A 110,348-nucleotide genomic window follows, 5' to 3' on the forward strand; every position below is an offset into this window, starting at 1 on the left:
CGCCCGAGGCCGCCATCTTTACTAAGGCCAGCAGTTGCTCTCTTCCGGTCCCGCCCTGCAGGGTAACATAGTAACGAAGGGCAAGGGGTAACTTTTTGAGTGCAGTTATTCCTTTTTTTTCTTTTCTTTTTTTTGCTTTTTGGGTCACGCCCGGCGATGCACAGGGGTTACTCCTGGCTCTGCTCTCGGGAATTACCCCTGGCGGTGCGCAGGGGACCATATGGGATGCTGGGAATCGAACCCAGGTCGGTCGTGTGCAAGGCAAACTCCCTACCTGCTATTGCGCCAGCCCCAGGTGCAGTTATTCTTGGCCTCATTGTTTTCCCTCCAAGCAGGGAAGCAGGGCTCTTGGAATCAGTGTCAGCTCAGGGATTTCAGAAAGCTATAGAAAATCCAAGCACCAAAATTTGTAAGTCTACAACTGTACTTCATGGTGTTCCACTAATGAAAATAAAAAAAAAAAAAAGAAAGAAAAAGAAAGCTTTAGAAAATGATTATTTGGGGAACCCGGAATGAAAGCACAGTTTGCCTTCTTGCGGCCGACCTGGGTTCCATTCCCTGCATCCCATATGGTCCCCACCAAGCACCGCCAGAAGTAGTCCCTGAGCATCACCAGGTGTGACCCCCCCCAAAAGGTTAAAAAAGTGATTATTTTCAGCTGTAAGTATATGCCTTTCAGCTGCAAATACACCTAACTAATGCTTTATATCGTTGACGTTCTCCTAGGCTTTCATTTTGTACACAATTTATTGTATGTCAAGTTTGTATCAAACACTTTATCAGGAATCGGAAAAATAAATAGATGATATCTGCTTTGTTATAAATGGAGGAGACAGTACCGAGAAATAAAAATAAATAGAAAAGTGATTATTATTCCACTTAACATATCATCATTTAGCATTGTTATCCCTTCTTTTATGGGGGGCAGGCGTTGGGCGTTGGAAGCTCAGGGCTTCCTTCTGGCAGGTTCAGGGGAGTCCATATGGAATTTGAGTGATCAAACATTCTATCACTGTATTATCCCCCCAGCCTCATCACTATTGTCTTTTTTTTTTTTGTTTTTGCTTTTTTGGGTCACACCCGGCAATGCACGGGGGTTACTCCTGGTTCTGCACTCAGGAGTTACTCCTAGCAGTGCTCAGGGGACCCTATGGGATGCCGGGAATGGAACCCTGGTCGGCCACGTGGCAAGGCAAACGCCCTACCCGCTGTGCTATCTCTCCAGCCCACTATTGTCTTTTATGCTTTCTTTTCACCCAGGCCCACACTGATAAATATTTTTTACATTAACAGCCTAATACCAGTTTTTGATTTTAAAAAATGTTTTTAATTCCTCCCACCCTTTTCCTTCTTTGTTGATGTTGCGATGACAGGGTCTCTTTCTCTCATCCCCACTGCCCTGCGTCACCCCCACCCTCCGTCCCCCATCCAGAAACATAGCCAACTGTGGGGCTGGCACATGATGTGGCCTGGAGGTCATTTGTCAGGTTGCAATGCTTGCAACTCAACCACAGTGCTCACCAAGGGTTGTACTCCTTTAGCGATGGGGCTTGCCTATGCTTCCATTTCCTGAAGGCTGTGGCACTCACATTGCTAGACTGGTTGCTGTGCTGATCGAGGGTCCCACACCTTTGTGTTTATACACACCTGGCTGAGGTGTGGTCAAAATCACCTGCCGTGGCAGCCAGCACACAAATCATAAAACAGCAAAACTGCCAGGATCACATTTGATGGCGCCAGGGATTGAACTCTGAAGTTTGCAAGGCAGTTACCCTATGCCACTGAGTTATTTCTCCAGATCCCTGCATTCTGAACTGTTCTGTTTCATCCACCCATATTCCTTTCACCACTGTGTTGGCAGTCTATATCTCATTGCATATATCACTCGATAAGTAATTTGGGAGGAAAATGACTAAAGCATACAAGAGGCAGTGTGACTTAATGAAAAGGCCAGAGTTACTCAGATTTAAGAAAGTTTAAGGGATAAGGAGACAGTTCAAAGGGATAGAGCATGTGCTTTACGTGCAAGAGATCTAGCTCTGATTCCTGGCATTACATGTTCCTTGAATACTATCAGGACTGACACCCTCCCCCTCCAAGCATCACACACACAAGGTACTCCCTGAGCATCACCAGGTATACACTCTGCCCACAGAAAAAAAGGAAAAGAAAATTTGACTTCATTCTTTATTGAAACAAAAACTAGTAGAGCACTTTTTGTGTACTATGTACACCACTGAACCAGTTGTATTATTACTTTTTCTTTAACTATGAAAATTGTTTTTGTGGATGCCAGAGAGATAATACAGCAGGTAAGGTGTTTGTCTTGCATGCGGCCAACCCAGGTTTGATCCCCTCATCCCATATGGTCCTCTGAACACTGCCAGGAGTAATTCCTGAGCATCGACTGGTGTGACAGCCCCCAAAAAATTGTTTTTGCTCAGGTAATACAACCAGTTCATTGCTGGGAGGCTGCTCTTGGAGATATTTGAGGGCAGAATTATGTGATACCAGGTATCAAACTCTGAGGCTCCCACATACATACGTGAGTATCCACTCATATTCATTGAGCCATCTCTGGGGCCCAATGCATTATTAACCCTTCTGTAATTCACTTCTTCCAGCTATTAAATAAATCATGGTACCAGCCCAATCTCATTGGTCTACTCCTGCATCAAACAAGAGAGTAAATGGAACACTATCAAAATTTATACTTATTAAACTGTAAAAAGGATTGCTGTAAATATTAATCAGAAGGTTAAAGAAAATATTAACTGTACACATATCATCCCATCTAATCCTCCAACAATTCATACAGATCAGAAACAGTCTTATATTTCTTTATTTTTGGGTAGGTGACCAGGTCTGTCAGGTCTGTCACCCACCCTGAGCTCAGGGCTCAGTGTGCAAGGTCGCCCCCATGCTGTGTCAAAAGCCCTCATTCACTGACTGCAGCAGACAGTGCCTCCCTAAATTTCCATGATTCTTTTTTTTTTTTTAATTAAGATTCGGTGGTTTACAGTACTATTAATAATGGTTTCTCATGTGTATCTTCCAATACCACACCCTTCACCTGGGTACAGCCTCCCTCTCCCAAGAACCCCAAGACTTCCCCCCAAGCCCTCCTCCCAACTCAAGTGAGTGGATCACTTCTCCCTATTGTTGGCTTTGGACCTTTGTTGCTACCTTGCTGTGATACCTATAATTCTTAACATAATCTTTTTCTTTCTTTTGCTTTTTGGGTCACACCCGGCGATGCACAGGGGTTACTCCTGGCTCTGCATTCAGGAGTTACTCCTGGCGGTGCCCAGGGGACCATATGGGATGCTGGGAATCAAACCCGGGTCGGCCGCATGCAAGGCAAACGCCCTACCGGCTGTGCTATCACTCCAGCCCCTCTTAACATAATCTTAATATTAAAGTCAATATTAAAGCAGAATATTGCTTCTGTAAAGTGCTTTAGAAGCACAGAGGAGGAAGCAATTAATCCTATCTGGGGAGTGGGACTGTCAGAAAAACCGACAGAGATCTGGTATCTGAGCTGACTAAGAATTTACCAGATGGGGGGAGGGGGGCAATTCCTAGCAAAGGGAGGATCGTATGACCTTTCAGGAATGAGTCACATGTATTTTTAATAAATACACCAGCAAACATTTCTGACAGTTTAGAACTATGAAGGGAAGCTTTATGTCAACAAATAGGTAATGTTGGCAGTTTATGAGTATGATGTTTCTTGGGCAGTTTCGACCAGAGGAGGGGACAAGAAAGTAGCAAAGCCTCTTTATGCAGTGTATTAAGGGTCTGGAAAAACATCTCAAGGGGCAGGGCTTGATCTCCATTTGATCACTGTTGCTGCCTGGCACCCCAAGGTGGCCCTGTGCACTCCTGAACCAGGACAATACTACATCACCAAGCCCAAGCATTGAACTGTCCAGTATGGTCAGCCGACTATCATCAGGCGTGGCTCCCAGACCCTAACTAAGCACTGTTTGGAAAACCTCCCTTCCCTACCCCAAATCAAAGTACACTAGGGACTGAGCTCATTTCTGTTACAGACACAATGACAAGATAATGGCTTTTGGACTGACTTTTTCTAGGTTTGCTTTGTACATAGATCATATGTTCAAGTGACATGGAGGATGGTCTGGAGAGAGAAAATCTGATGATAGAAAAACTTGTTCTATTGTTAGGGAGACCAAATTGAATTGGGTCAATCGGATTGGGGATGGAAAAAAATGGGACAGGTGGGAAAGATATTCGTGCAATCAATGAATGAAGCGAACCTTATTAAATGATTAGAACTATAAAGTTCTAATCATTTGATAATGGGAAATGAGGAGTGAGGACAAGAAGGGAGATTTAAAAAAAAATGACTCAGCTTTTCCCTCTCCCTTTCATGATTTAAAAGTTTCTCTTGTGTGTGTCCACTTCTCTCCTTCCCACAACCCCCATTCCCATCCAATTTAACCACCAGTAAAATCAGGCCCTCACCACTTGATTCTTTTCACCTCGAGTGATCTTTTACTTATTCTTTTGAAGAGGGGCTGGAGCACACCTAGTGGTGCTCAGGGATTATTCCTGGCTCGGTGTTCAGGGGTCACTCCTGGCAGTGCCGTCATATGCCGTCTCATACGCAGTCCCAGCATCAAACCAGGATGGACCACATTCCTGTACTATCTCTCTGACCCCTGATCTTTTGTTTTGTTTTGTGGGGTTTTTTTGGGGGGGAGGGGGCATCACACCCAACTGGCTCTGCGCTCAGGAATTCCTCCTGGTGATGCTCCTGGGAATCGAACTCCAGTGGCCATATGCAAGACAAGTGCCCTACCTGCTGTACTATCTTTAAAAAACACAGTTATTATCATACCTCGGTGAAGACAAAAATTTCTTCACCAGGTTTTCGTCACGTAACTCTGGCTTACTGTATGACGGTGCTCCCACACCCTCTCTCTGGTATTGCATTTCTCTTCCCCTGCCATGTCCGCTGGCGACCTGGTCACATTTTCACTGACACTCCTAGACAGCTAAAACATTTTCAACCTGACTCAAGTAGGTCTCCAGGGCCCGGAGTCATGCCTTTGTCATGAACTCCTCTGAAAACCTTCTTCCCACTTTACACACATCTTATCTCTTTTCTTTTTCATCCTGGTGCTTCCTGACCTCAGTCATAAAGCCCTTCCCAAATCACCTGTGCTTTGGCTCACACCTCCATGAATGAAGGTAATGGCTACTTCCTAGAATTGTTGGGAGAGATAAATGAGACCTGTATTAAAGTATGGTGCAGGGCACATGGTAAGTGCTCAGTAACTATTCCAGATGTTCACTACTAGACTAGAAACTCACCGGAAGCAAAGGCACTCCTCTAGGGGCTGGAGCCATAGTACGGAGTCCATTTCCCTTACACATTGACCATGGTTTGATCCCTGGCATCCCTGATGGTCCACTGAGCACCTCCAGGAGCAATTCCTGAGTGCACAGCCAGTCATAGCCCCAGAGAATCTTCAGGTGTGACCCAAAAAGCTAAAAAAGAAAAAAGGAAGGAAGGAAGGAAGGAAGGAAGGAAGGAAGGAAGGAAGGAAGAGAAAGGAAGAAAGGAAAGAAAAGCACTCCTCTCTACCGTCACACGCCCTCGCCCTTTAGCTCCAATAAGTAGCTGTCTTAGTGGGCGAAGGGGAGTTAATGTGATAAACGTCATTCCACCACACCCTCCCCATTTGTATGACACAAGTGCTCACACACACCACACCCATTTGTGTCACACAAATGGTGGGGTTGTACGCACTGTCCCCCTACACTCCTGCACCTCCCTCCATCCAGCCCAAGGGCACCAGCAGAAGGGTCTGGAGAGAAAGTACAGCGGGACTGGGCTTGCCTTGCACGAGGCTGACCGGGTTCCATACCGTTACCACACACGACCCTCAGGGACCTGCCTGAGGGCAGCCAGGTGTCGCCTCCCCTCCAATGTATAAAGAAAATTAAAAGGAGGGCGGGGGTCACCATCACAGCCCTCCCAGTCTACCCAATCCATGAAATTGTGTGTGTGTTGTGTGTGTGCGTGTGTGCACGTATGTGTGTGTGCGTGTATGTGTGTATGTGCGTGTATGTGTGTTGTGTGTGCGTGTGTGTGTTGTGTGTGCGTGCGTGTGTTTGTGTGTGTGTGCGCGTGTTGTGCGTGCGTGTATGTCTGTATGTGTGTTGTGTGTGCGTGTGTGTTGTGTGTGCATGCGTGCGTTTGTGCATGTGTGCGTATGTGTGTGTTGTATGTGCGTGCATGTGTGTGTTGTGTGTGCGTGCGTGTGTGTGCATGTGTGTATGTGTGTATGTGTGTTGTGTGTGCATGCGTGCATTTGTGCGTGTGTGTGTTGTGTGCGTGTATGTATGTGCGTGTTGTGTGTGCGTGTGTGTATGCGTGTGTTGTATTTGTAAGTGTATGTGTGTGTTGTGTGTGCGTGTGCGTGTGTGCGTGCGTGCGTGTGTTGTGCGTGCGTGTATGTGTGTGTGTTGTGTGTGCGTGTTTGTGTGTGTACGTGTGTGTTGTGTTTGTGCGTGTATGTGTGTGTATGTGTGTTGTGTGTGCGTGTGTATGTATGTGTGTGTTGTGCGTGTGCGTGCGTGTGTTGTGTGTGCGTGTGTGTATGTGTGTGTTGTGCGTGTGCGTGCGTGTGTTGTGTGTGCGTGTATGTGTGTACGTGTGTGTGCTGTGTTTGGGCGTGTATGTGTGTGTATGTGTGTGTTGTGTGTGTGCGTGTGTGTTGTGTGTGCGTGTATGTGTGTGTGCTGTTTGTGCGTGTATGTGTGTGCTGTGTTTGTGCGTGTATGTATGTGTGTGTGTTGTGTGTGCGTGTGTGTGTATATGTGTGTTGTGCGTGTGCGTGTGTGTGTGCGTGCGTGTGTTGTGCGTGCGTGCATGCGTGTATGTGTGTTGTGTGTGCGTGCGTGTGTTTGGGCGTGTGTGCGTGTGTGTTGTGTGTGCGTGTATGTGTGTATACGTGTGTGTTGTGTTTGTGCGTGTATGTGTGTACGTGTGTGTGCTGTGTTTGTGCGTGTATGTGTGTGTATGTGTGTGTTGTGTGTGCGTGCGTGTGTGTTGTGTGTGCGTGTATGTGTGTGTGCTGTTTGTGCGTGTGTGTGTGCTGTGTTTGTGCGTGTATGTGTGTATGTGTGCTGTGTGTGCGTGCATGCGTGCGTGTGTGTTGTTGTGTGTGTTGTGCGTGTGCGTGCGTGTGTTGTGTGTGCGTGTATGTGTGTGTGCTGTTTGTGCGTGTATGTGTGTGCTGTGTTTGTGCGTGTATGTATGTGTGTGTGTTGTGTGTGCGTGTGTGTATATGTGTGTTGTGCGTGTGTGTGTTGTGTGTGCGTGTATGTGTGTGTATGTGTGCGTGCGTGTGTGTGTGTGTGTGTGTGTGTGTGTGTGCACCCCCTTTCTTCCGAACCGGTAGAAAAGGCGGTGTGCTGGCCCCGCCACCAACTGGCTGCGTTGGGTCCGGGGAGCCCCGCCCGACGGGGCGAGTGCCGGCTGCGGGGCCGGCGCGCCCCCACTCCCGCCCCCGGCGCCCCGACCGCCCGGAGCCGCTAATGGGATTTATGCTAATGGGCGGACGCGGGTGACCGGCCGAGCGCCGCCGCCCCCGGGCCCCACGCGGACGGGGGGACGCGCCGGCAGCCAGCCCGGGAGTCTCAAGCCGGCAACCGTCAGCTCCGCTGGGCCCGAGCACGGGGGACGCCTGGCGGTGCGGGTGTGGCGGCGCCGCTGGGTCCCTGGGCACCGGGGGACGCCGGGCGGGATGGGGGCGGCGGGGAGGGGGCACTGGATCGCCGGCGGTTGGGGCTCGGGTCCTCCCTCAGCGTTTGTCTCCTCCTTCTGCCTCCAGGTCTTTGCCTCCAGCTCCTTCTTTGTTCTCAGCTCTGGAGGTTTGTTCACTCCCTTCAAGCCAGGATTATTGTTCCCTCTGCCAATTAAAGCACCACGCTGCGAGCACTTCTGCACCCCAGGCAGTGCGCATCCTTAAGCACCCTAAACCCCGGGGGCAGGGGATGGGGAGTAGAGTCAGCACCTTGTGTGGAAATGGGAATTGATCTGGGGATTCTGGGAGTCCCAGAAGATGCATCTGAGTGGGACTTTGAAGGCTGGTAAGAGCCAGCTGGGAAGCCCGTGGGAAGAGGAAAATGGAGAAGTGAATTTTCGTGTCAAAAAAGTACAAGGGAAAAAATAGTGGTACAAGGATCTGGAGCCAGAGTGATACCACAACAGGCAGGACACTTGGCCTACACTGGTTTCATCCCCAGCACTCCATATGGCTCCCTGAGCCCCATCAGGGGTGATTCCTGAGTACAGAGTCAGGAGTAAGCCCTGAGCACTGCACGATGTGCCTCTCACCCCCACTCCCCCCAAAATGGGGATGGATCTTAGGAATTTTTTGTTTGTTTCTGCTGATGTTTTGTTTGGTCCACACCCAGTTGCTCAGGGAAACATAATCAGTGCCAGGGACTGAACCAGAGTGCAGGGCAAGCTCTTCACTTCCTGTGCCATCTCTCAAGCTCAAGATCTTTGATGGTGTGGGAGGGTTTGAGACAGGAAAGGTAAAGGTAAAGGTAAAGGCCCTCCCGTTGATCGTCGATTTGCTCGAGCGGGCCCAGTAACGTCTCCATTGGAGACTTTGTTGTTACTGTGTCTGGCATATCGAATACTCTCGGTAGCTTGCCGGGCTCTCCGAGAGGGGCGGAGGAATCGAACTCGGGTCGGCCATGTTGGCCGCATGTAAGGCGAACGCCCTACCCACTGTGCTATCGCTCCAGCCCAAGGAAAGAATTTTGAAATCAGTATGAGAGACCTTGACTATCAGGGCAAATATTGTCAGTGAAATTCTCGTTACTGATGAGCCATAAAAGGTTTCTGAGTGAAGGACTGGTCTTTATTTATTTATTTATTTTTGCTTTTTGGGTCACACCCGGCGATGCACAGGGGTTACTCCTGGCTCATTCACCCAGGAATTACTCCTGGCAGTGCTCAAGGGACCATATGGGATGCTGGGAATCGAACCCGGGTTGGCCACGTGCAAGGCAAACGCCCTACCTGCTGTGCTATCTTTCCAGCCCCAAGGACTGGTCTTTAATTCTTCCTATTTCTCTTGGTAAAGTGGCACAGAGAAGTACAAAACACATGGACTCTGGAGTCTGGTACTGAGTCCCCATTTTATTTTCACCACTTCTTAGCTAAAGCACTGTAGCACTGTCCTCCCGTTGTTCATCGATTTGCTCGAGCAGGCCCAGTAATGTCTCCATTTTGAGACTTGTTGTTACTGTGTTTGGCATATTGAATACGTCAGAGGTAGCTTGCCAGGCTTTGCTGTGCGGGCGAGATACTCTCGGTAGCTTGCCGGGCTCTCCGAAAGGGGCGAGGAATCAAACCTGGCTTGGCCAGACTGGCTGCGCGCAAGGCAAACGCCCTACCACTGTGCTATCGCTCCAGCCCTTCTTCTTAGCTATATTATGGGCAATTTGACTTCTCCGTGCCTCAGTTTCTCTCCATCAGCTAGGGGTGATAATTATAATGTAAAGGACAACGTCTAGGAGAATTAAATGAGAATGTTTACAAAACTCTTAGTACAGAACCTGCCACATACTAAGTGCACCTTAATTATTACTCATGTCCTTCTTCTGATGACCCTGTCTCATCAAAAGACAAAATCAAAAGATCTTCCCAAATCTGTGAATTCCCTTCCCCAAGTCTAGGAATCACCCTCTCATTATGAATAATGTGGCTGAGCTGAGGCAAACTCTAGTAGAATCAAATTCCCTCAGAAATATTCTTGTGCATGACTTAAAGGTCTGCAGCACATGCTTTGCATGTTGGAGTTCTGGTTTGACCCCTGGCACTGCATGATTCCCTGACCACCTCTGGGAGTAGCTCGCAAACCCCTCCAGGTGTAATCCCCCCGAAAACTACACTTCTAGGTGGACTCCCTTCAAAAAACTCCAACTATCAGGCCAAGAGAGAGAGTATAGCAGGTAAGGTGCTTACTTTGTACACAACTGATCTGGACTCAATCCCCGACACTATTACGGCCCTCTGAGCCCCTCCAGGAGTGATTCTTGAGTCAAGAGTCAGTGAAAGACCTGAGCACAGTCAGTTGTGCTCCTTCTCCCCACCTCCTCCCCCCCAAAAAACTCACCTGTGCCTCTCATTCATACCCAGGCTTGGTATGGGGGTGACAACTTGATGGGGGTGTCTTATTTTGGGAAAAGGTTACAATACTAGTTACCAGATTCTAACATCTCCCCCCCACCTCCCCAGTTCATTGCCGGTTACCAGTTTAGGGAGCCAATTTCAGGGGCTCATACACAAAAGGAATGTCCTTACCACTGGGCAACATCCCCAGTCCTCCAACCACTAAAACAAACTCCACCTGTACCCTGGCTAACTACACACCCAGGCTCCAGTCGGTCTCTGCTCTCCATCAGTGCTTCCCAGACATGACTGTATAGAAGAATCCTCTCTGGAGTCCTAAACAGCCCACCAACCCCCATCTATAGTTCAGTAGGCCTTTGGGAAGGCCTGAGAATTTCATTTCTGCCACATTTCCTGGTGATGCTGATACCATTGATGTAGACACCACACTTTGAGAACCACTGCTCTAGAGAAATTGACCGAGAAGATGCAGTCGTACAACCATCCCCTTCTTCAGTCCCACTGATCAACAGCATCCACAACAAGGATCCAAGGCTAGAGTCATGAAGACTAAGACCCAGGGGAGTCTTCTACTTCCCCTCAATCCCTCATACTCACATACATGCCTGTATCTCCATCTCATTCTTCCATCTTTGCCAACTCAGTGCCAAGCAGGGGCCACTGCCGATGTGCAACTTTCTCTGAAGCCACTTCCTAACTCCTCTGATACTCTCTTCAAAGTGGCTTGCATCTGTAGAGATGGGCAGGAAGGAGGGAACAGTAACTTCTGAGAGAGACCACAAATTTATGTAGATTGTAACAAGCGCCACTAACAGCCCTGAAAATCAAGCCACAGTTGGTTATCTGGAGTCAGACCTGGGCCTTTTCCCCCTATTCAACCTCTCTAAACTTCTGTTACTTCCAGAGTTACATGAGAATAATGTAACCAATTTCACAGGGTTGATTTGAGAATTTAAAAGAGAATATGGATGCAAAATTGACTTTCCCAATCCCTTTCCTATGGGTTTTGAGGGGAGAGGTGGGGTCAAGGAAAGCAGATCTCCCAAGAAATGTTCGGGGGGGCACTCCCAGAGATATTCGGCCAAGCCTGGTTGGACACAGAGATGCTGTTCTGGGAAGTATGTGGTACCTGGGATCAAATATTTGCAAGACACATGCCCGAGCCCTTTGAGCTATCTCCCCGATCCTCATTTTGCTGTTTACCCAGAAATTCCACAAGTATTTCATGAGATTCTCTCCACAATTCTGGGGATAAGAAGGGCTTTATTCCCAGAGGTAGGGGAATTGATTGCTGGCTTCCCTTCATTTTCAGCGGAGTCTCTGAGAAGACTTGTCTACATCCTGGTCAGTCTGGACTCGTAGGGAAAGGGCTCAGAGCAGAGCTGAGTTGGCTGTTTCTTTTCAAGCGATCCCTCTGTTTCTTGCCACCTCCTTTCCTTTCAGAATTAAGAAGGTTGGAAACTGAATCTAAATATCCACAAACTGAGACCTTTGTTCCAGCTGCAATCCGACACAGCTACACGGGAGAAGGGGTTGTAGGCCACCAGGGGGCGCTTCAGGCCCGTGTGATGTGGGAACTGAGGGCCCCACCTCACTCCCCACCCCCCACCCTGGGCTGGAAGGTTGTTCAAGCCGGAGGGCGGAGGGCCAGGGTTGCTCTCCTGGGCCTGTGGACCACAGAGGCCTTTTACCCATTGAGTCTGAGGGAGACAGAGCTGTAGAACGGAAGAGGGTGAGGGATCCGGTCACTCAGCACTATGCACACACCTGTGGTCCTGCGGTTCACCATCCAGTGAACTCTGAGCTCCAGTTCCTGGCCTGAAACATAGAAGTTTGTCACATTTGTTGCAGTTGTTGTTGTTGTTTGTTTTGTTTTGGGGCCATACTCGACTGTGCTCAGGGCTCACTCCTGGCTCTGTGCTCAAGGATCACTCTGGCAGATCATATGGGGACCAAAGATCTAAACCAGGTCGGCCGCACCAAGAGCAAAGCAAGCATCCTACCTGCTGCAGTGCTGCACTGACCCCTGAAAGTATCATATTCCCCCTCAGCTAGCCTCGGGCCACAAGAAGGGACGACAGAAGACACCAAGCTGACCGTCCCAACTGAAGGGTCCACATATGAACCTAGAACCCAGGGAGATCTACAGTGTAGGAAGCCTTTCCGCAGGTCGAGTTGGTGGTGATGAGAAAGGAACAGGAAGATTCTGAGAAGCAAATAGCTGAGAGCTCTGCTGAGATGTTGCTCTAATAGGAGGCAGGAGCTCCCAACCAAAGGCAGGACAGAAGAGGCAAGCGCTCCCCCAAGCCTCCCAGTTTCTCTCCACCCCACCCTGACTCTGCTGAACCCGGGGAGAGCCTAACCCAGCTTAGCCTCTGCATTCTGACAGAGAGCAGAGGACTTGGAGGAGACAAGCGGGCTCCCACACTTGAACCCCGGAGGCTGAGGAGTGCTTCAGGCTTATAAATTGTCAGAATACAGAGAACTTGGGGCTGGAGTGATAGCACAGTGGGTAGGGGATTTGCCTTGTACATGACCTACCCGGGTTCGATTCCCAGCATCCCATAGGGTCCCCTGAGCACCGCCAGGAGTAATTCCCGAGTGCAGAGCCAGGAGTAACCCCTGTGCATCGCCGGGTATGATCCAAAAAACAAAAAACAAAACAAAACAAAAGAATACCAAGAACTTTGCAGCCCCACCTACAAGGTCACCCAGACAGGCAGGGGCTCACCATGATGGATACAGGAAGTCTACTCGAAACAGATAGATAGACAGACAGACAGACAGACACACACACACACACACACACACACACACACACACACACGCACACCTTGGGTTGATTTTAGCAGGGCAGATAAACTTGGGGCCTCCAGTTCTCTTCAGGCCAAAGTCCAGACCCAGCCGGCTCTGAGCAGTCAGTGCCCGGACACTCCCCCTTTGCCTGGACTTGGGGTATCAGCCTTGACAACCCACTCCCCTCCCCTCCGTCCCCTCTCCTCAGTGCCTTCCAATCCCTGATCCTTCAGCCTTCCCACACCCCTGACCCTTCCACATGCCCTTCTGAGTTGGGCTAAGCCTGAGTGCTCCGCTAGGCAGGGAAACTGGAGTGGGGGCCGGCATTTGCGTGGGTGATGCTTCTCTGTAGCAGAGTGGGCCCCAGCACTGCGCACACCTGCCTCGCTGCTGTCTGCAGGCCCAGCTCCTAAACTTAGAATTTTGACTTTAAAACGTCTAGGTGCACATATGCACCCCCCTCCACCACCACCGCTGCCCCCCGCCCTCCCCCGACAGCAGGCCTGCCTGCTCTTCCTGGGTCCAAAGCCCACACGCCTTCCCAATCTGCTTTCTCATGACTGACCCGTCAGTCATGGATTCCCCCTAAAGCTCTGGGCATTTACCAGGCTCGTAGGCTCTCGCCACCATCCGGACACAAGGCCATATCAAATGTGGGGTCCCTGCAGTCACCCCATTTACACAGTCCAACCCCTGCACGTCCTCCCAGCCCAGTGTCTCCTTCCTCCTCTGTGAAGCCTTTCCAGCTGGGAGGGAGGTCAGAATAGAGACCATCCTGGCAAAATGAGAACAGATTAGAGCAATACATTTGCTGTCAATGGCAATAAGGCTGCCTGAGCAGGGGAGGAGGAATATTTGATTTGGGGCTCTCTGGGGGTCTTGATGGAGGATCACTGGCAGTCAGCAGCCCCAGGCTTGATGGAGAGGGGAGGGCTGGTCCCAGGCCCAGCCAACTGGGGACCCTGGAGTCCCCACCCTCCCATCTCCTTATCGACCCTCCCTGGGCTGCAGTCTCCCGCCCGCAGGGTTCCCGCTCCTGCTCCCTCCCCTCCCATCATTTCTCCTTTCTGCGCCAAACTTGCTCCTGACCACAGCCTTGCCCTTGCAGGGTGATGGAGCAGAAGGAGAGTGCTCCAGGGGCTGCCAGGGAGGCCTGGGTGTTCACCCCACTACCAGCCAGGCTCAATGCAAGTGCAAGTCACAGAGCCTGGCTGAGCCTCAGGACAGAGGGAAGTGGGGGCACCTGGCACCCGGTCAGCTCACTGCTCTCTGCTTCAGTGGTCTTAGGGAATGTCACTGAACCTCTCTGAGCCCCCACATAACCACATAAAATTGAGGGCGAAGCAAATATTGTCAGGAGGCCTGAGTATCAACAAGGCTGCAGATCTGAACGATATGAAAGCTCTAAACCATGGAGGAGAGGCCACCAGGCCCTCTGGTCATCTCTGCATGTCCCTGATTGCAGGCTGGGCCTGTGCTTCCATCTGCCAGGAGCGATTCCTGAGCACAGAGACAGGAGGAAGCTCTAAGCACAGCCTGGTATACCCCTCCTCAACACCCCCCCCCCCAAAAAAAAAAAACAAAACCAACCCAGAGGAGTCCTTCCAGCCCTAGGATCCTGGCCCCAGGCCTGCCCAGACTCTCTCTGGGTAAGCTGTGGCATCTTCCAGGAACAGCACTGCAGCCTCTCGAGGGGAGCTGGAGAGGAGCACAGAAGTGTCCCCTCCCTACTCTTCTCCTGGTGTCCTGAGAGTGATGCCTTGAGGGGGACTTCAGTGGGAAAATTTCTGTCTGGCCCCCAGGTGAATGGTACAGGGGACAAGCAGAAGGGATTCCCGGAGATTATGGGTGGCCCTACCACGAGTTCCAGGGCTTCATGTCCAGCTGGCAGGGTTTCAGGCCTCTCTGCACACAGACTGTGAGGCAGGTGGAGTTGCCCTGAGGTGGAATGGCCCATTGTTGGCTGCAGGGAGGCGGAGGGTCTCAGGCCCGAGGGTGGCTCCATGCTGCAGCCTCATTCCTTGACTGGGCTCCTCAGGGCTGAGTTGGGGTGTTGGGAAGATCTTTAAACTCTCTAAACCAAAGTTTCCTTATCTAGTTGGGCTATAGAGATAGTACAGCAGGTGAGACACATACCTTGCATGTGCCTGCCCTGGGTTCAATCCCCCGGCACTCCATATGGTTCCTCGGAGCCTACTGGGAGTGATGCCTGAGCACAGAGACAGGAGTAAGCCCTGAGCACTGTGGGTATGGCCTAGAGTTTCCTCGTCATTTTGTTTTTTAGGTTTCTTTTTTATTTTCCTCTTCTTAGCATTGAGAAGACTGGTTCTGGAGGTCTTTGGCTGCAGGAACTCTGCTCTGGGTGGGGAGGGAAACTGAACCCTCCTCCCTCGAAGGGGCCCCAGGGAGGACAGCCAGGTGCGGGGGCAGGGGACTCTGCACTCTTCTGGGGAACATAAAGTAACAAAATAAGGTACCAGCAGAGAAACAAAGGCATGCGGGTCCCGGGGCTGAGATCTCCAAGCCTGCTCAGATTGGGGCTGAGCATCCTCCACCCAGATCCTCCATCTTCCAGTAGGCAGGGGTCACACCCACCAACTGACCCCCCGGTGCCGTGTAATCCCATCAACGGCCAAAAACCAGAGACTATAAAACCCAGCTCCCGGAAGCTCGCGGCCGCATTTGTGGCCACGCGACATCTTATTATCTCATTCTTACTTGGGCAACCTGGCAGGCTACCGAATGTAACCTACCCACATGGCAGAGTCTGGCAAACTCCCTGTGGCGTACCCAATATATCAAATACCAGTAACAATGATGGGTCTCATTCTCCTAACCCTGAAAGAGCCTTGAATATGGCACTTTTAAAAATCTCAGGGCTAGGACGAAGGAGACATTACTGGTGCCTGCTCGAGGCAATCGACAAACAACAGCATTGAGAAGCTCTGTAAAGTGTGGAGTCCCACACTGTCCTATGGGGGCCCCCTTATTTCCCTCGTGTCCCACTGCTGCCCAACAGGCTCCCTTCCTTCCGGAAACCTTCACCTGTTCCCACCAGGTGCTTTAAGCTGATCCCTCCTTCTCTGTCTACCCAATCCCTCAGGGTCTAGATTAAGAGATCTCCTTCACAAAGCCGTCCCTGTCACCCAAAGTGGAAGGACACACACATTTCCTTGACTTTCTCTTCACATTTATGAACGCATTCAGAGTCCCCCAGCAGGTGCTCTGAGGGTGCAGACTCTGATTCCTACCTCTTGGGTAGTGGCGGGTCTTGTTAGATTCTCCTACTTGTTGGGTGTTGAGATGACTTATAGAGATCTGAGGATAACTCAGCATGTGCCTTGTAAATAAGAGACTGCAAGTTCAATCCCTACTGCAATGAGGTATGCAATCTCATGAGAAAGAAAGAAAGAAAGAAAGAAAGAAAGAAAGAAAGAGTAGAGTGTGAGCACCACAGCTCCAGAGAGCGCTACAACAGAGTGTGTGATCCCTGCCATCACAATAACAACCACCACTACAAAAGGACTTGCAGCTTGAGGCAGTGGTTTTGGTAATGGAGCTCATGACAGAATCCATATTTGAGCTTAGGATGGAGGTGGGGATGGTGGATCAGTAGTGATAACTGCAGTGACAGATATGCTGGTGAGTCTGAGAGTGTGGTAATGCTTGGTGTGATGCTGGTGATACTGAGGATGTGAGTTTGGATACGGCAGTAGTGATGGTGGCAGTGATAGTGAAGGTGATGATGGTCACTATATTATCTACTACCGTTGAACAATAAGTTACCAAAAAAGGTCCTAGTGGCTCAAAACAGGACGGGAGAGATAGCTCAAAAATCTGGATTTCATGGATAGTTTCATAGTTTGTTTCTTTTAGGGGATGATTTGGGCCATGTCCATTGTTGCTAAAGGATTACTTCTGGTTGTGCTCAGAGAGCTCTCCTGGAGAGACTTGGTGACCAAATGCCATGCCAAGACTGACCTTTTGCACTTGGTTAACACTTCTCAAGACATGTACCTTACCTGTCTTTCTGGCACCATTTTTCACTTTTGATAAGTACCACTATAGTTGTTGCATTAACTGTTTTTTTAGAAAGGATAGCTAGATCTATTTTATTTTTTAAGTCTGAAAATAAAGTAAAAAAAATTTTTAAAAATTTAAAAAATCTGGATTTCATGCTTTGCATGTAGAAGACCCCGCTTAAATCCTTGGCACTGCATGATCCCCTAAGCACCACCAGGAGCAATCCTTTTTTTTTTTTTAATTTTCTTTATTATTATTTTTGGGTCACACCCGGCAATGCTCAGGGGTTACTCCTGGCTCTGCACTCAGGAATTACCTCTGGTGGTGCTCAGGGGACCATATAGGATGCAGAGAATCAATCCCGAGTTGGCCACGTGCAAGGCAAAAGCCCTACCCACTGTGCTATCGCTCCAGCCCCAATCCTTGAGCAATACACTGTTAGTAGCCCCTGAGCAATGCCTGGTGTAGCCTAAAATAAAAAATGAAAACAGGGGCTGGAGGGGAAAAGGTCTTGCATGTGGTAAAGTGGTTAAAACCTTGCACGTGGGGCTGGAGAGATAGCACAGCGGGTAGGGCGTTTGCCTTGCACGCGGCCAACCCGGGTTCGATTCCCAGCATCCCATATGGTCCCCTGAGCACTGCCAGGAGTAACTCCTGAGTGCAGAACCAGGAGTAACCCCTGTGTATAGCCAGGTGTGACCCAAAAATAGCAAAAAAAAAAACAAAAACAAAACAAAAAAACAAAACCTTGCACGTGGTTCTCTTCTAACACCACAAATGGTCCTGCAAGCATGGCCAGGAGTGACCCCTCAGCACAGTTGGTTATGTTCCCACCAAAACTAACTAAAAAAAAATAAATAAAAGAGCACACATTCATTATTTATAGTTTCTGCAGGTCCTGATCACAGCTTAGCTGGGTGCTTCTGCTTAAAATTTCTACACAACACTACAAGCAAGGTGCCAATGGAGCTGCAGTCTTCCCAGCAATCTCTACTGAAGAAGGATCTGCTTCCACTCACCCACCCACAACTGTTGGCAGGACTAGACTCTTGCTAGGAGTTGACCTGAGACCTCCCTCAGTTCCTTGCCACATAGGCACGTTGGAACCACAGTATTTCTGCAGTATTTGTGCAGCCCAATTTTGAAGTAACATCCCATCACTCTCCTGAATCTGAAGTAAGTCCCTGGAAGTGAGCCTAGAAGTGGGCTAGAGTGGGATGGAGAAGGAACCACTAAGTTAGTGATGGTTTCGGTGATGGCTCGGGATGGGAGATATGTGTGAAAAGTAGACTAAGGACCAAACATAATGGCCTCTCAATATCTGTATCGCAAACCATGACGTTCAAAAGTAGGGCGAGAACAAGAAGGAAGGTGCCTGCCACAGAGGCAGGGGGTGGGAAGGGGTCGGGGTGGCGGGAGGGATACTGGGGACATTGATGGTGGGAAATACGCACTGGTGGAGGGATGGGTGTTAGATCATTGTATGAGTGAAAAACTCAATCATGAAAGCTTTGTAACTGTATCTCATGGTGAGACAAAATAAATAAATAAATGAATAAATAAAAAGAAGTGAGTCATTAACTACAGCCACACTTGAAGGGACAGGATTGTAGAAGGCCATGACTAGCAGGAGGCTAGAGCCCCTGAGACCATGCCTTAGAGGCTACTGTCACAGTCGAAGGGAAGGCCCGTGGGGGAGAATGTCAGTGAATGCAAATGAATCAGGGATGGTAGAATGCCTGAGCATGGAAGAATTGATGTCCATATTAGGTAGAAAAGTGGTTCCTGGGCCAGAGAGATAGCACAGGGGTAAAGTGCTTTCTTTGCATGTGGCCAACCCCAGTTTGATCCTCGGTACCATTATGGTTTCCTAAGTACCACCAGGAGTGATCCCGAACACAGAGTGTAAGCCCTAAGAATAGCTGGGCATGGGGGCTGGAGCAATAGCACAGCAGGTAGGGCGTTTGCCTTGCAAGCGGCCAACCCGGGTTCTATTCCCAGCATCCCATATGGTTCCCCAAGCATCGCCAGGAGTAATTCCTGAGCGCAGAGCCAGGAGTAGCATCTGAGCATTGCCAGGTGTGACGCAAAAAGAAAAAAAAATAGCTGAGTGTAACCCCAAGACCAAAATAAAATAAAGTAGTTCCTCCAACATATATCTGAGCCGAGGAATCCCACTGACTAGAGCTAGATAAACACAATTCACTATCACTCACCCACTCCGGGTCTCAGTCTCTATCCAATCCTCTAGAATCCTCCCTCCCCATTCCTTTCTTTGCTGGATGCCCCTCCCAACGCTAACCCGCTCTCCTTTAGGCAAATAATGAACTGAGCAGGGGCCAAATGAAGAGCAATTAACATGACCACTGAGAAGCAGAGGCAAAAGAAAGTGATCATTTAGGGGTTGGGCTGTGATTCTTTCTGGAAAACGTGCCCCTCCCTAGTGGACATTAGTGAAGGCATTTGTGTTGGAATGTTGTATGCCTGAAACTCAATTCTAAATATCTTTATAACTTTCTAATTCATAGTGATTTGATTAAAAAAAATCTTTTTTAAATTTGGGAATGATCATGCTGGACAAGAACCGCATGTTAAAAGTAGGTAAAGGGGGGCCTGGAGCAATAGCACAGCAGGTAGGGCGTTTGCCTTGCACGCGGCCGACCCAGGTTCGATTCCCAACCTCCCATAGGGTCCCCCGAGCACCACCAGGAGTGATTCCTGAGTGCATGAGCCAGGAGTAACCCCTGAGCAACACCGGGTGTGACCCAAAGAGAAATAAATAAATAAATAAATAAATAAATAAATAAAAGTAGGTAAAGGAATATTCTTGATAACCTTTCAGTATCAATATCACAAACTGCAATGCCCAAAAGGAGAGAGGGCAAGAGAGAGGGGGAGAGAGAGGAGAGAGAGAGAGAGAGAGAGAGAGAGAGGAAGAAAAGTGCCTGCCACAGAGGCGGTATCGGGGGTGGGGGGTGGAGGTGATGGGAGGAAACTGGGGACACTGGTACTGGGAATTGTACATTTGTGGAGGAATGGGTATAGGAATACTGTATAACTGAGATCCAATCATGAACAGAATTTTGGGGGTCTATCACACAGTGATTCAATTTAAAAAATAAAATTTATATAAATTAGAACAAAAAATTTTTAAGCTGCCTATCCCATCCTATTCCCAGTCCTCATGTCTTTGCACTTCAGCCTTTATATCCCCATAAGTCATGACCCACTACTACCATCTTCCCTCACTCCATTTTTTTTGGGGGGTCGAGCCTCCCAAGCAGTGCTCAAGAGTCCTGGCAATTCTCAGTCAACTTGGCTGAGAGTTCAATGTGGGATGCTATACCAGTTATACCTATCAGTACTGGGGGTGGAGGGTGGACTATGTGGTCCCGGGGGGTCAAACCAGGGTGGACCTTGTGCAAGACAAGTGTCTTAGCCCCTGTACTATCTCCCAACTCCCCTTCATATAGTGTTTAGGTCAGAATTTTTCTTTTTTTCTGGTGGGGGATAGGGGGTTTTGGCTACACCTAGCAGAACTCAGGGATTACTCCTGGCTCTGTGCTCAGGGATTATTTCTGGCAGTCTTGGGGGACCATATGGAGTGTCAGGGATCAAACCAGAGTCATCCACCTGCAAGGCAAACATCCTATCCTCTGCACTATCACTCTAGTCCCAGAATTTTTCCGAGCCCAAGATAGACAATCCTCTCAATATCTTGTCTCCATTTTTTTTTTTTTTTTTTTTTGCTTTTTGAGTGAGTCACACCTGCTGATGCACAGGGGTTACTCCTGGCTCTGCATTCAGGAATTACTCCTGGCGGTGCTGAGAGACCATATGGGATGCTGGGAATCGAATCTGGGTTGGCCACGTGCAAGGCAAAAGCCCTACCCCTTGTGCTATTACTCCAGCTCCTCCCAATTCTGTCTACCTTTTATTTCTTAAACACTTCCCCAACATTACTTTATATTTTATTTGTTTGTTTTTGCATGCAGGAGGTCACGGTCATGGTCATGGTCCTCCCGTTGTTCATCGATTTGCTCGAGTGGGCCCAGTGACGTCTCCATCGTGAGACTTGTTGTTACTGTGTTTGGCATATCAAATACATCACGGGTAGCTTGCCAGGCTCTGCCGTGCGGGCGAGATACTCTGGGTAGCTTGCCAGGCTCTCTTAGAGGGGCAAAGGAATCGAACTCGGGTCGACCCTGTTGGCTGCGTGCAAGGCAAACGCTCTACCTGCTGTGCTATCATTCCAGCAGGAGATAGAACTCAATACCTTGTACGTGCAAGGCTCTGCATCCCACCATCCCACCTATCCCATTATTTTGTAGGAACAGAATAGGCTCATCTTTCCTGAAGTCCCTTTTGAAAATTTCTACCATCAAGCCCTCTAATTTAGTCTATGTCAAAATGCAAGTCTTTTCACCTGATAAAGTGTTTTTTTTGGCAGTCAGGTGATATTGGGTGTCCTGAGGCCAAGACCCCTCACAGTAGGATAACCAGGTTGAGTGATAAGGGTCAAAAAAAAGTTTGACGGGGGGGGGGGTCAAAGACCAGTATTCAAATCTCAGTTTCATCAGTCACCAATTGTGCCATTTCTGCTCTCTGGCATTCCGGTCTTCATCTGCTAAACGAAAGCATTGAAGGTGAAGGGTGAATTAGGCAATCTCTAAAGACCCTGCCAATTCTAAACTTTTATGATTCAGATTCTCAGAAAAAAAGGGCAAAGATTGAGTTGAGGGTGGTATTGTGCTAGAAAGCTGAGGGTCATGTGACTGAGAAAACAGCTTGTTTGCAAAAACAGTCCAAACTATGGGAGTCTTTGTGTGGCAGGAACCCAGAACCACCCAAACTCAGTCCCTGCTTAAGGTGCAGACATCAAGAATAGTTTTCCCGGGGCTGGAGCAATAGCACAGCGGGTAGGGCATTTGCCTTGCATGCGGCCTATCTGGGTTCGATTCCCAGCATCCCATATGGTCCTCTGAGCACCGCCAGGGGTAATTTAATTCCTGAGCAATTACTCAGGTAATTCCTGAGTGCAGAGCCAGGAGTAACCCCTGCGTATCGCCGGGTGTGACCCAAAAAGCAAAAAAATAAAATGAAATAAAATAAAAAAAAGAATAGTTTTCCCTCTGCCTCCCCCATAAGCCTATCTGGTCAGGCATCATTTGCCAATCTGTCTCTAAGATGGCTGGCCTCTGTGATGCCCTTTCTCCTGACACACGTTCCTTTTTTCTTTTTTCTTTTTGCTTTTTTTGGGTCACACCTGGCAATGAACAGGGGTTACTCCTGGCTCTGCACTCAGGAATCACCCCTGACGGTGCTCAAGGAACCATATGGGATGCTGGGAATCGAACCTGGGTTGCCCACACGCAAGGCAAACGCCCTACCCACTATGCTATCGCTCCAGCCCCCTGTCACACATTCTTGTCTGGCCCTAGACTCATAAAACACACCCACCTGTCCTCTTGCCTGCCACCCCCTTTGTCTGCATCACATCTCTCACTAACCAATCCCCCTTTCCTTTGTCTTTCAAAGGCCTGCTGTCTGGCCTCCCTTCCTTCCATTCACCCCTGACTTGCAGTAAACTCCCCAAGACTTTTTGCCACTGGTAACATAATAACAAACAACAAGGATTTAATGGGGTGCTTTTAAGGTACAAAGGGCTTTCCCTTGTATTTTCATTTGATTGTATGAGCTAAACTATTCTCTCTCATTTAATAGAAGTCAATTTTGCCTCCATGGAATCTCTGAAGACTGTATTTTCCCTTTCATTTCCATTGCCACTGCCCTAATCCAAGCCCTTAATACCTCGTCTCAGAGCCTTGCTTCAGCACCCGAGCTGACAATAGTGTATGTCTTAGCAGCCGATGAGAAGGAAAGGATGCAGTTCCAGTTAACCAATTGACCAAGGGCTTTAGACTTAACTGAACCAGACCAGGCCGCACTCAGAACACAGTGGGCTGGACTGTAAAGATAAGGTACTCAAAACCAGAATCGTTTGGGGGAAAAGATTAGGGTCATACACAAAAATTCAGAATCTATGATTGGCCCAAGCGTAAAGAGAAGAGGTTCTGATGAAATAGGTGAAGGACTGCATAATGAAACCCAGAGACTCTTTCTGGAAGCCCCACCCCACCAGGATTTGTGTGCTTGGGCCCAAATAATCACCAGCCAGCCAGCTAGCTCCTCCAGCCTCCTGCAGTTGTTTTCCAGTTAAGTCAGGAAAGCCCTCCTCCAGGAAGAAGAAGATGAGAATAACGAACATCCTTTTAGAAATTCTAAAAAGAAATTTAAGCTCATGGTATTGTTTTTGTGATAAGCATTTTAGGGTAACCATTGTAATTTTGTTTGTTTTGTCTGCTCTCAAAGATGTTTAAAGCTTTATTTCTTATTGTGTGTCATTTTCTTTGTATTTCTCCCTTCCCTTTGTTGTTATGGTTGAGATGGTCTCACACACACAGTCTGGCACATTTTAGTTGAACTCACCGGGGGTCACACTCTCTAGTTTTGGTACTACACACAGCTGGTCGTGGTGCAGCTGGAAATAGCTTGTGGCACCAGGAGTTCTAGACAGCGTAGCTGCCAGGCTCAAACACTTGGCACATGTGGCGGTACTGGGAATTGAACTCACAGTCTTTTACTTACAACAGGTCTTCTCATCGACTAGCTTTGTGCTCAGCCCGTAGGTGTTCAGGGGACCATAATAAGGAAGAAAACCCAGGCTAACTGTATGCAAGGCCTCACCCCTGTACTCTCTCTCTGAATCCTTTAAAGCTTTTGTTTTTGATTGTTGGGTCAGACCCTGTAGTGCTCAGGGCTTACTTTATGGCTCTGTGTTCAGGGATCGCTCTTCATGGTGCTCGGGGTACCCTTTACAGTGCCAGAAAATGAACCCGAGTCAGCCATGTGTAAGATAAGTGCCTTACCCACGATCCTATTTCCCCAGCCCCTTTAGAGCTTTACAGTAGGTAAGGTGCTTGCCTTGTGTGTGGTCAACCCAGATTCAATCCCCAGCACCCCATACAGTCCCCTGAGCCCTGCCAGGAGTGAACCCTGAGTACAGAACCAAGAGTAAGCCCTGAGCACCTCTAGGTGTGGCCCAAACACCAAAATGCAAAGGGAAAAAAAAAAAAAGCTTTTTTTATTTTTAAAAAAATTGACTTCCAGGGGGCTGGAGAGATAGCACAGCGGGTAGGGTGTTTGCCTTGCACGCGGCCGACCCGGGTTCGATTCCCAGCATCCCATATGGTCCCCTGAGCACTGCCAGGAGTAACTCCTGAGTGCAGAACCAGGAGTAACCCCTGTGCATCGCCAGGTGTGACCCAAAAAAGCAAAAAAAAATAAAAAAATAAATAAATAATAAAAAAATTAAAAATTGACTTCCAGGGGTCCAGGATATGAATCAGTGGTCAAGCATAAGCCTTCCCTACATAAATAATTTCTGGGTTCAGTCTTGACACTGCACGTTCCCCCAGGCACGGCTAGGAATGACCCTTAGAAGCTTCCAGAGGCTAGTGCCTGGGTGTGACCTCTACAACTAGCCAAAAGCAGACCCAGGGGTAGCTCAGCTGGCAGAGTCCCTGCCTTGCGGGTGGAGTCACAAGAGGGTCATTATCACAGAGTGTACAATCTCCCATATACCACAACCAAGGTTGTGAACACCGCAACCAAATGATCACAGTCATTACTATCAGACCAACCAAGTGAAGGAGAAAATACAAACTGAAATCAGGACTAATATTTTTTTTTAAAAAAGTAAAACTGATTTATGCAGGCAGGAGATACTTCCTCGCTTGCTGCAGACCCTGCTTCAAGTCCTGGCATCATATGATCTCTAAAGTGCAGGAGCAGCTCCTGGGCACCAGCAGGTGTGACCCAAAACAACTTCCCCTCCCCAAAGAAAAACCTGACTTACAGCCAGGAATGTAACTTCATGACAGAGCACATGCTTTGCAAATATGGGGCCCTGAATTCAATTCCTGGCACTAAGACTCCACAAAACTGATGCATGGCATGAATTCATTTCATTTGCAATCTGTGTTGAAACCTAGGGAAAGATCGTTTGCTAACTTCATAGGTTTTTGATCTATTGGTTATATAAGTAGCATGAGATATGTAGGTGAATGTTAACAATTGAATAAAGATGAATAAATTGAACATCAAAGTATAAAAAATAATGAGTATCCCTCTCCATTCCCTAAAGCAGTATTTCTCAACCTTTTTCTGACCATGTCCCCCTTCTTGCTTTGTTTCCTTCCTTGAGTCCCTGGTCCTACTCATTGGCCCCCAGGCTTGGAGCGTGGTTCCTTATTTATTTATTTATTTATTGCTTTTTGGATCACACCCAGAGATGCGCAGGGGTTACTTCTGGCTCATGCACTCAGGAATCACTCCTGGCAGTGCTTGGGGGACCATATGGGATGCTGGGAATCGAACCCGGGTTGAGCCGCATGTAAGGCAAACGCCCTACCCGCTGTGCTATCACTCCAGCCCCCAGTGTGGTTCCTTATTTATGCAATTTTTCCCTTGCAACCTTGGGTTCCCACAGGGAACAATATGGTTTCTGGTTGAGAAATGCTACCCTAAAGTGACTGAGACATTCTAAAATCTATCACCCTATAGTACAGTGGGTAAGGTGCTTGTCTTGCACTTGACTGACCTGGGTTTGACCCTTGGCACCCCATAGGTGATCACTCTTGATCACCCTGACAAGAGTGATGCCTGAATGCAGAGCCAGGAGAAAGCCCTGAGCACTGTCAGGTGTGCCCCCACCAAAAACAAACAAAAAGAATCTTTCACCCTAAACTTCCCTTTTGATTTCTGCTGTCTTCGATTAACTCAAGTTTTCTGTTAACATCTTTGTGACTCTTCCCTCATCTATAAAGCGGGATATTGCTACCTTGGGAAGTGGTTTTGAGGATTGACAGAGCTAGTTTCCTCCAGTACTTAGACCCATACCCAGCACACAGATGCTCTACGATGCTGGATTGTCGTTCAAGATCTTCCTTTGCTCCCCAAGGACCAGCCAAATGCAATGTCTGGAACCTTCCTGTCCTGATTCCTCCCTTCTTCCCAGACTAGTTCTCAATCAGCACTTCTTCCATACTATTTTTTAAAAAAATATCTCATCTGGCATTATGGCCTGTTCAAATTCCCACCTAGCTTCAGACATCTGAGCCTATTTAAAGGGAATTCAGGGGCTGGAGCGATAGCACAGCGGGTAGGACGTTTGCCTTGCACGCAGCTGACCCGGGTTTGATTCCCAGCGTCCCATATGATCCCCCGAGCACCGCCAGGAGTGGTTCCTGAGTGCATGAACCAGGAGTGACCCCTGTGCATCGCCGGGTGTGACCCAAAAAGAAAAATAAATAAATAAATAAATAAATAAAGGGAATTCAGAGCCCGTCTTCCACATGCCATCCTCCAGATGCCCTCTCGGTTGTCACCAAGTCTCTCCCTGCTGAGAACTTCATCAGGAGCTCTTTCCTGATATTTCTTCTCATTCTGAAAGCCTGCAGAACGATGTGTCTGGTCGTTCCGCTTGGGGCAAACTCCTTCGTCAAGAGTTATTTCTTTTTATGGGGGCATGGGGGAATGTTGGCACAGGGCACACCTGCTCAGGGCTTACTCCTGGCTCTGTGCTCAGGAGGAATGCCTGACAGTATTCAGGGGACCCTAAGTACTATGGTGCCAGGAATCAAACTTAGGTCTTCTGCATGCAAGGCAAGCATCCTAACCGCTGTACTACCTCTCCAGCCCCGAGACTCACTCCTGATTCACCTGGGGGAACACAGTGCAGCTTTGTCCCTGCCAAGGTGAGGGGTGGGTTGGGAGCAATCAGTGCTCAGTTAACAGCCGGTCCTTCCCCCCCCCACCCCCACTCTGGGGAGCCTGAGTAGAAGCAGCATCAAGGACCTGCCGGATGGATCCCCGGGGCCTAGGCAGACCTGGGGGGCTCAGGAAGAGAGCCACAGCCTGCCTTTGCCAGGGACCCGTGGGGCAGATGGGAAGACGGCAGAGCAGATTCCGGGAGCATGTGGAGCTGTGTCTGCTCAGCGCCTCGCCTTCTCCCAGACAGGCAGCCCCCCAGTCAGTCAACATTTCTGCAGACACTTCTGTGCCAGGCCCCGAGCGGGTCGTGGCAGGCGACGGGGAGGAGGCAGGCCAGGCGCTGGGGCCCGGTGGGTCCCCCGGCCCACGCGCGCACCCCGCAGGCCCCCGCGCAGGCCAGGCCGGCCGGGCTCCAAACCCCCCCCTGGGCGCCAGCCGCGCCCCCTCCCGTCTGCTCGCCCCTCGCCGCCTCCCTGTGTTGGGGCTGCCGCCGCCGGTGCTGGAACTGGGCCGGCAGAACCTCCTTCCTCCCCTTGCTTCGGGCCCGGCGAGGATTAAGCCGCTGGAGTCTGAAATGGGAAAGATCCCAGCTGCCGCTCCCCAGCGCCTCCCCTCGCCCACCCCCCGCCCACGCCAGACCAGAAAATTAATCTCCCCTTCTGCCCGTGATACGGCGGGCTGCATTACAAGCTGGGCGTCGAGATAAAGTGGGGAGCCGCGGGACAGCGGCCCAGCGCCGGGCGGGGAGATAAGGGCCTCCCGGCCCATGAATTATTCACCCGCGCGCCACGGGCTGCGATCCGCCTTCCAGAGGGCCGGTGAAGGGCCCGGCCGCCGGCGGGGGCCCGGGGAGGCCGCTGCGGGAGAGGGGTCGGGAGGAGAGGACGGTGCTGAGCTGGGGGACAGCTCAGGGACAGGGCGGGGGCTCCCTGGGCAGGAGGACGCCCCAGGCCGGAGGTCTCGGGGCCGCTGGCCGGACACTCATGAGTGGCCACCCTGGAAGCGCCTGCCAAGAGCCTGCCCGAAAGGTGCCCAGCCCCCAAGGCTCATGCCGAGTCTGCCTGGCCACAGCCCGCTCTCCCGGCCAGACCCTCCCAGGTCCTGCCCTCACCCCACCCCACCCCCAAGGCCTTGACGGGGAGGAAAACAGGACAGTCCCCTGCTCAGGACGGCCAGAGCTTCGCCAGAGAGAGCTGGGCAGTGGGCGCTGGAGGAAAGGGAGGGAAGGACGCGGCACAGGGAAGAAAGGGCTTTGGGTCTCTCCTTTGTTCACTCTTCACCTCAAAGACTCTGGATTGATTTTTTTCTTCCTTTTTGGGTCACACCTGGGGATGCACAGGCGTTACCCCTGGCTCTGCACTCAGGAATCACTCCTGGCGGTGCTCAGGGGACCGTATGGGATGCTGGGAATCGAACCCCGGTCAGCCGCGTGCAAGGCAAACGCCCTACCCGCTGTGCATCACTCCAGCCCCAAGACTCTGGGTTGATTGATTTATTCCACAAGGCTATGGATGGATCCAGGGCCTCCCAAGTCCAGACCTCCCTGACCCCCCACCAGCCCTTCTGTGGGGTGGGGTAGCACACTTGGCATTGCTCAGAAGCTGCTTTTCGTTCTGTACCCGGGAATTGCTCCTAACAATGTGGAGGGACCCCGTGTACAAGGAATTCAGGCCTTCTTTTCTTTTTCCTTCTACATGTTTTCTTTCTTGCATGATTGCTTTCTTTTTTGTTGGGGGGACACACCCACTGATGCTCAGGGGTCAAACTGACTCTGTACTTAGGAATTACTCTTGGCGGTACTTGGGGGACCATCCAAGGCTCTGGGAATGAACACAGATAGGCGTGTGCGAGGAAACACCCTTCCCATCGTATCTTTCTTTCTTTTTTTGGTTTTTGGGCCATACTGGCTGTGCTCAGGGCTTACTCCTGGCTCTGTGCTCAGGAATCATCCTACACTCCTGGCGGAGCCCAGGGAGACCATATGTGGTGCTGGGAATCAAACCAGGTTGGCCCCATGCAAGGCAAGCACCCGACCTGCTGTACTATCTCTGTAGGCCCCTATTGTGTCTTTAATTATACCCCCTTCTGAGGTGTGATCCCCCAAAATGGCACATAAATTGGAAGGAAAAAGAAGTGGCCTCGTGCCAGTCCACTGCTGGGCAGAAAGTGAGGAAGGGGTTTGAACATGGTCCTGGTCATGCAGGCAGATGACAGATCCGCCAGGAGAGGCCTTAGAAGTGACAGGATGAGACAGTCCCCAAAAAGAGCAGCTCAGAAAAGAAACATCCAGACTCCCAGAGACCCAGAAGGGAGAGGGGCTTGGAAAAGTAAAGACTCAGGACAGCAGAGTTGGGAACCCAGCACGGCAAGTAACCCTGAGCCCCGCAGAACCGCACTGTCGTGAACCAGGGATCAGGCACATTTTTTTTCCTTCTTTTTTTTTTTTTTTGTTTTCCTTTTTGGGTCACACCCGGCGATGCACAGGGGTTCCTCCTGGCTCTGCACTCAGGATTTACTCCTGGCGGTGCTCAGGGGACCTATGGGATGCTGGGAATCGAACCCGGGTCAGCCGCATTTGAGCAACCGCCCTCCCCGCTGTACTATCTCTCCAACCCCCTCAGGCACATTTTCTGAGGGAAGGAAAGGGGACCTGAACTGAGTGGAATGCCAGAGGGTGAGTTCACTCAAAGGAAGTGAAGGCAGTGAGGAAAGGTTAAGTGGAGAGAGATTAGAGAGGGGTGTGGGGAAGAGAGCAGGAAAGCACTTGGGGATGGGCGATAAGGACTATTTGAACCAGGAAAGAGAAAGCAGGAAAAGATGGGGCCTATGTGGAGCCCCACGGGGGTGGGTAAGAAAATGTGCCCTGGCAGCCTCAGGGCCGGAGCCCCTTACCACCCGCCTGCTAATTAACTCCTTAATTGTCTCTGCTTTTGCTGAGCTGGCAGATGAAGTTGAGGCAGACAGATTGGGGTGCCTGTGATTTCACGCACAGGGGAGCGGAGAAGAGCTGCCTCTGAGTCTCAGGGGGCCTTGCCCCCCTCTGCCTACCCCTCCCTCCCTTGTCTCTGAGTGGCTGGAGGGTGCTCAGCACCTAGAGCAGATGGGGCCATTTGCGGGGACCGTCTGGGGAATTTATACTCCCCAGACTCTCGGGGAGGAGAACACTTCGATTTGGAGCAGATCCCTATTGTTTACAGCCTGGAATGTTTCCTCACCAAGGACACTTGGAAATTTGTAGATTTGTAGGGAGAGCAGTTCAGGCAAGGAAAGTAGAAGGTCCCAATTGGGGGCTGGAGCGATAGCACAGTAGGTAGGGCATTTGCCTTGCATGCAGCCCACCCGGGTTCGATTCCCAGCATCCCATATGGTCCCCTGAGCGCTGCCAGGAGTGGTTCCTGGGTGCAGAGCCAGGAGTAACCCCCATGCATTGCAGGGTATGACCCCCCCAAAAACAAAACAAAACAAAACAAACAAAAAAGAAGGTCCCAATTCTACCAGCTCCCCCAACCCCTGCACAGACGTGGAATTTAAATCTGGGTCAACGCAGTATCATAGTCTTTGGCCGGTCCTAGTCACAGATGTCCCTGCCTGTACGGGAGGAATATCTGTGGGTTCGTTTTCACTCCACCCCCAGGAAGAAGGGCAGAATGAGGACCGGGGAATGCGGGCTGGAAAGTGGGCAAAGATGGAGAAAGGAAAGAAGCATGGAGGAATCCAAGGGAGCTTGAATCCCTCAGGGCCTGAAGAGAAGCAGAAAAAAGCAGTGGGACACTAATCACAGCCCTTATCTCCCTCAAGTGTCACTGCAGGAGGTCCTCGCTGCACCCACTTCCCCTTTTCTGGTTCCTGCACCACAGACTCATCAGAAGGAGGTGCCCCTGCCACTCTAGACTGGCAGCACCCACCCATTCGTGGCCTTTGCCCGACAATCAGTTGTCAACATGTTCGTCTCTCTTTGGCACCCAGCGATTTCAAGGGCAGGAGCTGTGCCACGTCTACCGTGTCCACAGGGCCTGACCTGGCACTTGACATAGGAAACGCTTTAATGGGGGTTGGGACATGTATGTACAAGAATAGGGACGTGTGTACCAGGGTTCATCTCACCTCTAATCTAGAGGACACAACAATATGAACAATTGATTCAGAGTGTGAGTAAGAAAAAAGTGTCTGAATATTATTAATGAGTTGGCTCAATAGGCTGAGCTCAGACTTTGCACACAGAAAGTCTGGGTTCAATCCCTGCACTGCATGATCCTCTGAGTACTGCCAGGAAGGACCCCTAAGCACCACTAGGCATGGCCAAAATCCCTCCCACAAAAGAAAAGGAAACAGAAAAGAAAAGAAAAGAAAACAAAACAAAGATTGTCTCCCACTGGGTCTTGTCATCCTATGAAGCTTTGACTCAGGCTCACAGATTCCAAACAATCAAGTTTCTCAAGACTGGCAACTGCAGGTCTAGAGAGATAGTATAGCAGGTGAGGCGCTTGCCTTACATATGACTGACCTAAGTTCAATTCCTAGAACCCCATAGAGTCCCCCGAGCTCTGTCAGAGTGATCCCTGAGTGCAGAGCCAGGAGGAACCCCCGAGCATTGCCGGGTGAGACCCAAAAAGGAAAAAAAAAAAGATGGAGCCTTAGATCAACATTAGTATTTTACTTTATTTTTTTGCTTTTTGGGTCATATTCGACAATGCTCAGGAGTTCCTCCTGGCTCTGCACTCAGGAATTACTCCTGGCAGTGCTCGGGAGACCATATGGGATGCTGGGAATCGAACCCGGTTCAGCCGCGGGCAAGGCAAATGCCCTACCCACTGTATCCACTGTACTGTAGCTCCAGCCCCAGTACTTTATTTTTAAAGTTTTTTTTTTCTTTTTGGGTCATACCCTATGATGCTCAGGGGTTCCTCCTGGCTCTGCACTCAGGAATTATTCCTGGCGGTGCTCAGGGGACCCTATGAGATGCTTGGAATCGAACCTGGGTTCGTTGCATGCAAGGCAAACACCTTACCCGCTGTGCAATCGCTCCAGGCCCTAAAGTTGTTTATTTTGGTTTTGGGGTCATACCCAGTGGTGCTCAGGGCTTACTCCTGACTCTGTGATCAGAGATCGCTCCTGGCAGTACTCAGAAGACTGGCCATATGTGGTGCTGGGGATCAAACCACGGTCTGATGGACGGAAGGCAGGAGCATAATCCATTGTACTAGCTCTCTAGTACCAACATCAGCATTTTAAACAGCTCCTCAGAGAAGCCAGGGGAAAGACTCCAAAAGAATGCATCAATTGCATGTATGAGGCCCTGGGTTCTGTGCTTGCACCATCAAATAACATAGACGCTTCTTAGACGCTTCAGCTGTGCAGCCCAGGTTAAGAACTATCATCAGATTCTGCCTGATTTGGCTGTGCTGATATTTTTACTAGTGGATCCAAATGCTAATGCTAATTATAGTGACTTTAGTTATTGGGGATTTACTAAATACAAGCTAATGTTTTGAGCGCTTTCCATGTATGAGCTCACATAATCCTCAGATGCCTATGAAGTTAGACGCTGTCCCCAACTTGTAGATGAGGAGAATGAGCTCAGAGAGGTCGACGTGTGCTGCCGTTTGGAATGAACTGGGTAGAAGTGGACGTGGCCCGACTCACTTCCGTCTTGTCGCAGAGTCCTCCTTCGCCTCCTCCTTCCGCCTCATCTATCCTGCTCTGCCCCCACCTCACCTCATCACCTTCCTTCCACCCCCGCTGCTCCCTCAGCAACAGCCCAGGTGATGGGAGCAATTTGCAACCGTTTGAAGAATCTCCATGTGTCACTCAGCCTGCGAGGGTGGGGAGTTGGGGAATTATAAATGCTCCAAGATGCTCCTTCCTCCCCCAGAGGAAACTTGGAATTGAGGAACCAGACTCTGCCCAACGCTTACTTGGGTGCTTCTTTGGGGCCCTCCCAAGAAAAATCCCCACTCCCAAATACCCCCTTGGGTTTAGCCTAAGTAGCTGGGAGAGTGCTGCCACCCAGTGGCTGCCCAGGGACATGCGCGTCCTCCCGCCTCTCCTGGTTACCAGTGGACAGCTCCCCAGTCCTCTTCCTTCTGGCAGCACCTACCCTGACCCCACTCTCATTCCTCCAGTGTTCAAGCCACTTTCGCTAGGCCTCTCCAGCTCCTGTCCCTGGCTTTCTGCGTGCTCCTGCCCCTCGCCGGGACAACTTCTCATCCAACTTCTTTTCTGTGTGCTCTGCAAGCCTTCTCATTACAGATTCCTTCCTCTAACTGAAAGCCTAGCACGTCCTGGGAACATGCCTCTCACCTTCCCTTGCTGAGAGCTGTGCTAGTCTACAAGGGGGAAGGAAGGAGTTGCTGGAGGATTATGGTCCCCCACACCCCCTCCCCGTCATATGACACCATCAGACCTCAACAACCTCCATGCTAAGAGCCCCTAATGAGCATCAGCAAATTAACAATTTCCCTTTGATTGCTCCTTCTCTGTTAATTGGATACGGAGGCTTTTCCCCTCACCCCTCTCTCAGAGAGGTGGGAGGAAGAAAAGGAGCAAGGCCTGCCGGAGCAGCCCCCAGACCTGGGCTGTGTGTTCCAGCCATTCTGCTCCCTCCCTAGGACTGGTCCCCTGGTCCCCTTCCCATCCTTCCTGACTTTGTAGCCTCTCCAATCACCGGCTCCCTTCACTGCCCCTGTTTCTCGACCTCTGTCTGTTTGTCCTTCCTTCCCTGCTCTGGGTTTGGCAGTGCAAGGCTGCCCCCCCCCCCCAAATAACCCGCCCCAAGGCCAGGGCTATAGGATGAGGTTGGGGAGCTGAGGCTGCAACATCTGAGTGTCCTGCCTCTGAGTGTGCGCTGACATATATGTGCGTGCGTGCATGTACCGTTGCACATGTCGGGGGCAGCAGGGAAAAGAATAGGCGAGCCCAAGGCCAGGATGCCCGGCCCTGAGGGCCAGGCTGTGTGTGTGTGGGTGACACCGTCGTGATGTGCCTCGGGTCCGCGTGCGTGTCTGTGTCTCCGCGGGCCAGCCAAGTGTGACCGGGAGCCGGTGTGTGCCTGGGCGTGTGCACGCGCGCGTGTCACCACCGGAGGAAGCCGCGGCGAGAGGCAGTGGCATCGATCCGGAGGAGACGGCGCGGGGAGGGGACGCGGGGCGGGGGCGGGCGGGCGGGTGGGTGGGTGGGCAGCACCCCCCTCCCGCGCGCGCGCGCACACATCCATCCACAGCACAGCCAGACACGCGCACACACGCACACGCACACACGACCCAGCGGCCTCGCCGGGCGGGCGGCTGCGCCTCCGACACCAGCGGCGGGCGCGGCGGCGGCGGCGGCGGCGGCGGGGGGAGCCCGGGCCCGCGCCTGGGCCGGCCCCCCGCGCGCACCCCGCTCGCAGACACCCTCGCAGACACTCGTAGGCGCGCACGCGCACCCTGCCCCTCCCCCGCCGCCTCCCGGCCGGACGATGGATCCCTGCAGATCCCGGGGCTGAGCGCCGCGCAGCGCGCCGAGCCGGCCGGACCGAGCCCAGGCCAGCGGGCCAGCGAGCGCGCGGGCGCCGGGGGACCGAGCCGAGCGGGCCGGGCCGGGCCGGGCCGGGCCGGGCCGGCCGGGCCGTTCTCCGCAGGGCTGTGCGCGGCGTGCCGCGATGCGCCCCTCCGCCGCGCGCCTCTGAGCCCGCGTCCACCCCGCGCCCAGGACCCGCCGCCGGCTGCCGGGGTCCCCGGGCCCCCTCAGGTGGGTCTGCGATCCCCCCGCCCCCACGCCCTGGGCTGCGGGACTCCCCGGCGCCCCCGAAGCCGGGACTTTTTCGCTCCCTCTCCCTTTCCCCAGCTGCTGGGGTGGCTCCCGGGCTGCGGGGGGTGGGGGCCCGGCGGGGCATCTGGCTGCGTCGCCCAGCTGGACTGGGCGGAGGGGGGGCGTGCGTGTGGGGCGGGGACAGCCCGCGGTCCTAGGGAGCCGCGCCCCCCACCCCGTGCATCCACCTCGGGCTGCCCTCCACCCCCGCCCCCCCCAACACACACACAGACACAATCCAGCCTGCGGCTCTGAGCTCTGGAGCCGTGGCAGGTGAGGGACTCAGGCTGGACCCCTGCCCACATGTCCCCACCTCCCTGGGGAGTCATCCTGGGTTTAGCTCCGAGAGGCACATGCCCAGACAGAGGGACCCCTTTGTGCTGTGACCCGGCTCGCGACCCGGCTTCAGTCATCGGGGGAGTTTTCTTCTCCAGGCTGGGGTGGCTTTCCTGTCCCAGAGTGACCCCGCATCTGGAGGGAATCCTGTGCCTGCCCGTGGGAAGCCGGGGACTTCCCTCTTGCCCTCAGCTGGCTGTATCTGGGGGTCTCCTGGCCTGGGGAGCGTCCCTGGGACAGCACTCCCCCGCCCGGACCCCTTGCATTTGGGGGAACCCTGTGCTGGGTGCAGGGGCCCTCCACAGCCCCTTCTGAGCTCACATCCCAGGGCTTCCCTGCCTTGCAGGGTGACCTCTGGAGCTGGGGATTCCCTGCTGGGGAAATCTGGAGGGATCCCATGTGCACGCATCCCAGGAGAGTGACAGAATTCTCCTCCCGTGCCAGGACCCCCTTGGCCAGGATGGAACTGAAGGCCGAGGAGGAGGAGGTGGGCGGCGTCCAGCCGGTGAGCATCCAGGCCTTCGCGAGCAGCTCCACCCTGCACGGCCTGGCCCACATCTTCTCCTACGAGCGGCTGTCTCTGAAGCGGGCGCTCTGGGCCCTGTGCTTCCTGGGCTCCCTGGCTGTGCTGCTGTGCGTGTGCACCGAGCGCGTGCAGTACTACTTCCACTACCACCACGTCACCAAGCTCGACGAGGTGGCCGCCTCCCAGCTCACCTTCCCGGCCGTCACGCTGTGCAACCTCAACGAGTTCCGCTTCAGCCAAGTCTCCAAGAACGACCTGTACCACGCAGGGGAGCTGCTGGCCCTGCTGAACAACAGGTGGGCAGCTCCCACCCGGCCCCGCCCCGCTCCTGCAGTTGCATGCACCCCAGCTTTCGGACACCCCGCTAGAGAGCCACCCGAAAGCCCAGCCAGCCCCTCAGCCTCCACCCCCACAACCCTGCTGGCAGTCGAGGAACTGGGGCTCTGGGCTCTCGACTGAGGCCACCCTATCTCTGGTCCCAGAATAGTCCAGAACAGCTCTGCCCGACCCTTTGTCACCTAAACTCAGACAGTCCCCCTCTCCGAAGTGACTTTTTCCCACGCTCCTACCACTGCATGTTGACCTAGATGGAGCAGGGGCCATCTGTAAAGCCTTAAGAGGGGGTCGGAGCAATAGGACAGAAGGTAGGGCATTTACCTTGCACACAGCCAGCCTGGGTTCCATCCCCAGCACCCCATGAGGACCCTCAAGCCTCACCAGGAATGATCCCTGAGCTCAGAGTGTGTGGCCCAACATTTAAATAAATAAACTAAAGAGTAAAGAGACTACGAGAGAAAAGCCATGATTTTTGCGGTATCTCTCAGTATTCCCCGTCCCTCCAACCACCACAGGCCCTGACCCTGCGGGGCCTCTGAATTTGCCCAGTTCTGCTTCCTTACCTATGTCCAGGCCTATTTAGGGGCAGATACTGTGTTTCCCGCTTTCTGCTCCTGAGGGTGGGTATGGGAGATTGGAGCCAAGAGGAGGCAGGTATAGAAGGACACGCTCACCTGGGGCCGTAGGTACGAGATACCGGACACACAGATGGCTGACGAAAAGCAGCTGGAGATACTGCAGGACAAGGCCAACTTCCGCAGCTTCAAGCCCAAGCCCTTTAACATGCGGGAGTTCTATGACCGCGCAGGACACGACATTAGAGACATGCTGCTCTCCTGCCACTTCCGCGGGGAGATCTGCAGCGCTGAAGACTTCAAGGTGGTGAGTGACCCCCGCCTTGAAGGGACACACGTCAGAAGGCCCCCCAGAGGAGGAGGCTTGGGTGCGGGGGGCCTGTCCTTGTGATTGCTACTGGAAAGGAAGCTGGGGGGTGCGGGGACTCACTTATGGCAGGAGAGAACTTTGTTGAACAGGGGTGCATTTGCTCCGTGCGTGCATGCAAGCCTTGTGTCTGTAAAGACAGGAAGTACTCACAGCATATGTAGAAGGTGCTCGTACACATGGACACACGCGCAAAGCCTGGCAGGGGGCCCCTGGTTCCCTCAAGTGTACCTTGTGGACCACAGGTGTCCAAGCAAGGCATGGGGGAGGGGGTAAACCGCCTTTTTGCTGGGGTTGAGGTCCAAGAACCAACCCCCAGAAGTGGCAGAAAGGAAAGCAGGACTTGTCACGCCGGTGAATCTGAATCTGCATTTTTAACGAGATCCCCTGTGACTTGAGTTCATGTTGGAAATGTGCCGTGAAGCCCGGGAATTCGAGAGCTTTCCTTTCAATCATGGGATGGGCACGGCTCTCCAGCACTCCACACATGCCCACGCATGCATGCTGTCTGGTTAGGTCCCCCTCTGCCAGCGAGAGCCACACAACCAGGGTCTGAATAAAGAGAGATGATTTGGGGCACACAGTTGTGGCTGAAGATGTTCTTTTGCTTCTTTGAATGAAGATATCCCCACAGATAGTCACAATCCCCCCCCCCCCACATGCACACACAGGGCTGCCTTAAAGTCAGCATTTTGGGGAGAGTTGGGCAAACTGGCATCTTTTGTGCCAGGAGATCCTAGACAAGTCCTGAGGAGTTGGAGTCAGACAGAGGCCAGAAAGGAACCAAAGACCTGCAAGGAGCTTGTATGAATAACACTGGTGAGAAGACCAGGCTGGAACCCCTCAGAGTGCTTCCCAGACTCCCCCGCAGGCCCTTGGGTCACTAACCGCCTTATTTCTCTTTTACAAATGTAAGAAAGGAAAATCAGAGATAGAATGAATGGACCCAGCTCCTGGAGTTGGTTAATGACAGATTCAGAGTCGGACTCTTGTCTCACAAAGCTCCAACGCACTGTCCTCTTTCCCCTTGTGCTCCTGACCCAGGTCATGGTGCTCACTTTTCATTCCGGCCATTGTGCTTTGAAAACCCACCCTCAGGGCCAGAGGGACAATACAGTGGCTAAGGATTTGCTTTGTACTCTGCAACCTGTGTTTCATTCCGGCATCCCATAAGAAAGAAAGAAGGAAAGAAAGAATGAATGAATGAAAGGAGGGAGGGACGGAGGGACCAAGGGAGGGAGGGGAAAGGGAGGGGGAGAAAGAAAATCCACCTCTCCCCAGAATCACTTTGCTCCCCAAGTCTGCCCCTGATTCCCTACTCAGTGCCTCTCCTTCCTGCCTGCCCTTTCCCCCCTCGACTCGCAGGCTTGTCTGAGCACCGTGGGAACCATGAACTGTATTTGTTGGTTAGAAAGTTTAGAGCTGTGGTGACGCTTGTTTTTTCCCTGCCCCGGTTCCACCAGACTTCCTTATCTCTGCTAGCTCTGCTCTGCAGACAAGCTGGACACAGGTTGCCTGATGACACTCTTTGCTGATCCGAACTGAGGGGAGCTTAGCATGATGCAAAAATCACTTGCTTCTGGGGCTGGTGAGATAGCTCAACTGGCTGAGCACATGCTTTGCACATGGGAGGTTCTGATTGGAGCTGGGCGACCGCAGAGCTGGGAGTAGAGAGCCCTGCCGGATGTAGCCCCAACACCAAGAAGATTTGCTTTTGCTTCTCTTTTTTTCCTTCCTCAAAACAGAAGACTAAGGGTCCTCAGGCTTGCCAAGAGTTGTAGAACTGTCGGTGAAAGCACAGGAGAAAGCGGGAGCCTGGTGACCCTGTGCTACACACATGCAGAGAGAGAGAGGAAACTCACTAGTTTGAATGGTTTGTCATGTTGGAGGAGGGACATAATCCCATAGAAAGTGAGAGAGGAAATCCCATAGAAAGTGAGAGAGGAAACTCACTATAATGGTTTGTCATGTTGGAGGAGGGGCGTAATCCCATAGAAAGTGGGTTAGGATTAGGCCATGGAAAGCGGGATTCCATCTGTCCTTCGTGTCCAGGAAGATAATAAGTGAAGAGGCTAAGACATGTTTTGTTCATAGACATGGAAACACGGAGATGTGCTTGGTCCCTGGTATCTGAGGGATGGATCTGGCAGTCAGGCAGAGATATGCCACTTCACAAAGTTCTGTAGCAATCCAGAGTCTTCATCTTGCTTCAGGGAGATATGCAAGCCAGCTGCCTGCAGGCCTGCGCGGCTCTTATTGGTAAGGGCCATCAGGAAAGTTCTGACGGTGTCCCTGTCCAAGGCCCAACCCTCACTGACCTGCCTGCTCCGTTCCTCCTTCTACCAGAACAGGGACTGTCTTTTGCCCCTAGAGGTCACCCACAAAGGTGAGGAGTCAGTCGCCTCAGTTTCGTGAGGGGAGTCTGTCTCTGGCCTCGCTCTCAGGGAGACAATGTGGGCTCTTGCACTCAGCCGCCTTCAGCTTCCTTATGGTAAGGGCAAGTCTGAAGACTTGCTGGGGCTAAGCCCTCTGCTTCTCTCCTACTCTCTCTGCCTCTCTTCTTTGCCATTCCCTGCTAGGCCTGGAGGCCTGTATCTAGCTGCCCGGAAACATCTGTCCGTAGGGTCAGAGCTTAGGGAGACCATGTTAGAATCTTCTGCTGTCTCGGGGACAGAGTGTTCTTAGCTGGGGTTCCATCGCTTGCTCAGAGTTCTTGCAAAATGAGTGTGGGGGCACCTGGGAACACTGGTACAAGCTTCCCAGGGCAACTCTCACCTGACAGTGACTGTGGCTGGAGGACACTTTGGGTCCCACCCAAATCCCAGCTTCCCTGAAGGAATATCAGTGCGAATCCCCTGGGCTTCTGACTCAACTCAGCTCAGAGGATGTCTTAGTATTTGACACGTCCCTCCCGGAGCTGGGGCTGAGTCCACTCAGGAGCTCAACGCGGGGCACTTGGGCCAAATCTGGGAGAAAACTGTCTTGGCAGTCTTTGTGACCGAAGAGGCAGAGCACAATGGGGAACGTGTCCCCTCCGCAGTCTGGCTGGCTGGGCCTCCGCCCCTCTCTCTGGGGCTCCGAGAGAGCCCCCAGACCCACCCAGCAGGACCCTTTTCTGGCTGCTGCCTTTGCTTCCCAGTGGGGGTGCTGCTGCCCCCCAGCTAGGACACTGAAGCTTGAAGCTAGCCTGGCCAAGCCGTGAGGGGGGCTGGAGCGCAGCTGAATGCGGTGTCAGGGCGGGGGACCGGGAGGGAGCCAGGCCCAGCTGGTGCCAGCCTCCAGCTGTGCCTTATCTGTCCCTGGCAGTGGGAGCGCCGGTGTGGCTGGAATGCAGAGCAGGCAAGAGGAGGGGGCTGCAGATGGCTGCCCGGGCTGCCCTGTGCCACCGCATCCTCCAGCTGAGACCCACAGCCCAGAGCACAGGGGAGAAGCAGGAATTTGTTTCTGAACCCTCAACGAGCAGAAAGGGGGTGCAGACAAAAGAAATGCTGGGAATAAACTGGAGGAATATTACCTTTCCAAGAGGGGTAGAATTGCAGGGTAGAGGACTAGGGATTTGGAATCCCTGAGGGGCCCACAAGGGCTTTCTAGGATCTTGAAGGGGCAGGGTTCAGACACTCCTGAGGGTCTTGAGGGAGACTAGAACTTTCTGGAGCACCTAGGAGGTGAGGCGTCAGAGGGGGGCATTGGTGGGTGATGCTAGAGCCGCAGAGTTGGGGGAAGAGACCAGCAGAGCCAGGACTAGCAGAGGGCTCTGGTCCCCAACTCAGCTCTGCGCCCTGCTAATACCCCCCGCCCCCAAGGCCCCACTGGAAAGCTCAGTGGTGGTGGAAAATGGGCACCGGTGGAGGGATGGGTGCTCGATCATTGTATAACTGAAACCCAAGCACAAAAATGTGTAAGTCTACAACTGTACCTCATGGTGTTTCACTAATAAAAATATAGAAAGAAAGCTCAGACAGGAGCACCCCAGGGCTATGGGGCTTAGTCCTTCCAGCTCACAGACTGGGGGGCTGCTGGTGGAGAGGTCCCCCACTCTCGGCTGCGCAGAGCTAAGAAGGACACCAGGCCGTGGGGAGTCTCAGGAGTTTGTATGGGCTGCGGGTCATGGAAGGGGTGGAGTGAGTGGAGAAGTCAAGAGTGGAGGAGGGTGCTGGAGCCATCCGACAGCAGGGAGGGCGTCTGCCTTGCATGCAGCCGAACCAGGTTCAATCCCCGACATCCTATATGGTCCCCCGAGCACCACCAGGAGTAATTCCTGAGTGCAGAGCCTAATCCCTGAGCTTCGCTGGGTTTGACCCAAACCCCTCCAAAAAAAGAAAAGTGAAGGAGGGATACTCCCTCCGAGAGCCCTTGGGTGCCCCTCTGCCCACCCCCCCCCCACCTCCAGGAGCCTGCCACGGACAGAATTCAGAGTGAGTTCCCACCCCCGCTCCCTACTGCACCCCTCTTCCAGACTGCCTTCAGCGAAGAGGCAACTCCAAGTCAATTGATCTCCTGGCTGTTGCCTAAAGTAATAGAGAATTGACGTGAGTAACTAAGTGCCTCTGGGGGCAGAAGCAGAGCAGACAGATGGGCACAAGGTGCCCCAGGCCTGCGTCTGCCTCCCCCTGCCCTTGCCCTGAGCCTGCCCAGCCCCTGCCCCAGGCCCAGCCCCCTCCTGCTGCAAGCCCCTGCAGTGGCACCCAGGGTAGGCCGGCAGGGTCTGTGGCTTTTAGGAGCCCGTCTCAGCTTGGTGGAAAGCGAGTTCAGTCCTGGGGCAGCGAGAGGGTGAGGCTTTCGACCCAAGAAGCTGGGCTTAGCATTTTGTTCCTCCTCCTTTGTTCCTAGGCAGGCTTCAGTGCAGAGTGACGTAGGGGGCGCCCTGGGCCTCTGAAGAGCCCTCGGCTCCCCAGTCCAGCTCAGCTCCTCAGAAGCTTGGCTCTTGGAGTCTTGCCCTGAGGAGGTATCGCATCCTCTCGCGAGTGGAGGCTGGCTGGGGATGTTGCTTTGCAGCTGCTCCTTGCATTAACGACCCTTCCTTTTGTTCTTTGGGGAAGGTGAGAGGGAAAGGATGCAATCAGAGTGGTTTCTGTAAAGTTAAAAAGAAAAAGGGCACTTCTGCTTTTTCTGAGGCCATATTTCTATGTTCAGGGCTTACTCCTGGCTCTGTGCTCAGGGATCAATTGTGAGAGTACTCAAGAGACCATATAGGATGCCAGGGGTTGAACCGGAGTGTCAGCTACATGCCTTCTGCTACCTTACCTGCTGTGCTCTCTCTGTCTTTCTCTGTCTCTATCTGTCTCTGTCTGTCTCTGTCTCTGTCTCTGTCTCTCTTTCTCTCTCTCTCCTGCAGGCTTCTGGCTATGTAGAAAGTGTGTTTTCTTTTCTCTCTCTCTCTCTCTGTTTTTGTTTTGTTTTTCCATTTTTCAGGCTACACTCAGTGGTGATCAGGGCTTATTCCTGACTCTGAGCTCAGGGGTGACTCCTGGTGGGCTCAGAGGACCATATGGGGTGCTACGGATCAAACTCTAACCTGTTCAAGGCCAACCCCTGCCCGGGGTGTAGTATCTCTCTGGCCCGAATAAGGAATAAGTGTACTTTCTATTCCGCTGAGCTGCTAGGGAGTGTGCCTGCCTTCAGGCAGTCCCCTGGGCCCCTGCTCTCTTTCAAATCCGCCTGGCTGCTGCCTCCAGCCTTTAGCCTCCGTTTGTTTGTTAGCGTGTTTCTTTGTTTGTTTTGGAGTCACACCCAGAGAGTTTACTCCTGGCTCTGTGTTCCAGGAACATTCCTGGCGGTGCTGGGGACCCCTAGGCAGTTCAGGGGATTAAACCCAGGCAGGCATGGTAGAGGCAAGCTCCTTACACTCCCTACTATCTCTTCAGCCCCAGAAGACTTGATCCTCTGACTAGAACCTTCTAGCCAGGACTGTTACGTGTGGATTATGAGTGGCAAACCTGGAGAGAAGATAAGAATAAAAAAGCGCTGGAGGCTGGAATATGGCTCGAAGGGGTGGAGCACAAGCCTGGCATGTGAGAGGTCCTGAGTTCAATCCTCAACACAGCATGAACCCCAGAACCGCCAGCTGGAGGCCCCCGGGCCCCAGCCAGAGCAGCCCTGCAGGGGGTTTGAGTACAAACCAAACCAGAGTGAAGAAGCACCAGACTGGCGCCAAGGGCACTGCTATTGGGAGTGGCCCCGATATGAATAAAACGGGTGCTCTGATGGTGAGAGATAGGTCTGGATTCTGCAGGGGGCTTAGTTCCTTTTGGCTCTACCTCCAGCTTCTAGGCTCATTTTCTGAAAAGGGGTCTCTAAACGGATCAAGGTATTTCTGTGAGAACTCCTTCCGATTTGCTTCTGGGACACACTGACCCCCAGTCCGCCTTGGCAGATGGCTGGACAGACCTGGCATTCCTGGACACTTGGATCAGTCAGGCAGCTTTCTTGTGGGGAAAAATGTTTTTCAATTTGCTAGTTTGTTTTTTGGGTCACACTCGGTGGTGCTCAGGGGCTAGTCCTAGCTCAATGCTTCAGGGTCACCCCAATAGTGCATGGGAGACCACAGAGTTCTGGGAATTGAATCCAGGCCTCCTACTTGCAAAGCAAAGCAGGCGCTGAGCTCTTTGATCCAATCCAATGCTGTGGTGAACAGCTGTGTTCATTCCTCTTGTGGGAAGGGGCCACTCCAGAGGCCTCCAAAAGCTCCTGAGAGAAAGCTTAGAGAAAGCTCCCAGGAGCGCTTGGGAAGAAGGCCCACATCCACCTCTACTTGTAGACCATCCTGAGAGCTGTGTGCCTCGTGTGGTGTGTCGCAGCCTCGTGCCAGGCTAAGACCATCCCTAGGGGAGAGACTGCTGCAGTGGCCTTGACCGTGGAAGGCAGCCAGTTCAGCCAGCCTCACACCCCTCCCTGAATACAGGCCCCAAGAGTGCAAGCACACAGGGGTACCTCAGTGAGCACATCCGGGGACAAGCAGACACGAACTCAGGTGTGAGGTGGCTGTGTTCTGGCTGACTGAGGGCACAGGTGGCATACTCTCTGAGGCCGTCGAGAGGATATGTACCGCTGGTCGCATGCAGAGCACATCCCTGCAAAATCCATCATTTCCTTCCAGGGTGTTTGGCAATGTGCAAATTCCCTTTCCTCTGACTCATGAGAGCCATAGAACTTGGGGAGACAGTCGCATCTTCATTTGAAAGATGGAGCAGCTAAGGTTGGAGGCAGTCACCCCGTTGATGTGGGACCTGGACATCACAGTTTCTGAGTCTAAGTTCTTTGTGTCTTTGTAAGTGATTGCAGGCGGGGAAACTGATGGGTCAGGGGCCCAGGGGGCTCCCCAGATTCCCAAGTTGCCCAGGTCCTGGAGGGAAGCAGTGTGCTGAGACAGGAAGGCAAAGACATAGTGCAAAGGGCTGGAGAGAGTACAGCATGTAGGGTACTTGCCTTGTACGTGGCAGACCTGGGTTTATTTAATTCCTGGGACCGCACATGGTCCCCTGAGCTCCACCTGGAGTGATATTTGGGCACAGAGCCAGTAGAAATCCTTGAACACTGCCTGGTATCGCCCAAAAACAAAAAGAAAGGGAAAAATATTAAGTGTAAAGAAGGAACCCCTCCCCTCGGCCATAAGTCTTTTGATCCCTCTACCTTTTCATTGCATCACTGAGTCAGTGGTGCCACCTACTTGAGCCCACCTCTGCTTTTCCTGGGGTCCCCGTGGCTATCCTTCATGACCACCACCCTCACCCCGCTGCCAGGACCTGCAGCGTCACACCCCAGCTCCCAGAGGGGAACCCACTATATCATCAGTCTCAGCCTCAGTTTCCCATCTGATCCCCTTCTGTGCAGAGAGGAATCGTACCCTCTCGCTGCGGCCTCTTCCTGCTTGGTACTTATTCCCTTCCTCTCCAGGGGAACTTTCTGTTGAAATGGACACATGCTCCAGGATCTCTCTTTTATTTTATTTTATTTATTTATTTATTGCTTTTTGGGTCACACCCAGCGATGCACAGGGGTGACTCCTGGCTCTGCACTCAGGAGTGACTCCTGGCGGTGCTCAGGGGACCATATGGGATGCTGGGAATCGAACCCGGGTTGGCCGTGTGCCAGGCAAACGCCCTACCTGCTATGCTATCTCTCCAGCACCAGGATCTCTCTTTTTAAGACAGCTCAAAGGGCTAGAGCCATGCCTGACATCCAGCTTCAGTCCTAACACCCCAGGATTCCCCAGGCACCAACCAGAATTACCCCAAGCTAATGCTCCTGAGCACTGCTGGGTGTGGCTCCAAAACAAACCAACCGAACTAAAAAGTTTCTCCCATCTGAAGATAAATATATAGGTAGCTAACGTTAATTGAGCACTTAGCAAGTATCAGGTTTTAGGCTATGGCAAAAAGTAAAGTCCCTAGTGCCTTCTAGCTCTCAAATAATCTCTCTTCTCCTTCCATGTACCAGAGGCTTAAAAGGGGATGTGTATGTCTCACTGTCTCCATTTTCCCAGCTCCAACTCACTCTCTAACCTCACCCAGGATGCTTCTTGCCCACTATTCCAACAGAATGGTTCCAGCAAAAGCCACTAGTGACCTCCACATTGCTAAATCCAACCAACTCTTTTTTTTTGGAGTTCTCCTGGGAAGTTCTTGAGGTGCAGGGCCATTCCTGGGGACACTTGGCCTGCTGTGGTGGCCGGGCAGCTCAGTGCTAAGCCTGCTGTGGTGGTGTCGCTCCAGGTTCCGCAGACCTGGTATCACCAGGGCTACCCCCTGGTACGAACATGGGGCCTCCACCTGCAAAACCTGTGCTCTGGCTCTTCGAACTATCTCCTTTACCCCAGCAAATCCAATTTTTATCACAATCTTTCAGAGATATTTATTTATTTATTTATTGGCTTTTTGGTTCACACCTGGTGATGCACAGGGGTTACTCCTGGCTCTGCACTCAGGAATTATCTCTGGCAGTGCTCAGGGGACCATATGGGATGCTGGGAATCGAACCTGGGTCAGCCGCATGCAAGGCAAATGCCCTACGCGCTGTGCTATTGCTCCAGCCCCTCAGAGATATTTTAAATAAACGGGCACGGAGTACAGCAGGTAAGTTGCCTATCTGGCACACGACTAACCCAGATTTGATCCCTGGCACCACAAATGATCCCCTCAGCCCACCAGGAGTGGTCCTGAGCAGAGAGCCAGGAATAAATCCTGAACAGTCAGGCGTGGCCAAAATATTAAACCCAAACCATAAAACATTGAAAGAGTTGACCGACAGCTCTCTCTCCTAGCAACCTGAGTCTCTTGATTTTCCCCCTTTGTCTAGCAATTACTTCTCGGTCTCTTTGCCAGTTCATGATCTTCTGCTTGGCCATTAAGTGCTGGCATTACACAACTCTTAATCCCAACATTTCCTTGTTTTATTTTGCTGTAGCAGCTGCACCCAACAGTGTACTGGCTGCTGTGTGGTGCTGGGGTTACTCCTGGCTTTGTACTCAGGAATTACTCCTGGCAATGCACAGGAGACCATATGCCATATGGGATGCCAGGGATTGAATCTGGGCCGGCTGTGTGCAAGGTAAATGCCCTGCCCACTGTACTTTGGCTCCAAGCCCTTGTTTTTATTTTTGAGGGCCACACCTGGTGGTGCTCAAGGCTAACTCCTGGTTTATGCTTAGGGATCACTCCTGGCAGGCTCAGGGGACCATATGGGATGCCGGAGATTGAACCTGGGTCAGTCGCATGCAAGGCAAACACCCTATCCTCTATACTATCACTCTGACCCTCTCAAAATTAACTTAATAAATTTCTGTATTTGTGTATCTTATAAGGTAATGTTTTACATATTACAATAATATGATTTTACAATGGTGTCAAAGCAAAAGCCAATTTTTTGGGGGGGTATTCAGGGGCTATTCCTGGCTCTGTGCTCAGGAGTGACCCGTAGCTGTGCTCAGAGGACCATATACCGGACAGAGGATCAAATCAGGTGTCCACATGCAAGGCAAGCACCTTATCTCTTGTACTCTCTTTGACTGCAGAGGCAAAAAACACTTCCAACACCTAGAAAGTCCCTTTAAGCCTTTTCTTAGTCAATGCTACCAAACCATTACTCTGATTCCTGCCAGTACAAATATATTTCCCTGTTGAACTTGAAAAGGTAAGTATCCTCCGCACTTTGTATATGCTTTAAGTCTGTCTTCTTTTGCTGATAATTATGGGTGTGAAATTCATTCTCATTGTGGTGTAGCAGTAATTCATTGTTCTTCAGTGCTGTGTAATATCTCATTATGTAGCTAGACTACAATTTATTTATCTGCCCTACTCTTACTAGACATTTGAGTTGTTTCTAGCTTGAGGCAATTATAAATACACATTTATAATTCCTGTCTTTTCTCTTTAAATTCAATTTAATTTAGTTTTAATTTTTCTCTTTTAATTTTCTTTATAACATTTTTAAAGATTTTTATTATTATTAATTTTTCGCTTTTGGGTCACACTCAGAGACGCTCAGGGGTTACTTCTGGTTCTGCGTTCAGGAATTATTCCTGGCGGTGCTTGGGGGACCATATGGGATGCCGGGGATTGAACCCAGGATGGCCGCATGCAAGGCAAACAGCCTACCCGCTGTACTGTCGCTCCAGTCCCTCTTTTAATTCTCTTATAATTTCTGTCTTTTCACCTTGAATAACTTGGAGTTAAGTCATAGACCAAGATTCTGTTAAGGTGTAGAGGATATTGCTGAATCAAACCCTTTTTTCCTTCTTCCATCTTTTTTAAGCTTCATATTCTATCTTGGGCAGTCTCATCTCTGTGCATTCCATGCATGACTTCAGTTACCATCTTCAGATACATTTGCAGGGCAAGTGCCATATTTATGTCTCAGTCTAGCTCTTTCCTTTGAGCACCAGCTCCAGAGGACAATTTCCTACTCAGCATCGCCACTTGGATGTCCCCAAGAGTCTCAAAACCAGCCTGTGCACAGCCAAATTCAGCCTTTGCCTTCCGTTAAACTCTTCCTTAACTTCTGCTCCCGATGGTGGTGCACTTGCACCACCCACCATTCACCCAATTATGCAAACTAGAAATCATCCCCGACACTTCATCTCCCTTAATAGGCTCTGCCAAATTTACCTCCTGAGTGTCTTCACTCTGTCACCCTGCTCCAAGCCCCTCACTGCCTCACAGTTCTCTGCCCTGGACCACTGTCATTCCCCAGTGCGTCTCCCAGCAGCAATGCCTCGGGCTCTTCCCGGTGTCTCCACGATGCTGCTCTGACTGCCTTGAAGCCTTCTTGGACCAGAATCCTCAGGCCCTGAGTGTATGATGTCCCTGGCTGTGCTTACCCCACTCTCTGACACATCTGCCCTTTCTCCCCTTGTCCTCTGAATACCACCCACGCAACCCACACACATGCAAACCTTTATCTCACTCCTCTTCCTTCCTGAGAGCATAATTCAGACACCATTTTCTCAGAGAAATGTACTTTGATTCCCGTTCTGGGTTGGAGTCCCTGTCACTCACCCCCACAGAGCCACGTTTTTGCTCAGAGCACTTACCATAGTTTATCATTAAATTAAATATTGAATATCTTTTAGTTAAAAAAAATTGTTCTTTCGCTGGAGCAATTAGGGCGGTTGCCTTGTATGCGGCTCACATGGCTTAATCCCCAGCATTCCATGTGGTTCCCGGAGCACTACCAGGAGCGATCCATGAGCTCTGAGCCAGGAGTAAGCCCTGAGCACTGCCAGGGATGGCCCCAAAACAAAACAAAACAAAATTGTTCTCTTTCTCCCACCCTAGGTGGTAAGCTGTATGAGGGCAGGGCCATGGTTCATTATCTGATCTCCATGCATCCTCAGCACAGAGACACGAAGGACATGGTTGATGAGTTATTTGAATAAGAATAGAAAGACATCAAACAGTCCACAGACATGAAGCGTGGCTGGCTGGCTGGCGTTTGGGCAAGGATGGGAGACTACCCACCCATCAAGTTGGCACACAGGACTGAGCCAAAGTGGTCAGGAGAAGCACAGGGCGTGCTTGCACAGGGACTCAGACGAGCACAGTGCAGTGCTCAGTGCCCAAACTGTTCAGCCCCCAGCCCCCGCCAGCTGCTCAGTAGCAAGTCCACTTCCCTCTTCACTACTGGGAAAAACAGGGTTTGTCTGCTGGAGATGAGGCAGGAGAATGTCGCCTGAAGGAGAAAGAGCGTTTTAGGTGTGTGTGTGTGTGTGTGTGTGTGTGTGTGTGTGTGGTGTGTAGCTGTGCAGCATGGGTATTGATGCAGGAGAACAAGTGTCCAGCCATACCACATTTGCTGTCCTTTCAGGCTCTCTCTGCATCTGCCCTTCTTTCTAGAAAGGAGCCACAACTGGGAATCCCACCCCCAGATCCTTCCCACTCCAGGAAATCTCAGTGGGGGACAGTGACCCCTAGCGGTCATGGGATGCCAGGCTGCTGCAACTCGCTCCCCCCCCCCCCCCCCCCCTTCAAGGCTGAGCCCAGGCCTCCTGGGTTCAATCCAAGACACCTCTGCAGCACAATCCCAGGAGTGCCCTGCTGGGTCTGGAAGTCAGGAAGGAAATGCATGTGGGTCATGCGGTTGAAAGGAAAGATGATTTTGTTCAAGTCTGAGAACAGCAGCTGGCGAGGGTATCTGCAGTGCCAGGCCTGTGGCTGCCCTGGGTGTCCCTAGTCCTTTCTTCATGGTCTCCGGGTCTAGCTCTTTCATCCTCACAGTCCCTGTCCTCAAGGACCTACTCGTTGCTACTTACACCCGAAGGACCCTGAGCAGAACTGGCCCCTTCAGTCTGTTTCCTAGGTAGGCAGTCACTGAATCCTGAGCAGTGAGTGAAGTCTTCTTGGAGGAGGAAGCATGTAAATGGGCTCTTGGGAAAATGCCTAGGAATCCTCCAGTTGGAATCCAGGGCAGGCTCGGACAGGTTGGCAAGCAGAGTGTCAGGGACAAGGAGGCTGGAGCTGGTAGAAGTGGGCAAAGGCAGGTAGGTGGGAGGACAAACGGCTTTGTGCTAGTAAAGGCCTTCTGGGTCTTCCTGGGGGACTTTCCCTCTGACCACGAGCCCCTGGGGCGAGAGGAGGCCTTTAAGGAGAAGCCGGGGCAGGACTACAGTGCAGATGTGGAGAAATTGTGGGAATGGCCGGACAGTTGGCGGCTGCTGAAGAGAAGATGCTTGCAAGGACACAGTGCCTCAGAACCACGGGGCTGATGGCAAAGCCTCTTCTGGGCTCTGTGTCCCTGGCAGCAAAGCCAAGGCCAGAGGTCCCATAACAGCCGTCTTTGCTTGAACCTGGCACTCTGCCTCCCATCCCAACACACACCAGGGTCTCTGCCTGCAGTTGAGAAGGGAAGATGTGTGGGTGCCGATGCGGAGGACGGAGGTTGACCTGGGATTGCTGGTGGCAAATGAATGGGAAGGCCCCTGAGATTTTTCTCATCCTTTCTTCTGGCCCTGCCCGGAAGGGTTAACGCGCATCCCTTTGCTCTCCTTCACCCTTCCCCCTCCGGTCACCTTCTCGGCCCTGGAGACTTGGCTGCTGGCTCAAGTTCCTCAACCAGTGGCCCTGAGTAATCAGAGCACAGAGGGCAGAGTTGGGGGCAGGGACTGAGCCACTGGGGGCTTGGGGGCCTGAGTCTGAGGGGCCGAGGGTTGAGGGGTGCAGGTTGCTTCTCCACACTCTCCACCTGGCCCCGTCCCCACCCTTGCTCTGATCTCAATTTTTCCACCCTCCAGGAGGGAAATTCCTCGAGCTCTTTTCTTGGAGTCTGGGGTGGGCTCACTGGGTGGGGATGTGGTGATCTGCCAGGAAGCTTTTCAGCTGCAAGTGATGGGGTCCCTCCCCCCAGTGCCGGGAACTGGCCATAAATGAGTCTGTGGTCAGACCTCTGCTAATGGAACCTGGGCTGCCCCCCAAGCCACAGAAGGGAGAGGAGAAAGAAAGTGACCTCAGTGTGCTCAGAATGGGGGGAGGTGCTGACTCCACAGGGTGGATGAATGGGTCAGGGACTGGCTGGAGGGAACTTGGAGGTCAAGGGAGTGATTGCAGGGGAACGAGGGAAATGGGAATGGAAGAGAGGTCTGCTTCTACTTTCTGGGCTGCAGTGAGAGGGAAGGAACTGAGTGCCAGAGGAATAATCAGAGGGAAATTGGGCATATTGGGAGAATTTGTGTGTGTGTGTGTGTTGGGGGCGGTCATCCATGAAGTGATCGGATGGATCCAGTCAAGTCAAGGAAGGGGAGAGAGGCGTGAGTGCAAAAGAAGAGTGGGGCTGAGATCTCAGGGACGTGGGTGGGCCAGGGAGGAGAGGAAGAGATGAGAGGGAGATCAGGATAGAGAGATGCAGGTCCCGCAGGCTGAGGATGCAAGGGAACTTGAGCAAGTGCCCTGGGTCAGGGATCATCCTGCGTTCCCTCTCACCCGAGAAGAGACGGGTACCGAGACTCTCCCGGGTTCCTATCCTGTCTCCAGTCTTCTCTGTCCCGTGGGACCTAGTGAGAGCAATCCACTACCCTCCCTCCACCTTCCCTGCCATCTGCCCATCATCTCCACGCCCTGCCCCTCTCCATTCGTCATTCCCATGCCCCGCCCCTCTCTCCTTCTGTCATTCCCATGCCCCGCCCCGTGCCAAGGCAGGGGGAGGAGGGCCCAAGGACGGAGGCAGCACAGCCGGAGGGAGGACGGCCAGGGATCACATCTACTGGCCCTGCTCCTGCCAATCCTCGGGCACCAGGAAGCCCCCAGAGACCATGCCCATCCAGATCTTCTGTTCCGTGTCTTTCTCCTCTGGGGAGGAGGCCCCAGGGCCCCTGGGAGAAGTTTGGGGTGGCCACCGGCGCCAGCCACAAGGCAACTCGGACTCAGAAGAGGAGGAAGAGAAGGAAAAGACCAGAGAGGAGGGCTTGCCTGTGGACTTGGTGGCTTTTGCCAACAGCTGCTCCCTGCACGGTGCCAGCCATGTATTTGTGGGAGGGGGTCCAGGACTGAGGCAGGCCGTATGGGCAGTGGCTTTCGTCCTGGCACTGGGTGCCTTCCTGTGCCAGGTCGGGGACCGCGTCGCCTATTACCTCAGCTACCCACACGTGACTCTGCTGGACGAGGTGGCCACCGCGGAGCTGGCTTTCCCCGCGGTCACGCTCTGCAACACCAATGCCGTGCGGCTGTCCCAGCTCAGCTACCCCGACTTGCTCTACCTGGCCCCTATGCTGGGGCTGGATGAAAGTGATGACCCCGGGGTTCCCCTGGCCCCCCCAGGGCCTGAGGCCTTCTCTGGGGAGCCCTTTAATCTGCACCGCTTCTACAATCGCTCCTGCCACCGGCTGGAGGACATGCTGCTGTACTGCTCCTATCGCGGGGGGCCCTGTGGCCCTCACAACTTCTCGGTGGTGAGTGAGGGCTCACGCCTGGCCTAGCAACCCAAGAGTGTCTGCTAGGGCTGACCCTGACCGTCACCTCCTGGGGCTGGGGCTGCTGGCTGCCTGTCCCCCGACACCCGGCTCACCTACTCTCTGTGATAAGCTTCAGAGGGGCTGGCTGGAGCGGGTGGAGGGCCCCGGGTCCTGCAGCTGGGCTGCTCTTCTTAGGGCCCTGCCAGCGCTTCTTCTCCGGGTAGGACCCCCAAAAGCATCCGCGCTAAGTGGATATCGGCTGCTTTCAAGGCACTTGGAGTCTTCTTCAGTATCCTCCAGCCTCTCCAGTGCTTCCCCACACCCACCTGTGAGACACGGGGCCCGGACTCCTTCTGCGGCCAACCTTTGCTCGGATGGGTGCTGAGGGCCGGCCCCTTGTCAGCCATGTCAACTTTCGTACCCGGACTGGAGCTGGGCCAGTGCCTCCTGGGCTCTGCACTGTTGAGGTGCAGCAGAGAACGCGGGAGGGAAGTGGGGGAGTGGTCCCACTGCCACTCCGTTAGACCCTTTCTCCACAGCTCCCGCTGCCAAGTCTTGGTCCTTCCTGTGCTCCTCCTAAGGGGTGTGTGTGTGTGTGTGTGTGTGTGTGTGTGTGTGTGAGTAAACGTGTGTATGAAGGCATATAAGTGTGTACGTGTGTGACTGTATGTGTGTATGAGATGTGTGTGTGTATTTGTGGGAGAAAAGCAGACTTCCTTTACACCATCTGCTGTCCCCAGCTCTAAGTGGTCAAAGACCCTCTTCCCAGGCAATGTCCTCAGTAGAAGATTTGGCCCCTTGCTGACCTCACCTCAGGCTCTCAGGCACCCCCGGCTGAGGGACCTTGTGGTACCTCACCCTCCGTCAGTGCAGTCTGCCTGATTTTTCTCCTGCCCCTTCCAGGTACCTGTTGTCAGTTCCCTGTCCCCACCCTGGTGCAGGAGCGGGAGAATGCTGTCATGTCTGAGCTCTGGGGATGGCAGGCAGACAGACAGACAAGGGTCTGGAGCCCTGGACCCCAGGGCGCACACCAGCCACTTTAGGGAACGGGAGCCAGAGCCTCTGGAGCTGAGAGGAGAGCATCATATCTCACACAGTTCCACCAGATGGCAGCAGCAGTCCCAGTACGATACGAGCGCTCAGCCCAGCTCCCCAGAGTCCATCACACCCACGATGGAAGTGGCAGGACCGTGTGTCCAGGCTGATGGAAAGCCACAAACCCAATAGTAGGGATGGTGGGTTAGGAGATCTTTATCTCTTTTCCGAACATTGCCACAAAAAAGAGGCAGTTTTCTTTTCTCTGGGGCATGGAGGAGCTGGTCTGTGAGGGGCCGGGCAAAGGCTCTATTTTCTATGAACCTCCACTTCTCCTGCCGCCCCAGACTCATCTGCAACTCTGGGCTGTGTCCATACTCACCCTAGAACCTACTCAACCCATACATAGGAACCGGGACACAGGGCGGTTAAGGGGAACAGGTCAGCAAGAATGGGGTCATCTGTAGCTATGTCATTAGAACTGTGACAGGGCTGCCCCAGGGCACAGGGAGGCGGGGGAGTGGAGGTGGGGAACTGTTTCCAAGATGAGGTCTCTTCTGAGATCCCCCTTAGTCCTGAGTCCTGCCAAGCAGGCCATGGCCAGGGGGAGTATGTCAGATACTGGCAGGAGAACTGGGGTCCTCTGTGAGGAGAGGTCTGGGCATGGCTAGTGGGTCTGCACTCTCCGTTTTGGTGGAACAAGGATAGGGCATGGTGATGGAAGGGACCGTGGCTGGTGGAATGGAAAGCCCGGGAGAGCAGAGGTCTTGCTGCCTGGGTCAGATCGGGAGAAGTGAAGACCCCAGGGTCTCAAGGAGGCTCAGGAACACACAATGATGCTGGTGAAAAATATGTGGAAAGTGAGTCCCAGGCTGGACGAGGATTAACAGAGGGGGTGAAGAGACAGTAGATCAGGGACAGTGGTTGCCCTGCACACAGCTGACTGGGTTGGATTCCCGGCACCCCAAATGTCCCATGAGCCTCTCCAAAAACAATCCTTGAGCGCAGAGTCAACACAGCTGGGTATGGCCCTCCACCTCACCCCACTCCCCCCAAAATTACTAAGGAACTGTTTGCAGAATTCAGGAAAACAACAAGGGGACTGGGCACCAGGAGTGGGAAGTTTGTCGCTGACTGAAGGAGCACAAGAAATGGTGCTAAGTAGGGAGCCCTCCTGGCAGTGTGGGGGGTCAGGGGGTCTGTCCACTGCCACATCACCTCAGAGGGGAACAGGATGAGTTCCCTCACCTCTCCCGCCCTCTGACTACTACCGACCCCTCCCGTTGCTAACCCCACCCAAAGCGGAGGGGTATAGGTATGCCCCAGTTGAATCTGCTTTTCAGGGCACCGTTAGGGCAAAGAAAGGTAGAAGTGGGGGCAGGTGTACACGGGGACCCCCAGAGGTGGGGTGTACGGGAAGGGTCCTTCCTGATGGGCACTGTGGTCCCTGCAGCTGAGCCGAGGGGTGCTGGCAGGATTCTCAGGCTCACTGCTCTGCTCCTACCAGGTCTTCACGCGCTATGGAAAGTGTTACACATTCAACTCAGGCCGAGACGGGCGACCTCGGCTGAAGACCATGAAGGGCGGGACAGGCAACGGGCTGGAGATCATGCTGGACATCCAGCAGGATGAGTACCTGCCCGTCTGGGGGGAAACTGGTATGTCACCTCTCACGGGGATCCCAGCACTGTGGTTCTGCCCTCAGCCTTCACGTGCGGACCCCTGGGACGCCTGGGTTGGACTCAGTCCTGCAGGCATGCACCTCCTCCCCCCCTCAACACCCCCCTGCTGCTGGCCTTTCCCGTTCCTGCTCTACCTGATGGCCACACTCGCCCGGCCCCCTTCCCCGGCTCAGCTATTCTCCACGGTAACCAGCCATCCCTCCCATCCCTGGCCGCTGCCGCTTGTTCTATAAATAACTCCATCTCTTCTCAACTGCCTGCTGTCTGTCTGGTCTCGGGGGCCTTGGGGCAGAGAGGAATCAGGGAGAAAGGAAAGGAGGTGAGAGAGGCGTGGAGAACATCAGAGACAGGGAGCAAGCACCGAAAGTCCAAGCTGCATCGCTCAAGCCAGGGAAGAAAAGTGCTCACTTTGGAGATCAGAGGAGAGACAGGAGGCGGGTGACAGGCTCGGGGCCACAGGCCAGCCCTCCTGTCCCGGCATTTGCTGTGCGGGCCCCAGGAGAGGAGGGACAACCCAGGCTTTGCAGGGTTATTGATTCTTCCTGTCCCCGGCAGATGAGACATCATTTGAAGCCGGTATCAAGGTACAGATCCACAGCCAGGATGAGCCTCCCTTCATTGACCAGCTTGGCTTTGGCGTGGCCCCAGGGTTCCAGACCTTCGTGGCCTGCCAGGAGCAGCGGGTGAGTGGGCCATGGGGGCAGGGAACAAGGTGCTCAGGGCTCTGTGTGGATTGATGGGTGGACTGGGATGGACAGCACCAGGGAGCCAATGAGTTCAGCACTCTGTCAACTCAGAGATCCACAGAGGCTGCGAAGGGGAAAAGACTCCTGAGCTCTGTGTCGCCAGAAAAGTCCCCCGGGGTGACTTGGGGAGAAGTCCCCACACCCCCCAGCTCCCCGGCTCTCCCAGCAGCTCATCTACCTGCCCCCGCCCTGGGGCACCTGCAAAGCTGTTACCATGGACTCGGATTTCTTCGACTCCTACAGCATCACAGCCTGCCGCATTGACTGTGAGACTCGCTACCTGGTGGAGAACTGTAACTGCCGCATGGTGCACATGCCAGGTGAGCCTCCTGCCCCCGGCCCACCTGCAGCAGCCTCCAGCCATCCAGGAAGCAGGCCAGCTCCTCCCCTGGTGCTCTCTGACCTCCATCCCTCTAGAGGAGCGGGGAGAGGTTAGGAGGGGTGGACTGGGGTGGGAGGTGCCTCTAGGTCAGAATGGGGATGGTTAGACCTACCCTCTAGTCTTCTATCAGTTTCTAGCTTTGGGGTCTTCCCTGGCACTACCAGGGGCAACCCCTTAACATGTCCTGCGCCACAATCTCTTTTCTCCTCTGCAGGGGATGCCCCGTACTGCACTCCCGAACAGTACAAGGAGTGTGCAGATCCTGCGCTGGGTGAGAGCCCCGATCCCGGACTGGCAGGGCGTGGGGGAGAAGGCTCCAGCCAGCCTTATGCACAGGGGGTTCAAACACAGCTCCCAGGGGCTGGAGTGATAGCACAGCAGGTAGGGTGTTTACCTTGCACGCGGCCGATCTGGGTTCGATTCCCAGCATCCCATATGGTCCCCTGAGCACCGCCAGGGGTAATTCCTGAGTGCAGAGCCAGGAGGAACCCCTGTGCATTGCTGGGTGTGACCTAAAAAGCAAAAAACAAACAAACAACAACAAAAAAACCCCACAGCTCCCAGAAGCGCCTAACAACCAGGACCAGGCTTCACCTGAACTCCCTGTGTCTGATTTCGGCAAGGCTGGAGATAGTGTCTCCAGGGCCCCTGCGAGAGTATGCAGGCATCACCTGGAGTGGGGGAGGTGGGGGGTGAGGGGCTCGCCCTCTCTCATCAGCACTCAGCTGGCTGACTGCCAAGGGCCCCAGGGAATGAGACTCAGGGGCTTCAAAACACAGGCTGGTTCTGAGGTAAAGGCGGGGGCCCAGGTTCCTTTGAACAGGGCTAGGTGGATGTGTTGGGAAGGGTTGGCAGAAGGCCACCACCCAACTGGCACCTCCCACCTGGCTGGGTGCAGACTTCCTGGTGGAGAAAGACCAGGAATACTGCGTGTGTGAAATGCCCTGCAACCTCACCCGCTATGGCAAGGAGCTGTCCATGGTCAAGATTCCCAGCAAGGCTTCTGCCAAGTACCTGGCCAAGAAGTTCAACAAGTCTGAGCAGTACATAGGGTAAGAGCTTGCTGTGAGGACGGGCTGGGGCTGGGACTGTTAAGGGTGGGAGAGAGCGTTGAGGGCGGGGTGGCAGGTAGGATAAGGTTACATGTAGAAGACAGGTCAATGAATCTGGGCTGAGGGCGGAATGATGATGGCTCAACAGACGCGGAGCACGAGCTTTCCCTGGTCTTCTGAGCTCCACTGGGAGCAAACCCTCCCCCCGCCCCCCCCATCCCCAGCCCCTGCTGTCCAGAGCTGGGAGGCTGGGAGTAACCCATTAACACTATCAGTTCTGGATTAAAAAACAAACAAAAAAATGAGTTTGGACTGAGCATAGATGGAACATCAAGCTGGAATAGGCAGCAGGGGCTCTTTCCCCCTCTCCCTTGTCTTTCCTCTTCTCATCTCATTGCTGTAACTGGACTCACCTCCTACTTGCTCTTGTGCAAAGTGTCTCTTGTTCACAAGGTCCTGCTTCATCTTTGTAGCCACCTTCAAAGGGCGGGTCTCCTCATCAGCACCTCATTGCGGACACAGAGACTGGGCTTCGGAGGTTAGCTTGCTAGTGAGGGCCTGAGAGAGGAATTGAGCGGAGGTTTTCCCTCCAATCCCTTTGCAGGGAAAACATCCTGGTGCTGGACATTTTCTTTGAAGTCCTCAACTATGAAACCATCGAGCAGAAGAAGGCCTATGAGATCGCAGGGCTCCTGGGTGAGCTGCCGAAGAGCCCTGACCCTATCCTGGCCACGCGGGGCAGCCACTGCCTGTGTCTCACAGAGTCCCACTTGTCCAGAGTGTGAAACACCCTGCAACCTCACCCGCTATGGCAAGGAGTCCTTGCCCAAAGAGTCCCCTGCCATTTACCTGGTACAGAACAGGGCAAGGGGGGTAGGAGTGACCATATTCTGAGAAGTGTGCCCTGAGACTGAGTTGAGCTCTTGTGCCAACAATGATTTCTTTCCAAATGACCCGCTTCATTTTAGAAAAAAGCAGGCAAGAGCAGAAGGCCTGCAGGTGGGCTTCTGGGCCTACTGCAGGAAAACGGGCAACCCCTTTGCCAGTGGGACAGGCCTGGCCCCTGGTGCCCGCGATCGGTACCTGGGTCCCACTGACCTCCCTGCCCGCCTCCTCCTGCAGGTGACATTGGGGGCCAGATGGGGCTGTTCATCGGGGCCAGTATCCTCACAGTGCTGGAGCTCTTCGACTACGCCTACGAGGTGAGGGGGAGGCCGCGGGGCGGGCGTGGGCCCACGGGGTGCAGAGAGGGGTCTTACCTGCCCACACCGCCCCCTGTCCCAGGTGATAAAGCACAAACTGTGCCGCCGCGGGAAGTGCCAGAAGGAGGCCAAAAGGAGCAGCGCTGACAAGGGCGTGGCCCTCAGCCTGGATGACGTCAAGAGACACGTGAGGGAGCAAGAGGGGGTGCCCCCCACCCCCTTTCCTGCCCGCATTGCCCCTTCGCCTCTCCCTGCGCCCACCCAAGGGGTCCCGCTGTAACACGAGCCTGCCCGTGCTGTTGTTCCCCCAGAACCCGTGCGAGAGCCTCCGGGGCCACCCGGCCGGGATGACGTACGCGGCCAACATCCTACCTCATCATCCCGCGCGAGGCACTTTCGAGGACTTTACCTGCTAGGCCCCGCAGGTCGCTGTACCAAAGGCCTAGAGGGGGCGAGCGAGGAGAGCAAGGGGCCCCCAGCTGCCCCTCACACCTGCCTTGGGGACTCCCCCCACTCCCCAGGCAGCCCCCCATTCCTGGGCGAGCTCCTTCCTCCTGAGTGTGGTGAGGAAGGAGTGCCAGTCCTCTCCCTGTCTCGGTCCCGTTCTTTTTATGTTTAACAAAACTAAACTAATCGAAAGAAGAGAGAGCCCGGAAGCGAGCCCTGGCGGCCCTCTCGCTCCATGCCGTCCCACCCCCTGCCCCAGCCTGAGTTCTGTCTGTCCGGCTCTCTCGCCTGTGTGTCCCACCCACATCCAGCTGCCACGAGTCACCAAAACCCCTCCCGAGGGGGGTGGTGGTGGAGGGCATCCTTGGGGTCTGGTGTTTGACCCCAAATCAGAGAATGTACCTTGAAGGGGAGGGCTAGTTTGTGGGGGGGCTTCCCCAGCCTTAAGAGACCCTTTTAGCCCAGTGACCCCTCAACCCCCACGTCTTCAGGCAGGAACTAGGAGCCTAAGTCCTCTCCCCAATGCTGAGAAGGGGGGGGGATGGAGGATCCCCTGAGGAACAGACGGGGACAAGATGCGGCCCTGGTGCTGTAGGCCACATCCTGACATCAACGGTCCAGTCCACATCCCAGCCTGGCTGCCAGAGAGCAGCCCCCAAAGGCAGCCTCGATGCCACCCCACGGAAGATCCAGCTGGTCGGCCTCCAGCTCAGGGAGGGGCACCTGTGCCTGGCCTCACTGGGCTCTCTCCCGGGACCCCTGCACAGGGTCCAAGTCCATAAATTTTCTTATGGAACTCTTCCCCAGTCCCCTGCCCCACTTCATCTGCTTCTCTCGACAACCTCATCTGCATTTTCTATTTCTATATGATACAGACTCTATATTGCTATATCTCTGTATATACTTTCCCCCGACTGTCTGTCTTCGCCCCATGCCCTCTTGTCTCCGAGAACCACGCTCCACCTCGTCCCCTTTCTATGTTTCTGTCCCCATCCCCCTCCCTGGCCCCTCCTCGGTCTCTGAATGCCTTCGCCTGTATAAAGAGTTGACTCTCTCCCCTGGTGTCTGTACTGTGTACACACATCCCTCTGAGAAGCACAAGGAGACGACACACGCATTGTAACCTTCGCACTGTCTCGGTGGCGACATAAAGGAAGCTGTGAATCACAAGCTCTGCCTCTTTCTGGACTCACCGTACCCCCTGGCCCGGCACCCTCTCCCCGCCTGCTCTGCGGCCTTAACAGCCTTTTCCCGGCCCCACCCAACCCAATGCTCTTTACCTGGCCGATGACCGCCTCCCTCGGGAAGGGCTCGTCACACCGAGCACCCGCACCCGCACCATGGAGATGGGCCCTGTGCGCTCAGCCAGGGGTGTCTGAGACAGCGGCGCCCGCAGGCGGAGCGGCATGTGCTGATTGGCAGAAGCGGTGGAAGGGGCCTTCGGTGGCCTTGCCCTCCCGGGTGCCCAGCTCCTTTCCTTGCCCAATCTTTGAGCCCACCACTTCTGTATCCTGGCGAGGTAGGGCTTGCAGTGAGAGGAAGGAAAGAGGCCTAGAGGTTACGCTGAAATTTCTTCTATTCTGTCCCTTTCTACCTTAACGAGGGACAAGTGAGGTGCTGGACCTGCCACGGCCCCTCCATCAGGCATGAGGGCCAGAGCCCTGCCTCTCCCAGGCCTTTCTCTGCCCATCTGTCTCTTCAACCTAGAACAGCACCCGGGGCAGGTCATCAGTGGGTCTGGGATCACTGGGAAGTGTTGGCTCCTTAGTTCTTCCTTAGAGACCAGAATCTCTCCAGAGGGAAGCAGGAGCAAGGCCGACGGGCACACAGCAGGAGAACAGCAGGCAGGGCTATGGGTGACGCATGCCTCTGGTCTAATAAACTGGGTTTCAAACATTTCCTCTTTGGTGTCGTCTTCCTCTTACTTGATAAGTATTCAGGCCTTCTCGTGCGGTGCCGAGAGCTAAGCTTGGTTTAAAGCTTTGAGCAGGGAGACACTGGTACCCCTGGGGTGGGACAAGTGGACCATCACGCAGGAAAGCCTAAAGCTACAGAGTAGGAAAAGAGGGATGGGTCACAGACAACATTGTCCCCAACACAAGGGACTTCTCTGGAGGGAAACAGGGTCAAAATTCAAAATACGCTGAACTTAGGGTTGGAGTTGCCTGGCCGGTGAATAGGGCAGGAGGACCCTTGCCTTGCATGTGGTGGACCCCAGCACCATACGGTCCTGGAGCACCACAGGACATGGCCAAAGCTGTTTCTCATCTAAAAGAAAGGAAAGGAAAAGAAAAAAAAAATCTGGAAGCGGGTTAGCTTAAATGTTCCAAGCTGGGTTCTAGCATGAGGTAGTTACTGAGGCACTTCATCTGCGGAATGAACCTGGGCGATGAACTAGGTAGAAGATGTAGGTTGGGGGCTTACTGAAAACTTACTGGTTGACCTTTACCCAGTCACTTTCTGAGTTCAGCTTACAAACATTGTGTGTTTATTCCATTTACAACCCCCCGGGCTTATCACCGTAAGAAAAACGAAAATCAACTAAAGTGCTTTGGAAAGACTGCTACTCCGGGGCTGGGGCGATAGCACAGCGGTAGGGTGTTTGCCTTGCATGCGGCCGACCCGGGTTCGATCCCCAGCATCCCATAGGGTCCCCCGAGCACGGCCAGGAGTAATCCCTGAGTGCAGGGCCAGGAGTAACCCCTGAGCATCGCCGGGTGTGACCCAAAAGGCAAAAGGCAAAAAAAAAAAAAAAGACTGCTCGTCCACGTCTGTAACGGAGACGACGCATCCCCTCCTCAAAGGACTCGGTTAGGGACCGGGCTCTTCCTCTCCAGGTCCGAGGCGCCGTCCTCCCGGCCGCCAGGGGGCGCCCGCCCCGCGGCCCCTCTCGCCGGGAGCGCCTCTCTATGGTCTCCCCCGCCCGACTCCCGAAGGCGGGAGGGAGCGGCCGGCCGGCTGCCGGCTAGTCGCCCCCCTCTAGCCCCGCGTCTCGCTGCCCCGCGCCCGTCGTGCCGGCGCGCCCGCCGGGCGGGCGGACGGACGGGCGTGCGCGCGGGGGGCGCGCGGGGGGCGGGGGGAGTTCCGGTTCCGGTTCTTTGTGCAGCTGCAGCCGCGGCTCCGGCGAAGATGGCGGCCCGGGCGGGTTTCCAGTCCGTGGCTCCGAGCGGCGGCGCCGGGGCCTCGGGCGGGGCGGGCGCGGCGGCCGCCCTGGGCCCGGGCGGGACCCCGGGGCCTCCGGTGCGGATGGGCCCGGCGCCGGGGCAGGGGCTGTACCGCTCGCCGATGCCCGGGGCGGCCTATCCGGTGAGCGGGGCCGGAGGAGGGGCGCGCGGCCGGGGGCGGGGCCGGGGGCCGGGAGGCGGGTGGGGGAGGGGAGGGGCGCCGGCTGCGGGCGGGGCGGGGCGGGGGGCGCCGCGCCGAGCATCCCTCGCGGCGCCGGAGTGATTGTTTCCGGGGGGGGGGGGGGCAGGAGTCAGGACCACCAGGGCCCCCCGAGGGGGGTGGGCAGGAGAGCCGGGGCAGCCCCCCGCGCGCCCAGAGGCGCCCAGGAGGGGGCGCGGGCACGTTGCGATGGACTCGAAGGTAGCAGCTGGTGGTCGAGGCGGGACCAGCCGAGGTGTAAAATCGGTCCTGAGGATGCCCCGGCTGCGCCTTCCCCTCGGGGCCCGGTTCCCCGAACTCAGGCGGAGAGCTTTCCTCCCATTGTCTGCCACCCCACCCCCAGCCCGGTTTCATTCAAAGGATGCAGGCACCCCCCCCCCACTTTCCCTTTCTGGGGGGAGGGGTCCGGCCGGGGCCGCCGGGCCGTGACATCTCTGGGTCCTCTCCCTTCCGTAGAGACCAGGTATGCTGCCAGGCAGCCGACTGGCACCTCAGGGACCTTCCATGGGACCCCCTGGTTATGGGGGGAACCCTTCCGTCCGGCCGGGCCTGGCCCAGTCGGGGATGGACCAGTCCCGCAAGAGACCTGCACCGCAGCAGATTCAGCAGGTCCAGCAGCAGGCGGTCCAGAATCGAAACCACAAGTAAGAGGAGGGGTCCAGGGGCCGGGAGGGGGAGGCACAGGTCGGGGCACGGGTGGGTGCGGGGTTCCCGGACCAGGAGGGGTGGAGGTGCTCGTTCCCCAGACTGCCTCGTCCTCGGCATTGGTGTGGGTGATCTTTAATTTGGGAGAAACCCTGCGTTCGCTCCGCTGCAGGTGGCCTGGCATGCTCCGGCTAGTTCCATCCCAACCTGATAACAGTATTTATTCCAAACAGTGCAAAGAAGAAGAAGATGGCTGACAAAATTCTACCTCAGAGGGTGAGTCCAGGCTGTCGGGGGTCTGTTGGAGAAGGGGGGTGAGTTTGGGAGGGAAAACCGCTGCGATTCCCAATGACGTTTTCTGTTCCCAAGATTCGTGAACTGGTACCAGAATCCCAGGCCTATATGGACCTCTTGGCTTTTGAAAGGAAGTTGGACCAGACTATCATGAGGAAAAGGCTAGATATCCAGGAGGCCTTGAAACGTCCCATTAAGGTAATGCAGGTGAACACGAGCGGCAGGCCGAAGGAGAGGAGTCGGGCACCTTCCACAGGCTTAGGGAAATCAGATTCCTAGCACAGTTTCCCTTGGCATTTAAATTACAGTTCTCCTTGCCGCCTACAAACTGAGAGTTGCGCTAGAAGCCTAAGAACAGAACAGCAAAGGGGGAGGGATGGATTGTTCTTGCACCAGAAATACACGCTTTCCATGTTTTTGCTAAGACTGTTCTGCCCCCTTGGGATCCTGGTTCCCTGCATTACTTCGGCCCCCTCGCCCTGGGGTGCCCTCGCCCTCAGGCTCGCGGGCTAAATGCCTCAAGTGAATCCATCCATCCGACCTGGGGCCTGGGTGGGCAGTAGTTGGTCGGATGGGTCTGATTTGGGGTTTTGAGCAACACTGACCTTCAGCATGCAACCACTGAAGCCCCGCCATCAATCTTGTTTCTGCCCTCCCCAGCAAAAACGGAAGCTGCGAATTTTCATTTCTAACACTTTCAACCCGGCAAAGTCAGATGCCGAGGATGGGGAAGGGACAGTGGCTTCCTGGGAACTTCGGGTGGAAGGACGGCTCCTGGAGGATGTGAGTTTAAGGTCCCCTGTGCTCTGTATTCGGGTGGGAGCTGCTGGGAATGAGCAGCGCTGTCGGTTGGCAGGAAGCCTGACGGGTGCTCACAGCTCCTGTTGGGAACAGCAAGGAGAGGATCGCTGTGTTCCCTGGCCTGACAGACAATGGTCCTTTGTATCTGGCTCCCACAGTTTGGCCCTCACCGCGGTAGCATATCCAGAACCTTACTGTCCTGGGGTTTGATTGGTTGTGTACCTTCCTCCTGATGCTTTAGGCCAGCAGATTTAGCAGCATCTGCAGTTATTCAATTAGGGTTTTTTGTTTCCAGTCACTTAAGGCCATTGCATTTCCCTGAGTCCTTGGGGTGCTTAATTCCAGCCACGGCATCTCCATCTTCCCAGTTTTCATTGAGATAGCATTGTTTTGGTGGAGTGTATCTGTGACAGGGTCTTTGTTGCTTCATGCATCAGCGGACAGATGATAGCCTTCAAACTTCCCACCCCAGAGGCTCCTTGGAGAAACTCACCTCTCGTTCCCTTAACTTTTAGTGCTCTATTTTTAGTTGTTCACAAGCTAGCTGACTTGAATTTTTTTTTTTTGCAGGAGAGCTAGGGCTTAGTGTCAGTGCCTCCTTTTAGTTTATAGTTCTAGTCCATCTGCTGGTGTTGTCATTCCGTCCAAATAAAGCGTTTTTTGTTCTGACTGCTTAGTCCCTGATTGATTTCCCCTCTAGAGCCAGAGTTTTCTGTGTTTAGATTTGCCTTGTATGTGCAGTGTTTTGGCTTACCCTGCCTTGCTTCCTATAAGGGGAAGTGAAGCAGGCGAGGCATTGACCCTTTCCATGTTTTGGGCTGTTTCATGACTGACTTGTTTCATACCCAACTCCTTGCCATTTCCAAAGAAATACCGTTTTTTGCCTCTTTACCTTTGCTATTGTGTATTCCTTTTTTATGGGATTTTGTCTTGGGTAATATTCTTTCTGACTTTTTTTTTTAATCTGGCTTTTTCTAACATGACCTCTGCTCTCTTTCTCTTATAGTCAGCCCTGTCCAAATATGATGCCACCAAACAAAAGAGGAAGTTCTCTTCCTTTTTTAAGTCCTTGGTAATCGAACTGGACAAAGACCTGTACGGGCCAGACAACCATCTGGTAGAAGTGAGTAGTTCTAACCCCGAGGCCTTGATTCTTCAGACCGGAAGATGGTGGGCTTGAATGTCTAGGCAGTTGGGGAGGTATAAAGGGTTACCCCCAGGTATGTATTGCCACCATTGCAAGTTTGCATATTGGCCTCCAGGTGGCACTAGTTGAGTTTAGTTCTGGGACTGTGTGACACCCTCGCCCCCCCAAAAAAGCTCTGTTGCAGTTTGACTTATCCCACCGTTTTAAATGTTACTATCCAGGCTACTTCCTCCCACTCCAAAAGAAATTTTAGTAGCGGCCTCTTATGTATGCTAGGCATTAGTTGCATCTTAATAACGGTGAGGTGTAGTTATCCAGATACCAGTTACATTTTTGGCTTAGAAGCAACTGTGTAATAAAGGGCTTTAATTAGTCTTTGCCAAGGTACCTTTATAGATCTAGACTTCTTGTTCATCTCTGATTCGTCTAGAGTCACATTCCAAATCAACAAAAATCCTTATTTTGACACCTGTGTTACACAATGTTCTGAAGATCGTGTTAGCGAGTATTCTATGGGAAACAGTCAAAACCAGAATGAGACATTCTCCAAATGAACTTCTCTCTCTCTCTCTCTCTCTCTCTCTCTTGGCTGTACCTGGTGATACTCAGGGGTTACTCCTGGCTCTGTGCTTGGGAATCACTCCTGGCTGGCTCTGGGAACCATATGGGATGCTGGAGATCGAACCTGGGTTGGCCATGTGCAAGGCAAACTCCCTCTCCATTCTACTATCTCTCTGGCCCCAAACCTGCTCCTTTTTTTGCCAGGTCAGCTGCAGCCCCTTAACCTCAACCCTTAGAGACATGGGAAGGTCTACACCATCTAATAAGGGATGTAAATCATAGGATCAATAATAATTTATAAATTTCACTTTATACCAGTAGGCATAATGGCTGAGAATATCATATAGGAACCAGCGTGATAGTTTAGTGGGTAGGGTGCTTGCTTGCCTTATGCAGGGTCGACCTAGGTTCAATCCCTAGCATCCCATATGGTCCACCCCATGTGCACCACCAGAAGTAATTCCTGCGCGCAGAGCCCAGAGCAAGCCCTGAGCGTCACGGGGGATGTCGCGTGTCCTGTGTCCCCCCCTTCTCGCTCCTCCCCAAGTGTGGACTGTGGAATCCGACACAACAAAGCTCATGTTGCAGCTATACCACTAACTGGCTGTTTGACTTTAGGCAAATTACTTCACTCTTCTGGGTGTTAGTGTTTTTGTTTTTGTTTTAAAATCTGTAACATATGGGGCTGGAGCAATAGCACAGCGGGTAGGGCGTTTGCCTTGCACGCGGCCAACCCGGGTTCGATTCCCAGCATCCCATATGGTCCCCTGAGCACCGCCAGGGGTAATTCCTGAGCGCAGAGCCAGGAGTAACCCCTGTGCATTGCCGGGTGTGACCCAAAAAGCAAAAAAAAAAAAAAAAATCTGTAACATAGGTTTAATTGCATCTATCTTGGATGGCTACTGTAGGAATTAATCCTAGAAAAATAAATAAATCCAAGAAAATGCCTGAGAATATGCTTAAATATGGTATCAGTAAGTAACAGCTAAGTATTTTTGCTATGCACAGTTTTCCATTTTGCAGATAAAATTATCACTGAAAATTCACACTAGTTCACGTGTGACCCTAATTAGTCAGAAAAGGTGCTATGCAGGGGCTGGAGCAATAGTATAGCAGGTAGGTCATTTGCCTTGCATGCATCTGACCTGGGTTTGATCCCTGGCAGCCCATATGGTCCTCTGAGCCCACTGGAGTGATCCCTGAATTCAGAACCAGGAATAACACCTGAGCACTGCTGGGTATAGCCCAAAAACCAAAAAGAGAGAGAAAAAGTTGCAATGCAGACAATCCCAAAATTGTTTCAGTTTTTTAAAATATCTCATACTATTGCTCTTCTCCAATAGCCTCATAATCAAAGTTGAATATTCAGTCACTACAGAAGTTCTTCCCTCCCACCCAGCTCTTCCTCTGGGAGAGCACCCCCTGACATCTTCCTCTCTGTAGTGGCACAGGACCGCCACTACCCAGGAGACGGATGGCTTCCAGGTGAAGCGACCAGGAGACGTGAATGTACGGTGTACTGTTCTACTGATGTTGGATTACCAGGTATTCTGTAATGTGATGTGAGGGGGGTTAGCCTTCATAGTCATCTTCTGTTAGCAGTCCAGTATTGAAAAGCGAGGGATATTTAAAAGGACCAGAGATAGGGGTCAAGGTGTTTGTCTTGCGTTCTGCCAAACCTGGTTCAAATCTGGCACCACTTATAGTCTCCTGAGTGCTGTCAGGGGTCATTCCTGAGCACAGAGCCAGAAATAACTCCTGAGCTCTGCCTGGGGATTCTTCCCTTCCACTGCCACACCCAGCTGCCACCCCCCCCCCCCAAAAAAAAGGGCAAATTAAAAGTCTTAAGTAGAATTATAAATATCCCTCAGTGTTAAAACGTATGCTCTGCATGTATGAAACCCTGGCTATACCACCCCTACCCTCTGCCACAGACACACAAAAGTGTATAAATCTGGGGGCCAGAGAAGTAGTATAGGGGTTAAGGCACTTGCTTTGTATCCTGTTAATATCTGTGACCAAACATCCCACTGAACACCACAGGGTAAGGTCCTTCCAAAAAAAAAATGTAACAAAAAGGTTTAAATCTGGGCCGAAGTGATTTACAGTGGGTAGGGTGTTTGCACGCATCCAATCCAAGTTCAATCCCCAGGATCCTGTATGATCCCCTGAGCACTGCCAGGAATAATTCCTGAGTGCAGAGCCAGGAGTAACTCCTGAGCATCACAGGGTATGACACCCCCCCCCCCAATAAAGTTTAATTCTAGTGGACAAGTGGACCAATTTGCTACCAGACTATATTATTATCATTTTTTTAAAAGGTTTTTTTATTTTTATAAATTTGTTGACAGTAATTTATTACATTTAATATTCCAACAAGAATCCCACCACCATTATTTTGAATTTTCCCACCACCACCCAAGCCTGCCCCCAAGGCAGATCCTAAATATTTTATATTGCTTGTTGTGAATAATCGCTAAAAATGATCCAAAAAATTTCCTTAGAGGAGAGTGTGAAGATTGTTGTAGCTTATGCTGGAGACATTACGCTCTTGTATAAGAGATTACTAACTTACTGACTTCATGTTACGGGTTGAGCCTTGTGTGCTAGTGTTTTTTTGATCAAGATCTATGGTTGCCTTCCAGTTTACACCCTATCCAATGCGGTGTGCGGTGTAGAGTATGGGATGTCTCCAGGAATTCTCAAATTTTATAGAGTTGAATTTTAACTGGATGATGACTTTGGGGTCTGGAGGCATTTCTGCAGCTTGTTGCTGTCTTCTGAGATTTGTGAGTCTCTGGGTCATGGATATTGATGAGTTTGTGTGGCTCCAGAGGCAGTTCATGGACATAACTTCCAGGCTCCCAGAAGAACAGGGAGATGGGGGGAGGTTGCCCATTCCCAGCTCCGTGAGAGCCTGGAAATTTCGGTCACGAATCTCGCATACCTGGATCTTTCAGCAGATTCATTCTCATTCTCCCCCAAGAGTGGAGATTGGCTGTGAGCATGGTGGCAGTTGGGTTCTGGAAGTTATCAGCTGCTGGGGCGCTGTTAGGGTACCAACATACTGGGCTCACCTGCCCCGCTCTAGGATGCCCCAGATGAGACAGCCTGGCACGGAGTCTGGAGGCATCTCTGCAGCTTATGGCTCTCTTTTGAGATTTATTTGTAAATCTTTGGGTCATGGCCATTAATGTGCTTAAAAGGTGCCGAGGCAGTTTGTGCTACGAGATTTTAAGCAGCCTAATACAGTGATAGAGTTGTGTGTTTTTTTTTTCTTTTTTTTTTTCCTTTTGGGTCACATCTGGCAATGCTCAGGGGTTACTCCTGGCTCTGCACTCAGGAATCACTTCTGGCGGTGCTCAGGGGACCGTATGGGATGCTGGGAATCGAACCTTGGTCGCTGCATGCAAGGCAGATGCCCTACCCACTATGCTATCGCTCCAGCCCCCAGTGATAGAGGTTTAACTTATCTCTGGGTTCCTGTCCATTGGATTTAGCAGCATCCTGTGTGTTTTCCTGGCCTGGAGAAAGCCCCACTCTTTTTTTTCTCCTTAATTTTTTTGGGGGCAAGGGGAGGGTTTCTCCTAAGCTCAGGGAGTGCCGGGGCCACCTGGTACTATTCAACTTGGTGCTTTATGGGCCCAGCAGTGCTTGGGGGGGACCATACAGTGCCAAAACTTGAAGTCAGGTGTCTGTGTGTGAGGCATGTGTTCAGCATTTTGAGTTACCTCCCTGGCCATGAAAGTACTACATTGAGTCAGGGTGCACATTCTTTGCATACAAGAGCCCTAGGTTTGACCCCTAGGACGATATGGTCTCTAAGAACTGCTGGAAAAACTCCCGAAGCACTGCCACTATATGTGACCCCAAGTCCCACCCCAAGACCCCAATTCCCCAAAAAGAAGAAAAAGTACTGCATTAGTCTTACACTGCTTGAACGTAAGGCATTGTAAAGTACCCCAAATTGTGTTTGGACCCAAGTCACTCACCTCATTTTGATGATCTTCGGTTCTCTACAGCCTCCGCAATTTAAATTAGACCCTCGCCTGGCTCGACTCCTGGGTATACACACTCAGACCCGTCCAGTGATCATCCAAGCACTGTGGCAGTATATTAAGACACATAAGCTGCAGGACCCTCATGAGCGGGAGTTTGTCATCTGTGACAAATACCTTCAGCAGGTAAGAAAACGTTCCATTATTTTACTCGAATCCACTGGTATACTGCTTTTCTCAAAGAGCCCGTTTCTAAGCTGCTTTTCCTCTTTTTCACAGATCTTTGAGTCTCAGCGCATGAAGTTTTCAGAGATCCCCCAACGGCTCCATGCCTTGCTCATGCCACCAGAGCCCATTATCATCAATCATGTCATCAGGTAGGCTTGTCCAGGGAGGCAAAGTTGACTTCTGCCAGCTCGTATGAGCCAGTTGTCAGATTTTCAGGGATTTGCAAGTCATTGTTTGAAAAACAGCTCATTGTTGGGCCAGAGAGAGTACAATGGGTAAGGCTTCTGCCTTGTATGTGGCCGATCCAGGTTCAATCCCTGGTACCCTAAATACTGCCAGGAGTGATCCCTGAGCCCCGAGCACCACCAGGTGTGGCCAAATAAATAATACAATTAAAATATAAGAGAAATCCTTACATAAAATTGTATGCCAAAAGGAAAGGAGATAAGGTCCTTGCTGTGTAGGTATGGTAGACCCTGATTTAAATCCCTTGTACCACGTAGACCCCCTGACCACCCTAAGGAGTCTCTCGTGAGCTTAGAGCAGGATTAACCTTTAAATACTGCCAGGTGTAGCCCAGAAATCTCAAAGTAAAATTGTATAAATTTACAGATGTTTTTAAAATTACAGTCACGGTCACGGTCCTCCCGTTGTTCATTGATTTGCTTGAGCGGGCCCAGTAACATCTCCATCATGAGACTTGCTGTTACTGTGTCTGGCATATCGAATACGTCACGGGGAGCTTGCCAGGCTCTGCCGTGCGGGCGAGATACTCTCGGTAGCTTGCCGGGCTCTCCGAGAGGGGCGGAGGAATCGAACTCGGGTCGGCCATGTTGGCCGCTTGTAAGGCGAACGCCCTACCGCTGTGCTATCACTCCGGTGGGCAAAATTACAGTAAGAATATTCAAAACGAATTCTTTACTACTTTAGCACATTTTACTAGTAGCTGTGCTTTTCAGGCTACAAAACTATGTCTTTATAATAAAAATATTCTGCTGTAATGATTTGTTACTCTTAAGTTCCTTCATAACTTCTGAGGAGTAAGCAAGTGCTGTGTATCAGGTTTTTGCCCTCCTCTTCCTCTTTTTGTTTGTGTTTGGGCCACATCTGGCCATCCTCAAGGGTTACTCCTGGCTCTGCACTCAGGAATTACTCCTGGAGGTGCCTGGGGGACTATATGGAGTGCTGGGGATCAAACCCAGGTTGGCTCAGCGCAAGGCAGGCGCTCTGTCCCAGTACTGTGACTCTGGCCTTCTTCCTCTTTTTGACAAAGTGTTAGTGTCTTTTGTGGAACTATCAGTACGCTGCCATTTTTCTTGGGATGGCGGGACATTTCGAGCTGAGGCTCCAGCCGCTTCTACTATCTGCTTAGTGTTTAGGAGATAAAGGGGCAGTGCAGCCCTGATCAGACGGGGAGGGAAGAGCATAATTTCTCAAAGCAGCATATCTGTGTGGCCGGATGTAATCTCTTGCCCCTCTTTCCCTTATTAGTTCAATTAAGGTTCCTGAACCCTCACTCAGCCAAGAGTGACTCCTACAGCCCATTTAATGAGTTTTTAAGAGATAATTCTGGGGGCTGGAATGATTGTTTCGTGGGTAGCACACTTGCTTTACATGACCCTTGGCATTCCTTATGGTCCCCTGAGCACCGAGCCAAAAGCCCCGCGCACCTTCAGGAGTGGCACCAAAACCAGGGTGAGGGAGGGAGTTAGCCATTTTTTTCTTCTAAGTTTTTGAGCCATACCCATTGGTGCTCAGGGCTTTCTCCTGGCTCTGCACTCAGCGATCACTCCAGATGGGCTTGAGGGGACCGTATGGGGTGCAGAGGGTTGAACCTGGGTTGGCCTGATGCAAGGCCAGTGCCTGCCCATTGTATTCTTGTTCTGGCCCCTGAGAGTTAGCCATTTTTCACTTCATTTTGTTTTACATGTTGTATCTGAATTGATTTCAGGGTCTTTGTTTTGTTCTTGCCCAGTGATGCTCAGGGTTCACTCCTGGCATTGTTCACAAAGAACCGTATGGGATACTGGGGACCAGACCCAGGTCTGCCACATGCAAGGCAAGCATCTTACCTGCTCCCCTATCTTTGGCCCCAATTTTAAGTCAGTTTTATCAGGGAGAAAGATACACAATGTACTAAAGTGCTTTCCTTTGGGGAGGAAGGAGATTTTCACTGGTTGTCTTGGTAAAGGTAAAGGTAAAGGCCCTCCCGTTGATCATCGATTTGCTCGAGCGGGCCCAGTAACGTCTCCATTGGAGACTTTGTTGTTACTGTGTCTGGCATATCGAATACTCTCGGTAGCTTGCCGGGCTCTCCGAGAGGGAGTTGTCTTGGTACCATAAAATTTTTTCGCTGGGCTGGGAGAGAGCTCATTGAGCACGTATGCTTTACTTATGGAACACATGTTTTAGAGGTGGGAACCTTGGATTCGGCCCTCAGCGTAGTTCTACATGGTCCTTTGGCATGGCTCTCCTCCCCCCAAAAAAAATTTTCTTTGTATTTTCAGGTCACACCCAGCAGTACTCAGACCTTCCTGGCACTGTTCTCAGAGTACCACATGCAGGACCTAGGATTGGACCCAGGGTCCTGGCTGTAGTCGCATGCTAGGCTACATACATGTCACATGCCCTATCTTTTTTTTTTTTTTTTTTTTGCTTTTTGGGTCACACCTGGTGATGCACAGGGTTACTCCTGGCTCTGCACTCAGGATTTACTCCTGGCGGTGCTCGGGGGACCATATAGGATGCTGGGAATCGAACCCAGTTTGCAGTTTGGCCGCGTGCAAGGCAAACAGCCTACCCGCTATACTATCATACCAGCCCCGCCTTATCCTTCGTACTGTCTCTAGCCCCTCCACCCCTCAATTTCTTAAAATATCAGCTTAAGTTGGGTTTATTTATAATAAACCATTTAAATTTCAAGTGTAACTAGAAGAGCTGGAGCAATAGTACAGCGGGTAGGGCACTTGCCTTGCAAAAGGCCAATTTAGGTTCAAGTCTGCCAGGAATGATCCCTGACAACTGAGCCAGGAGTAAGTCCTGATCAGCACTAGGTGTATAACCCCAAAACAAAAACAAAAAAAAGTGTAACTTGATGTCCTTGGCAAATTTGCATACCACAGGGACCTGAGCCCTGCCAGAAGTGATCCCTAAGCATAGAACTAGAAGTGAGCCCTGAGTACCACCAGGTATGACCTCAAAAAAAAAAAATGTGTACACCACATAGATACTACTAAGGAAAGTACAAATCTTTCTGTCACACCCAGAAACTTTTTGGCTTTTGTCTTTCTGCAGTCAATGTCTTTTTCTTTCTTCTTGTTTATCTTTGTTTTGGAGCTGTCCTCAGTGGTACTTGGGGTGACCAAACCTGGTTTTCCTCTATCAGTGCAGACCCTCAGCCCTTTGAGCTCTCTCTGCCTCTTCCCCTTCATTCTTAGGTCATCCCTTTTTTTCTTTTGTTTCTGTTTTGTTTGGGGTCCAGCAGTGTTCTGAGCTTGCTTCTGGCTCTGTGCTCAGGGACCGTTCCTGGCAGGGTGTGGAGGGTCCTATGTGGTGTTGGGGATTGAATCTGGCCGACTGTGTGCAAGGCAAATGCTCTACCTGCTTGCCATACTCTCCGGCCCTCTTGCATCCCCTGAGCTGAAAATGAGGTCTTAAGAGAGAATGTTAAGGGCCAGAGAGATAGTACAGCGGGCAGGGTGCTTGTCTTGTATGTCGCCTACCTGGGTTCTATCCCTGACACCCTGTATGATCCCCCGAGTCCCTCTAGGAGTGATCCCTGAGTGCAGAGCCAGAAGTAACCCTGAGCACCACCAAATGTGCCCCACCCACCCAAAAAAAAGAAACCACAAGCCCTTTACTTCTTCCCTTTGATTTCCTTTCTAGTGTTGACCCTAATGATCAGAAAAAGACTGCTTGTTATGACATTGATGTGGAAGTAGATGATACCTTAAAGACCCAGATGAATTCTTTTCTGCTTTCTACTGCCAGCCAGCAGGAAATTGCTACATTAGACAACAAGGTAAGGGTTTGTGTGCCACCAGCTTTCTGTAGTAGCGCCAAGGCCCCCTTTTGATTTTTGTTATTCGCTCAGATACACTGTCATCCATAGGGGCCAGGGATCTAGCTCAGTGGTAGGGCACTTGCCTGTGTGAGGCCCTGGGTTCTGTCCTGGCACTACATCAAAATGCCCCCTCCCCCCAAATCCCTAATACATATTGACACCCATGCACAATGCTTAGTGCTGGTTGAACCAGACACACGGTTCTGTCTGGCTTTTGGTAGCCATGAACCTCAGTTTTGGATCTCTTGAGATTGAGATCACAGTACCCATTATTCAGATGGCTATGTGCATTAAATTAGACCGCATGTACAAAGCTAGGGCATTGTGTCGTCTATGAAAACAAATGGTGATTGCTACCACTGTTCTCTGTAGGATTACTGTGAATATCAGATGTACTTGATGCAGGCAGAGCCAAAAATGCTTGATAACACAAAGAACAAGGAGGGTTTGACGCCTAGAATCTTTTTTTTTCTTTTTGGGTCACACCCAGTGATGCACAGGGGTTACTCCTGGCTCTGTGCTCAGGAATTACCCCTGGCGGTGCTCAGGGGACCCTATGGGATGCCGGGAATCAAACCCGGGTCGGCCGTGTACAAGGCAAATGCCCTACCCGCTGTGCTATCGCTCCAGCCCTAACTAAATCTTGATGGATAAAGTGGGAGTTAACACAAGGGAGAATAAGACATTCTAAAAAGAGGAAACAGCAGGAGTTGGGGAGAGATTTCAGTTTGTAGGGCACTTGCCTTGCTCATGCTGACCCAAGTTTGATCCCCAGCACCCAGTAGGTCCCTGAGCCTTGATTGATTGATCCCTGCGTGCAGAGCCAGAAGTAAGCTCTGAGCAATGCCAGGAGTGGCCCCAAAAGGAAACAAAAATAACACAAGAGCCAGAGAGTAATGCATGCAGACAGCCGAAAGACTTCCGACTCAGAATGGAAATAAGCAGACGAGGGGTGTCAAGTGTCCTGGAGAGAAGGGCTCCAAATAATTTTCTGGGGGGGGGGGGTGGTTTTTGAGCCGTAACTGGTGGTGCTCAGGATTTACCCCTGACTATATGCTGAGGGATCAATCCTGGCAGGGCTAGGGGGACCATATGTTGTGGCAAGGATTGAACTGGGTTGGCTGTGTAGTGCCCTACCCACTGAACGAGATGAATAGGTGAAAGAGCCAGGAAGAATATAGGGAAGAGGTCAGAGAGCAGAACGCAGGAGCCCTAGAAAAGCTTCCTTCATGATGGGTGCTTAGAGACACAGCGCCAAGTATCAGCTGACAGAATGTGGGAGCTGCCGGAGCTCTGGAGCTCGGGGTGTCAGTAGTTTCCTTCGGGGCAGCGCTCCACCTCGAAAGATAAAAGTCACCGTCTGCCCCACCAGCTTGCTTTTCCCCTCTGGAAGTCCTTCCTTTTTCTTTCAGATCCATGAGACAATAGAAACTATCAATCAGCTGAAGACCCAGCGAGAGTTCATGCTGAGCTTTGCCAGAGACCCTCAGGGTTTCATCAATGACTGGCTTCAGTCCCAGTGCCGGGACCTCAAGGTACAAGCGCAGAGGAGCGAACGTTAGAGAAGCAGCACTCCCGGGCTTTGCCTCTCTGGGCTAGGGCGCGAGAGGAGGCGGGCGCAGGAGTGTGGGGCCAGATTTCCTGTATAGGAGAAGGTACTTCGGGTGTCACTGGCACTGACGGTGTAGTGCTGTCACTGTAGACTATGGTAGGGAGCAAAGTGGGAGATTCTGATCTCTGTTTTCAAGGAACAAGGCTGGTAGGACTTCAAGTGTCGTGAACCTCACGCTGGAGCCATAGTCTAGGAGATGCGGTGCTTGGTGCCTTACATGTGGCTGCGGCAGCCTTCTTCTAGACTGATTTGTCTTTGCGGTTAGTTTGTGGGGTTACATCTGGTTGTGCTCAGGGCTTGCTCCTGGCTCAGGGGTCATTCCTCGTGGGCTTGTGGGGGGCTCTCTGCGGCTCTAGGGATTAAGCCCAGGTCAGCCGTATGCAAGACAAGTGCCCGGCCTGCTGTGGTATTTCTCCAGTCCCTCGATCCTGGTACCACATACTGCCTCAACCCCCACAGCACTGCCAGAAATAATTTCTGGCCACTGAGCTGGGAATAGCCCCCAACACTCCTGGAGTGCTGGAACTCGTCCCCCTGTAAATAAATGGTAGTAAACTGTAAAAGGAAAAAAAAAAACCAACACCCCCCCCCCCCCCCCCCGCCTTCCCCAGTAGACCTTTACCAGTCATATAATTCAGAGGAGAAGGGAAATCAGAAAGGGTAAACTAGTTGGGGAAGGCCTCATGGAAAACTGGGATTTGAGGAATTTCCCCGAGAGGGCAGCACTGTCGGTACTAGTCAGGGGAGAAAAAAGTACCTGCCAGACAGGCAGGCTGGAAGGGAAACGGGGACATTAGTGGAGGAAAGTAGATGCTGCCGAGGTGGTATTGGAACATGCCACTGCAACTCAGTCACGAATAACTTTCTAACTTTGCAATTTATGGTGGCTCATTAAAAAGGAAAGCACAAATGTGTGAAATGTGCCCTCAGCTCTTGCCTTTCAGTGGCGACTGTGGCTACTGGGTGTGGAGGCCAAGCAGAGACACCTGGGAGGCTCCCTCTGAGCAGAGTTAGATACCAGGGCCAACTTTCGGGGTTGGGATCGTTTGTCAGGGCCGCCCATAGTCAGGTGCCACAAACTGGGTAACTTGCATTTTTCCTTTGGAGGAGGTTATTTTCTGGAGGCTAGGAATCAGAGTAAGGGGTCAGCAGGAGTTGGTTCCTTAGACTGGGGAGGACTTGCAGACTTCTCTTTCCTAGCTTCTGGATCCTCAGGCATGTCTCGGTTTGCTGTTGGTGGGCTCTGGGGTCCTTCGTAGTTCCCTCTTTGTCTTTTTTTGGGGGCTGCACCTGGTGGGGCTCGGGAACATTCGTGGTGCCATGATTCAAACCAGGGTTGTAGCTGTTGCTCCAGGTGCAGCCGCATGCTAGGCGTGGGCTTTGTACTCTCTCTAGCTCTACCCTGTTTATGTGGATAGCGGTTATAGTGGGTTTAGCAGTCAGAGACGGATTATGACCTTCTCTTTTTTTTGCATCACACCCGGCGAGGCACAGGGGTCACTCCTGGCTCTGCACTCAGGAGTGACTCCTGGCGGTGCTCAGGGGACCCTATGGGATGCTGGGAATCGAACCCGGGTCGGCCACGTGCAAGGCAAACGCCCTCCCCGCTGTGCTATCATTTCGGCCCCTGAGCTTGTCTTAACTTGATCTTTTTCAAGAGTCCCCATCTCCAAATAAGATCGCGTTCTCAAGGAGGGGGTTGTGTTTGAGGGGCTGGAGATGGAGGTGGCATAATTCAGTCTGCCGAAGAAAGGAAACACGACTGTTGTCTCTGACCACTCCCGTCTCCCTTAGACCATGACTGATGTGGTGGGTAACCCTGAGGAAGAGCGCAGAGCTGAGTTTTACTTCCAGCCTTGGGCTCAGGAGGCGGTGTGCCGATACTTCTACTCCAAGGTGGGTGCTGGGCTGCCTGGGGGAAGCGGATTCACGGCAAGGGGTGTGTGACCCCTGACGGGGGCGAGTACGGTTGGATTTGTCTCATCTTCCCTTCCACCATTCCTCTCTAGGTGCAGCAGAGACGGCAAGAATTGGAACAAGCCCTCGGAATCCGAAACACATAGGGCCTCTTCCACAAGCCTTGACTTGGCTGCACCGATTCTTTGGGCCCTGTGCTGCCTGCCTCAGAGCGCCCGCCTTGGTCTTGTTTGGGGCCTTCTGGGGGATGCTGCTGGTTTACGGACAACACCAGAGTGAAGAGGGTCTCACACTCGGTCTCATAAGACACCTCTCACCCTCTTCCCCCCTCCCCCCTTTCTCTCCCTCTGCTTCCTTTGCCCGGATTTCCCACGTGCCTCTCCTTGCCCCGGTCTACAAAGGACCTCTATAGTTAGTATTAGAGAGAGAGAGACCCTGTAGTGGTTATCAGTGCTCTGAAGGGATTAGGCCTAAGGCCAAGTGGTCTTCAAGGGGACCAGCTACACTGATCCTGCTCTCCAGAGACCCAGGAGTGGGGAGCTTCAGCCGTTTCTCCAAGACTCAGGCCTGGGGGCCCTGTATAAGCTAGTTGGTCCTGGTTTTCCAGATGAGAGGATCCAGTTTCCCTCCTTCCCTCCTCAGGATTGGAGCAAACTCTCCCTCCACTTCCTGCCCTCTAGTGCTAAAGGAACCTGGCTCCTGGGCTCCACGGAGCCCAGGCCAGTCCCAGCCCTCGCCAGCCCTCCGGACTGGCCTGCGGCCTCAGTGCTTCTCTTTCTCCCTAGTAGGGGATCCACGTCAGTATTGGAGTTTGTTCTTTCACTGTCGCTCCCTCCCAGCACGCTGCCTATAGCTGCTCATTTCAGGATTCCCTCGATCTGTCCGGATCCTCGGGCATCTGGGTGGGGGAATCTTGCCTTTCCCTGTCTACGCTCTGGGGGATCAAGCCTGGGGCACTGCCGTCACCGGTGGAGACTGTTCCTTCCTGCTGTCGTATGGAGGTGTAATCGTTCGTTCACTCCACTCTGCTTAGCCCATCCTTTCATGGAGAAACAGGCCTAAAATCAAACGGGTACAAGCCCTGGGCCATCCCTGTCTTCCTGTCCCTTGTCTGCCCAGTTGACACCCGCGGGTGGCTTCTTGGGCACTGAGGAGTGAAAGCGCCTAGGGCTGGACACTAGCTTTGAGTTGGGTCTGTGACTCTCCCCTCTCCCTTCCTCACAGAAATGTGACTCTAGCCCCTGCCCTTAAAGCTTCAGACCCCTCAGGTAGCAGCAGGACCGTGTGATCTCGGCCCCTTGGAACTGAGATGGTTTTGCATCTTTCCAGGAGAGCCCCAGATTCTTCCATGTTGTATCTCCCCCAAGTTATCATTTTCCAGGCTCGCAGACTCAACACAGCAGGGTGGGAGACAGCTGGGCACTTACGGGGTGTTCTGTTCATCCTGGGCTCTAAACCCACAGAACTGACAAAGCCCCTGCTTCCCCACCCCTCCTCAGGCTCCTGCGAGCACACTCCCCAGCCCTCCACCCTGTTTCACACTAAGAACAGCAGAATTTTCTCCGTCTTTCCCTTCCTACCATTGTCCCACCCGTCCCTAGTGACACTGGACATCCTCTGTCGCTGGGGCAGGAACCATGAGAAGGAAACGCAGCACTCCTGTACAATAGCCCTGTTGAAGATAACTTTTTATTAACTGAATTATTATGTTTTTTTCATGGACCAAATTTTTTTTTTGTACTGTCCCCTTATCAATGTCACCCAGTTTTAATAAAAGAACCTTCGGAAGGATGAGTCCCCTACCTGCTGAAGGAAGAGCTCTTTCCTGGCTCTTCCTCCTCCTAATACCAGTGCCCAAGGCATTGGAGCATTTTCTTTGACTTTTATTGAGCACTTGCTGTATGTCAGCTGTGGTCTCAGTTACTGGGGCTTTAGGGGAAGATAAGACTTCTACCACTGGGCCCCACGTTCTCACCTTAGAGTTTGACGTTAGCCCCAGTGATCCAAGTAGGCTAGGTACTGGTTGATCTTAGAGTCGTAGTTTCTCTTCTGAAGGCACTGCTGTCCTATTATTGAGGTCCCTAAGGACCTTGTTGGCTCAGTAAGTTATCCTTGGGTGCCTGTGATCCTTCAGCCCCGATCCTGATCCTCAGGTCACCAAGCCTGAGCCTATAGGTCAGGGCCTACACAGCAAGTGACATTTTTGTTGTCTGCCAGTTTCTTTCCCATTTTGTTCTTGTTGATGGGGTTTTGGGGGCACAACCAGTAGTGCTCAGGACTTTCTCCTGGCTCGGCACTGGTGAAGCTTAGAGGACCACGTGTGGTGTTGGGCATACAATCGGGTTTGGCTTCATGCAAGACAAGTGCCTTACCCCTCATACTGTCTTTCTGGCCTGTTTTTTTCTTCCATTTTTTGGACCACACTTGGTGTTGCTCTTGTCTCTGCACTCAGGAATGACTCGTGGCAGTGCTCAGGGTACCATATGGGATAAAAGGAATCGAACCCAAGTAGGTCATGTGCAAAGCAAGCACCCTACCTGCTGTACTGTCTTTCCAGCCCCTTCTGCCGATTCTTTAAGGTCCTCTTTCACAATGCTAAAGCCAGTAAGGTAGTGTTGTATTGATATCCTCATCCAGTGGACAAATAGCCCCTCACTGATAAGAGTTTGGAAGACTTGAGTTAGGTGGTATGTTAGCAAAAGCATGAAATTCTTGCATAGTTAAGCCTGCTTTTCACCCTGTGCCTCACTTAATTTCCTCTGTGCTACTCCATAGCTTTGTTTTACCCAAGAAGGGCATTTAGAATACAATTCTAAAGAAGAGCGCTGCCAGGTGTCACTGAACACAGAGCCAGGAATAGACCCTGAGCACTGCCAAGTGTGGCCCAAGAATTGCGGAAAAAAAAAAAGAAATCTCATTTGGGGCTAGAGGTTGCTCAATGGGCTGAACACATACTTTGCATGCAGGAAGCATGAATCTAGTCCTTTGTGCCATGTGGCTGCCCAAGCGACACTCCCGAGTACTGCCAGGTGTGGCCCCAAACTTAAATATCCTTGGGGGCCCAAGAGAGAGAGTACAGGTTTTATGTGCTTGCCTTGTATGTGGCTAACCCTGACCTCGTGGTTCCCCAGCACTGTTAGGTGTGGCCAAGCCTCGGAACCCCCGTCAAAGACAAAGTCTTTTGCCTCCAGTACTAAAAGAACACTGCTGTGATAATCAGGCTCACCAAGAATATAACACTTGTAATTTAGAGCTTGGGGATTTAACAGACAAGATAAAGCAGAGAAGACTATTGTGAGGCTTTTCCAGTGAGGAAAAATATTAACATCAAGGACATTGAAACAGCATCTGTTTTCACCCAGGCTAATTACATGTGTAATGAATGGCTGATGAACCATTATTAATTTTGAGCAAATCTGCAATTTGCTGTTGTGAAAAGAGCTCTAATGGTATAGATAACTTCTGTGACAAGCTACTTTGGATTCTGCATGCTGTTCTTTGGTAAACCAACAAATCCTTTGCCCAGTACTTAAAATGACTGTTGGGGAGCTAGAGCAAGAGTACGGTGGGCAGGTGCATGTCTTACAAGCTGATGACCTGGATCTGATCCCAGACACCCCATATGGTCCCCCAGGCCCCATCAGGAGTGATCCCTGAGTGCAGAGCCAGGAGTAAGCCCTGAGTATCCACAGGGTTTGGGTACAACATACCAAGACCAAAAAAAATTGTTGGGGATAAATGAGATGAAGCACTGAGAGGAAGAGAGGGGGGTTATTTTTACCCCCTTCTTTAGGTTATTCTTTAGGGTTTCCATCCTGGGCCAGGAATAGCCTTTCTTCCATCACCTGTAATCTGCTAGCTGGCTGCCTAACACTGGTGATTTGTGCCAGTAAACACCAGAGATCTAAGGAAATCTGGATCTGTACTTAGTGCCTAAGAAACAACTGCCAGATCCGTACGTGTGGCCATACGGAAACGCTAGCCATGGAGGAATATGGTGGACTTTTCCTCAGCAGTCTCTAGAACTCAGAACATTATTTCTCTTCAGACGACCTTCTGCCCATTTACCCCAAGACAGTGGTTGCACATAGAATCCCCTCTGGCCCAGAGTTTATTACCCTAATGGGTCAGTAGTGACCCAGGAGAATAGGAACACCCACTTAGTAGTCTGCCAAGCCAGGAGGTCAGCACGTGAGCACACAGTGGTGCCTGCCCTCTAGGCCAAGGTGCAGACAACTGGAATGCTAGGGACCTCTTGCCTCACACTCCCGATCAGCCTCGAAACCAAGCTCCCCCTTTCAGTCAAGCAGATGGCTGTGTGTGATGGAGAGCCCTCAGCTGTGGAGTGGATGCTCCTCACCCCTCGTCCCAGAATATGCAACCCACATCATCACAGTGTGTGAAGCCACAAAGCTCCACGGCGGTCACAATGCCCCATGTTCTTACCTCCCCCATTCTAGCTTCTGCAAACTTGACACTGACCCATGGGAGTTCTTAGCTTGGAAACCTGAGAGAACTAAGGGAGCTCAAAGCCTCTGAAGGACACTGCACCCAGCTGCTTTTCTCTATCTTCCTCTTCCTTAATGTGGATCCTTTGGCACAGGGAGCCTCTACCTTAGACATTCACGTGAGGCGAGGCCCACTAGAGGGAACCTGAGGCAACTGGGGGTAACTAAGAGGATTTGTGTCTCCAGGCTTTTGGGGTGTCTCTCACACTTGGTCTGGGTGGCACCCAAAGCAGACTCCTTCCTTGTATGTGGTCTTTAAAAGTGCCCGTAGGGGCTGGAGCAATAGTACAGCGGGTAGGAGGTTTGCCTTGCTTATGGCTGACCCGGGTTCGATTCCCAGCACCCCATCACAGGAGTAATTCCTGAGTGCAAAGCCAGGAGTAACCCCTGCACATCGCTGGGTGTGACCCAAAAAAAGTGCCCCCCTGACGGGCAGGGGGTGTGGCTTAGCAATAGAACACTTGCCTTGCTGTGAGGTACCCCAGACTGAAAAAAAAGTGGGGGGAGGGGTGGGGTACCCCAGACCGAAAGAAAAAGTGGGGGGAGGGGTGGGAGGTTTTCATGTAAGAGCCCTGAATTCTATCTCTGACACAGCATGGTTCCCTAAGTACCACACTGGGAGTGACCCTGTGAGCATCACCAATGTGGCCCCCCAAACAACTGAGTATTGGCCCATCACTTCCCACTTCATTCACCTACCAACTCGGCTAGGAATGAGTATAGGACCAATGACATCCCTGTGACTTAAGAACAAACTTACATGACAGTTTCGGAGGTCCTATGGAAAAAAATCTCGTATTCGCTACCAGGGCTAAGTAAATGCGTTTCATAGAGTCAGAGCAATAGTCGAGCGGGTAAGGTACCTCCCTAGCATGCAGCTGACCTGGGTTCAACACCCGGCACCCCCCATGGTCCCCTGAGCCTGCAGAGTGATCCCTGAATACAGAGCCAGGAGTGAGCCCTGAGCACCAAGAGGTGTGGCCCCCAAGCCCCCCACCCCAGAGGAAATAGTGTTGCAGTGCTAGAGAGAGAAGTCTGCGTGAGGGAGACCAGTCGCTTGGTCTTCTCTGGGCTGCTGACAGTCGTCGGCAGGAATTGGAACAAGTCAGTTGTAACGGGGCAAGGAAAGAAGCACCATGAGCGGGCTGACCTAAGAGGGAAGTCTGCCTGTTCCCATTCCCCAACACTTTCTCCTTTCTCTGGCCCGGCAGTCTCAAACTCTTTGGGCGCCCGCCTTCCCACCCACCTCGAGGGCGGGGCTTGGCTGCACCCCAGTGTGGCGGCGTTAAATGCCGCCAGCTGGCAGGAGTGAGTGTGGCACAGAGCCTGCCTGGACAGAGCGGCAGCACCATGGCCGGCAAGAAAGTCTGCATTATAGGCTCCGGCAACTGGTAAGCGGCTCTGCCACGGATGTGGGGGGAGAGAGGGGGCTCCCCCAAGTTCACAGTGCGATGCAAGGGAGGCTTGGAGGACAGGAGGCCGACAGGGTGGGGGACCCTGCTCCGTGCTGCCAGCTGGCCTGTGCTGCCCTCCCAGCCCTGCCAGGCTGAGCAGTGCACCTGTTCCACAGGAGGGGTGCCGCGGTGCTCCCTGCTTGGAAGGCTGCTTGGGTTTGGGGGGTGCGTGGGGAGAACAGAGGTCTGGCCCCCTCGGCGGTGGGATTTGGGGTAGACCGAGTCTCCTTTCCGCTGTCAGGTCACCGGGGATGTGCTGTCACTGGGATGGGGGTGATGAGGAAATTGGCAAGTAACCTGGGGACAGCTGAGATGTCCTGAGGGGGCACCCTGCTGCGGTCTTATCCCTTCCACCCCAAATTCCTTCACTTTCTGTGTTCCCCTCCTGCCAGGGGCTCGGCCATTGCCAAGATTGTGGGGAGCAAAGCAGCCCAACTGGCACGCTTTGACCCAAAAGTGACTATGTGGGTGTTTGAGGAAGAAGTTGGGGGCAGAAAGCTGACTGAGATCATCAACACGCAGCATGAGAATGTCAAGTACCTGCCCGGACACAAGCTGCCCCCTAATGTGGTGAGCTCCACAACCCTGCAGGGTTGGGTAATGAGGGGTGCTTCTTGCTGAAAGGGGGCAATTTTAGGTGCTACCTGGAGAGGGAGGCATCTTAGGAAAACCGCTCCAGGCTCAGGGCACCCCTTTTCTCGGCTCCCCAGCACCCGGGCACTTCTGGGAAGAAGGTGAACCTGAATGAATGTACCCCATCCCAGCGCCACTTAAGAGTTCCCTGGCATAAAAGGAAGGGAGAGAGGGCAGGAAAGTCGCCTCTATGGCCACAGAAAGCAGATTCTCTGCTTTCAGATCTGGGGCTGGCTTGGCGGGGTGGGGGTACGGGGTACCTGCCTTGGGCTCTAATTCTGCTACTCCTTTGCTGTGTTAATTGCATAAAAAACCGTTCCTTGGATTTAAGGTCTTTGGTCAAAGAATAGGTATGATTTGCTCCCAACCTGCCAAAGAGCAGAAAGCCAGAATGATCTCTCCCTTCTCACTTGGGGGCGGGGGTGGGGTGGGGGTGCGAGAAACGGGCTGATGAAACCTTACTTGGCCTCTTTCTCATGCCAAACCCAGGCCTCCTTTGGCCTCCCTCTCTGACCCAAGGCCAAGGAGTAGGAGACTGCTGGAAGAGGTTCCTCGGAGTTCTCAAGAACCCGGGACAATTAGAACTAGACGGAGCGAGGGCCAGGGGCAGAGAATCTTCTGCCCATTCGGATTCAGCTCCCCCCACCCTCTCCCCTGCCAGCTTCACACTCTGGCCTCTAGATTTCCTGAATGGGATTCAGGAGAAGCTAGAAGTCGGTCATGAGCACTGGTCACCCCCACAGGTGGCTGTCCCAGATGTCATCCAAGCTGCCACCGATGCTGACATCTTGATCTTCGTGGTGCCTCATCAGTTCATCGGCAAGATCTGTAATCAGCTCAAGGGCCACCTGAAGACAAGTGCTATTGGCTTATCACTTATTAAGGTGCCAGGGACGCAGCTTTTCTTGGAGAGGGAGCAGCTACTGTTGTGAGGCTTAGGGGTGGGCGATGAGAGGACAGAAAATCGTAGGGGTGGGTGAAGTGAAAATACAAAATAGCAGACTAAGGTTGGCTTATTATTATTTTTTTCATTTGAAGGAAGGGAGGAATGGGTTTTCGGGAGGCTTGGGCCATTGGGAAGGGAGATGAGTTGAGTCGATAAAAGATTGTTTTAAAGGCTGATGCTTTGGAAATTTAGGATAACAAAGGCTGCCAGGGGAATATGAGAAGCAGGGTGCCTGCCTTGGAGTGTGAAAAGGAACTCATTTTGTGTGACGTGCGAAAAGAAGTTGCTTTGGGGTGTTCAGGAAGGGGTTGTTCAGGTTTGTGGTGTCGGAGATACATTGTCTTAGAGATTGGTTGAGGGGTGTGGAAGGAGCATTTTCAGATGGAACCCTTCCACGTGCTGTCTACCATCCTCACGGCAACGAGGCCCTTTGCAACAGGGCCTGTGGGCTGGGAAGAGACAGGACTTCTGTCTTGTGCCCAGGGAGTAGACGAGGGTCCCAACGGTCTGAAGCTCATCTCTGATGTGATTGCGGAGTGCCTTGGCATCCCCATGAATGTGCTGATGGGAGCCAACATTGCCAGCGAGGTGGCTGAGGAGAAGTTCTGTGAGACAACCATCGGTGAGAGCCCCATCACCGTCCAACATACACTGCAGCTCTGTTACATCCCCTCCCAACACTCTTCCCCCATTCACTTAAACTTCTTCCAGAAGGCTGGCAAAGGATGATGACCTGAGCATCAAAGGTGAGGGAGGGGAGGGAGGGCTGGAACAATGCCAGGACACAGGGCTGCAGGCCCTACTTTAAGTATGTGTGAGAGTAACAGTCAAGAATCCTCCTGTACAGGGTCAGATAGTCTAGGTTAAGGCACTTGCCGTGCACGTGCCCAGTTCGATCCCCAGCAACACACACGGCCTTTGGTCCTCTGATCACAGAGCCACGGAGTAACCCCTGAGCACCTCCGGGTACAACCCAATGCTTGCCCCCCCACCTCCCAAAAAAGGAATTCCCTTTCAACAAAGCCATACCCCTCTCTTCACTTTAGGCTGCAAGGACCTGGCGCAGGGACAGCTCCTGAAAGAGCTGATGCAGACACCCAATTTCCGCATCACTGTGGTGCAAGAGGTTGACACAGTCGAGATCTGCGGGGCTTTGAAGGTAAGCGTGGCAATGAAGCAACCGTGGGGTGGGGAGAAGGTCCTACAGGAGGGCCTCGCTCAGTTATGCAAGGTTGCTAGGACTCCAGGCTCTCACTCTCCGGCAGCCGCTCCCCTCCCCCCACTAAGGCCATACACATAGGAAGAACTGCAGAAGCAAGGCCAAGGTCATCCAGGCCTGCCAATTATTCACCATCAGGAATTTCTGTTCTCAAGGATGGGGTAAGGGGCAGGCTTAGAGAACCAGGGAGCATAAGCCCAGGCTAAATGATGGGAATAGAGCAAACAGGAAACCAAGAGGTGGAAAATTTATGAGCAGGGCCGGAGAGAGAGAGAGCAGCTGGTCTTGCACATGGCGGACCTTGGTTCGAATCCCAGCACTACCAGGAGTGACCCTAAGGGCAGAGCCAGGAGTAAGCTCTAAGCAACGCTGGGTCTGGCCCCAGAGCCTTAAAAAATAAATATTTAGGAGCATGTCCATCGTGCCTTACTCACTCAGCTGCTGTGCACATGGCGGAGGGAAGGAGCAGACAGCAGGGGCCGAGGGCTCCAAGGGGTCCTGCAGGCAGAGATTCTTTTTCATCTATGACCTCATCTCCCCGCAGAATATAGTGGCTGTAGGCGCTGGCTTCTGCGATGGGCTAGGCTTTGGCGACAACACCAAGGCAGCGGTGATCCGACTGGGGCTCATGGAGATGATTGCCTTTGCGAAGATCTTCTGCCGTGGCCCCGTGTCCTCTGCCACCTTCTTGGAGAGCTGCGGCGTTGCAGACCTCATCACTACCTGTTATGGAGGGCGGAACCGCAAGGTGGCCGAGGCCTTTGCTCGCACGGGAAAGGTAGGCCCAGGGCAGAGTGGAGAGTGAGAGCAGAAAGGGGGCACGGTGGGCATCATAATAAAGAAATCCGCTTGAGAGGCTCTCGAACAATTGTGTGAACATGCCCAGCCTTTCTTTCCTCCAGAGCCCACCTTGTATCTGAGTGTTATACTCAGCACTTGCAGCGCTGATGATAACCTTCTTTTCCATGCGCCCCTCCTTTTCCTGCACCCATTTTCCAAAGCCAATTGAGCAGCTGGAAAAAGAGATGCTGAACGGACAGAAGCTGCAGGGCCCCCAGACAGCCCGGGAGCTTCACAGCATTATCCAGCAGAAGGGCCTGTTGCAAAAGTAAGTATTTGTCGTCGCCGCGCTGGTTGAAGCACCACAACCAGGAGTTGCCATCTGTCACCTTCCTGTTCCCTTCACCATCTACGATGTAAGCAGAGGGAATATCTATTTTTAGACAGGATGGCTGGATATTAGAGAGAGTCGGTGATTCCAATTGCTAGTTCATGGTCTTTGTTACGGTTGTTTGCTCTTGGCTCATTTGGGCCATACAGTGCTCATGGATCACTCCTGGTGGTGCACAGGAGACCAACATGCAGTGCTGCGAATCGAACCAGGATTGGCTGCAAGCGAGCCAAGTTCCTTAACCCATCTTATTTTTCTGTTTTTGGGGCCACACTCAGCAATGCTCGGGGGTTACTCCTGGCAGTGCTCAGGAAACCATATGGTATGCTGGGCTGAATCTGAGTTGGCCGTGTGCAAGGCAAATGCCCTGCCCACTGTATTATCACTTCATCCCTGCCCATGCTCTTTCTACCACATTGCTTTCTCTTTGTCCTTTATCCCCTTACCATCCTATGCTGCAGGGATTGAAGTCCTGGAGCAACAAGAATAAGTACATACGACAGCCCAGCTCCTATCCATCACCTCCATTCTAGGCGATTCCCACTGGGGCTAGGGAGATAGCTGGGATTCAGGGGTATATGCCTTCCACTCAAGGTCCCAAATTCAACCTGTGACACTACATGACCACCCCACTCCTGTCCCCCACCCCCCAGCCCCGACCCTTGCCTGAAGAACCACTGGTAGCACATCAATTGCTCTGAGCATTTTCGGCTTGGTTTTGAACATTTTCTGATGCCTCCAGAAGTGAACACTGCTTTGGAGCTTCCCCCACCCGCCTACACACACACGCACACACACACTCGCAAAGATTAAGCTCCTTCTCCATGGCCAGCCTTCTGTTCCCTGAATCCTACTCTTAGTGCGAGGAGGACAGTCTTTACTTCCTGGTGCGTCTTTTCAGACAAATAAAATGGGCGTGATGGGCTGACATGAGCAGAGCTCTGTTGGTCTGAGACAGAATAGGGACACAAGAAAAAAGCTCAAAAGATCAGCTCATGACTGGTCAGGGTGAAGCCTCCTGGCAAAGGATGCAGCTGAGGCAAAAGGATGAAAAGAAAAATGGCATTTACTGAGCACTTCACATCGCATATACCATCTTTATTATTTTGTACTGTTAAACGTGTGTGTGTGTGTGTGTGTGTGTGTGTGTGTGAGATGGGAACTAAACCCAGTGTCTCACACATGCAAATTAAGTGCTCTTCTGATGAGCTTTATCCCTGGTTCCATACTGGCCCTATTTTACAGCTGATGATACTGAATTTCAATTCAGTGAAATTGCCTTGCCCAGTTAGAATAAAAAGTTTACGCTGAGGCCAGAGCAATAGTATACAGCGGGCATGAGATATGCCTTGCATGTGGCTGAGCTGGGTTGGGTCCCCAGCATCCCATATGGTCCCCTGAGTACTGCAGAGCCAGTAATAACCTGACCATCGCAGGGTGTGACCCAAAAAGCCAAAAAAAAAAAGTTTATGCTAAGGTTTCATGAAGGCAAGTGTTGTGTGTGTGTGTGTGTGTGTGTGCCCACAGTCAGCAATGCTCATGGCTCTACACCCAGGAATTACTCCTGGAGGTGCTTGGTGGACTATATAGGATGCTGGGGATCAAACCCAGGTTTCTAGCTCTCCTCAGGAAGGCAAGTTTAATATGATAGAGGTCAGGGCAAGTAACAATCTGATCTAAAACCAGGCCTAGGCATTTCAAATTTTCAGCAACTGGAAACCGAGAACTAGTATTTGCTTGAACACAAAGGTGGGCCAGTAGGGGAATGGAACATTAGGTGGAAGACAGGAAGTTGGGAACTGCACACTAAATCACGTCTGTCCTGTCCTTTCTAGGTTTCCCCTCTTCATGGCTGTGTACAGGATCTGCTATGAGAACCTGCCAGTGGCTGAATTCATCCAGTGCCTGCGCAATCACCCAGAACACATGTAAGTGGGCCCAGAGCCCAGGCCAGGAAGGTTCTTGACCGCAACGAAGACAGTCAGAAGCTTGGGGTAACTGGCCACTAGGATCTCTGGAACACCCCCTGGAATAGCCTCCTCTTGACTTTTCACTGAAGGACAGGACGCTGTGGGGCCCAGCGATCTGCCTAGAAATCCTCGACCACCCAAGTAGCCTGCAACTGTGTTCTACTCCATCTCTCCAGAAATAGAGCTTCCTTGCCCCTCTCCTTATGTGGAGTTTTGACCCTGTCTGTCTGCTGGGAGGGGAAAGATCAAGCCCAAGTGTGGCTTTACTTGAGTGTGTGGGGCGAAAGGTGGAGAGAACGAGGCCAAGAGCTGCCCACTGCTGCCTCAAAGACCGGGAATCCTGTCCGCAAGCCCGGCGTGGTGGTTAGAGACCATCAGCCACGAGAGGAATGAGGCAAGGGCTGACTGGGAGGGGTCGAGACGATGGAGATGACCGAGGCCCCAGGACTCCTCTGCTCTGACCTCTGCCAGGCCCCACACAGCATCAATGGATCTCAGTGTTTGTTAACAAAATACAAAGATCTCAAACAGCCGCCTTCTCCTAGCAACATCTGCGTTCTCAGAAACCTCTGGTCATGCCGCAACCTCCCCCACCCCCCCGGGCTGCCCTGGCACCAGACTTGCTGCTCGGCTGGCATCTCTGGCCCCCAGGGTTTGCCATTCTCCCCAGGGACTTCCTGACTTCTCTTTGCCAGCTTCTCCCCACCTTGTGTGACCTTTCCCAGACTTCCCTCACCCTCCCCACCAGCACCCTCTTTGGGGAGCGAGGAACGTAATCTGCTGACATAGCGACACCTCCTCATAGCAGCCTTGGATCACTCTGCTCCTGGTGACCTTTGTATTTACCCTGTGCCTCCCTTCCGGTGCTCAGTGTGTGCCCGAGTTTGTGTGTGTTTGGGGGGAGTGGAGAGGGAGAGAGACGGAAAGACAGGAAGAGAGCATGCCCCTACGAATGCCTCACACAGTCCCGCAGCTATCTCACCTCCCTGGCTCCATTTACTCCTCCCAAATCCTGAACCTCTTTCTCAGCCGCCCCTGGAGCATCCGAGGCAACTAACCAGCACCTGCAGAGACCAGGGGCCCAGAGACTGGGCAGGGAATGGTGGGTCCTGACATGCCCAAGCCAGCTCGCCTTTCATCTGAAGGCCCCGGCAGCTGGAAAACTGAAGAGAGAGATTGAGCACAGGGGTTAAGGGTTAGGTCGGCAACTCCGCACATGGCCCCAGACCAGCACCAGGATTCCTGAGCCGGGAGGAAGCTCTAAGAAGAGCCCACAACAGAACAAAACAACCCCCCCGAAACCACCCCTCCACCAGGGGAGGGGAGCACAGGAAGGCAGAAGGGAAAGAGCTGATTGCAGACTGGGCTAGCTCCAGGGCAGGATGGCAGCCAGGGATGGCCCAGGTCAGCAGCCTGGCCCCCGGCTATAAATAGGCACCAAGTGCTGGGCAGGCGAATGCGCCTGCCACAGAGAGAGGGTCTCAGCTTGCCCTGGCAGCCCCTGGCACACTGCTCTGGCAGCACTGGCTTAACCCTTCCCTCCTCGGGAACACGTGAGAGAGGAAGGGACTGGGGGGGGGGGAGTGGGGACCAGGGCAGGGCGCCCAACGCTGGTGGGGGGCCTCCCCAGGAGATCAAGACAAGGGCGGAGGGGCTGGAGCGAGAGCACAGCGGGGAGGGCGTTTGCCTTGCACGCGCCAACCCGGGTTCGATTCCCAGCATCCCATATGGCCCCCTGAGCACTGCCAGGGATAATTCCTGAGTGCATGAGCCAGGAGTAGCCCCTGTGCATCGCCGGGTGTTACCCAAAAAGCCAAAAAAAAAAAAAAAAAGAAAAGAAAAGAAAAGGAGAGTCAGCTTTCTCCCCACCTCTCGGACAGTCCAACACCTTCGCTGTTCTCTTCACTCTCCCTTGGATAGAAAAGCCCAAGCCCCGGAGCCAGGCCTGGTGTCCACCCCAAATACAGGAATTTTCTAGCAAGGAGAGGAAGAGGGGGTGCCCCGGCATGTGGTTAGGCCGCGGTGGCACTGAAGCACTTGCTTTCACGCATCGTGGAAGAAAAGAGGAGGGGAAGAAAGAGGCAAAAGAGACGCGCTCCCAAATCCTGGGCTCGGCCCCCAGCGGCGCTGCCCGCCCGCCGGTCGCTTCCCGGGGCTGGGGGGGGGGGGGGGGGGGGCCTCGTCCCGCCGCCGCCAAGCGCGGGCACAAACACAGGAGCAAAAGGTGAGAATCCTCCTTGGTGGGGGCTGGAGCAATAGCACAGCGGGTAGGGCGTTTGCCTTGCACGCGCCAACCCGGGTTCGATTCCCAGCATCCCACTGGGTCCCCCGAGCACCGCCAGGGGTCATTCCTGAATGCATGAACCAGGAGCAACCCTTGTGCACTGCCGGGTGTGACCCAAAAAGCAAAAAAAAAAAAAAAAAAAGGGAGATTCCTCCTTCGTGCCACTCTGGGGGCCAGGCCCAGTGGGCCGCCGCCTCGGCCGTCGGGTTCCTCCTACCTGAGCTCGGCCCACGCGGGAGGACGGCTCCGGGCTCGGGGGGCGCGCGGCCCGCTCCCGAGGGCCGGCTGACACGACCTCCCTAGCTAACGGGGGCGGGAGGGCTGGCTGAGTCTGACTCGGACGGGGCCGCCTTCCTCCCGCGAGTGGGTCCCCTCCGCGCCGCGGCGCGGGGCTCACAAACGCCCGCGCGGCGGAGACTGACCACCGCGCGCCGGGTCCCGCGGGCGCCCCCGAGCGGCCGGCCCGTCTGCGCCTGCGCCGTGCGGGCCCGGAAGTGCGCGAGCGGAAGTCGCCGCCGGGAGTCCCGCCCCTGTGGGCGGGGCCGGGAGCGTCGGAGCGGGGCGCGTTCTCCGCGGCGCGGGACGGAATCCGGGTGCGTGAGCGGGGCGGCGAGGGGAACGGCGAGGGTGGCGGCCTTCGGCAGCCCCGTCTCGGCGTCCGGGGCGACCCCGGGGCTCCTGCTCTCGCGTGTCCGCTTGGGAGACGCTGCGGCGCCGCGCGGACGGCGGTGGCACGCCGAGGCCGGGGGTCGCGGGCGGGAGGACGCCGGGACGTCCCGGGCGCGCGCGGGGCTTACGGCTGCCGCTTGCTTGTCCCAGGCCCGTCTTCGGCCGTCGGTGCCCTTGGGGTCCCGGGCCGCGATCTCCGCTGCTGCCGCCCGGCGGGCGCCTCCCTCCAGGCGGGCCGGTCTCTGCCCTGCCCCTCCCCGCCCCGCCCCGCAGGTCCTGCCCGGCGCCCTCCGTGCCGCCGTCACCTCCCGCCGTCACCCCCCGGAGCTCGCCCCGCACTTCGCTGCTGCCCAGCGGTCTAGCACCTCCGCGCCGCGCCCTGCCGCACCCCCTGGTCCTGCGAACCTGGAACCGGGTCTGTGAAATCTCGGGGCCTCTTTTTTCTTTTTTTCTTTTTGGGTCACACCCGGCGATGCCCAGGGGTTGCTCCTGGCTCGGGAGTCACCCCTGGCGGTGCTCGGGGGACCATATGGGATGCTGGGAATCGAACCCGGGTTGGACCTATGTGCAAGGCAAACGCCCTGCCAGCTGTGCTATCGCTCCAGCTCCCTCTCGGGGCCCCTTAACTCGCGGCGGCCTGAATTAGTTTAGCCCCGTCGAGGCGGAAGCCCTGCTCACCGCTGCGGCCTTAGGAGCTCCCGCAAATGACCGAACCCGGCCCCGCTCTGCTCTTCTAGCTCCTGCCACGGAGCATTTGCGATGCCTTTGAGGCAGGGGCGCTGCGCCAAGCCTCGGCCCGCCGTGGCTTTCTGGAGACCCCCGTGGAGACGACCGCTCTTTCGGATTGCTTTGGGGCTACAACCAGCTGTGCTCAGGTCCCCGCACCAGGCGCCCAGGGTCACACCTGCCGGGGCTCGGAGTTGCCCGAGATTGACCTTGGGTTGGCCGCTTGCAAGGTTGACCAGCTGTAGCATCTCTCGGCCCCGCTACCCTCCTTTTTTTTTTTTTTTTTTGGTCTCTCCTAAGTTTTCGGGCCATCAGCGGGCCTCTTGCACAGCTCTTTGAGCTTTTAACCACAGCAGATTCTTTTTTTTTTTTTTTTTTTTTTTTGGGACACACCTGGCGATGCACAGGGGTTACTCCTGGTTCTGCACTGAGGAATTACGCCTGGCGGTGCTCGGGGGACCATATGGGATGCTGGGAATCGAACCCGGGTCAGCTGCATGCAAGGCAAACACCCTACCCGCTGTGCTATTGCTCCAGCCCCCAGATTCTAATATTTTATTATTCGTCTTAGACATGCTATTTTGCTTTGTCCGCCTCCATTTGCTCCCATGCCCCAATAAATCAAAACTAGGAGTAATAAATTATCCTTGGGGGAGTGGGGGGGGGGCTTCCAAGCAGTGCTGGGGGCGAAGGGCGCCCCCAGGAGCTACTCAGCCAGTGGAGGAAAGGAGTGACCAGGAATTACCAAGCCACCCCTGCGGTGCTTGGCGTTTCTGGGTTTACACTCGGGTGCTGATGCTCAAGGACCAGTGGTGCCTCGGATCTAACCTGGGTCTCCCTTCCACTTTCATAGCACCTTAGTCCCTGTACTCTGCAGACCCAGAAGGAATGAGTTTTCCTGACAAGAAACCTGAGCCTTGAGGTCCTCCCTCAAGGGGGGACCTGTCTGTGGGGCAGCCTGTAAGAGACCCACAGGGTCTTTGTAGACCTTACCGAATTTTTTGTAGTGTTTTTTTCATTCCACTCTAGCCCTGGTTTTGCTGAACCTGCCAGCCAATTACCCTATAACACCTAACCTGTGCTTTGACCTCCCATATCCACCGTCTTCGTGCTCTGTACCTACACTTTACCCCCTGTCAACCTAACGTCCCCTCCTGCTTCTGTGCCAGTCTGGCATACTCCAGTCTCATCTAGTGTCCAAGGTTTATTATGGATTGAGATCGTCTTGTTTTTCTGTATACCACAGATGAGTGAGATCCTATCGTATTTATCCTTTTGCTTCTTGCTTATTTTGCTTAGCATGATTCTCTTCAATTCTATCCAAATTGCTTGGAACTGCGTTACTTTTTTTTTTTTTTTTGTGACTACATAGTACTCCATTGCGCCCTCCACCCCTCCCTCTAGATACCACAACTTGTTTTATCAATTCATCTGTCACTTGGCACTTGGGTTGTTTCCCCTTGGCCATTGTACTTAGAACTGCTGTGAACGTGGGCATGTATATATCTTTTTTGTTCTGTTTTGATTTGCAAAATAGCATGTCTAAGACGAATAATAAAATATTAGAATCATGCTTAATCATGACTGTTCAAGGGATGGTATATGGTACCCATTTGATCCAGAATTGAACAATAGTTTTACTGTGTGCAGGTCAAGTGCCTTCCTTTACTGTCTTTCTGGCCTTTTCCCCCATTTTTTGATGGGGTTATTGTTTTTTTTAGAAAATAATTTATTTATTGACTTCTTGGGATATACCTGATGATGCTCAGGGGTTACTCCTGGTTCTGCACTCAGGAACCACTCCTAGTAGTCCTCAGGGGACCCTATGGGATACCAGGGATCGAACCCTGGTTGGCTGTGTGCAAGGCAAACGCCCAACCGTCTGTACTATTGCTCTGGCCCCCAGGTTTGTTTTGTTGCTGAGCTTTGTGAGTGCTTTATAGATTTTGGATGTTAGTTCTTTATTTCAAGTATTTCTCCCAGTCTTGAGTGTGTGTGCACGCGTGTGTGTGTTACTCCTAGTCCTGCACTCAGGTATTACTGGTGGTGCTCAGGGGATTATATGGGCTACTGGGACTTGAACTCGGGTCTGCCAGGTTCAAGGCAAGCACCCTACCTGATGCACTATCACCCCAGTCTCTTCTAATCGTTTAATTTTGTCCCAAGCTGCTTTTGCCAGATTAAAAAAAAGTGACTTCATGTAGTGACACTTATTTTTGCAGTTGGTACTTTGAGTTTGTCGTTGAAAACACTCTTGGTTTGTTTTGTTTGGGGTCATAGTCAACAGTGCTCAGGGCTTCTGGCTTTGCACTCATTCTTGGCAGAGCTCTGGGGACCTTATAGGATGCCTGGGATCAGATCTGGATCATGCAGGGTTTAAACATTCTACCAATTATACTATTTCTCTCTGGCCCCTAATCTCTGGGTCTTTGGTCCACGTTGAGTTACTTTTTGTACGTGATGAGATAGGGATTCGATTTTCATTTTAATTTTTTTTTCCTTTTTGGGTCACACCTGGCGATGCTCAGGGTTTACTCCTGGCTTTGCACTCAGGAATCACTCCTGGCGGTGCTCAGGGGACCATATGGGATGCTGGGAATCGAACCCGGGTTGGCCGCGTGCAAGGCAAACGCCCTACCCATTGTGCTGTCTCTCCAGCCCCTTATTTTATTTTTTTACAAGTGGTTTTCCAATTTTCCCAACACCGTTTTTTAATTTTTAAATTTTACTTTCATAAGGTGGTTCACGGGCTGGAGCAATAGCACAGCGGTAGGGCGTTTGCCTTGCACGCAGCCAACATGGCCGACCCGAGTTCGATTCCTCCACCCCTCTCGGAGAGCCCGGCAAGCTACCGAGAGTATCTCGCCCGCACAGCAGAGCCTGGCAAGCTCCCCGTGACGTATTTGATATGCCAAACACGGTAACAACAAAAGTCTCCAATAGAGACGTTACTGGACCCGCTCGAGCAAATCGATGAACAACAGGACAGGACAGGAAGGTTGTTCACATTAATTATAATTAGTATTTCAGCACCAATCCCACCACCATTATTTTGAATTTTCCCACCACCATTCAAGCCTACCTGCCACAGGCAGATGCTAGATCATTTATTTTCTATTGTTTATCATGAGAGGTTGTGTGGCCGTGAAAGCAGTCAGGCAGCTCCTGGAATTCTAAGATTGTAAATGATTGGAGTCTGGAGACATCTCTGTAGGGAGCTAATCCATTTTGAGATTTATTTGTGAGTCTCTGGGCCGAGGCTGTTTGGTGCCCGGAGGCAGTTTGTGAATGTGGCAGCCAGGACCCCAAGGGGCAGGGAGATGGGAAGGGACAGCCTGTCCACACCGAAGCCATGTGGCCTGGAGTCTTCAGTTCCTGGTCCCACATACCTGGGTTTTTCTTCTGGGAATTTGCCAACACCATTTGTTGAAAAAGCTTTTCTTGCTCTATTCCATGCACCCAACTCTTTTGTCATAGAACTGTTCATATCTGAGGGTTTATCACTGGAATCTCAAGCCGGATTTCTAAGTCTGTCAGCCTAACCTTATTCCAGTACAGTGGTGTTTTGATTACTGTAGCTCTATGGTGTAGTCAGAAAGTGCAGCATTTTTCAACTGTTTCATTATTTTTTTCAGGATAACTTTGGGTCTTATGCTTCCATATATAGTATATGTTCTAATTCCCTGAAGAATATCATTGGGATTGTGATGGGAATTTTATTAAACCTATATAATACTTTGGATAGTATGGTCATTTTGAAAAAACTGTGTAAGTTCATGAACATGAAACATTTTCCCATTTCCTTTTGTCCTATTCTGTTTCTTTCATAATTGACTTAGACTTTTATAAGTGTAGGTTGTGTAAACACAAACAACAGCATCGGTCTATCTCTCCCGCCTCCCGAGGTCTGTCTCTCCCGCCTCCTGCGTTCGGTAGTCTCGGGCCGCTTCCCTCACTCCGGGGAGGCCGATGGCGATGGGCAGGCTAGGGAAGGAAACGAGGGCCAGGCTGGTTGGTCTCAATTGCCTTTTATTCCAATCTCCTCATTTGCTTCTCCGGCTCCTCTTGCTTCACCCCCCATGCTACTTCATTCTCCTCCTCGATCCCTCTTCATTCTCCTTCTGGCTCTGGAATCTGGATCCCTCACCCCAGTCTTACAGTCTCCTTAAATCCCCCAGCATGAGGGGTTGGAGTAACAATTACACATAGGTATCATCATACAATCAGCGGATGTAAGGTCCTTCCCTCAGGGGAAGCTACTTCCAGGACAGGTTCTTATCCAGCAAGATGACTGGCCTGAAGGGAAATCTGGGTGTGTTTCTCCTCTCCTTAGTCCAGCGAACATATAAACATTCATAATATTAATCATTTTGTATGGACACAGTAAGAGATACATTAAGCTTATAGAATCGCTCTCCTGGGGTCATCTCGATCTCAGACTACAGTGCTCAGGCCAGATGAGTCTTTCCTATCCCTAGCAGGGTCCTGATCTCGTCGTTACTTTTTGGATCGTGACATCATTTGTCCATGACCAAGCTCTCAACTTATAGTTGAGTATTGTGGCACTTTGGCCTGGCCCATTTCGATGCCAGGGTAGCTCACAGCTTGCCCTGGGTCCGTTCAGTCCTTTGTCGCGACCCTGCTCTTGGGATGCGAGGAACTAAGGGCAACTGAGGCTTAAGTCGAGAAAACAAATGTCTAGGAGTGAATAATATTGAAGCCAGTTAAATCCCAAGTTACAGAAGCGTAATATTAACTGTCTTCCTGCACCTGTACAAAAAGGACATTGCTTTAAAATCTATTCAAAAGACATAAAGGAGAGGAGAAAGGCAGTCTTTCACTCATACATATAAAACCATCGATCTCTGAGGAATCTGACCTTACAGTTAACAGAGTCTGATTAGGGGGAAAAGCTGATTAACTGGTTGGGGAGGAGAGCATAGAGAAGAGTTTACAGATAAACACAAGGGAGTGGAAGTGCCTCAGGAGCACTGTAATAGACCTGAGTTCCTTGTGGCCAGAGAAACAGGACATGTCAGTGTTATCCTAAAAATGTTTAGAGCTAGATTCCAATAAACACAGAGGAATGGAGGTGCTTCGGGAGCACTGTGATGGGTATCAGCCGAAAAACCCAAGCTCCCAGTGGCAGAGGAGAATGGGCATACCACTGTTACCCTACAGTAGTTCTTTCACATTCTTTGTTAGAATGATTCCCAATTATTTGATGTTTCTGGAGCACTCTCTTCTTGTTCTTTTATTTGCATTTAGAAATGTAACAGTTTTTTTTTGTTTGTTTGTTTTTTTTTTTGCTTTTTGGGTCACACCCGGCGATGCACAGGGGTTATTCCTGGCTCATGCACTCAGGAATTACTCCTGGCGGTGCTCGGGGGACCATATTGGATGCTGGGAATCGAACCCGGGTCGGCTGCGTGCAAGGCAAACACCCTACCCGCTGTGCTGTCACTTCAGCCCCATGTAACAGATTTTTATGTTCACTTTTCCCTTCATTTTCAAGGCAAATTATCGGGAATGTACTTCATTGGTAGGGCACTCACCTTGCCTGTGTGAGGCCCTGGATTTCATCACTGGCACTACATAAAAAAAGTTAATGTTTTGAACCTCTCACCACAGCCTCTTTTTTTGTTTTGTGTTTGGGCCACACCCAGTGGTGCTCAGGGCTTATTCCTGGCTCTGAACCCAGGATCACTCCTGGAGGACTCAGGGAGCATATGTGGTGCTGGAGATCCAATTCAGGTCAGCCACATGCAAGGCCCGCTATACCATTGCTGTAGCCCCTTGGGCATCTTGTTTTCTTCTTTTTTTGTGTGTGTGTTTTGGGTCACATCTGGCGATGCACAGGGGTTATTCTTGGCTTTGCACTGAGGAATTACTCCTGGCAGTGCTCAGGGGACCATATGGGATTCTGGGATTTGACCCCAGGTCGGCCGCATGCAAGGCAAACGCTCTACCCGCCCCTCGGGGATCTTGTTTTATCTTTTTTTGGCCAACTTGTACTTTGTTCCATCCTGTACATCTCAGCTCACTTGCTCTCATTTTAGCCACCAGCTTCTCTAAAACATACTCAAATCTTGATGTCGATAAGTAAAGGAAACTAGAACGTCCCTGATCACGGTGCCTTCTCAAGCTGCTATCTTACCACCCTCATTCGTTGAACTAGCAAGTCTGGGCCAGAAAGATAGTATCGTGGACAGAAACTTGCACGTGACTAGTCTAGGTTTGAACCCTGACACCCTAGCACAGCCAGATGTGATCCCAAACAGCTCCTCCCTCCCCCCCTCTCTTTGTCTCTGCTGACCTAGGGAAGTGTACAGGAAATGAAACGTGGGGAAGGAGGATTTATGGACATGTTGGAGCCCTGACCAAGAACCTGCGCCCTTAATGTCAGTTCTAGCCCAGTTCACTCCATTAATTTTTATTTAGGCTTGTCAGTGACCTGTCACCTATTCTCTTCCAGTAATCTCTCTTGAGCAATCTTTATGCTATTTTAGAAAAAAGCAGTGATTTCTCATTATTCTTTTCCATCACACCTAAAAGAGAGCACACCTTTGTCAGCAGTAGTGACTATGCAAGCAGTGACGTTTTAACTAGGAAGAAGGATGTAGTTAAATGAATAAGCCCACCACCACCCTCCCCTCCCCCATCCCCATATTTCTGGAGTTTCCTGATTATTTCCCTTCTTCGGGCTGGCATTTTCTAGGCTTTCGGTTTCTGGGTTTTTTTTTTGGGGGGGGGGTATTATCTCTAGCCTCTTAAGTTGTTTGTTGTTGCTTGTTTTGGGGCTACACCTGGTGATGCTTAGGGCTTACTCCTGACTCTGTGCTCACTCCTGGTGGTGCCTGATCGATCATACCTGGGTCCAAGGCAGTCACCCCACTTGCTGTACTCTCTCTCTGGCCCCTAAGGGTTTTATTTATTTAAATATTTGTTTTGTATTTTTGTTTTCAGGCCACACCCAGCGATGCCCAGGGGTTACTACTGGCTCTGCACTCAGGAATTATTCCTGGCAGGCTTGGGGGACCATATGGGATGTCCGGGATTGAACTTGGGGCAGCTGTGAGCAAGGCAAGCACCCTGTCTGCTGTGCCATCATTCTGGCTCCTGTTTTGTTTTTCTCAATTGGACATTTTCTTATTTGATCTTCCTAGAGAGTAATTCACTGCTAATGTTTCTTTTGCTATTTGGGCTATCCTTGGTAGTGCCGGAGGTAGCTGTGTGGGGGGCTCTTCTGGGCTCTGTGATTATAAGTTGTTCCTGGCATTGCTAGGGGGACCGTGGAATGCCAGGGATCAAACTTGCACTTCTGGTACGCAAGCATGTGGCTCAGTTCATTATACTCTCTCTGGCCCCTTGCTGCTAAAGTTTAATCCCCTCTATCAATTCCCTGTGGAGAGAAAAACTGATGCATTCTTAATGTGCCAGTTCAGGGCATTTCTGGAAGGTTCGCCACTCACTGCCACAAACACAGAAGGTAAAGGACTGGCTGTGATGTCATTCTAATGCACTTGGTTTTCGTTGTATTTCTCTTTTGCATATACAGACTTCACTGTCCTTGTGATTCAGTGTTTGTAGTGTAAGTCTAAATGCAGGTGCCATTCAGTATGGAGTGCAGACAGTTGCACCGATGTAGAAGTGAGGGAATAGCCTTAATCAGAAGAGACCTGGGCTCTTTTCTCAGATCTAAATCCACTCTGTCAGGGGCTGGAGCAATGGCACAGCGGGTAGGGCGTTTGCCTTGCACGTGGCGAACCCGAGTTCGATTCCCAGCATCCCATATGGTTCCCTGAGCACCTCCAGGGGTAATTCCTGAGCACAGAGCCAAGAGTAGCCCCTGTGCATCGCCAGGTGTGACCCAAAAGGCAAAAATAAATAAATCCACTCTTGTCTTTGTAGGTGACAACATGCCGACTGCCAAGCAGCTAGCTGACATTGGTTACAAGACCTTCTCAACCTCCATGATTCTCCTCACCATGTATGGGGGCTACCTCTGCAGTGCCCGAGCCTACCGTTTTTTCCAGCGGCGTAGCTCAGAGAGACAGGCTGCAGAAGAACAGAAGACTTCAGGAGTCCTATGAAACCAGGGAGCTTTTTTCTCTGTGCAGAGAGCCTGAGGCATGCTACCGGAAGACCTCACCTGTGATTATTTCCGAGTCAAGAAAGAAGGAGGGCCGTAATGGTTTTCAAACCTGCTTGGAAAAAATATGCATGCTTTCTCTAGCACTGCCAACTTGGGGAGGCTATCAAATCATATCTGGAATGGGAAGTTGAGGCACACCTATTAAATGTTTTGCTCTGTCTGTGTCTTGGTGTTTACTTAAATAGACAGTTGAGGGTTTAACTACCTTTGTTTGTATTGGGGTTGGCAGGGACACCCAGTGGTGCTCAGGAGACCAGATTCGCTGCCAGGAATCAAACCAGTGAGAAACTTACTGAATAAGAAGAAAAAAATAGAACCTCTGAGGAGAAAGTGGCACAGAAAACCTTCCTATGTATTTAATGTCTTTCACCTGAAAATCACAGGGTTAACCAAATTTTTTGTTTTGACACCTGTTGATGCTCAGGGCTTACTCCTGGCTCTGCTCTCAGGGATTATTCCTGGCTATACTCTGAGGACGACTGAGGATGCTGGGGATTGAATAGAAGTGATTTCAGGGCCCAAGAGAGAGTATGGTGGAGAAGGCACTTGCCCTCCACGCGGCTGACGTGGGTTCAGTCCCTGGCACCACCAGCAGGAGGAAGCTCTGAGTGGGTGTGACCAATAAAACAAAATTTTTTGAAAAAAGTTGTTGGAGATCGAGCATGGATATGGCCAACCACGAACCCCATATGGTCCCCTGCGCCCCACCAGGAGTGATCCTGAGCACAGCCAGGTATGGCCCAAAAGACAAAGTTCTTGGAGATCAAACACTTAAAGTTGGTAAGCTAGATTTGGTCAACAGAGGAAATGGAGGCTGAAGAGTTAAGGGACTCACCTTGCCTGTGGCAGACCCCTATTGTGGCAGACCACAGATTTTCCAGAATCACCACTAGGGATTACTCCTGAGGACAGGAAGAGATCCTGAGTACCATGGGGTATGGTCCCACCCCTCCCCCCCCCCCCCCCCCCCCCACACACACACACACCGAAAAGGAATTGGTGAATCTGGTTCTTTAGAATTAAAGTGGTATAACAGGACTGGAGCAGTAGTACAGCAGGTCGGGCATTTTCCTTGCATGTGGCTGACCCGGGTTCGATCCTTGGTATCCAATGTGGTTCCCCAAGCACTGCCAGGAGTAATTCCTAGTGCAGAGCCAGGAGTAACCCCTGAGCACTGCTGGGTATGACCCAAAAAGCCAAAAAAATGAAGTGGTGGAACTGTAAATAATTGAGTTTTCTGTAAATGGGGCCAGAGTGAGAGTACAGCAGGTAGGCTGCTCGCCTTGCACGTGACTGACCGAAATTCCTTGGCATCCTACATGGTTCCCTGACCACTGCCTGAAGCAATTCCTGCATACAGAGCCAGAAGTAAACTCTGAGCATCACTGGGTATGCCCCAAAAATCAAAAATAAAATGACCATGTCCAATCATACATGCACATGAAAAGGAAGGAGGATGTCATGAGGGTTGTGTGTGAAGACAGGCAACTGTCAGGAGTCATTATATAGTCTACTGACCAGTTCAGGTGCTTATTAGAACAAAAGTCAATAGCAGATCTTCCTGAGAGGTTTGTCATACACGACAAGAAATCTAACCGGTGTAGATTTCTTGCTTCCTTAGACCTAGAGGGTCTCTATCTCGGTGCAGATAAGAAGACAGAAGTACATAAAATTCTGACTATCTAATAACGTAGCCAATTTCCAGGCCCTACTTCATAAAGTTTCCTTTATTTCTCTAAGTCTTGGCGTAACCCTCTCCATGCCCATTTCATGGAAATGCATCTTGCTGTTTTAAGCCTTTCAAAGTATGATAGACAAAGTTCTTTAGGTCTGGCTCCAAAGCAATTTACTTACTTTTGGGCTATATCTGGCAGTGCTCAGGGCTTAATTCTTACCCAGAGATCACTTCTGGCAGGACTTGAGGAATGAATTGTAGTTAGTGCTGAGGATTTAAACCAGGTTTCGTGTGTGCAAGACAAGCCCTTTAGCCACTGTACTCTCTCCAGTCCCCAAAGTGATTTTTTTGTGTGGGCTGGTGGGGGAACGGTCACACCTGGTGGCGTACAGGACTTACTCCTGGCTCGGTGTCAGGGAACACTCCTGGCAGTGTTTGGGGAAATTATGGGGTGCCAGGGTTGGCCGTGTGCAAGGCAAGTGTCCTACCTGTTGTACTTTTGCTCTCATCCCCCAAAGTAAATTTTTGTTCGGTTTTGGGGTCACATCTGGAGGTGCTCAGGTGTTACTCATGGCTCTGCGCTCAGAAATCACTCCTGATTGCTCAGGGACCATATGGGATGCTACGGATTGGACCCAGGTCTGCTGCAAGCAAGGCACGTGCCCTACCCACTGTTCAATCTCTGTACCTCCCTCAAAGTAATTTAAAAATTTTCATCCCCTGGCATCTTTAATTCAATTCCAGTAGATGATAGTTCCCAAAAATGTCACTTGTTTTTACAATTAAAGATTTGAAATGATGGGTTATTCAAAGCTTGCTAAATAAGCTTGCCAAATAAGATTATATGCCAATCTTAGCCTCCTCAGATCTTCTCCCCAAAGATAAATGCTTCCTGTGCGTTCTTAAATTGTCCTATGGTGGTGGGGGGGCATTGGGGCGCACCTGGAGGTACTTGGATGGGAGGGAAGGATCATATATGGTGCTGAGGGGTCAAACCAGGGTCAGATACCTGTAAAGAAAGTGCCTCAGCTCCTGACCTATCTCTTTGACTTTGCCTCTGTACTCTTACTCTTGGCTGGAGCGATAGCACAGCGGTAGGGCGTTTGCCTTGCACACAGCCAACATGGCCGACCTGAGTTCGATTCCTCCGCCCCTCTCGGAGAGCCTGGCAAGCTACCGAGAGTATCTCGCCCGCGCGGCAGAGCCTGGCAAGCTCCCCGTGACGTATTCGATATGCCAAAAACACTAACAAAGTCTCCAATGGAGACATTACTGGGCCCGCTCGAGCAAATCGATGAACAACGGGAGGACAGTGACAGTGACAGTGACTCTTACTCTTTGGTTTAAAAAAGTAAATTAGTGGTAGAGATGCATGACTTAGCTCACCAAAAACATAGTTGAAATTAATATATAGAGAGGCCCAAGAGATAATATATATAGCAGGTAGGGAGTTTGCCTTACATGACCACCTTAGTTTGATCCCCTGCACTGCCAGGATTATTCCTGAGGTCAGAGCCAGGAGAAAGGCCTGAGCACTGTTGCCCTCGTAGGAATACGTACATAAAAGTAAAGTTAGTGGGGCTAGAGTGATAGCACAGCGGGTAGGACGTTTGCCTTGCATGAGGCTAACCCGGGTTCGATTCCCAGCATCCCATATGGTCCCCTGAGCACCGCCAGGAGTCATTCCTGAGTGCAGAGCCAGGAGTAACCACTGAGCATTGCCGGGTGTTACCCAAAGAGCAAAAAAAAAAAAAAAAAAAAAATAATGGTATTAAATATGGCACATTCTCCTTGGTTTTGGTTTTTGGGTCACAGTGTAGTGGTGGTACTTAGGGACCATATGTCGTGTCAGAGTTCCAGCTGAGGATGGCTGAGTGAAAGGCATGCACTTTAACCCTTGGACTCTCTCCTGTCTTTTGTACCTCTCCTTTTTTAATCAACATAGGGTTTTTTCTTGGTGTTCTTTAAATCTTGGGGCCACACCCGATGGTACTCAAGTGACCATTAGTACATTAAACCCAGGGCTCACACATGCAAAGCATGTACTACAACCCTTTGAGTCATCTCCATGACCGTCCACATTGCTTTTTGTTCTGAAAAGATTTTAGAGGGGAGAAGGGACTCACTCCTTGGTGACTACTTTCTTTACGGCAGCCAAGATATTTAATTCTTCTTGCTCTTCTTGGTAACTGGTGTCGCCATCCTTTGTTTTTGGTGCCAGGGATAGAAGTTAAGGCCTCACACATGCAAGGAAAGTATTCTACCACTGAAGTTACATCCCCTACCATACTATCCTTTTTATTGTCTTTTAGTTTTTGGGTCACTTTCAGGGATGCTCTGGGATTACTCCTGGCTCCATTCAGGAATTAGTCCCAGCGGTGCTTGGGGGACCATATAGAATGTTAGGGATTGAACTCAGGTTGGCCTCTGCCAAGGCAAGTGTTCTCCGTCCCCGAGGACTCTTGGTTACCTGTGGCTTTTAGTGAGACATGATCACGGGGTTAGCAGAGCCATAGCAGTGGCTGCTTGGACAACAGGCGCAGCACTGTTCTTCGTATCCTTTGTGTTAGTTTCTTTTCTCAAATCAAGGCATCGAACCCACTTTTTATGCTTGTAAAACAAGCATTTTATCATTACCTTCCCATTTTGTGTGTGTGGGGGAGGGATATGGCTCCTCAAGAGTGCTCATGGGCTAAAGGGCCACTGCCAGCAATACTCAGTCAACCAGGCTGAACAGTTCAATGCGTAGGCCTGGTAATGTGACGTTACTCCTAGTTCTGTGCTCAGGGATCACTCCTGGTAGTGCTCAGGGATCATTTTTTGTGCTAAGGATAGAAACAGCATCAGGAGCATATAAGGCAAGATAGCTTACTTATCTGTCGCATTATCTATGCGGCCCCTTGACCAGTTTGTTTTGCTTTTTGGGCCTCCCAAGCAGGATCAGGAAGCCAGATAGTATTGGCAGTTCTTTTATTTATTTTTTTTTTTGCTCTTAGGGTCACACCTGGCGATGCACAGGGGTTACTCTTGGCTCTGCACTCAGGAGTTACTCCTGGCGGTGCTCGGGGGACCCTATGGGATGCTGGGAATCGAACCCGGGTCGGCCGCGTGCAAGGCAAACGCCCTACCAGCTGTGCTATCGCTCCAGCCCGTATTGGCAGTTCTTGGTCAACCAGGCCATTGGTTCAATGCAAGGACCCGAGGATGTGATGTTCCTCAGACCCTGTCATTTGGGGGCTATGTCAGCCTTGGGGCCCAAGAGAGCCACACCCAGCAATTCAGAGGCCTCCAGGGCTGCACCAAGTGATGCTTGCCAATAATGTGTTACCAGAAACTGAACCTGCCATCCTTCGCACGTACCCTGACTGTTGTAATATTTCTCAGCTTCTAGACTAATAATTTTGAACCATCAATCCAGTGCAAATCCATAAGCATAAAAAGGTCAAGTTCCACAACACCCAAAAGGAGAGAGAAAACAAAAGGGAATGTCCTGCCACAGAGGCAGGGTGGGATGGGGGGGATGGGTGTGGGAGGGATACTGGGATCCATGGTGGTGGAGAATGGGCACTGGTGGAGGGATGGGTATTTGATCATTGTATAATCGAAACCCAAGCACAAAAATGTGTAAGTCTACAACTGTACCTCATGGTGTTTCACTAATAAAAATAAAAATTAAAAAAAAAAGGTCAAGTCATTGCCTAGATTACACAAGAAGTGTACATTGCTGACTTCCTTGATGGGTTCATAGCCTGGGGTCTTGCATCATGAAGGCCTGCTGTTTGTTTTCCTTAAATTGGGTAAGTTCTGGGTCAGAACCAGTGTCTACCGAATGCACATATTTTGATCTTATTGCAAATAGCCACCAGAGCACTATTTTACAGTGATGAATTAGTAGGGCCTGGTGAATTATTTCTGGAGATAGGCTGTCAAACAATTTAAGTATATCCAGATGAATTTGAATAGCTTATCCCTTTAGTCTCTGTGGAATCGTAACGCAGGTTTTCTTGACTCCCAAGCCCAAGCACTCATTTTTCTTTGTCTTTTGCTAACTGGCTACATTTCTTTGGGGGTGTCACATGCAGTGGTTTTAGTGCCAGGATGAATCCAGGAATCCTGCAAACAAAAACACTCTCAAGTTCCTCAAGTCCGTTGAGTCTTTTTCCACCCCAGTTGTTCCCCTTTCACTAAAGGTGTTGGGTTTTTTTTTTGCTTTTTTGGGTCACACCCGGCGATGCACAGGGGTTACTCCTGGCTCTGCACTCAGGAGTTACTCCTGGCGGTGCTCAGGGGACCATATGGGATGCTGGGATTCGAACCCGGGTCGGCCACGTGCGAGGCAAACGCCCTACCCGCTGTGCTGTCTCTCCAGCCCAAGGAGTTGCTTTCTTTCTCTTTTTCTGGGAAGTTTTGGGGCCAGTTTTAGAGGCACCTCTGGTAGCGCATGAGGGTTGCTCCCAGTGGTGTTCAGAGCAAGAAGTGGTACTAGGGATCGCCCAGGCTCTTACTCCCCTTATCTCTCTAGTAACTGACTGTTTTGCTTCCTGCTTAGTTTTCAAGTTTTTTTTTTTGCCTCAAGGAGTGTGTGTGTGTGTGTGGGGGGGGGCCACACCTGGCAGTGTTCAGGACTTACTCCTTCACTCTGCATTCAGGGTTTACTCCTCACAAGCTCGGGAGACCAATGGGATACTGGGGATTGAACCCGGATTGGCCGCGTGCAAGACAAGTACCTGCTATACATTCTCCACACTCAGTCCTTTTTATTGTCTTTTGTATTTCTTCAATTGTTCATTCGAATTAAACAATGGGCTGGAGAATACAGCAGATAGGGTGCTTGCCTTGCATGCAGCCGACCTGAGGTTCAATCTCTGGCATCCCAGATGGTCTCCCCAAGCACCACCAAAAGTAATTTTTTGAGTGCTGAGCCAGGAGTAATCCCTGTCTCTCTGGATGTGCAATCCTCAAACAAAACAAAAAATTAAACAAGAAAAAAAATCTTTAAAAAAAAAACAGCTTACTCTACCATTTCAATGTCCGTCTCAGGTTATTAACATCCAGAAGTTTCTCTCACATCTCTTCTAAACATAACACTGTTTCATTTTTTTGTTGTCCTAGCGAAACTGTTCATATTTAATTGCTCAGTTATACTTTCAACTTTTCTTTCTTGCCAAGAATAATTTTAAGTAGTTCTTATCACATTGTATTATCTTTCCCCCACTAACCACAGAAATGAGTTGAGGTTAGAAACCAGATCTGGCTCATCTTTGCGTCTCCAGTTTCTGCCACAGTGTTTATCATAAAGCAGGCACAAAATGTTTTATGGAGCTAAAAATATCTCCTAGCATTAATACTTGATCTAGAATCTGAAGAACTTAGTTTAGATCAGAGATCATAGTACTGGACCGGATAGTTTCACAGGAAGAGTGAATTCAAAGTGAATTCAAAGTGCATGAAATGTGCTTTGCCTGCCGAACAATTTATTCTTTTTTTTTTTTTTGCTTTTTGGGTCATACCCGGCAATGCACAGGGTTACTCCTGGCGGTGCTCAGGGGACCATATGGGATGCTGGGGATCAAACCCGGGTCGGCCGCGTGCAAGGCAAACGCCCTACCCGCTGTGCTATCGCTCCAGCCCCCAATTTATTCTTTTAACTTAAACTTTATCTCATTTTTACTTTGGAGAACCCGGCAGGCTACCGAAAGTATCCTGCCTGCACGGCAGAGTCTAGCAAACTTCCCGTGTCGTACTCAATATGCCAAATACCAGTGACAATGATAGGTCTCATTCTCCTAGCCGTGAAAGAGCATTGAATATGGCTCTTTTAAAAATCTCAGGGCTAGGAAGAAGGAGACGTTACTGGTGCCTGCTCGAGGCAATCGACGAAAAACAGGAGGATCGGATCGTGAACTTAAACATCTGGAAGAGGGTTAGCACCAGCTATGCTCAGTGCTTACTCTTGGCTCTGTTCTCCGGGAACACTCTTGGCAGGCTGGGGAATCATCTGGGGTGTCAGGGATAGAACCTGGGTCAGCTGTGCAGTAGTATCTTTTCAATCACTTATTTTTTTGTTTTTAGCCATATCCATTGGTGCTCAGGGTTTACTGCTGGCTCTGTGCACACAATTACTCCTGGCAAATGAAGGGGACCAGATAGGGTGCCAGGACTGAATCTGAGTCGGCCACATGCAAGGCAAATGTTCTACCATTCCTCCAACTTCACCCTCCCAACCCCAGTGGTTTGTACAGAATTTTATTACTTAGAAAATTATTTCATATAAATAAATAATGGAACTTTGAAACGCTTTCGTAGAGTAGGGAGTACTTCCACTACATAAATGAGTAATTTTGTTACTACTCAATCACCCTAAAATATAGTGTTCTATTTTTTGCTTTTTTGGTCATATCCAGTAGTGCTCAGGGGTTACTCCTGGCTCTGCATTCAGGAATTACTCCTGGTAGTGCTTAGGGGACCATATGGGATGCTGGGAATCGAACCCAGGTTGGTCATGTGCAAGGCAAATAAACACCCTACCCGATGTCCTGTGGTGTTTTAATGGAATTGTGTATTAAACCCAGCAGTGCTCAGGCTTAACTCTGGCTCTGCTCAGGGATCATTCCTGGCAGGGGACCTTATGGGGTGCCTGGGACCGACCAGTTTGGCCACATGCAAAGGCATGCATGCTACCTACTATACTATCTTTCTGACCCTAAAACCTTGCTTAAAAATTTTTTTTTTTTTTTTTGCTTTTTGGGTCACACCCGGTGATGCTCAGGGGTTGGTTACTCCTGGCTCATGCACTCAGGAATTGCTTCTGGCGGTGCTTGGGGGACCATATGGGATGCTGGGAATCGAACCTGTGTTGGTCATGTTGGCTGCGTGCAAGGCAAACGCCCTACCCGCTGTGCTATCGCTCCAGCCCCCCAATTTTTTTTAATGTAGAAAACAAACAAAAAAATCAATGTAGTTAACAGGTTGATAGAATTCTAGGATTAAAATTGATTAGACAATGATCCATCACCCATCCCTTCACCAGTGTTTTTTCTACCATCATTGTCCCCGCATTCCCTCCTGCCCAATACCTTGCTTTTTAAAGTTTTTCTAGTTTTCTTTCACAGATACTGAATCTGCACCTAACCTCTGATTTGGGTCTTTCTTCTCAGACAAGAACTTTCCCAATTCATTTCTAAAACTGGCCAAAGGGCGCTTTGCTACTCCATACTATTATATTCAGACTACTCCTGCCTCTGTGCTCACAGGTTGCTCCCTGAGTTACTCAGGGGATCGGCCATGTGGTACTCAGATGACCATTTGGTACAAGGGATTGAAATGGGGTTAGCCACAATCACATGCAAGGCAACTAACCTACATTCATCCTTCCTTTTTTTGGTCTTTTCTGATTTTTGGGCTATACCTGGTGGTGCTTGGAGCTTGCTCCTGGCTCTGTGCTCAGAGATCACTTCTGCCAATTGTGGTAGACTGGACCTGGGTCAGTTTCTTGCATTTGCCTTAGCCGCTGTACCATCTCTCTGGCCCCTAACCCACTATTTCTTATCTCCCTTTCCACTATGCATAGAATGTTTTTCTCAGAACAAGGCCCTG

At 51.9% G+C, this 110,348-nt stretch overlaps 4 protein-coding genes across 8 annotated transcripts; all 4 read left to right on the forward strand.

Moving 5' to 3' along the window:
* The first annotated feature begins 34,478 nt into the window (after window positions 1-34,478).
* On the forward strand, window positions 34,479-60,000 carry ASIC1 (acid sensing ion channel subunit 1). Of its 4 annotated transcripts, none has more exons than XM_056119938.1 (12): window positions 34,479-34,570; window positions 35,411-35,788; window positions 36,515-36,710; window positions 54,689-54,839; window positions 55,419-55,546; window positions 55,776-55,929; window positions 56,206-56,262; window positions 56,890-57,043; window positions 57,648-57,739; window positions 58,166-58,245; window positions 58,328-58,432; window positions 58,557-60,000. In XM_056119938.1, the coding sequence occupies exons 2-12, from the start codon at window positions 35,427-35,429 to the stop codon at window positions 58,659-58,661; spliced, it is 1,584 nt and encodes a 527-aa protein (XP_055975913.1). In that variant the 5' UTR covers window positions 34,479-34,570; window positions 35,411-35,426; the 3' UTR covers window positions 58,662-60,000. The 4 variants fall into 4 exon arrangements, with proteins under 4 accessions (XP_055975913.1, XP_055975914.1, XP_055975911.1 ...); XM_056119939.1 differs by having other exon boundaries at window positions 55,779-55,929; XM_056119936.1 differs by lacking the exons at window positions 34,479-34,570; window positions 35,411-35,788; window positions 36,515-36,710 and adding an exon at window positions 51,402-52,143.
* Window positions 60,001-61,712: 1,712 nt separating this feature from the next.
* Window positions 61,713-79,130, forward strand: SMARCD1 (SWI/SNF related, matrix associated, actin dependent regulator of chromatin, subfamily d, member 1). The gene is made up of 13 exons (XM_056120158.1): window positions 61,713-61,998; window positions 62,533-62,720; window positions 62,955-62,997; window positions 63,091-63,213; window positions 63,676-63,798; window positions 64,823-64,939; window positions 66,968-67,069; window positions 69,547-69,708; window positions 69,802-69,899; window positions 73,636-73,771; window positions 75,226-75,348; window positions 77,220-77,321; window positions 77,435-79,130. The coding sequence occupies exons 1-13, from the start codon at window positions 61,822-61,824 to the stop codon at window positions 77,486-77,488; spliced, it is 1,548 nt and encodes a 515-aa protein (XP_055976133.1). The 5' UTR covers window positions 61,713-61,821; the 3' UTR covers window positions 77,489-79,130.
* A 3,957-nt stretch (window positions 79,131-83,087) lies between these two features.
* GPD1 (glycerol-3-phosphate dehydrogenase 1) lies at window positions 83,088-89,773 on the forward strand. The gene is made up of 8 exons (XM_056120101.1): window positions 83,088-83,241; window positions 83,697-83,874; window positions 84,681-84,821; window positions 85,367-85,505; window positions 85,930-86,042; window positions 86,647-86,880; window positions 87,104-87,210; window positions 89,109-89,773. Exons 1-8 carry the CDS (start codon window positions 83,201-83,203, stop codon window positions 89,203-89,205), a joined length of 1,050 nt encoding a protein of 349 aa, XP_055976076.1. The 5' UTR covers window positions 83,088-83,200; the 3' UTR covers window positions 89,206-89,773.
* A 2,278-nt stretch (window positions 89,774-92,051) lies between these two features.
* On the forward strand, window positions 92,052-101,237 carry LOC130029192 (cytochrome c oxidase assembly protein COX14). 2 transcript variants are annotated; one of them, XM_056120102.1, is made up of 2 exons: window positions 92,052-92,120; window positions 100,834-101,237. In XM_056120102.1, the coding sequence occupies exon 2, from the start codon at window positions 100,842-100,844 to the stop codon at window positions 101,013-101,015; it is 174 nt and encodes a 57-aa protein (XP_055976077.1). In that variant the 5' UTR covers window positions 92,052-92,120; window positions 100,834-100,841; the 3' UTR covers window positions 101,016-101,237. The 2 variants fall into 2 exon arrangements, with proteins under 2 accessions (XP_055976077.1, XP_055976078.1); XM_056120103.1 differs by lacking the exon at window positions 92,052-92,120 and adding an exon at window positions 100,071-100,091.
* Window positions 101,238-110,348: the final 9,111 nt, after the last annotated feature.

Source organism: Sorex fumeus, unplaced genomic scaffold (genome assembly GCF_029834395.1).
Source record: "Sorex fumeus unplaced genomic scaffold, SorFum_2.1 ptg000042l, whole genome shotgun sequence".
Lineage (NCBI taxonomy): Eukaryota > Metazoa > Chordata > Mammalia > Eulipotyphla > Soricidae > Sorex > Sorex fumeus.

Excerpts from the sequence above, each read along its gene's own strand:
- ASIC1 (XM_056119936.1), top strand. The coding sequence starts at position 51,508 with ATGCCCATCCAGATCTTCTGTTCCGTGTCTTTCTCCTCTGGGGAGGAG. Across the intron at positions 52,144-54,688 it reads GCCCTCACAACTTCTCGGTG|GTCTTCACGCGCTATGGAAA; the intron begins GTGAGTGAGGGC and ends TGCTCCTACCAG. Across the intron at positions 58,433-58,556 it reads TGGATGACGTCAAGAGACAC|AACCCGTGCGAGAGCCTCCG; the intron begins GTGAGGGAGCAA and ends TTGTTCCCCCAG.
- SMARCD1 (XM_056120158.1), top strand. The coding sequence starts at position 61,822 with ATGGCGGCCCGGGCGGGTTTCCAGTCCGTGGCTCCGAGCGGCGGCGCC. Across the intron at positions 64,940-66,967 it reads CAGACAACCATCTGGTAGAA|TGGCACAGGACCGCCACTAC; the intron begins GTGAGTAGTTCT and ends TCCTCTCTGTAG. Across the intron at positions 67,070-69,546 it reads TACTGATGTTGGATTACCAG|CCTCCGCAATTTAAATTAGA; the intron begins GTATTCTGTAAT and ends GGTTCTCTACAG.
- GPD1 (XM_056120101.1), top strand. The coding sequence starts at position 83,201 with ATGGCCGGCAAGAAAGTCTGCATTATAGGCTCCGGCAACTG. Across the intron at positions 83,875-84,680 it reads ACAAGCTGCCCCCTAATGTG|GTGGCTGTCCCAGATGTCAT; the intron begins GTGAGCTCCACA and ends TCACCCCCACAG. Across the intron at positions 85,506-85,929 it reads GTTCTGTGAGACAACCATCG|GCTGCAAGGACCTGGCGCAG; the intron begins GTGAGAGCCCCA and ends TCTTCACTTTAG.
- LOC130029192 (XM_056120102.1), top strand. The coding sequence starts at position 100,842 with ATGCCGACTGCCAAGCAGCTAGCTGACATTGGTTACAAGACCTTCTCA.